This window comes from Mytilus californianus, unplaced genomic scaffold (genome assembly GCF_021869535.1).
Source record: "Mytilus californianus isolate M0D057914Y unplaced genomic scaffold, xbMytCali1.0.p SCAF_8, whole genome shotgun sequence".
Lineage (NCBI taxonomy): Eukaryota > Metazoa > Mollusca > Bivalvia > Mytilida > Mytilidae > Mytilus > Mytilus californianus.
The window spans coordinates 4,301,190-4,445,368 of NW_026262734.1; the positions used below are offsets into that span (position 1 = coordinate 4,301,190).

The following is a 144,179-nucleotide window of genomic DNA, read 5'->3' on the forward strand; positions in this document are numbered from 1 at the left end:
AGGAATATCGCGACCTATAATGTGACCAGCATACAAATGTAAACAAACCTAGGACTTAATTAGCATACTTTGAAAATTTGTAAAGGATGATAAAGAAAGAATGTGTTATTTACTATGTGCATAATTTCAGGCGCAATACTTATTTAATAGGTACGGGAAATGACACTTGAACTCTTGGTACAATAAGGAACAAAATGAAACTATTTTATACTATGCTGTTCTTTTGCTTTAACTTTTGTACAAGAAATCTTTAATAAAACACCATAAATCGGAAACATATGGTCTAAAATTTCTAAAATTTCAAAGGGAGCTCATGCCGATAGAAATAAACAATTCACCAAAGTTTCTTGCAAATTGGTGAAATTTTTTTTGAGTTATTGTCCACAAACTGGAAAATCCCCCCATTTTTAATGAATAAAACCCCAAAACTCAGAAACAGTAAATCCAAAATTAATAAAAAACGAAAGGGAACTCACGTCAATAGATATAAACAGTTCACCAAAGTTTCATGCATATTGGTTAAAGCATTTTTGAGTTAATGTCCGACATGTTGACGATGGACAGACGGACGGACAGACGGTCAAAAGTATACCATAATACGTCCCGTAAACGGTCGTATAAAAACTAATGACTGCCTGAAACAGGCGTTTGTGTTATTTCAGTAAACATTTTTTTTATCATTATTTGGAGGGAGCTTTTTGTTTTCCTCCTGTGTTGTTTATTATGTCTTAATTGAATTAGATAATAAAAATTCTATTAGTTATAACAGGCTATTATTTCAACTTGGAATTATTTTTAATTATGGAAATGCATAATTTCTTGTGCTTGAAATTTTTAATAAATTCCATGGTTATTCTGTATTATATTTTTTTGAGCAGTGCATAACACTTTCTATACAATGTATTTTGTATAGATAGTGTTGTGCGCCGCACAGTACATTCTATTGAAAATGTACTATCTTCTTTGTAATAGAAAGTGTTGTGCGCAGAACAGAACATTAAAATACAGAATAAACATGGAGTTTATTAAAAATTGCGGCCCCCCTTTTGTGGGAAAAATTTAAATTTGCTTGATTATATAGGGAATCACTGAAGCATGACTGGAGCGGGCCCCTCTCTTAGGGCAGTCAGTGGGCCCCCCTCATGAGAATTTCTGGATCCGCCACTTTTCACTGCTAAAATTGACCAATCATAATGCACTTCATATAAAAATAAGAAGATGTGGTATTATATATTGCCAATGAGACATCTTTCCACTAGAGTCCTTTGCTCTGGTCTAAAACATATTAGCTCTGGCTCAGCATGATTTCTGAAGATTGATCCTCATATGCTATGTGGGAGTGTGTAAATTATTCCTCAGAAGTTGGGGTAGTTTAAGAGGTAGCCCACTTAAATGCCCTATAAAACTGATCAATGTGGCCATACAGTTGTACAAATATGGCATAAGACTTGATTGAACAAACAAAAGTTATGTGTTTAAAAGTCTAACAACTTATTTGTTTTACTGTTGTTCAGCTTAGTATCATGCTGTTCATGATGCATTAAACATTCTAGATCATGTCTTCTCAAATACATGTGTAAACTAAACATCATTGATTGAAAAAAATATCTTTATATTCTCCCTGGAATTTAAACATATTTTTTCTTTGTTTAAAAGAAGCCAAGAGTTTTCAGTATTTTGTCAACATAAATCCTTTATGCTTTCTTAACAAATAATAGCACTTAAATATTCATCTAAATGTCAAATTCCACAACTATTTACTGCCACTATCAAATTATTTCTTTCCCAATTTCAGACCATTAAAAGTATACAAGTAGTCATAATCCTTTGTATATGAACATGTATAAAGGTGAAAGTTCTCTGTGTTGTGATGAATGTTAAACAAGCTATCTACTACAGGGCAAATAAATCCAAGTTTGAACATAAAAATTTATGAATTAAGAAAACATAAAAACATTCCAAAACTTCTAATGTCAACAAGAAGGTCAACGAATGTAATGATTTATGTTGTAGTTTGAAACAAATTTTATTAATGAAAGAAAGTTGGTCATGTTAAAGTCTGGCATTGAAATTAGAGAAAATGTCAGCACTCAGACTCAAATCAAACTTTTAAATTAAACCAAACACAAAAATAACCAAATATCTTAAATTGTAGAACCTCATCGAAAACCAAACCCAAAATAACCAAATGTATAAGTACAGGGGCTTTGAATAAGGTGCCTATCGTTATCAACAAAAACAAATATTTTCCAAAACAATTAATTTTGTATCTATATCTGATAACCAATTTATATTGAGGAAACCTAAACATGAAAAATGTTCACATTCATTATATTTGAAGAAAGTAATTTAAAAGTTTTTACCAATTATATCTACAATTCATTTTCATTATTCAATCATATTTCCTATTAAAAAGGAGATGAGATCAATGAGACAGTAACCCAGCATATTAGCTACTCCATCATACTATTAATTTTAACCATTTGTATTTAATACAGTATAAATACATTCCTGAAATGTACTCTACTTTTTATTTAAGGGCTCATATTTGCCTTAAATGAAACTTGACATTATTAAAGGTATTTAGGGGTGGGGATGTTTTTTTGTTGTTTTTTTTTTATTGGGGGGGGGGGGGTTAAAATACACTCAGACATCAATCTAACAGTATACATCAACAACACAATGAGTTAAAACCTTAAGGGATTTCTCACAACTTATAATTAATACCTCTGATAATGCATGCCTTTATCCAGTTTATTTTTTATCAACAAAAATGGGAATATTATTCTAATTATTGTAATACTGCAAATTTGCAAATTAAAAAACTATAAAAAATTTCTGAATTTTTGGATTTTCTTTTACAATATGAAATAACTTAGCTTCGATATCAACAAAAATGGTAAATCAATGTATTAATACATATTATTTGGAATAAATAGTCAGATTTTATATGTCTTTTTAAAAAGTTTTCCACATACAACACTCAAACATGACCCCTTTCAAGACTTATGTCAGAGCAAAGCTCAAATTACAATTTTGTAACAGTCTAGGAGTCTATTGTGTGTATTCTTGGTGGCTTGTAATGAAATTTGAACTTTAGATTTTTTACATAAAATGATATAAAATGATATAAAAAATGAGTTCAAACAAATTCTTATAGAAAAGAAAGTGCATTTATCAATTACAGAAATTCCTCAATTAATATTAAATGACCTGTGAAAATTGGCTTCCCTACATGATTAAGTTATTATTTCATTTGTTTTGTGAATAGATAACTTCAAAATGGAAAAGTCTTGCATCAGTTCATTTGATTTTTAAATATGGAATTCTTCTTTTATGTACAAAAAACACACCACAAAACGGGTGAATGATGACAAATATCCTATTCATATTTCTTAAGGAGGTTATCACTACATCTCCATTGATGGAATCACTCCATTCAAATCTGTTCAATATCAAAGTTTTCACACAATGAATAAGGTTACATTTAATTTCCCTTTTTTGCCTATAGACACGATCTATCTGATACTGCTGGGGATATATAACCCCGATAGTAAACACCGATCATAGTAAACACCGATCAATTCATAATTCTGGTGTGTTAATAACATTCAGTTTCGGTTGGCGGAGCAAACAGTATAGCCGAGTCTTAATCAGTTGATAGAACCACGTAGTAATGGAGCCGTCTTGCTTAATTCAAATTCCTTATCACAATTCCATCCATACAAACATCAGTTTACACTAGGTTTTATATCATAGATAAATGAATTCGTAGGTGTATACACCTTCTAGAAAGTTCAAAGAAAGATATTTATGAATGAATCTTATCTTTAATTCTCCTATTCTATAAGAAACTTAAATTAAAATTAATAATTGTGTGTATAATTCAGTTTGTTTTTATATCATTTGATATATATAAAAACAAGGAGATGTGATATGATTGCCAATGCGACAACTATCTACCAAAGTTCAAATGAAGTGGATGAAAGCAATTATAAGCAACCGTACGGCCTTAAACAATGAGAAAAATCCATACCATATAGTCGGCTATAAAAGGCCCCGACATGAAAAATATGAAACATTATAATTCAATTGAGAAAATATAGTTCATTTCATTAGACACTTGTCTACTGTTGAAGGCTGTACATTGCCCTCTTAAGATGTCCCTTTGTCTTTTTGTGTCATTGGGTTGCTGTTTTATTGACATATACCTCCACATCTCCCTTTATTGACATATACCCCCACATCTCCCTTTATTGACATATACCCCCACATCTCCCTTATTGACATATACCCCACATCTCCCTTATTGACATATACCCCCACATCTCCCTTATTGACATATACCCCCATATCTCCCTTTATTGATATATACCCCCACATCTCCCTTTATTGACATATACCCCCGCATCTCACTTTATTGACATATAACCCCACATCTCCCTTTATTGACATATACCCCCACATCTCCCTTACTGACATATACCCCACATCTCCCTTATTGACATATACCCCCACATCTCCCTTATTGACATATACCCCCATATCTCCCTTTATTGATATATACCCCCACATCTCCCTTTATTGACATATACCCCCGCATCTCACTTATTGACATATACCCCCACATCTCCCTTTATTGACATATACCCCCATATCTCCCTTACTGACATATACCCCCACATCTCCCTTATTGTCAAAAACTCCAACATCTCCCTTATTGACATATACCCCCACATCTCCCTTATTGACATATACCCCCACATCTCCCTTTATTGACATATACCCCCACATCTCCCTTATTGACATATACCCCCACATCTCCCTTATTGACATATACCCCCACATCTCCCTTTATTGACATATACCCCCACATCTCCCTTATTGACATATACCCCCCACATCTCCCTTTATTCACATATACCCCCACATCTCCCTTTATTCACATATACCCCCACATCTCCCTTTATTGACATATGCCTCCACATCTCCCTTATTGACATATACCCCCACATCTCCCTTTATTGACATATACCCCCACATCTCCCTTATTGACATATACCCCCACATCTCCCTTATTGACATATACCCCCACATCTCCCTTATTGACATATACCCCCACATCTCCCTTTATTCACATATACCACCACATCTCCCTTATTGACATATACCCCCACATCTCCCTTTATTCACATATACCCCCACATCTCCCTTATTGACATATACCCCCACATCTCCCTTATTGACATATGCCTCCACATCTCCCTTATTGACATATACCCCCACATCTCCCTTTATTAACATAAACCCCCACATCTCCCTTATTGACATATATCCCCACATCTCCCTTTATTGACATATACCCCCACATCTCCCTTATTGACATATACCTCCACATCTCCCTTTATTGACATATACCCCCATATCTCCCTTTATTGACATATACCCCCATATCTCCCTGTATTGACATATGCCTCCACATCTCCCTTTATTGACATATACCCCACATCTCCCTTATTGATGACATATACCCCCACATCTCCCTTTATTGACATATACCCCCACATCTCCTTTTATTCACATAAAAAACAATTTTAGTAACATTATCAAAAGATGAATGATGAATGAACATTTTTTTTTATTAGCATGATTAGTTTAATTAAAATTGACAAAGCTGTTTCAGAGAAGAAGTTGAAATGTGAAACTTAAAGGACAACAACATAAGTGAAATCATGTGTTGGCAAGCTTATATAGTTTTAAAAGCTGGTTGTGAAATGACTATTTGTTAAATTCCTGCAAGTGGAATCATATTTAAACAATAAATCTTTATAATTGTGATAAAATTAAGTAATATTGGACCAATTTCTAATGCAATTTATATAAATTGCAAAGTTTTTCTAACTAGTATTTTTTTTAATATATTTAAAGAACCTACTGGGCTTCGGCTGATATATATGTCTAAACACAAATACCTTTTTGCCACTTTATCATATTTGGCCATTAGAGTCAATTCAATATAAATAAGGTTTGTCACTACCCTAATAACTGTCAATCAAACAGTGTTGGGTATGACCTTAAATAACCTACTCAAATTCTCAAACATCCTTTAACAAACACAGTTCTTTTCTATGTAAATAAACATTTATGTGATAGGGTTATCACTTAAGTTTAGATACAAGTTACCTATCATGTACAAAGTTACATGGCATTCTATTGGTTGTATGGAGTTTCTCAGCAACAAAAACATCCAATCAAATAAGCTATCTATGAATTCTATGGCTGTAGTACTATTCCTACTATTCCGGGTGGTAGCTGTATCAATGAAATATAAAAATGTTGGTTCATTCATGACTTAATATTAAAAGTTTATTCAACCTACATGACCTATATTCTGAACTTTTGAGAAAGTGACACATGTATGTTCTTGTTAAATTTATGCAAATTTCAACATTTCATTTCTTTCACAATGCTACAAAGTGTTCTCTTAAATGGTTTAAAAAAGACTTGTACTCTATCTATTGAAAGTCGATGCACTTAGGGCATTCTCTTACAGTAAAAAAGTCAAACAAATTGTAGAGGCTAAAATTTTTGAAAAAAAAATGACAAAATACATATCAATATTTTGGAAATGAAAAATATTGACAAAAACAAGATCATCTGTTAGAATGCTCAGATGTCTTGCTTGCAAATTCTTAGATATACAGGAAGTCTTGATTAGCAAAAATGCTCAGATACTAAAGAAAGTCTTGATGGTAAATGTTCAGATATAAAGGAAGTCTTGATGGCAAATGTTCTGATATACAGGAAGTCTTGATGGCAAATGTTCTGATATAAAGGAAGTCTTGATGGGAAATGCTCAGATATAAAGGAAGTCTTGATGGCAAATGCTCAGATATACAGGAAGTCTTGATGGCAAATGTTCAGATATACAGGAAGTCTTGATGGCAAATGCTCAGATATACAGGAAGCCTTGATGGCAAATGATCAGATATAAAGGAAGTCTTGACGGCAAATGCTCAATAATACAGGAAGTCTTGATGGCAAATGCTCAGATATACAGGAAGTCTTGATGGCAAATGCTCAGATATACAGGAAGTCTTGATGGCAAATGCTCAGATTAACAGGAAGTCTTGATGGCAAATGATCAGATATACAGGGAGTCTTGATGGCAAATGCTCAGATATTCAGGAAGTCCTGATGACAAATGCTCAGATATACAGGAAGTCTTGATGGCAAATGCTCAAATATACAGGAAGTCTTGATGGCAAATGATCAGATATAAAGGAAGTCTTGATGGCAAATGATCAGATATAAAGGAAGTCTTGATGGCAAATGCTCAGATATACAGGAAGTCTTGATGGCAAATGCTCAATAATACAGGAAGTCTTGATGGCAAATGCTCAGATATACAGAAAGTCTACAATGGCAAATGATCATATATAAAGGAAGTCCTGATGGCAAATGCTCAGATACACAGGGAGTCTTGATGACAAATGCTCAGATATACAGGGAGTCTTGATGGCAAATGCTCAGATATACAGGAAGCCTTGATGGCAAATGCTCAGATATACAGGAAGTCCTGATGACAAATGCTCAGATATACAGGAAGTCTTGATGGCAAATGCTCAGATATACAGGAAGTCTTGATAGCAAATGCTCAGATATACAGGAAGTCTTGATGGCAAATGCTCAGATATACAGGAAGTATACAATGGCAAATGCTCAGATATACAGGAAGTCCTGACGACAAATGCTCAGATATTCAGGAAGTCTTGATGACAAATGATCAGATATACAAGAAGTCTTGATGGCAAATGCTCAATAATACAGGAAGTCCTGATGGCAAATGCTCAGATATACAGAAGTCTTGATGGCAAATGATCAGATTAACAGGAAGTCATGATGGCAAATTTTCAAATTTTAAGGAAGTGACTAATTTTGGAAGTAATAAATGGCAAAAAATAAAATCTCTAAAAATCTGAAGTACTGATTATTGCATAATTTCAAAAAACCTATAAACAAGTGAGTTGAAAAAATTATTTTGCACTTTTGTTTATAAGTTTTCCTTATTTTTTATAGCAATATAATTTCACTTAAACAGCTGTCAACTGTCCAAAAAATCTTTGTTAGTTACCTCCCATTATTAACACAAAAATCTACAGTAATTAGTGTTTCACAGGTGGCCATAAAAGGCAACAATGGAAGATTATTTTAATGAGTGACATTTCTTACATTCCACGACACTAATTTGAAGATTTCAACACATTTTTACAAATATGAACAAATAATATTCAATCTTCCTTCTCAGTGTTGTTCACCAATTAAATAAATTAGGTTTGTGGAGCCTTGATCTTTACCATTGTAATGTAGGATACAGTAAACACTTAAAAAAGAAATCGTTCCTGATAACAGATAGTCTACTTAAAGTCGCAGTTATCATAATCAAACAAGGCTGAAACAGATAGGTTAAACCGCAGAAAGTCACACGTACCACATTTAGAACAACTTCGTAAAGAAAGAAATTATTAAAGAATTATAGAATTTCAAAAGAGATGAATTTATACGAAAATAATAAAAGAAAGAGAAATTTTGGTGGTACTCTATATATGACATTATAAACATGAATGATAAAAGAAGAAAGAGGGTTACTCAGAAAACAAGTTTAACCCAATTAAAAATCCACACTTTATTTTTGAAAGTCTGGGTAACTGTTGGAATATCAAATGACAGAAGGACAGAAAGACAGACAAAACTGTCACACTTTCTGCCTACAGGGCATTGAGTGAGTGGCATGGCATAAACAATATAAATTGTTGACACAGCGAAATGTCTTGCCTGTATTCAATTTCAATTGTACATGTATAAGCAAATGTTGAAACTGTTATATATAATTTAATCTATGCAAAAGTTCCAAAGTCAGGTTGTAATAAGAATTAACTGAAAGACGTAAGGGCCAAATAATCTTCATAAAAATGAGTTGTGTAAATGTTAATACATTACTGTCTACCAAACATCATTGATTGATTGATTGATTGATGTGTAACACCACTGTTAGCACTATTGTGCTATTTCGTGGTGGTCAGTTTATTTTGTTGGAGGATGCCCTAAGAGAACTACTGACCTTCGCTAGAAAAACTGACAATCCTAGTCAATAAAGATTGGAGTCAAACGCACCTACCACATGAAGGATTTGAACTCACAACCTTAGTGTTGACAGGCTGGTGATACAGTAGTTCCACTACTTAGACCAATCAACCACAGAGGCCCCTCATACATCATTGACCTATCCCTCATTGACCCATCCCTTTTAATTGACCATAATCATAAACTTAAAACAAATGTTGAGGCCACCATTGCTGCCAAATTTAGCCGCTGACACCAGATTCAACACGCCTGAGTCTCATCTGGGAGACTTCATTGAAGTGAGACAAAAAATGTTATAATACTGCAGTGGTATAACAACTGAACCCAGACTGTACATTTATAGAATGCAGTGGTATAGCAACTGAACCCAAACTATACATTTATAGACTACAGTGGTATAACAATTTCACCAAGACTATACATTTATAGACTACAGTGGTATAACAATTTCACCCAGACTATACATTTATAAACTACAGTTTTTAATCAGTGTGATCTATTTTCACAAATAAATGTAAATTATACAGAAATATTACAGACAACCTTCATAATAATATTGCATACAAAATAATATGTATGATTAACATTTTAAAAGTTATTGCAGCTCAGTTGTTCAAAAGTTAATAAATGGTAACTTACAAAAAAAGTATATATCACAAAACCCTTTAAAGAAATCACCAATTATCAGATGTGAAAATAAATTCACATTATCTTGTAGAAAAAATCGTTAAGTTTCAACAAATATCAAAGGTATGTATACGTGCAAGATCTCATCAATAATTGAGGGTTTGAAACATTTTCTCTTTGCAGACTATTACTTAACATCCATTCATCAAAATAGGTTCATTCATTTGTAATAGTCAACATTTCAAATAATGTTTTATATGGGTCCAGTTACCTCCCCTGTCTGAACTATTTATTTTATGTTAATCAAAAGATTCAACATTCAAGTTTAAATATTATTAACATCTTGTTTAAATAAAGTCAAGGGCAAGTAAACAACGTAGTTTATAATAATGCAACTGTTTCACACACTTCAATATCCAAATATGTACTTTATAATAATTCTCTTCACATCATCAAAAGCCGTAGTTAAAAAAAAAAAAAACAGGAGCTGCAAGATTTTCAAGAATAGGACCATCTACCCTTAAGAAGTTTAACTTATTGTGAATTGAACATGATAAGCAAAGTTTTTTTCTTGTCTTACCATGTGGACTGGGGAAGGCTGTGTGATCTTACTGACCTTACCCCTGTACAGACAGCCACTGAAAGATAGTTTGAAGACTAAATTTCTTTGACTGTAAAACTAATACATTAATACTAAAGGAAATCCTTTTAAACTTTAAACATGCTAACACATGGAACATATTCTATATTTATAATATATATATCATGGTAAGATTATATTAAATGCATTTTATTTAAAACCATATTCTATATTTTCCAATCGTTTGTCCAGACTTTTGAAAATGTCATTCAAACAGACATTATTATATTTTCTTAAAACAAATTAGGATAAATTCTAAAGAAAAATAATCAAATTATTGATCACCCGATAGTTTGGAAAAACAATTAAAAATTCCTCAGGATTTAAATGCTCCAAAATTAAAAAAAAAACTTAAATGCACAGCTAGACATGAACATTTCCGACTTCAATTATTGCCCTTGGTGTATTTCGTTCTCTATAATAACATATTTGAACTATTAAGGTCTGGACATAAGCCAAAAACTAAAACCCTTACAACAAAGTACCAGACAATACAGACAACATTGGAAACAGTGCACATAAACTGTGTTGGGTACAGTCCAATAAATTTTATTTTTTTCTATTAAAATTAACAAATTTTCAAACAGGTTTAATTCCATAAAGCACGGAAGTCATGTAAGATACTATGGTCTGGTTTTTTTTTAATGGATGTATTTAAATTGTGTTAAAGGGACACAAGTATCACTTCTGTGAAATCACAGTTTATCAACAGTCAAATACTTTAATTGTCGTTCTTCATCAAAGAGTTTACTTTAGAGCTAGAAAATAACTCCAACAATTAACATGACTCATGACATTCATAACCAGCTGACTGTAACATGATAGTAAAAGGGAGTTCTGAAATGATGAACAAGAGAAGAGTCATGATGAAAAGTCCAATAAAAACATTATAAGATTGAAAAATAATGGACTGTTTATTGGTTCCCATTTTTTGCAGTCCTTTAGAATTCATATTACATTATATATGTATATGTTTGCATGTATTTTTTTTAACAACAATCATTAAACTTTATATTATTTAATATTTCTTTGTTTTCTATAATTTATGTATTCCACAGCTGATTATTCATAATAAACAGCTGTTCAGAAAAGAATATAACAGCTTAAACTTTTAAGTTGGTATATAATAAAACATCTATTTATAAATTAAAAAAATGTGATTTTGTACTAAAAATCCTTCAATGACAAAATAAAATAATGTATCCTTTAATAGTACATAATTAAGTGGCAATATCTGAGTTAAAATTAGCAAAATTGTTGACAACTATGTACTTATGTTTGTCAGATTAATTCAGATTGAAATATGTTATTCCATGATACTGATTTTTGTAGATTATAGATTTCAATCGTCCAATATAGCAATCTGATTTACTGACATGCAGAAACAACAATTTTCAATTCATTTTGTCAAATCTTTTTCTTTTATTACTGAATGTATTCTGGTACCCTCCTAGAACACCCAATATACATGCCAGGAATAAGAATTTGTTGCACATCAAACTTAACCTTAGTATCATACCATAGCAATATTTTATTTGTAATGTTGTTTTTTTAATAGAAATATTTTCTCCAATATGAAACACATAATTATTGCCTGAATGTCCTGGGGAGGGATTTTGTTAAAATCACTATTCATTTTAAAAGGGCTTAAGACTGGAATATTTATTCCTTTTCACAAGGTATATGACAAGAACCTGAGTCCCTACCCATCCAAACCCTCTAAATTCCATTAAAATTCTGCTGGAAGGTTTTTTTTAACCATCAAAAGTTCAATAACAATATACTGAATACACTCCTATTAAACACTTGGACAATTCTATCAGATCAAAAGCAGACATGTACTTGTATAAAACCTATAGCCTTCTCAACACAAAAAGAAATTGGATTTCTAACTCTTTGATCTTATTACTATTTGTTAAGTATTATTTAATCTTTGTGTACAAAAACATACCAGTTTCTCTTAATACAAATCTACAAATCAATGGCAGACAAGCTGCCATCTTAACATTCAATCAGCTGTCAGAGATCAAACAGTTACAGGGAAATGAGGAGGTGTATTTATTACCTTATTAAAGTAAATGAGGTGAAAGTAAAATCTTAACAAATAGCTTAGGTCCGTTCTATATAGTTAAAGACCGAGGGTCGTATGTACTGGGGCACAGCTAAAGTAAAATCTTAATAAATAGCTTAGGTCTGTTCTATATAGTTATAGACTAAATGGTCGTATGTACTGGGGCACAGCTAAAGTAAAATCTTAACAAATAGCTGAGGTCCGTTCTATATAGTTATAGACCGAGGGAGGGTCGTATGTACTGGGGCACAGCTAAAGCAAAATCTTAACAAATAGCTTAGGTCCGTTCTATATAGTTATAGACCGAGGGTCGTATATACTGGGGCACAGCTAAAGTAAAATCTTAACAAATAGCTTAGGTCTGTTCTATATAGTTATAGACTAAATGGTCGTATGTACTGGTGCACAGCTAAAGTAAAATCTTAACAAATAGCTTACGTCCGTTCTATATAGTTATAAGACTAAATGGTCGTATGTACTGGGGCACAGCTAAAGTAAAATCTTAACGTATAGCTTACGTCCAATCTATATAGTTATAGACCAAGGGTCGTATGTACTGGGGCACAGCTAAAGTAAAATCTTAACAAATAGCTTAGGTCCTTCTATATAGTTATAGACCGGGGGTCTTATGTACTGGGGCACAGCTAACGTAAAATCTTAACAAATAGCTTACGTCCAATCAATATAGTTATAAGACTAAATGGTCATATGTACTTCCAGGGGCACAGCTAAAGTAAAATCTAAACAAATAGCTTACGTCCGTTCTATATAGTTATAAGACTAAATGGTCGTATGTACTTCCAGGGGCACAGCTAAAGCAAAATCTTAACAAATAGCTTAGGTCCCTTCTATATAGTTATAAGACTGTATGTACTGGGGTACAGCTAAAGCAAAATCTTAACAAATAGCTTACGTCCGTTCTATATAGTTATAGACCGAGGGTCGTATGTACTGGGGCACAGCTAAAGTAAAATCTTAACAAATAGCTTAGGTCCGTTCTATATAGTTATAAGACTAAATGGTCGTATGTACTGGGGCACAGCTAAAGTAAAATTTTAACAAATAGCTTACATCCAATCTTTATAGTTATAGACTAAATGGTGGTATGTACTGGGGCACAGCTAAAGTAAAATCTTAACAAATAGCTTACGTCCAATCTATATAGTTATAAGACTAAATGGTCGTATGTACTGGGGCACAGCTAAAGTAAAATCTTAACATTAGCTTACGTCCGTTCTATATAGTTATAAGACTAAATGGTCGTATGTACTGGGGCACAGCTAAAGTAAAATCTTAACAAATAGCTTAGGTCCTTTCTAAATAGTTATAAGACTAAATGGTCGTATGTACTGGGGCACAGCTAAAGTAAAATCTTAACAAATAGCTTACGTCCAATCTATATAGTTATAAGACTAAATGGTCGTATGTCCTGGGGGACAGCTAAAGTAAAACAGTAACAAATAGCTTAGGTTCGTTTTATATAGTTATAGACAGAAGGTCGATTGTACTGGGGCACAGCTAAAGTAAAATCTTAACAAATAGCTTACGTCCCTTCTATATAGTTATAAGACTAAATGGTCGTATGTACTGGGGCACAGCTAAAGTAAAATCTTAACAAATAGCTTACGTCCGTTCTATATAGTTATAAGACTAAATGGTGGTATGCACTGGGGCACAGCTAAAGTAAAATCTTAACAAATAGCTAACGTCCAATCTATATAGTTATAAGACTAAATGGTCGTATGTACTGGGGCACAGCTAAAGTAAAATCTTAACAAATAGCTTACGTCCGTTCTATATAGTTATAAGACTAAATGGTCGTATGTACTGGGGCACAGCTAAAGTAAAATCTTAACAAATAGCTTACGTCCGTTCTATATAGTTATAAGACTAAATGGTCGTATGTACTGGGGCACAGCTAAAGTAAAATCTTATATATAGCTATATATATAGAACGGACGTAAGCTATTTGTTAAGATTTTACTTTAGCTGTGCCCCAGTGTTACGATCTTCGGTCTATAACTATATAGAACAGACGTAAGCTATTTGTTAAGATTTTACTTTAGCTGTGCCCCAGTACATAAGACCTTCGGTCTTTAACTATATAGAACGGACCTAAGCTATTTGTTAAGATTTTACTTTAGCTGTGCCCCAGTACATACGACCATTATTAGTTATAGACGGAAAGTCGTATGTACTGGGGCACAGCTAAAGTAAAATCTTAACAAATCGCTTACGTCCATTCTATATAGTTATAAGACTAAATGGTCGTATGTACTGGGGCACAGCTAAAGTAAAATCTTAACAAATAGCTAGTACGTCCGTTCTATATAGTTATAGACCGAATGTTGTATGTACTGGGGCACAGCTAAAGTAAAATCTTAACAAATAGCTTATGTTCATTCTATATAGTTTTAAGACTAAATGGTCGTATGTACTGGGGCACAGCTAAAGTAAAATCTTAACAAATAGCTTACGTCCGTTCTATATAGTTATAGACCGAAGGTTGTATGTACTGGGGCACAGCTAAAGTAAAATCTTAACAAATAGCTTACGTCCAAAGTATATAGTTATAGAATAAATGGTTGTATGAACTGGCACAGCTTAAGTAAAATCTTAACAAATAGCTTACGTCCAAACTATATAGTTATAGACTAAATGGTGTATGTACTAGGGTACAGCTAAAGTAAAATAATAACAAATAGCTTACTATATGTCCGATCTATATAGTTATAAAATAAAAAGTCCAATGTATTGGACTGACACTGAGCTAAAGTAAAATCTTAACAAATAGCTACATACACAAATATGTCCAATCGAAAAAGTTATTAACTCAATAAAACTAAACAGTTCCATGTATTAGACATTTGTTAGACTGGCTGACAGCTTAAGTAAAATCTCAAAAAATTAGATAGTTACATAAATATATACAAATGTTTCCAATCTATTAGTTAAAGACTAAAAAGTCTGATGTATTGGACTGCTTATCTTTAGTGCACAGAAGTGAACAGAATGTAAACAACTGTAGTGGACAGCCGCATGTAAATCACTTTTTATTATACATATACCTACGAATTTTGATTTCCTACCGAAGGTCGGTGGTTCCCTCCGGGCACTCCCGCTTCTTCAACCAATAAAAACTGACCGACACGAAATAGCACAATAGTGTTGAAACTGGCATTGAACACCAATCAATCAATCAATCAAATTTTGAAAATGGTGAGAAACCTATCCCCATACAATAATTGTTTCCAGTGTTTACAGGTCTTGATGTCACATTCCTGGATAACTGTAGAACTTCATTTTAGGACAAAAATCTGAGCAATTTAGGATTAAAAATATGATAAGATCAGTCAATAATATTTGGTCTTTTTACTAGATCATAACGGAAAGTAAAAGTACATTTGATTTTAATACTTCTCACAATATCAATGACTCAATATATTTTTGGTTCATTTCGACATTTGATAAAAAAATTGTTTAGAAGAATAAACTTTTTGTAAAAAAAGACTCACCATTGAAGATAACCTGTATATATATGAAAAAGGTCTAATAATTTTAATCAATTTTAGCTACATTAGTTGTCGCCCATGGACAGGTTGTAAAATCAGTGACCTAGCTTATATCTGAGACGGGATCAACTCTATGGACAGGTTGTCAAACCATGGTGACCTTTTATACAAGACTGGACCAACTCTATGGAAAAGTTGTAAAATCAGTGACCTCTTATCCAAGACTGGACCAACTCTATGGACAAGTTTTAAAACCATGGTGACCTTTTATCCAAGACTGGACCAACATTATCATTTGAATGCTACTTGTTATTCATAAATACAGTGTATTACACATCAATAATTCAAATCTGAACCAGAACATTTATCTATCTTAAACTGAACTTCTTTTAATGGCAGAGAATTTTCAATTTCTGACTTTCACACACTCCGTCCAAGAATACAGTATTACTCCCAATTCTTTCACCCACGATATAATGTTATTCTGATTTCTATAAGTCTCTTTGTAGCTCAAATCAACATTAAAATGATTTATGTCACCAAATGAAACGAAAATGAAGGATTTGAATAAAATTATCATTTGTGGAAGCCACACAGAAGAATGATATTTGATTCATATTTATATTATATACGATTACAATACAAATCCTTTTCATTCATCAGTTAAGCAGAACTGTGATCACATCAAGCATGTATACAAAGTTCCCTTGTTGTTAAGCACAACTCAAACACGCTTACGAACCTCATTCTTATAAAATCATATTCATATAAATTTTTATTTTTATACTATGTATCAATCCAACTAAAATATCCAATTGATATATACAAGCAAGGTAACGTATTAGAAGGCCAACGAGAAAATTGTCCATCAAACATTATGAAAATAAGACTGATAATGACTGTTGGCATTTTAACACCACTTTAGCACTATTGCCTATATACATTTTGGCAGTAAATTTTTATTGTTGGAGGAAGCTGGAGTACCTGGAGAGAACCATCTATATTGTGGCAGTCAATTTTTATTGTTGGAGGAAGGTGGAGTGCCAGGAGGGAACCATCTATATTGTGGCAGTCAATTTTTATTGTTGGAGGAAGATGGAGTGCCAGGAGGGAACCATCTATATTGTGGCAGTCAATGTTTATTGTTGGAGGAAGCTGGAGTACCTGGAGAGAACCATCTATATTGTGGCAGTCAATTTTTATTGTTGGAGGAAGGTGGAGTGCCAGGAGGGAACCATCTATATTGTGGCAGTCAATTCTTATTGTTGGAGGAAGGTGGAGTACCTGGAGGGAACCATCTATATTGTGGCAGTCAATTCTTATTGTTGGAGGAAGGTGGAGTGCCAGGAGTGCCTGGAGAGTCAACCATCTATATTGTGGCAGTCAATTTTTATTGTTGGAGGAAGGTGGAGTGCTTGGAGGGAACCATCTATATTGTGGCAGTCAATTTTTATTGTTGGAGGAAGCTGGAGTACCTGGAGGGAACCATCTATATTGTGGCAGTCAATTCTTATTGTTGGAGGAAGGTGGAGTGCCAGGAGTGCCTGGAGAGTCAACCATCTATATTGTGGCAGTCAATTCTTATTGTTGGAGGAAGGTGGAGTGCCAGGAGTGCCTGGAGAGTCAACCACCTAGCTTTGGCAGGAAAACTGACAAAACCAGTTAATTAAGATAGGAGTCAAATAAACCTGCCACGTGCGAGGTTTAAACTCACAACCTCAGTGTTGATTGATAGGCTAGTGATACAGTAGATGAACTACTTAGTCCATTCAGCCACCCAGCCTGTAGATATATAGGATGGTTCCCTGGTAGCCTTTTCAAAATTTTCAAAAATGAAAATATCCATTATTTCAGTTTTATTTATCATGTTTACAATGGGTTTTTTTATGATATGAGAGGTGTCTGATAGAAATCGACCTTATGCAAATGAATATCCTATTTCGGGTGAAAAAATCTCTTTGAAAAGTCTGTAACTGTTTGAAAATTGAGTTGTTATAAAATGTATACGAACCCTATAAAACAAACCAAAATTCATCTCTTATTTTGTATTTGAATGTTTCAAAATCAAGCAAAGTCTTACATATGTACATGTAAACGTGCACTTGCATAAAGTCGATTTTTATCCGATGCAGCTCATATGATATTGGACAATTGGGTTTCTGCTTGTTAAGTCATGACATTTTAAAATTTTCATGCAAGGACCAAATGGGGCCAATAATTTAAAAGTGGTAATTAAAAGTGCCTTAATTGATGTTTTTTACAATGATTAAAGAAATAATTGTTACCATTAAATGAGGTCCTAGCTCTAAATTGATGTTTATATAGCCCATTAGTAGGAAAGTAAAGCTATTTATCTATTAATAATTACATAAGGTGTTAATCTATGTCTGGCATTTTCTATGGATTTTTCAACAGATAAGTTATTTCAAGAAAACATTATTCTGCATGTATTGTGTTGTTTGGTTGATGTCCACCTGACACACCCTACATATATTTCCTTGGTAACACTGTCAACCTTGCCATCCCACATATTTTTTTCCAGAATATTGTCAAAAATTATTACAAAGTTTTTTTTTTCAATGATCCATTAAGACCCCGTTCACACTTGGACATTTAGATCGATTTAAACTAGATCGGTTCACTTTAGATCGATTTAAGCCCAATGTGAACGCTTTGAATTAATCTTGAATCGGTCTAAACTAAAACACTAAAGAAGTAGTTTAATTTGAATGGATCTAAAGTGAAATGATCTAACTTTAAATGTGAATGCAGAGATCGATCTAAACTAGTACGATTGAATCGAAAATAATTTGTGTGCATGTACATGATGTATGAGGGCTGAAAATTAACGAAAACTATACGTACAGCAGTATCAATATTTGAACTTGTGATTGAAGTGAAGCAATTATATCCATTATTTTTTTCAAGCGTGTATCAACATTAATTTGATTAAATTTCTATTTATACACAGTGTTTACGATTTCAAAGGTAATTAGGTCAGACAAATTGCATTTTTACTTGTAGTGTGAACGCAGTGGTTCAGATTAGACCATTAGAGATCGTTAGGATTAAAGATAATGTGAACTCTAACTGGTTTTATTTAGATTGATTCAAATTTAGATCATTTCAAAATATGCTAGTGTGAACATGGTCTAAGTTAAACTATTATATACTTTAATTGGTTAACATTTTTGTAAATCCCTATCAGACAATTTTAATGCTTTACTTTCTCAATATTATCATGGATTTTAGTAATATGAGGAGAATTTGCACTTTTACATTTTTGACAATTGCCTCAAAACATAATGTTTATTCTATATGAAATGTTTGTATATTTTTATACCTAAAGACATTTTAAAGTTTTATACGAATTATAAATAAAAGAAGGGACTATATGTCAAAAGAGACAGCAACCCAATGATATAAGTTTCCATTCTTTTAAATTCCTGTATACACTGTGTGCATATTAAGTTGACATTTGAGTAAAGACCTCAAGATTTTTATTCTTGTAAATTATGGTATACAACTGAAAACAGAGTGATTTAATACTTACATATAAAGGCAGAAATTACCGTCTTATAATACATCATAGTAATTTGTAACGCAATTGGGAATATCGTCTTTACATTTATGTTCATGATGTTTGTAATTGTCATTATCTCTATAAATGGGTCTTTACATGCCTGTCCAAAGTCAGGGAGCCTGTAATTCAGTGGTAAAATTTTAATTGTTTCACATTTTGTCATGTCATAGTTATAGCTGACTATAGGGTATTATGGGTTTTGCTCATTGTTGAAGGCCATTTCTATGGTGACATAATAGTTTCTTATATCCACATGTCATTTGAACTCTAATAGATCATGTAGATAGTTGTAGACTCTTTGGAAATCATATCACATCTCCTTATTTTATACTGACTGCACATTTTTGACAGATTTTTTGTTCAAATATAAAAATAAGGTGATGTGTTATGATTGCTCTTGAGAAATTATCTATATAGAACGAAGGACAAATAAAATTCTGAGCAATTACTGCTTTCAACAATGTGAAAATCCCATACCACATACATGTAGTAATTTATAAAATATCCATAAGAATTCACTCACGGTAGAAAATCATCCACAAATTCAATGAAAAACTAAAATTTCAATCTGCCAAAATCATAAAACTTAGAATTTATGACTTAAAGATGAGGTACCATTACCATAATAACTGACCATGTGATCACAAAAAGACCAGGATGATGATCAATGGATTGATGTATAATGTACAGTGGCAACTATTACATGCATAAACTTGCAGTGAGGTAGGAGTTTTTTTGCTCTGTGTTGAAGGCCTCACTGTGACTTTGAGATGTAGAACAGCAATAAAAGCACTGTTCCTTTGCTTTTTCAGTTTTTTACTTTGCATATACAGATTTTGTCTGATGGATGGATACCCCATATCCTTTCTTTTCTATTATAAGGACAAAGACATGATAATGCAATACATGTATGAATAAGAACCTGGCTTTGAGCTAGCCCACATAGGGACATGCTAATTCGTATCATTCTGACTACCAAGCCGACCAGTCTTTGTTCTGACTCCTAAATGTATATTAGTGTTGAAGCAGAAAATACAATTTGTCATCCTTTGGTTTGATCTGGATCAACCTCCCACATTTGAGGCACCCACGACACCCTGGGCAGTTAAAAATTACCAAGATGTACTAGGTTTATACAAAATATACAGTCAACTTTTAAAAACAAAACATTTTCTCTGGTAACCTAGTAAACAACATATATATTTTTATATTTTGATAAAATTTTCTTTTTCATTTTTTATAAACTCATGTGCCGTTTGAAACCTTCTATTGGGTTTTAACATTACCATAATTTTCAATATGTTCAGAAAGTATCTATACATACGAAAAATAATTACCAACAAATTGAAACAGCAAAAATGTAACAAGTAGTTCAATCTGTACAAAGTAGGGTAGGTATGTAAAAAACATCATGTATTAAAGTTAACTTTCAAAATAATACAAATATGACATATTATGATACATATTACAAATAACATAGTAAAAGTTTACAACCTGGTCAGTTAACAACTAAATATTTCAATATCTACGTTGTACTTCATGTTTACAATGATGAAGCAGTATTTGTACAAGATTGGTGTAAAGTCTATTTGACGAACAAAATATTAGGCCTAGTATTTCTGAAGTAGTCACTCTAGCGCTGTTTATAAGATGCTCGTCTAGTGTTGGGAAATTAACGAACAAAGAAGTTTATCTTTAGAATGCTATCCTGTTTACATAGGAAATCAGAGTAAGATAACCTGGGATGCTATATCTCTATTAAATATGATATTTAAAGATATGATATAGACATAATAGATATAAAATCTATTTCAAGTAGAGTCATTATATTTTAATACAATCCTCCTTGAATTGATCAAAGTAATACAGCGGGACACCTGTAGTATAGCCATTAGAAAGCTTGTTCGGTGCTGTGTGGCACACTACGTGGTATAGCGGTTAGCTTGTTCGGTGCTGTGTGGCACACTACGTGGTATAGCGGTTAGCTTGTTCGGTGCTGACTGTGGTACACTACGTAGTAAACTGTACATCCTATACACACAGGTTTAATTGTATGGGGGTTCACTGACTTTTGTTTACCAGATATCAAAAAAGACAAATTTGGTCAAAATCTTAGTCAGCATTGATACTGATAAGAAAATTATTTCAACATACTACATCAAAAAGAAAACTTTTGATTTTTCATTCTCTCTTCTTCTCTTTTGTTGAAGTAAATCTTAACCTCATTAATGACCATTACTTTACAAGAGTGTACTTCAACATTTTATGAAGTAAATGTTGTAAGACATCTGGACATATTCTAACTAGTTTTACTGGTATTTCAAATTATTTAAAAGCTAGAGAGAAATATCCTGTATGCTGTCAATATCTCCAGATTGTATCATGTGTATTGTAACATGTGTATTGTATCATGTGTATTGTATCATGTGTATTGTAACATGTGTATTGTAACATGTGTATTGTATCATGTGTATTGTATCATGTGTATTGTAACATGTGTATTGTATCATGTGTATTGTAACATGTGTATTGTATCATGTGTATTGTATCATGTGTATTGTAACACTTATTTCAAATACTGTGGATTCATTTATTTTCTAGGATTTCGTAGGACTAGAGCAAAACCGTAAATTAGTACTGTAAATTCAGAAATTATTGCGAGGTTTTCATTAATGCGAATAATGCAACTGGGTGAGTATGGAAATAATAAGAACTCGCAATCTCACATTTGATACATATATCTGTTTGCAGGTTTTCCTAAAATCGCAATAATTTATCTCACATTTTTGTTCAATTCTTCAAAAATCGCAATAATAAATGCACGCAATAATTTCTGAATTTACAGTACTCAATAAAATACATATTGCAAATTAATATACAGATAGGAGCAAATAAGGAAACCACAAAATAGTATTTTTTTCTCCAACCAGGAAAAAGAAATAAATTCACAAAAGACAATATGATAGGACATAAATTTGAGTGTATACAATGTATATAAGATATTTGCACTTGAATTGCATTTTGTAAGTTCGTACATTTGCCAATACTTCTACTGGTAGTAAAACAATAATTCTTATAATAAATCTTGCCATTGTACTTGGAAACATATTACAAGGGAATCTATTAAATTAGATTGAGAACAACATACAATATAATTCTCAATAGGAGCAGGATACATAGGTAATAAAAAAGAGGAATCGTACTGGGTTATAATAATTAAATACAAGAAGGTTTATCTTTTATTACCACTTCCACTTGTAAAATTGATAACAGAGAAGAAAAAAAAAATAAAAAGCAAATAGACTAATTATATTACCTTTAGTTTACAAATGATTAAGACTTACTTTTAGACTAACATGACTAAATTATAAGCAACCAAAAAAAAATATCAACTAAACAAGGGAGATAACTCATGAAAATAACCTGTATTTGCAGTTCTGGAAATGAGATATACATCTCGTGCATATCCTAAGACTGGCAACGAAAAACATTCAGATCATCAGTAATTTTAAACAATTGACTAAAACTAATTTCAAATCAAGTGATGATTACTAAATTTCAAGTCTGTTTAAGCTAGTCTGTTTGTTTCTTTTTATTTGCTCCTTTAAAAGTAGCAATTAACAAGCAAGGAAGGTTACCTACAGGTGCTAACATCTACCTCATGTGAATTCTGATGGATAGTTGTGACAGTTGTCTCATTGGCATTCATACCATATCTTTTTATTTTGATGATAGTAATTCCTTGTCTTATTAAAAGTCGCAACTGTCAGAGTGTACAATAAAATCTTGAAATCTTGAAACTAGGCATCAGCCAGTTTTTCCTTGCCACTTTTGAAAATCTCCTTTTTGCTCCCTATCTGAAAGCTTGTCTAAGTTTTTATTATTTAAATACAATTTTCTGTAATAAACTTTTTGTTTATTTCAAATCCTTTCAAATACATACATAGATGATATATAAAAACACAACTGCACATCAGTACATACGATAAATGCAGGTGTTAAGAGTTACAATTAATTTGGCAAGCGATTTAACATCATATCTATCTCGTTGCTTTATCATTTTCTTTGATAATCTTTTTTGAAAGATCTTTAGAAAGACATATCAAAGAATCTCTACTTTCAAATCCATAAATATTCTTTTTAGCTTGTAAATCATTATAACATTATACTATCATTAATTTCATAACCAACTTATCATTCAAATTAGAATTTTAAAACTTAGTAATTTCAATTCAGACTATCGACAAAAAGACAAAAACGTGTATTGGTATTTTCCCCTATTATAAAAAGGTCAAGTAATCTGATCCTCAAAGCTTTTCACTACTGGTATGATAGCTTTAAAAAAAGACTTAAATTAAACTTTTACGACAGGACTTTTACATTTACAGAGGTAAAGAATTTAATATGTATAAAAGTTGACTAGTAAGACATCTGATTCATTAAAAGATTTTGTACAAGCCTGTGGAGATAGTATCTTAACTTCAAAGGTTTTAATATCTAACACAAGGTGTACAGCATAGATATGATAAACTACTAAATCTCCTCTAAGGTCATGAACTTTGTATCATAAAACCGTTTATATGTCTCTGATTATGGCCCAGTTAAATATTTGGTCACATTTTCAATGTTTTAAATATTTACAATTAGACTGAAAAATTCCATAACACTGATAAACTTATTAAAAAAAACTGCAATATAAATGTGCATCAATACTGCGTAAAAGATTGGGGACACCTTTTTATTTTCTCAAGACTGAAGTTTACTTTATAGTTAAAGCTACGTATATATAATATAATAATTTATATCCAAAATATAAATGAAATGCTGTGAAGCAACTCTAATTTTTTTTGTTAAAAAGCAAAGAATAAAGGACATTTCTCGATATTTTCCATACAGTAGAAATTTTGTAAAAACTAGTTTTTTTAGAGTGAAAAAAATAATCACTTCTTATTTCTTAGTCCACAGTCTAATATACACAACACAGCCTTCAGCATTTGGTGGTCTTCTGGCAGTCACCAGTTTAAACCAAAGATATGAGTATTGCATAATTAATACATGCTTCTCTACACAGCCATGACAGCATAAGACTAAAAATTAATGTAGTCTAATACAGAAGTTTAAGAGTGGGGCTATATTTTTCATTGAACAATTGGGACATGAAAAATCTGTCAATCTTACCATGGAAGTATAATACATGTATATATATACTGATTATGTTATCTCCAATTTTTTTTTTTCTATTTTTAAAACAACAAACAGTAAATTGAATTGTGGAAAGCTCGGAAATTTTTACTTAGAAACAATTATTTTAAACTAATACATCTTTCATTTTTTTTTACAAATAACAGCTTTTATTTGTATATCATTGTCTTATGGACAGGAGAATCAAACAATTAACTGTTTATTTAGAGATCATTAATATTAATTAAGACATGGATTATTTAATTGACAAGGTAATTAAATTATTACCTTAGGGCATAATAAACATTCACGTGTTTTGTTGTAAACAATAGCACCTGGAATGGATTAATTTCATTCCCAATTCATAAATTCTTTCTTTCGTAATACATCTGTTTCTTTAATTGTTAATCTGCAATTAACAGAGGCGACTTGTATATAATTAATCGTTGATAAACAACGCCACCCGCATAGCAAAATATAATACTACACACGAAATCAACACACTTGACAGAAATATACACCAGGTGATTGGGGTACACAGGTAAACCTACCTGTAAAATGTTGCCCTCTGCGCTGACCGTCGATCCTGCTGCACTAAAATGCCCTACAATCTTTTCTATTTCAGTTTTATACTCTCCGTTCTTTGTAATTTTGTGCATTACTATTTCTAATACGGCCTTTTCTTTGCAATGAACCAAAGACCACAGAGCATTCAATAACAATAAACTTCCAAATATCATCGTGAAATCCTTTCCTTCTTTCGCCGAGACATATTTCTGGTGTTAAATCCCAAACACTAAAAAAATAAAACGTAAAATGTTGGAAATGAAAACTTTTACAACTATCCCACTCCACAACTAAAGGTTATGGCGGCATGCATCAAAGAGTTTCAGTATATACCACGTGACTGACAGTTTTCCCCGCCCACAAAGTTATTTTTATCACATAGTTTTCCTGGACGTCCGCTTTGGTAAAAATGCTTTCTTTGACGTCCGCAATAACATTATCATAAGTAAGTGAGTATTCTATACAATTGAAAAGTTATTTTAATCGACTCATTTAATTTATGACTGATTGCAGTTTTAAACTGATAACAATGTTTGAAAAGTATTACCAGAGACATGACATTTTACTATATGTTTCTTGTATTACAATTAAAATCCTCAGTGGAATTACATTTTTAATAGATAAGAATATCAGAACAATTTACACCACCGCGTATAAACAAGAGTCTTATATCTATTTATCAACAATCCCGTAATATGGAAAGTTTTCAATGAATATTTTCCCATTCGGAATTTCAGATGAACACCCTTTTATAAATTACATTTTTTTGGTAATTATTGAATGAGTTTTAGGTACTATTCTGTAATACTATGTTGTGTGTGTGTGTGTGTGTCTAACCATGCTGATTGATTAGGTTAAATATTTCAGAATGATTAATTCACGGATATATTGTTTGCTTAACGTCCAGCGGCAAATATTTCATATATATTCGAACTAAATAAAATTAACAATTTATGCAATAGGTATGTTCTGTTAAAGTTATTGCAAAGGCATATGTCATCAAAAAATGTTATACATTTATAAGTGTGTTGTAAAAACGGTCTATTAGTTATCAGATAAAATAGAGTAAAAGAGAAGCGGAAGATACCACAGGGATATTCCAACTCACAAGTCGAGGACTGACAAATCCATGGCAAATAACGAATGGACGAACAGGCCATCAACGGTCAATAAAACATAGAAAACTAAAGTTAAAGCAACACGAACCCAATCAAAACTCTGGGATGATATCAGGTGTAACCCCGACAACAAGTGTTTCTGCGTCTTACAACACATACACTAATAAACTGATATACAGAAATTTTAGGGAATTTTGAAGCGAAGGAATAATGAATCAATCTGGTATCAGCAGATTTTAATTACTTTAAAAGTTGTTTCATACCACACAAATAGCTGGAAATCCATGAAAATTTGTCATTTGGTTGTTTGTGTCGTTGGTTTGCTGTCACATAACGTATGATCCACACCTCCATTTATTCATATTGTGATATCATATATCAACATTAACACAAAATTAAGTGAAGATATTTAGATAAGTATATTATAATCAGGCATAAATAACAAAAATAGAAATGTTTAGGGTTTCCTAACCTACCCTATCTTTGTTACTCAAAATGCCTACCAATAAGTTTTAATAAACACGTTTGGTAGTGCATGGATCGTGACAAAATTACAAGTGGTCCACATATTCTGAAAATGAAAAAAAAAATTAGCAAAACAACTCAAAACTATCTATACCTACCCTCTTTGTTTACAAGAGAAAACACTGAATACACATGTTTTGTTGTATTTTTTACTTATGTACTCTGTAATCGTATTTTGATATTTTAATAGATTTTTCTATTTCAGGAACATTGACTGCATGCTCTGATTAAACTTATATAATAGGTATTATCTTACCTTAACAGATCTCTGATCACACATTTGAATTCATTAAAAGTGCATTAAGTGTTTTTCAAAAAGGGATATATAACACATAAACGCGTAAATAGGAGATAAAATTTTCAAATTATCCTGTTCAGAAAAAAATATATATTTAAGTTTAAGACATAGGATGGTTTGATTATTTAAATATGCATATGTATTAAAACGCATTTATTAAAATTATATATTAGGTCCATTAAAACATACAGTTTTCAATGGAAGGACCTGTTAATATACCAATAACTTTATTTCTTCAGACTTGAAGGATGCAAAAAGATACCAAAAACATAAAAGAGGAAAAGAGGAAAAGCAGACAACTTCAAGGCCAAGAAAGACAATATCATGGTCAAAAGCAAACAGCACCACACCATGACAAAAAAACAGACAATACCATGACCAAAAACAGACAACAAGTATGACTAAATGCAGACAACACCATGACCAAATGCAGACACCATGACCAAAAACAGACAACACCATGACCAAAAGCAGACAACACCATGACCAAAAAGTAGACAACACCATGGTCAAAAACAGACAACACCATGATCAAAAACCGACAACACCATGGCTAAAAACCGACAATATCATGGCTAAAAACCGACAATACCATGGCTAAAAACCGACAACACCATGGCTAAAAACCAACAATACCATGACCAAAAAAGAACCAGAAACAGTCTACAAAACATTACAAATTAGATTACTAATTGAGAAACACAGACGCCACCAAAACCTGTTAAGTGATATCAGGTGCCTCGGAAGGGTATGTAGTTCCTGCTCTGCTGATGGCATTCGTTGTCTTTTTCATTTAAAACCAAAATTCAATGACAAGTCGCATTCGGAGATGTCATAAGTGAGGAACACAAAACTGGACTGTGGCCCTGAAAAAGTCATGCATGGTCATCTGTGAAATAGATATCCCATAACGTTCAGCCGAATCATGATAATGTCCGTAAAACGCCTAATAAGATGACTCTACCATTAAGAACCCATGGGTCAATAGCTTCTTTGTAAGCAGCTATCCAGGGCATTCATGAAATATATGCCACTGGACGTTTATTAACCGACAATCAATCAATCAATCAATTAGCTATCCAGGAAATAATAAAATGCAAGGCAAGAAACGTATAAAGTTCCACCATTTGGGTTATATATACTCAATATGCAAGTGGATATGTGGAACTTGAAGTTTACAATGTGAACATTGAAATCATCTCTTTTTACATAAATGAGGAGATTTTGTATGATTGCCAATAAGACAACTATTAACCAGAGTCTTATCAACTATACTGCAACGCCGTTGTTCGATTCCTAAATTTAACTCGAGATATTGGATGTGACTGGATATTTCAGTTTTACATGGGAAGTTCTATACAAAATTTTACGACAAAAGAGACGATTTTCCGTGACGAATAAAGAATAGGTCATGCCAAAACATATATTTAACTTCGACTGGTGTCAGTTTTCTCACTTTTTGTTTTCTGATCGTTTCCATTGGATTACGTCACGCATTTTATCTCTCAGTTAATTATCTTTTCCTATTGTTTATTTTCCGTGTTTTACGGTGATTTCCCTTTTGCCCCTACAGTACTTATATTTCCCAACTCGTTGTTAGATTTTAATGGACGTAATCTTTGTGTAACAGTGGTACAGTATAAACTCAGGGATTTCGTTACCTCATATCAAGTTACCTTTTCTTAATTCTTCATCGGTACTTACACACTGAATTTGTTTTTATAAATGAAAAAAAATGTTTCTAGTATAAACTAAATGTTTGGCTAATGGTTTACTTTTACAAATTGTGACTTGGATGGAGAGTTGTCTCATTGGCACTCATACCACATCTTCTTATATCTATTTACAATTGTGAACACTGATGGTCATTAATCCTGTTGATGACTATACTTTGGCGCTGCACAAATCCATGCCGTTTATAACGTGTCTACACTAGATCCATAGGATGTAGACTGATTGAAATTTTTGTCTGGGAAAACATGTTTTTTATGAATTGGAATTGGCTTTGAAGAGCCTTCAGTTACTGCGAGTACTCTTACAGGTACCTTGTGTTTTTTCTCTTTATGTTAGGACTTTTTGTGTATTTTGTGCCGATCTTACGAGTCGAGCCTTTTTGAACTGATTTAAAGGTCTGCATGCGTGATATGCTCACTAATTCGGTAAAAACGGTTACTTCTTCCGATTATCTGACGATTTTAGATATTTACTGACCTCTCCCATTACTGTAGATTACAATTACATTTTATTATGAAACTACATGAAACCAGTACGGAGTGTTTTTTTTAAACCGGTTTAACTCCAACACAAGTTGTGCTTTTAACAAATCAGTCTATCTGGATCATTTACTCCGGTTTAACTCCACAACATGTTGTGCTTGTACCAAATCAGTCTATCCGGATCATTTACTCCGGTTTAGCTCCACCACATGTTGTGCTTGTACCAAACCAGTCTATGCGGATCATTTTTTCCGGTTTTAACTCCATCACATGTTGTGCTTGTACCAAATCAGTCTATCCGGATCATTTTCCGGTTTAACTCCACCACATGTTGTGCTTGTACCAAACCAGTCTATCCGGATCATTTACTCCGGTTTAGCTCCACCACATGTTGTGCTTGTACCAAACCAGTCTATCCGGATCATTTTTTCCGGTTTAACTCCACCACATGTTGTGCTTGTACCAAATCAGTCTATCCGGATAATTTTCCGGTTTAACTCCACCACATGTTGTGCTTGTACCAAACCAGTCTATCCGGATCATTTACTCCGGTTTAGCTCCACCACATGTTGTGCTTGTACAAAACCAGTCTATCCGGATCATTTTTTCCGGTTTAACTCCACCACATGTTGTGCTTGTACCAAATCAGTCTATCCGGATCATTTTTTCCGGTTTAACTCCACCACATGTTGTGCTTGTACCACACCAGTCTATCTGGATCATTTATTCTGGTTTAACTCCACCACATGTTGTGCTTGTACCAAACCAGTCTATCTGGATCATTTACTCCGGTTTAACTCCACCACATGTTGTGCTTGTACCAAACCAGTCTATCCGGATCATTTACTCCGGTTTAGCTTCACCACATGTTGTGCTTGTACCAAACCAGTCTATCCGGATCATTTACTCCGGTTTAGCTTCACCACATGTTGTGCTTGTACCAAACCAGTCTATCCGGATCATTTACTCCGGTTTAGCTTCACCACATGTTGTGCTTGTACTTAATCAGTAAATCTGGATCATTTATTTCCAACAGTACAACAGAGGCGGATTTAGAGGGGGCCCGGGCCCCCCGTTTCTGGGAAAAATTTGGTAGATTATAAAGGGAACCACTGAAGCATGACCGGAGCAGCCCCCCTCTTAGGCAGTCAGTGGGCCCCACTTATGAAAATTTCTGGATCCGCCACTGGTACAATAATGTAGATATTCCGTACCATATTCACTATCCTCTATCAAAAACAACCGTTTATAAAATATCGAGGATCTTTTCCCTACAGACTGTCTGAATAATAGATGTACTTTTTAAGCCCATGGACTTTACGTATAAAAGTAGAAAGATGTGTTAAAATTGCCAATGAAACAACTATCCACCAGAGACCAAATGAAGTGGATGTACACAGCTGTAGGGTACTACATGGCATTCAACAATTAGCTTTGCTGATATTTAATCCTTTTAATTGACAATCCAATCTAAAAGTCAGATTCCGCTTGTACTTCTCATCAGTCATAAAAAAATCGATACGACAATCGTTTCGGGCGCAGTACCAAAAATGTTTGAAATTGTGTTTCTATGTGCTCAACAGGAAAAAAGTAGAGGGTTCCAGCTTAATTGTTATCTATTTCAACCAAATTTTTAAAGAAAGAATGGATCCAACGCCCCATGATAGCCCCTCCCTTTTGGACCTGCAAGTGCATATTGCTTATGAATTGCAGAAAATCCAAAAACAAGACCGCCCTAGCCCCTCCCTTTTGGACCCGCCAGTGCATAGTGCTTATAACTTGCTACAAATCCAAGAACAAGACCGACCTTACGAATGTTTCATAAGTAAAACAATCGACTCGTGTGTCAGATTAGTAACAGCTTACCTATGAATAAGATCATGTTATACCAATGTGTTTTGCAAATAACTTGTGTTGTTTGACGCCTTCCAATTAATTGATTTGGTGAAATTAAAGGTTTAACATATTACAGATCAAAGACATGCAATTGAAATGAATTTGTATTCTCTTTGATCGTAGATTGACCGTAATCCGTTCTTGATTCATAAAATATGAATGACAACACTTAGGAGACCAGAATCAAACGATTGTAGGATCGATAGTAAGTTGTTGGTTACTACCCACTGCTGTGTTAAGTATGTTAGTACAAAAAATACATTCCTAAATCAATTCGAAAAATTGTATTCAAGACAAGATTTCCAATTAACACTACAGTTAGGAAGGTACATGGCAACTTAAAGTATATTTTATCAATGTATTTCTACAGGTTAGATAGATGTAGGATAAGTCCAGGCGAAAGTATAGAGCGCATGACATGACAAAAAAGACCTTTAAACATTTCGGTCAAGGAATAGTAAATGGGCTTTGTCACATATTTTGGTAAAATTTTGCATACAACTTTGGCTCGTTGATCTAAAAGTGAAAATCGAAAAAATTATGCGTTTATCTCTTTTGTTCTCTGTTATATTACTGTCAAGTTGAATTCTTTCAAAATTGGTACACATTTGTATAGAAAGCACATACAAGTTCTTAAATGTGTCTTACAATCCAATCCAATCGCCAACTTAAAATCCATAAATTTTTCTTAGAAATATATATATATATATATAGTTGATGCATCAATTTCTTATGAATAGTGTAAAATAAAACTAGTTACCACGTAGGGCTAAGTGTTGTTGTATATCTAATTTTAGATATACAATTCCTTTTTGCAATCCATAAGATTTGGCTTGCTGGATAAAAGCTGTTCTCTTTCGCTTCCACCCTCCCGCCTATTTATGAATCACTGATTAACTTTTGATTTCAAAATATTGGAACAAAATATATTAGGGCTCAAATAGGATCGTTACCCCACCTATTACCTTACACCAGTGGTCTTTTATCAAAGTGTCTTCTCAACATCTTTTATTGCAAAGAAAACGTTTATTCTCACAATGCTTTAATCGGATTGGTAGCAAAGAGAACAATGCATCTGTGACCCGGTAGCTTGAAAAACTTGTTAACATTGTTTGTGGAAGCTGAAAAGGCTTCCCGGTTACATTCCTATTAAAAATCAATACATTTCTTTTCGACTAACAATGCTCCCAATTGTGTAATATTATTATTCCAGTACTACAATGTCTTTTGTACAGCCTAACGGAGATTTGAAAGGTGACTTCGGTACAAGATGATAGATTACAATTCTGCTACATATTGATCTTTGTGTAGATTTATCACTGTTTCAATCATACAGCAGTGATCCTATATCGTAACTCGTAACACACCCGGGCTGATTTGATCATGTATTGTTATAACTCATATTATATACCTGCTCTGTAAAATAGACATGTAACTCGTAACACACTCGGTCTCATTTGATCATGTACTGTTATAACTCATATTATACCTGGTCTATTTTGTGGTATATGTAACTCATAACACACCCGGTCTCATTTGATCATGTATTGTTATAACTCATATTAAACCTGCCCTATTTTGTGGTACATGTAACTCGTAACACACTCGGTCTCATTTGATCATGTATTCTTATAACTCATATTATGCCTGGTCTATTTTGTGGTACATGTAACTCATAACACACCCGGTCTCATTTGATCATGTATTGTTTTAACTCATATTATACCCGGTCTATTTTGTGGTATACTAGTATGTTACTCATATCATACTCGGTTGATTTGAGCATGAAGTATTGTTGTAACTCAGATTATACCTGGTCTGATTTGAGCTTGTATTGTAACTCGGATTACACCCCGTCTGATTTGAACATGCATGTTTTGTTGTAACTCAGATTTAACCTGGTCTGATTTGAGCTTGTTTTGTAACTCGGATTATACCCTGTTTGATTTGAACATGCATGTATTGTTGTAACTCAGATTTAACCTGGTCTGATTTGAGCTTGTTTTGTAACTCGGATTATACTATGTCTGATTTGAGCATGCATGTATTGTTGCAACTAAGAGTATACATAGTCTGATTTGATCTTGTATTGAAACTCGGATTATACCCTGTCTGATTTGATCTTGTATTGTAACTCGGATTATACCCTGTCTGATTTGATCTTGTATTGTAACTCGGATTATACCCTGTCTGATTTGAGCTTGTATTGTAACTCGGATTATACCCTGTCTGATTTGATCTTGTATTGTAACTCGGATTATACCCTGTCTGATTTGATCTTGTATTGTAACTCGGATTATACCCTGTCTGATTTGATCTTGTATTGTAACTCGGATTATACCCTGTCTGATTTGATCTTGTATTGTAACTCGGATTATACCCTGTCTGATTTGATCTTGTATTGTAACTCGGATTATACTCTGTCTGATTTGAACATGCATGCATTGTTGTAACTGATATAATTAAAACTGGTCAGATTTGAGCATGTATAATTGTAACTCATATAATACCATGTCTGATTTGAGCATATATTTTGGTAACTCAGATTATAAAGTTCTGCTTTTAGCATGTATTAATGTTACTCATGTAGATTATACCATGCCTGCTTTGAGCATATATACTTGTAAATCAGATTATACCATGTCTGATTTGAGCATATATAATTGTAACTCAGATTAAATCTGGCCTGATTTGAGCATATATATATATAGTTGTAACTCAAATCATACCGGATCTGATTTGAGCAGTTCTACTAGTAACTCAAATTATACCGGGTTTGATTTAAGCACTTATACTTGTAACTCGGATTAACCTCTGTCTGATTTGAGCATGTTTTGTTGTAACTCTTATTGTACCTGGTCTGATTTGAGTATTTACCTCGTCTGATTTAAGCATGTATTTTGGTTACTCAGATTATAAAGTTCTGTTTTTAGAATGTATCAATGTTACTCATGCAGATTATACTATGTTTGATATGAGCATGTATTGTTGTAACTCATAGCATACTCTGTTTGATTTGAGCATGTATAGTTGTAAATTATATCATACTCTTTCTGATTTGAGAATACATTGTGGTTACTCGGATGAAACTCTGTCTGATTTGAGCATGTACTGTTGTAACTAAAACTATACCCGGTCTGTTTTGATCAATTATTTATGTTACTTAAACAGATTATACTTGGTTTGTTTTGAGCATGTATTGTAGTACCTCAGATTATACCCGGTCTGGTTTGAGCATGTATGGTTGTACCTCAGATTATACCCGGTCTGTTTTGAGCATGTATTATTTTATACATTGTACCATTGTTTGCTACATTTTAAGGTGCACAAAGATGGCTCTCAAATTATTTCTGTCAACGACTCAAAACATTGGAACTGCTATCTCCGAATAAATACAAAGAGGTAAACAATCAAGGTGATGACAGGATACTTTTCTAGAGGAATTCATACGGAAAAATTGCATACAACTCTAAACTTAAAACTTTTGCAGAACTCATTTTAAATCTACTAATATTTTTGTTTCTAAATTCTGCGAGTCCTGATACTTGTATGTGTATTTTTCATGAGCCTCAAATTTATTTTTATTGTATTATCAATCATTATTATAACACATGAAAGACATTTCTGCAGGTCCAGTCTTGTTTTGAGTGCGATATATCTTATCTTTATAATAGTTCTGATAATGCATCCTTTCCTCAAACCCTGGACTCACCCGGGTAACAACTTCTCATCCTTTCCTCAAACCCTGGACTCCACCGGGTAACAACTTCTCATCCTTTCCTCAAACCCTGGACTCCCCCGGGTAACAACTTCTCATCCTATATCATATTTTGCATGAGGGTATATTGGATAGGGACGGAATGTTTGCCTTGCAACAGGCGAACCTACTCCAAAGATACATCTTCTTTTCCTTAGTCTGGTAAAACAGCATTAATAATCAAAGAAAATTCTCAAAATTTTCAGATTTGTTTAGCTTTTCCATCTTCCAAATTTGACAAAAAAATAAATGGGAGTATTCTACATGTGAGACAATGTACTTCCAAGTTAAAGATCTCGTGCTTATAAAATACACAGAAAGGAAATGTTTATGCACAGACATATTGAAACCAAAATACATTCAGCTATACAATATGCCGTTTTATTTTAGAAGATAGAGAGTTCACCATCAAAATATTCCAGAACGAGTCGCACTCAATTAGAGGAATCGAAAAGTTTTTTTTTCATCAATAAACTGGCATATGAATCGTAATTAAAAAAATAATAAAATAAATTGGATGGATTTTAAGTCCATGTTATCTTGTAACAATTCCTGATTTATCTATTCCATTGAAAACAGGGAATTAATAATAGGGTTAGAGAGTGCACAAATTAAGTCAGATTATTCGATTTCTGTTGAAAGTTATCTGAAAATGATATTGTTAGTCATTCGCGCTTTCATTACAAAAATACCATGTAAAAGTCAATGGAGACCGGAGATAAGTCCTGCTGGTCTAAACAATCTGTATTGTATAGAAGTGAACTTAAATATTGATATTATCATCTACTGAAATACTTGACCTGAAACATGCAGAAAAAGAACACAAAACATGTTTGTAAATTGCACTTTTAGGACACTCGCGTAATATCAGATATTGCAAATAAATACATCGTATATTCTAATGTTATGCCCCGGGAAGATTGGGGTGGATAAGAAAGATCAACGATTTTAATACTTTTTAAAACTTACTATTTATGTCTTTGTAAAATACATATTCTGTAGACAATATGTTTTTCTATACAACGTTGATAAATTGATGATAGCAGCCTCTGTACCTCTAAGCAGATTTCATCAAGCAATGTCAGGAATAGGGCTTAGAAACATGATCTTTTTAATTACTACATAAATTTGAAGATAGAATTTTAATACAGCAAAGTAAACAAATGAATCATTTGTTAGTTCACTTGGCCCAAAAGGTCATGAGAGCTTTTCTTATCACTTGACGCCCCTCGTCGTCAGTTAACTTTTACAAAAATCTTCTCCTTTAGAACTACTGGACCTATTTGACCAAACTTGGCCACAATCATCATTTGGGTATCTAGATTAATATTGAATGTGTCCAATCAGCATGACCACAAGGCTACAAATGGTACATGGGGTAAAACACCAGTATTGTCCATTATCTTATAAACCGTCATAGATAAGAAAATCTTACAGCATTAGAAATGTTCAGAATGTGAAGATCTGCTCACTGTTCGTTTCGACTCAACTGTCAGCCAACTCATTGTACATGTAGGAGTTATTGTCCTTAAATGACAATATTTACCAATTTTTTTTCTCACGATTTTGGCTATCATCACTAAAACTATAATAGATATAGTGAAACTATACATGGCAAAAATGATCAGCAGGGCAAGATCAACAAATAAATTCCATGCTCGAGATTGAACGTCAACTCCTTATAAGAACTATGGTCAACTTGGTAGAAATTGGAACTCTTCTCCTTATAGGATTTATTCCCCTTGAAAGATGATTTTAAACCACATTGTGTTTTTTTTTTGCAGAACCTAGGATATAGAGAAAATGTAAACAGCAAAAATGATCAGTAGGACAAGATTTCAAATAAAACAACATGGCATAAATTGTCATTGGAATCCATATAAGATGTGTTGCACTTGAAAGACGATTTTAAACACTGGTTGTGTTTTTCTTGAAAATATAGTAATTAAAAAGAAAAACGTGAGCATCAGGAAAAGATCTACAAATAAGTCATCAAGGTGGAGATCGACAGTTTTCACCTTATATGAGTTATTACCCTTGAAAGATGATTTTTACACTATGTTAAAGAGGTTATTTTTGCGTGGAAACTGAAGTTGATATAAACTGTAAACCGTAATATGTTCAGCAGGACAAGATCTAATTAAAGGTCAGCATGGTCGTAATCTTCAGTAGACTCTATATCTGAGTAATTGCCCTTGAAAAGCAATTTTCACCATTTTTTGCCAAAACAGTAGACTCGTACCCTTCTTCAAGAGTCTAGTAAGTTAGAATCAAATATTTAAAGGATCATGCTTATGCTCTTAAAATTATGCAACCATATAAAATATCCAACTGATAAAATTCATTTTGTATTGCTGATCATACTTGCTGTTAAAAGTTTCTATCTTTTATGGACTAGTTTTCAAGGCAAAAATGGAAAATTAGTCAAAATCATTGTTTCAGTTTCAATGATTTGATTTTGATTTTTTTTTGTGGCTTTTATTTCCAATTGTTCATTACATCATTGTAATCATTGTATATTCATTTAATGTAATTATTCAGCTCAGCTTTGGGGTCTGTGATTAGCAATACAACACCAAGGATTTGTATAGAAATACAAATCCTTGACAACACTATTCTCTTTTATATTGTCATATTGGCCTTTTTGTATAACTTGTATTTCTGATCAGTTTTGATGTTTACAGTTTTTTTTAGATTTTACGTCTATGTGCAATATAGTAACAATGGACTCTCACTGACTCTCCACCATTGCTGGCAAGAATTCATAACAAAAATCTATGGCAAGCTGTTTTACTATTTATTCTAATTTCAAGATATCTCATTTAATATATAAGACATCTTATATAATCTAGTTTTTATAAGATATCTTATAAACTTTATAAGAAATCTTATTTACTTTTTAAGATATCTTAAATACCTTTTATTAGATATCTTCTACAGTATATATGATATCTTATAAAGTTTTGAACATATCTTATTAATATTTTTTATATAAGATATCTTTTATACTTTATAAGAATCTCTCATATAGTTTATAAGATATCTCATATAGTTTAAAAGATATCTTATATAATTTATAAGATATCTTATAAAGAAAATTTTTGAGATATCTTATTAACTATATAAGATATCTTATAAACTATATAAAATATCATATAAACTATATGAGATATCTTATAAAGTTTATTAGATATTTTGAAGATAGAATAAATATTAAAATGGCTTGCTATAAAAATCTTTTTGTTGATTCTGTATTGCTGATCAATTTTTGTTTACAGTTTTTCTTTCTCTTCCTTAGATTTTGCACACAATACAAAAAAGGGTAAACAAATCGTTATTTATAATTTTCAAGTCACCTTACCCGGACACATTACTGGTAATCTGAATCCGAGCTGACCAGTCTTTGCTCTTACTTCTTAATGCCACGTGCTTAATGGAGAAGCAGCAAATTCCAATTTTCGAACCCAGGACCTCCCACACTCAAGGCAAACACTCAACTACGAGACCACCGAGGCAGTTTTGATTGAAAACACAAACTTTGAGACCACCGAGGCAGTTTTGATTGAAAATACAAACTTTATACTAAACACCCCAATGATCACTCAGTTCATGTTTCGTTGATATTGGTTGAATTTGGTCAGATGGTGTCAGAGGACACAATTTTTTTAAAAGTTTACAACTACACACGACAAGTGTTGGCAGCAACATACATGACCCATAGGTGCAAGTTTAAATTAAAATTGTGATGAAAATATTTGTTGAACAGATCACAGACTGGCAAACAAACTGACAAGGTGATTGCAATACAGAACACTACTTATAGAGTGGGGTCCAATATGTAAAACTTGTAATAATGTAATAAAGTTATCTTCAGCAGCAATATGAAATATCATTTTGTTCATATGTAAAATCCGGTTTCCAGGTTTTTGGACCATGTGTTGTTCATTGTTTGTACCCATTTTATTTTTTAAGGGGAGTCATGGTTGGTGGGGTCTGTTGTTGTACTGTCAAATACTTACATGTAATTCCTGTTATCCTTTCTAAGCATTTCTGTAAATTCAGAAATTATTGCGAGGTTTTTATTAATGCGAATAATGCCACTGGGTGAGTATTGCAATAATAAGAACTTGCATTCAGGTAAATGATACAGATATCTGTATTCAAATTTTTCTGAAATCGCAATAATTTATCTCGTTTTTCTGTCTGTGCTTGAAAAACCCAATAATAAATGTATGCAATAATTTCTGAATTAACAGTATATAAATCTTTTCGAGGGGTAACAATCTGCTCTATCACCCTCTCAGATATGTGTTATTTAATTTATTATACTGAATGTTCTGTTATTACTGTCCATTAAATTTCAATTCAAAGTAATAAACTATGTCGTCTTGTACATAACAATCATCCGTATTTATTAAAGCGCACACTTGAGCAAGCGTCTCTGTGTAGGGTAATAGAGTATTTGCCATGGGATAGAGTAAATTGTCTGACTCATATTAACCAATCAAAATCTGGCATTTTGACATGAAGTATAATAATAAAGACTTGTCTAACAAGCAAAAGCATAAAACATTTGTGAGCCTAATAAATCTAACCAGAACAGCCAAATCATTCTCAGCTAAATTTTGTTTTGAGGGAGATGCAATTAATATAAAATAAAGTCCTTTAGGTGTAATACCACCATTGATTTTCCCCTATTAGTCTTTGTTAAATTTGCACTTTTCAAAAAATTGTGCAGAATTTATCTTTGTTTCAAATAAAGAAATACTTGGCATGAGTAAAGTTTGATCCTGTCCAGTACTATAGAAAAAATTTCACATAACATTTCATTGCATATAAGAAAATAACCATCACTGGAAGTTAACCAATCAAATTTTCCCCCTTTTTTAACCTGTATACAAGCTTTAGTAACCATGTAACCTCAAGTTTCCAAAATATTCTATAGAAACCCCAAATAAAAAAATAATGGTGCTTTGAAATACCCAAGATATATGTTTATGACCCAGAAATGTTTTACTGCAATGAAATGTAGGATCAATTACCTACAACTGTCAAATTCAAGGGAATATTTTTTTTCGACCTATTTTCGTATGCAACCGGATGTGACGTACTATGATTTGGTGGTATTACACCTAAAGAAGACTTTTTTGTTAAATAAACTGAATGTGACTTTTTTCCTTTGTTATACTGGTTATTTCAAGCATTCCTGTCAAGTTTTGTCATAATCAGTTCAATAGTTTGAGAAAAATCTAGTATAATGTAAGACGACATCTGCAGCGATTCGAGCTAAATTTCTTCGAAAAATCCAAACCAAGCCGCATCATGATAGAATATAGTGTGGACCAATAAATGATCAAATATTTATCTCATCTGCCTACAAACAGTTGAATATGATACAAAAGATGACTTTAGGATGATAAATACTACCAATGGACCTCTTTGTCTTCCTTATAAGGTCTCTTCTGGTCCATTTATACCTCTCATTTCCTCAAAATTTCTACTTTATAGGCCAATAAATAAAAATTTTGGGGTAACTTTCACTCATTTATGATAGAAATGTTATAATAAATGATTAATTGAAGTATTCAAGCTGAATGAACTATCCGTATAAAAGTTTACTGTCTCCAAGGAGGTTTCAATAAGTCCTTACGTAAAACTTAAATTTACGCCGCGTTCCAGAGAGGGACATAAAAAGCTTCTCTTTTGGTGAATAATTTGTTGTTACTGCTTTAAAAATAATTTCATTTACTTAAAACTATATATTTATTAAAGTATTTCTTAGGAAAATTTTTTCTAGTATAGCAGAATATAAGAAAAAAGGAGAAAAAGCTCCTCAAAACTCTAAGTATGGCTTATTCTGTCAACTAATATTCATGGTAAAGTCCTATTTCAAGGAAATTTTCTCATAAAATGTGTTTTGGAGACTCAATCCACTCAGAATATTTCATTATTAGTAAAATTTCACTTAAATAGCAAGAAATTTTAACACATGAGAGTACTCACAAGGTCAAAGGTGCATGTACAGCTTCCTATATTAGGTGTAATACCACCATTGATTTTCCCCTATTAGTCTTTGTTAAATTTGCACTTTTCAAAAAATTGTGCAGAATTTATCTTTGTTTCAAATAAAGAAATACTTGGCATGAGTAAAGTTTGATCCTGTCCAGTACTATAGAAAAAATTTCACATAACATTTCATTGCATATAAGAAAATAACCATCACTGGAAGTTAACCAATCAAATTTTCCCCCTTTTTTAACCTGTATACAAGCTTTAGTAACCATGTAACCTCAAGTTTCCAAAATATTCTATAGAAACCCCAAATAAAAAAATAATGGTGCTTTGAAATACCCAAGATATATGTTTATGACCCAGAAATGTTTTACTGCAATGAAATGTAGGATCAATTACCTACAACTGTCAAATTCAAGGGAATATTTTTTTTCGACCTATTTTCGTATGCAACCGGATGTGACGTACTATGATTTGGTGGTATTACACCTTTAAACTATTAAAATGTATAAATTTCCCTTACTGCCTGGATTCAGATTTTTTTTATTAATATAAATTTTTGTGGTTTAAAAAAAGATGATTTTTTGGGTACCTAATGCTGCAATCAAAGACAAAGTATTAACAAAATAAAAATAAAATTTAATAAATTGATTAAAATAAAATTTGTGGTTTCCAACAAATCCCTGTAAAATGAAAACTTACAAATATTTATAAACCCACAATATTCCCATTTAGAACATGTTATTACAGAAAATTACGGGGTCGATTCATTGTTTGAAGTATTATAAAACAAGAGGCTGAAAAGTCTGTACCTTTCTCTAATATACATATTCTTACTTATTTAAACGAGCAATTATAATAGGCACAAAACAAATTATAATAGGCACAAAACAAATTATATTTTCACTGGAAAGAATTTAGAAATCAGCCTGTTTATTGTACCAAGATCAACCCATACAAAATTTGATAATGAATGAAATCAACTTATGAAAGAGGCCACACCATCTCTTTCTAACTGTACCATTAGGCATATACTTTCATCAGGTTTATCCTCTGTCTACACAGGAGGCCATACAACAAATATGGAAGTTTTTAACGACCTTGACTGGCTATACAGCCCTTGCATGGTCGGCTATACAGGAGGCCATACAACAAATGCAGGAATATATAATAAAATATTTTATGTGTAAAGATTGCACTATAAGTCTCTGTTTGTCTTTGTCTCTATCTTCTCCATCTGGAAATAACAAAAAAACATTTAAACCAAAATAATTATTTATCAATGTGATTGTTTCTGTTCAAATGATGACATTATACTTCTATTATTTTATCAAACACTCCTGAAGATTTCCAAATACAGCCCTGGATTTTACTGTCATGACATTAATTCTAAATCCTACAGGTCAAATAATCTCTATGGAAATGAGATGGGCCATTAACACTAAAAAAACTGCATACCAAATATCATTTACGTACCATTAGAAGTTCTCCTGAAAATTTATCTAATCACAAATTTAAGAAATTGTTGACACAGCGCCCTGAAACAGTACACTTAAATCTGACTACTACAACTTGATTCAGCTAGGTGAGATTCAGACATTAAGCTATAGGATGATAATAAATGCTCAGATTCATAATTAAGCTACAATATTTCTGGACCTCTTTATCAAACTGATGATACCTCCAGACACTTAGCTAGATCAACATATGTTCAGCCTGATGTTTCTGTGCCTTATAAAAACTGACAACAAGATCAGTCTTTTATCAAAATTAAACTTTGGTCCATCTCTTAGCCAAATATTTCTGAACCTTATTCAAAAGCATAATTATACATGTTATATGCAAAGGAATCTTCACTAGAAATATTTACACCTTATCAAAACATAAGATGACAATATAAACATTACAGAAGACATCTGTATCCCTTATATATAATATAAACAAACCATTAGGAATGAATAATGACAAATTGTCAAAAACATCTTCCTCTTACCTCAGTTAATTATTCAGGACTTTATTACAAAGAGGTCTGATAAGGGGACACCAATTGTCATGGATTATAAGACTTTATTACAACATTTGTACAAAGAGGTCTAACACTGAGACACCAATTGTCATGGATTATAGCACTTCATTTCAAAGGACATCATCACAAAGAGGTCTAACATGGGGACACCAATGGTCATTATAGCACTTCTTTTCAAAGGACATAATCACAAAGGGTCTAAAAGAGAGGCGAAAGATACCAAAGGGACATTCAAACTCATAAGTCGAAAATAAACTGACAATGTCATGGCTAAAAACAAAAAAAGATCAGCAGACAAAAAACTTAAGACTGAGCAACATGAACCCCACCAAAAACTGGGGGTGATCTCAGGTGCTCCGGAAGGGTAAGCAGATCCTGCTCCAGTTGTGTTGCTCATGTTAGTACAAACCCAGTAATAAGTCTAAACCAGTAGGTCACATTCGGGGAAAAGGGGACAGGATTGTAGTTACGACCTTTGGAACATATCCGCTATCATCTGTGAAACATATATTCAATAACAGTCAACCAACTCGTGATGGCGTCCGTAAAATTTACAAAGGGATGATTTCAACTTCACCACTTGGAACTCTTGGTTTAATAGCTTCCTTGTGACCAGCAATCCTCTATAAAGGAAATCATGATAGGAAATACAAGCCCTGGAATATCGTATCAATCTGGGAGATATAAACTCTGTAAGCAGGCGCTGCTGGAATGATGCTACATAGTAATGGAAAGTTCACAATTGGGAAGCTGAAATTGGGTCACCAATTGTCATGGATTATAGCACTGCATTTCAAAGGACATCATCACAAAGAGGTCTAACATGGGGACACAAATTGTCATGGATTATAGGACTTTATTACAAAGAGGTCTAACATAGGGACACCAATGGTCATGGATTATAGGACTTTTATTACAAAGAGGTCTAACATAGGGACATCAATTGTCATGGATTATAGGACTTTATTACAAAGAGGTCTAACATAGGGACACCAATTGTCATGGATTATAGGACTTTATTACAAAGAGGTCTAACATAGGGACACCAATTGTAATGGATTATAGGACTTTTATTACTAAGAGGTCTAACATAGGGACACCAATTGTCATGGATTATAGGACTTTATTACAAAGAGGTCTAACATAGGGACACCAATTGTCATGGATTATAGGACTTTATTACAAAGAGGTCTAACATATAGACACCAAATGTCATGGATTATAGGACTTTATTATAAAGAGGTCTAACATAGGGACACTAATTGTCATGGATTATAGGACTTTATTACAAAGAGGTCTAACATATAGACACCAATTGTCATGGATTATAGGACTTCATTACAAAGAGGTCTAACATAGGGACACTAATTGTCATGGATTATAGGACTTTATTACAAAGAGGTTTAATACGGTGGCACCAATTGTCATGGATTATAGGATTTCATCACAAAGAGGTCTAACATTGGTACCGATTATTGGGGACACCAATTGTCATGGATTATAGGACTTCATCACAAAGAAGTCTAACATTGGGACACAAATTGTCATGGATTATAGGACTTTATTACAAACAGGTCTAACATGGGGGAACCAATTGTCATGGATTACAGGACTTCATCACAAAGAGGTCTAACATTGGGATACAAATTGTCATGGACTATAGGACTTTATTACAAATAGGTCTAACATGGGGACACCATTTGTCATGGATTACAGGACCTCATCACATAGAGGTCTAACATGGGAACACAAATTGTCATAGATTATTGTTTATTAAAGATTGGTCTAACATGGTGACACAAATTGTCATTGGTTATAGGACTTCATTACAAAGAGGTCTGACAAATTGTAATAGATTATATAAAATGCTCCGCTGGGGCGCAGCTTGATACGACCGCAGAGGTCGAACCCTGAACAGTTGGGGCAAGTATGGACACAACATTCAAGCTTGATACAGCACTGAATTTGGATTGTAATTAAATATTTGACACAGCATAGGTTTCTGACACAGAATGAAAGTGGTCTAAGAACTTAAAAATTTTCAATTTACCTATTCATACATGTGATGGACTTTGAAACTCAGATCAGGAGATTGGGAAATTTTGGTCAGGAGATTAGGACTCAGATCAGGAGGTTTTTAATCGACATTAATTTTGTTGTAAATGTAACCGTGTGCTGTAAAAATGGTCTTTTAAAGTGTGTTTTCTTCAACTTTCCATCCAATTTATTATGTTTATAGTACCCTTGTACTTATAAAGTTTCTCCATCTTTATATTCTACATGTTCAATCTAACATTGTTTTTTTCCAGTATGTTCTTTAAATTTTTTACTTCATATTCTATAAAACAATCATTGCAACCAGAACATTTGTTTAGCTATCTGCAAATATGTTTTTTTTTTTTTTTTTCTCTTGCAAATAGTTTTTATTTGCAAACTCAGAAAATCATTCTATCTGTAAATTTAGGGTCATAGTTATTATATAAATTTCAATTTAAGCCTTGAAAGGAAGTATAGAATCCTCAAATAATTTTCATATTATTATTTTTTTATTTGTCCTAAGACATTTAAAATCATTTAATAACCATCCTTTTATGATTATTTGTTCAATTTATTTTATTTATATTCTTTTAAAAATTTTCATTATTAAAAGGAAAGTAACTTAAAACAGGATAAATCAAGGGAAGTAACCCAATAAATACACAGTTTTTGTTACACAACGGCAGTTAGCCTGAGGTAAAAATCGTTGATTACCAGTATGTTTGACACCCAAGCTGACAAGTGAAGCCATATAATTATGCATGTTAATTGATTTACAGGTAAAATATAACTTCAGGTAATGTCAGTTACACCAGATGCCTGAGATGATATGTTGGGCAGAAATTTTTCATTCATGAAAAATTTCATACACGGGAATTTTTCCTCTTCAACGGGAGGTCGGGAGGAGACCCCTGAAAACGGGATTATTGTACTCCCGTCGGGAGGTTCACATGTATGCCTATTTAAACCATATCATTATTATTTGCTTTTATATATAAATCAGAAATAACCAATTTAAAATGGAAAATGTTAAAGAAAAAAAAGGAAAAAAAAAATCCCCCCCCCAATTTTTTGAACCCCCTTATGATTCATCACCCCCAAACTCAATCCCAGCTTTCCCTTTGTGGTATGGTACCTTGCAGTACAATTTCAGAGAGATTCATACACTTGAACACAAGTTATTGTCTGGAAACTAGAATAAAATGCTCCGCAGGGCGCAGCTTGATACGACCGCAGAGGTCGAACCCTGAACAGTTGGGGCAAGTATGGACACAACATTCAAGCTTGATACAGCTCTGAATTTGGATTGTGATTAAATATTTGACACAGCATAGGTTTCTGACACAGAATGAATGTGGTCTAAGAACTTAAAAATTTCAAATTGGACATTCACCTATTATGGTCCAATATCCAAAATCTAAATACATGGTTAGATTCAGCATATCAAAGAACCCCAAGAATTAAATTTTTGATGAAATCAAACAAAGTTTTTTTTTAGACCCTTTTGACCTCAATGTGGACAAAGTTGATAACGGGGCCCAAAAATCAAAAATCTAAATACAAGGTTAGATTCAGCATATCAAAGAACCCCATATATTCAATTTTTGTTGAAATCAAACAAAGTTTAATTTTGGACCCCGATTTGGACCAACTTGAAAACTGGGCCCATAATCAAAAATCTAAATACATGTTTAGATTCTGCATATCAAAGAACCCTAAAAATTCAATTTTTGTTAAAATCAAACTAATTTTAATTTTGGACCCTTTGGACCTTAATGTAGACCAATTTGAAAACGGAACCAAAAATTAAGAATCTAAATACACGGTTAGATTCGGCATATCAAAGAACCCCAATAATTCAATTTTTGATGAAATCAAACAAAGTTTTATTTTAGACCCTTTTGACCTCAATGTGGACAAAGTTGATAACGGGGCCCAAAAATCAAAAATCTAAATACATGGTTAGATTCAGCATATCAAAGAACCCCATATATTCAATTTTTGTTGAAATCAAACAAAGTTTAATTTGGACCCCGATTTGGACCAACGTGAAAACTGGGCCCATAATCAAAAATCTAAATACATGTTTAGATTCAGCATATCAAAGAACCCTAAAAATTCAATTTTTGTTAAAATCAAACTAAGTTTAATTTTGGACCCTTTGGACCTTAATGTAGACCAATTTGAAAACGGAACCAAAAATTAAGAATCTAAATACACGGTTAGATTCGGCATATCAAAGAACCCCAATAATTCAATTTTTGATGAAATCAAACAAAGTTAAATTTTGGACCCTTTGGACCTCAATGTGGACCAATTTAAAAACGGGGCCCAAAATCCAAAAACTTAATACACGGTTAGATTCAGCATATTAAAGAACCCCAAGAATTCAAGAATAAAACCCCATTGAAATTGATCAAGAAATAAGCAATTTATATGAAGTATCTTCTTTTGCACAATACTGTGCAATTGAATATTTCTTGCTATTGCGCAATACTGTACAATTGACAATTTCTTGCTATTGCGCAATATTGTGCTATTGGATATTTCTTGCTATTGCGCAATACTGTGCAATTGAAAATTTCTTGCTATTGCGCAATACTGTGCAATTGAAGATTTCTTGCTATTGTGCAATACTGTGGAATTGAAAATTTCTTGCTATTGCACAATACTTATTATATAATAATTTACACATCCTGTTTGGTGTGTATCTCCTACCATATCATTATTATTTGCTTTTAAATATAAATCAGAAATAACCAACTTAAAATGGAAAATTTTAAAAGAAAAAAAAAAAGGAAAAAAAGAAAAAAAAAGAAAAAAAAAAATCCCCCCCCCAAATTTTTTGAACCCCCTTATGATTCATCACCCCCAAACTCAATCCTAGCCTTCCCTTTGTGGTATGGTACCTTGCAGTACAATTTCAGAGAGATCCATACACTTGAACACAAGTTATTGTCTGGAAACTAGAAAAATGCTTATTTTTGGCCCCTTTTTGGCCCCCAATTCCTAAAAGTTTAGGGCAATTACCCCAAAACTCAATTCCAGCTTTCCCTTTGTGAGATGGAACCTTGTAGTACAATTTCAGAAATATCCAAACACTTACACACAAGTTATTGTCATGAAACTAGAAAAATGCTTGTTTTTTGCCCCTTTTTTGGCCCCTAATTCCTAAAATTTTGAGGCAATTACCCCCAAAATCAATTACAGCCTTCCCTTTGTGATATGGAACCTTGTGGTACAATGTCAGAGAGATCCATACACTTACACACAAGTTATGTCTGGAAGTTACAAAAATGCTTATGTTTGGCCCCTTTTTGGCCCCTAATTCCTTAACTGTTGGAACCATAACCCCCAAAATCAATCCCAACCTTCCTTTCGTGGTATTGAACCTTATGGTAAAATTTCATGGAGATCCATTCACTTAAACTAAAGTTAGAGTGCGAAAACCAATGTGTCTTCGGACGACGCCGGACGACGCCGACGACGACGCCAACGTCATACCAATATACGACCAAAAAATTTTCAATTTTTGCGGTCGTATAAAAATGCTTGTTTTTTGGCCCCTTTTTGGCCCCAAATTCCTTAACGTTTAGGGCAATTACCCCCAAACTCAATTCCAGCTTTCCCTTTGTGATATGGAACCTTGCAGTACAATTTCATAAAGATCCATACACTTGAACACAAGTTATTGTCATGAAACTAGAAAAATGCTTGTTTTTTGCCCCATTTTGGCCCCTAATTCCTAAAATTTGGAGGAAATTACCCCAAAAATCAATCCCAGTATTCCCTTTGTGATATGGAACCTTGTAGTACAATTTCATAAAGATCCATACAATTACAAACAAGTTATTGTCATGAAACTAGAAAAATGCTTGTTTTTTGCCCCTTTTTGGCCCCTAATTCCTAAAATTTGGAGGCAATTACCCCCAAAATCAATCCCAGCATTCCCTTTGTGATATGGAACCTTGTGGTACAATGTCAGAGAGATCCATACACTTACACACAAGTTATGTCTGGAAGTTACAAAAATGCTTATTTTTGGCCCCTTTTGGCCCCTTATTCCTTAACTGTTAGTACCATAACCCCCAAAATCAATCCCCACCTTCCTTTTGTGGTATTGAACCTTATGGTAAAATTTCATTGAGATCCATTCACTTAAACTAAAGTTAGAGTGCGAAAACTAATGTGTATTCGGACGACGACGCCGGAAGACGACGACGCCGGACGACGACGACGACGACGCCAACGTCATACCAATATACGACCACAAAAATTTTTTTGCGGTCGTATAAAAATTAGGGCACTTATTATCTAGGTCTATAATAAGGGACACAAATTGTCACTGATTATAAAATCAGGGCGCACATATAATCATGGTGTAACCTAGGGACACACATTGTCATGGATTATAAAATTAAGGCACACATATAATCATGGTCTCACCTAGGGACACACATTGTCATGGATTATACAAAGCTGGGACAATACTGTTGCAGAGTAGACAACTACACGACAAAATTTTTCAGGAAGTATAGAACAGATACACAAATTAATATGGATTATAACATAAAAAGCAATCACTGTCAAACTGCTGAACAAATATACAGCCATTCTGATCAATAGTTTCTGAAAATATTTTGGTTGCAGTTATTTTCTTCTGTCTGACATCCGACATTCATCACTCTTACAAATAAGCTTGATTTATTTGGAAATATTTAATTTTCCAACAATCTAGCAGACCTGACAGAGTCAAAAAAAGGAATACAAATTTTCAGATACATATCTCTCCCCCCCCCCCCCCCCCCACACACACCCTAATTTTCTATTGTTAAACCACAGACTTCCATCAAACAAGGACTAGTTGTTATCATAATGATTCAAATTTCTAACTTAATTTGTAATTCAACTGAACTGACGTAAACCAAATTAATATTGGGAAAATATTATCTTGTTCCCGAAAATTAGGCATTGAATATTTGATCATTGGGTCTTATCAATATAACTAGACATGCATGGGTAGATAGAAATGATATATATCTTATTCATCACAAGCCAGTACAGAGCCATCAAGAACTTTAATGGAACCTTTGTATTTATACATGAAACACTTGTTTATCTCAGATCAATGTAGCGTGCCTGGCCAATTATCGTCACATAAACATATTTGCGGAACAAAGTTGTCACTTTGTCTGATGACCAAAAGAGAAACTCTCCAATAAAAAGACCAAAAAGGCATAAAAATGATCAAAACAGTCATCATTTCTCATAATTATACATCAATTTACGTCTTAAGTATAAACATTTGTAAAGAAAATCGTAAAAGTCATATGTCATTATCAGCTTTCATCAACTAAATTTTTTTTTACAAAAAGTAAATATCCTGAAGATCAAAGTGATACACTACTACAAACAGAACTAGTCAAGACAACATTAAATACAGATCTTTATATTTAAGTGCTGTGATTAATTCTCCAGTCTTTCATCACTTACTCAAACTAAAGTCATAAAATTAATTTGAAATTAGCAAATAAAGGGAAATAATCCAAATTTACATATAAGAAATCTGATCCACAGGATTATTTTATTCACATACATCGCATACAAAAAAAAAAACATTAATCAAAGGGTTCTTTTTTTTCTGTAAATGTTTAGATGATTTTACTGTAAATGTTTAGATGATTTTACTGTAAATGTTTAGAACTTTTACCTCAATTTTTAGCAGGTTCAAAGTCTCTAAATAAAATTATTCAAATAAAAGTTCTGACCAAAATTACTGTATTTTATACATTATCACAAGCAACTGAATATTCAAATCACTTTTTAGTGATTGAAAAATATATTTACTTCATTTTTATTGTATTACTAATTAAATTGATATAAAAAATAATAATGTGATACAATGCTAAATAACATTATAATATAATTGTAGATGTAATGGATACCTCAATGAGACAGCAACCTAGTGACAGAAAATAACCAAAAGACTTCTAGAAGGCAAAATACAATCTTCAATTATAGACAAATACCAAGCTCTAAGGGAGCTACCATTTGATTTTATGGGGGGGGGGGGGGGGGGGGTGTAGGATGAAAACCTTTGTCCTGCATTTTTTTTAGTTGTAATCTGTGTCCTGCATTTTTATTTTCCACTCTATTTGTTCCTGCCTCTTTTTTTTATTAGTTTATCCTGACTTTTTTTACATAAATTGTCATCCTTAATTTTTTTTTTGCGAAGTTGCTCATCCTGCCTATTTTTTTTACTTAAAACTCCTGTCCTGCCTTTTTTTCAAATTTCATCCTAACCCCCCCATAAAAATCAAATGGTAGCTCCCTAAATCATCTAGCTTGACTCACAAAATCAGAGACAGGAGTGACCCTAATATTAGAGTAGTGTTTAAAAATACAAAGACCATTTTACAATTACTCAGCCTCTACATTACTCATGTTATTAGTCAAGAACTTTAATTGACAGTGACAACTCTTCAAGTACAATACCCTAACTCCTTAACTACAAGATACCCAAGTTTTTTTGTTTTACCAGATGTGCATTCAGAATATTTAATTTTTCTTAGGGCATAAAAACAATAAAAACAATACAAATAGACTTTAGATCTCAGCAATCAATATCAACCCAGTAAAAAGGCACTGCTACTGACCTTGACCTTTTAGGAACTTGTTAAACATAGTGGAAACAACTCAATAGTATAATACAAATTTACATCACTCTCGTGCCAATTTTTTTTATCATAAATAAATCAATTTCAAAATTTCCAGGAATTAAAAATTTGATATCATCAATAACATGCATGTTTGTGTATGTTTATTTAATTTATTAGGAAGTGTGAACATCTGCATCAAGTTCTATATTACAATTTAATGATGCTAATTTTAAGATACAACAAGGTTGTTTTTGGTACAGAACAATTGTTTATGTTTAAAGGCATAATAAGGTAAGATAATATAATAATAATAATAATAATAATAATAATAATAATAATAATAATTTTAATAATTATATTTATTTGCTTCAGTTAATTGAATAGATTACTTAAAGTAATAAGAAATTCTCAAAATAAGAGACCATTCTTTTGCATTTAGGTGTGAAAAACATTTGTTTTATTTTCGTTTTTGACAGAATAAAATGTAGAATCTATGTAGTACTACTTCAATATTTTCGAATATTTCCTGTAGATTCTTCTGCAATGAAAGACAGTATATTCCATAATACGGCAAAATCCACATTTGTCTCTTCCTATATAAAGGTATAAACAGAAGTACGGCTTGATTGGGTCCCGTTTTTAAATGTCAAATATATCAACGGGTTGAAAATTCCTCAAGGTCAAATGTCAATGAATCAGTAAATTTCATCTTTCTATTACATATCTGTATATATGATGTTTTATCATTCTAAATCAAATTAAGATGTCAAATATTAAATATGTGATAACCATGATAATTACATTAAACCAAAACAGACAAATAGACAGATGCACAGACCACAAAACATAAAGCCCAAATACTTGTGTAAACAGGGCATAACATCCCATTGACATTTTTGGCATCAATTTTTGAATTTATAGTTTAATTACTTTATTTATTATTTACTATTTTCCAGATTACTATGATGTCTGTTGTAAGAATCATGCTGATAGTTTCAGCAGTCTTTATCAATAGCGTCCTGGCCAAGAACACATTGAAACAGAAGCATTATATAAATGAAGAAGAGAAAGAAGAATCTGACATCCATGGCAAAGTATCAGATGCAAGTCGGGTTCGACGAAGTTACTATGGACACTGCCACAACACTGAAACATGGTTCACTTATGACGGAAAGGGTCATACTATTTATCTTGATCGTCAAAGTCCAAACTGTGGATTGTCTGCTATGAGATCATTTCAATTAGTTAGAAACAGTGGTCACAATCGTGTTTGATATAACCTGAACTGTTGCAATCTTCCAAAATTATACAGATGTCAAACTTCTACTTTTAATACACCATATAACAGTGATGGAAAAGGACTTAATATTTACTTAGATCGTCACCATGTGTCATGTCCATATAACGGATTTCTTAAACATTTCCATCTGAACAGGAATCACCATGGTGACCTCTACAGATATACGTTTTCTTGCTGTAGTCCTCATTACTACCAGACGAATGACATGCTATGAAACTACAACCCCTGCAAATGCTGATGGTAAAGGAAACATGGTATATCTGGATAGACACAGACCCAGCTGTCATATTGGATAATTCCTCAATGGCTTTCAACTTGTTCGACCAACAACAACAACCATACAGTATAAATATAGATGCTGTGCGTTCCGTCAGTAATTAAAAAGGACAAATATTGCTTTAAGCATATTTCAATAAACTGCTTCGCTGAGCGCAGCTAGATACGCCCGCAGAGGTCCAACCCTGAACAGTTGGGGCAAAAATGGACACAATATTCAAGCTTGATTCAGGTCTGAATTTGGATTGTAATTAAATATTTGACATATTATAGGTGTCTGAATAAATGTATTCAAAGAACTTGAAATTGGTTATATGAATTGAATTTATGTTCAATTAAAGATTTCTTGCTGTTGTGCAATACTTAGTAAATCTGTTGTCAGACTATAAACAAATAAAGTATAATTAATTCTCAATGTCATATTAGAAATTTATGAAAATAAAAAGGGAGCTTACATCAATAGATATAAACAATTCACCAAAGTTTCATGAGAATTGGTGACAGCATTTTTGAGTTATTGTCAGAAAACTGGAAAATCACCCCTTTTTAATGAATAAAACCCCATAACTCAGAAATGTAAAATGTAAAATTTATAAAATTCTAAAGGGAGCTTACATCAATACATACAAACAATTCACCAAAGTTTCATAAGAATTGCTGAAAGCATTTGTGAGTTTTTGTCTGATAACTGGAAAGTCCCCCCTTTTTTTATGAATAAAACCCCGTAACTGGGAAACGTAAAATCTAAAATTTATAAAAATCAAAAGGGAGCTCATGTCAATAGATATAAACAATTCACCACAACTTCTTGCAAGTTGGTGAAAGCATTCTTGACTTATTGTCCGAAAACTGGAAAATCCCCCTTTTTTTAATGAATAAAACCCCATAACTCGGAAACGTAAAATCTAAATTTTATAAAAAACGAAAGGGAGCTCACGTCAATAGATATAAACAATTCACCAAAGTTTTATGCAAATTGGTTTAAGCAATTTTGAGTTAATGTCCGACATGTTGACGACGGACAGACGGACGGACAGACGGACAGACGGACGGACGGACAGACGGACAACGGTATACCATAATACGTCCCGTAAACGGGCGTATAAAAATAAAAGAAAATATATAATTTCTATTGTTTTTGCATAAGGACTACGCCTATTTCACTTTTGAGCTTGTCTGATAGTCAAACTCTTTCATACAGACAAAAAAGAATCATTGTGGTACTTTCCATAAATGTTTGTTCGTCTGCCAAATCATTGGACATTGTTTCTTGTTATACTTATTGTGGACTTGAACAATAGACAAGTGGCAATACCGCAAATCAAAATTTAAATCACTCAGAATCAGGTGAATCTTGAAAAGAGTTGACTATGTTGGAAACCTTTATAAAAATAACACTTTCATCAACTTACATTTTAAGGACTTTATCTTTACCCCCACTTGCCACTCTTTGTCCATCCGGACTCCAGTCAACTGCATAGACCTTTAAAAATAGATAAATGTAATAGTAATGTCAAAACATTGATATGGCTTTAGTTCTTACTCTGGGGAGTACACATAGTTCTCTTTAAAATCAACATAGTTATCCAATGGTCCTGACATTTTTCTTGCTTTTTTGTAAATTTAGAAAAAAAATATTTTTTCTTTTTTTTTTATTTAAAAGATTGGTGTCATTTTTTCTCTCTGTCTAATTCAATTCAGAAGTAACAAGTATCACTTGATTGCAGCATGAACACAAGAAATTTAGTACTTGCTTTGGTAATAAACAGCTGCGCCATGAGTGCATGATACGCCCGTCGTCTTGTGTGTGAATTTTTATGCAATAAGCATAAATAGTTTCTGACATACAGCGTGACATGCGAAAACCCCCCTTTTTTTTTTACAAAAAACTCAATATCTCTAAAATAAAATTTTGAATCAAAACCAAAAAGAATACAGATCTTTAGATTAATATAACTAAGAAGTGTGTAAAATTTTAAGCAATAATCATAAATCGTTTTTGAGATACAGCGCGACATGTGAAAACCCCCCTTTTAAAAAAAAAAAATCAATATCTCAAAAATAAAATTTTAAATCAAAACCAAAAAGTATACAGATCTTAAGATTAATATAACTAAGAAGTGTGTAAAATTTTAAGCAATAATCATAAATCGTTTTTGAGATACGGCGCGACATGTGAAAAACCCATCCCCCTTTTTTTACAAAATACTCAATAACTCAAAAATAAAATTTTGAATCATCATCAAAAAGTATACAGATCTTAAGGTTAATATAGCTAAGAAGTGTGTAAAGTTTTAAGCAATAATCATAAACTGTTTTTGAGATATGGCGTGACATGTGAAAAACCCCTCCCCCTTTTTTAACAAAATACTCAATATCTCTAAAATAAAATTTTCAATCATCACCAAAAAGTATACAGATCTCAAGATTAATATAACTAAGAAGTGTGTTAAATTTTTTGGCAATAATCATAAATTATTTTTGAGATACGGCGTGACATGTGAAAAAAAACACACACTTGTTTTAGTTACTAAGTTCCGTAACTCAAAAAGTTTTAATCTTATTTTCACCAAAAAGTATACAGATCGTTTGACTATCATAAGAAACAACTATGTTAAGTTTCATGAAATTTGGATAAGTCATTCTCAAGTTACGGTGCGACATGTTTACGCCGGACAGACAGACGGACGGACGGACGGACGGACACCGGACATTTGTATACCATAATACGTCCCGTCAAAAATTGACAGGCGTATAAAAAGTTTACTTAAGTTTATAGTTTAAAATTAAAATGATTTAATTACTTAAAATTGCAAATTTCATACAAATAGGTTGCTGTCTATCATATCAGCTTTTGGTGTTAATCAGGCTGTTAGTTTTCTTGTTTGAATTAATGTTTCACATTTTGTCATTTGGGGTCTTTAATAGCTGACAATGGATTTTCTCATTGTTGAAGGTAGTCAAGTGACCTATATTTGATTACATCAACATCATTTGGACTCCAATTGATAGTTGTTTCATTGGAAACCCTTTAAAATCTCCTTTTCTTTATTCTGATTAATTAAACACATACCTCATCAGCATGTCCTGGTAAATCTAACAATATTTTCTTCTTTGTTACATCAAAAACTTTTAATGTTGAATCAGAACTACCGCTACAAATCAGTCTACTGTCAGCTGACCAAGCCACCTGGTAAACTCTATTCACATGACCTCTCAGTGTAGCTATAAACCTAAAATATAACATGTGTACAATGAACTACCACAACACAACAAGTTTCAGCTGACCAAGCAACCTGGTATACACTATAAAAACATTTTTGGATATGGGGTATCCATCCATGACACAAAATCAGTACATGAACAGCAAATAAATTGCTTCGCCGAGCGCAGCTGGATACGACAGCAGAGGTCCAACCCTGAACAGTTGGGGCAAAAATGGACGCAATATTCAAGCTTGATACAGGTCTGAATTTGGATTGTAATTAAATATTTGACACATAAAAGGTTTCTGACACAGAATAACTGTAGTCAAAGAACTTAGAATTGGTTATATGATTTGAATTTATATTCAATTATTTGCTTTTGTGCAATACACTTTGCTGCTGCGAATTGACCCCCCCCTCCCCCCACAAAAAAAAATAAAAAATTTACCCCCCCTTTTTTTTTGCTTTTGTGCAATACACTATGCTGTTGCCAATTAACCCCCTACCCACCCCACACACACACTTTTTTTTTTTGCAAAAAAAATAATATTTGAAGAATTTTTCTTTTTAATTTCTGAAATCTAAAATGAGAAAAAATTGACCCCCCCCCCCCACAATTTCTTTCCCCCCCCCTTTTTCCCCCAAAAAAATTCTTTCCTAATCTCAATTCAATTTTCCAATGGAGTTTGAAACCATAATTACCCATTTAAATTTACCATAGTGCTAACTTAATCTATTTTATAATAGAATTTAAAATATGGTGTCAAATCTTTCATATGGATTTATTTGTAAAAAAAAAAAGATGCAACATTTTACTGGTCTTCCTATTTATGCATTTTTTTTAAACATAATTTAAAAGCAGTGTAAGGAAGGTAATCAAAACGTTGTATTTGGATTACCTCCCTCACACTGCTTTTAAATTGTCTTAATTGTTCATTAACCATTACTTTATACATAATTTAAAAGCAGTGTAAGGGAGGTAATCCAAATACAACGTTTTGATTACCTTCCTTACACTGCTTTTAAATTATGTTTAAAAAAAATGCATAAATAGGAAGACCAGTAAAATGTTGCATCTTTTTTTTTTTACAAATAAATCCATATGAAAGATTTGACACCATATTTTAAATTCTATTATAAAATAGATTAAGTTAGCACTATGGTAAATTTAAATGGGTAATTATGGTTTCAAACTCCATTGGAAAATTGAATTGAGATTAGGAAAGAATTACCTCCCTTACACTGCTTTAAATTATGTTTTGTACTAAAGTATTTGTCCATTAACCAGGACACCCTTGTTTTTCCCCCTTTTTTGCCCCTTATTCCTAAACGGTTTGAGCCATAACCCCCCAAAGCAAATCCTAACCATCCCTTTGTGGTATGGAAACTTGTAGTATAATTTCAGAGAGATCCATACACCGTTCCACAGTTTTTGTCTGGAAACTAGAAAATGCTTATTTTTGGCCCCTTTTTGGCCCCTAATTCCTTAACTGTTGGTACCATAACCCCCAAAATCAATCCCAACATCTTTTTGTGGTATTGAACCTTATGGTAAAATTTCATAGAGATCCATTCACTTAAACTAAAGTTATTGTGCGAAAACCAATGTGTCTTCGGACGACGACGACGTCATACCAATATACGACCTCAAAATTTTTTTGCGGTCGTATAAAAACACACTAAAAGCAAAGGAACAGAGCTACAGCACTTTTATTGCTGTTATTCATCTCAAAGTCTCAGTGACCTCTCAGTGTAGCTATAATCTAAAATAAAACATGTGTACCAATGAATTACCACTACACAACAGTCTATTGTCAGCTGACCAAGCCACCTGGTAAACTTTAAAACCTAAAATATAAGATATGTGCAATGTATTAAGTGATCTACTACTACTACATAAAGGTCGACTGTCTACTACAATTTTGGACAATCTCATTTGAGATCTTAGGAAAATTGGCTGTTGATGGCATATCTTTATAAAATAAGGAGATTTGGTATGATTACCAATGAGACAACTATCAACCAGAGTTCAAATGATAAAGATAAAAGTAACAAGAAATGATTGTAACAGGATGCTGTTACGAAGTCTCCCAAACGAAGCTCCCATAATTCGTAATTCCCAGGGTCGCCTGACATTGGGCAACGTCCAGTGAAAATTGGTTTGGTCCAGTAAAGTTATATGCAGTAGTGATGCCTGGGGACTAACCTTGTATATCATTCAAATCATCTTGGCATGACAAACCAGAATATATATGGTTTAGGGGTGGGGATCTCGACCATTTACAAGATACTAGAACATTGGGGGTGGGGAGGAACCCCTGGGGACTGGCCCTATACGTCATTCATATGTTCGAGACATGACAAATAGGTATATATATGGTTTAGGGGTGGGGATCTCAACCATTTACAAGATATTAGAACTTTCTCAAATGGCAGGGGGTCGGGATGACCCCTGGGGACTAACCCTGTATAACATTCAAACCATCTTCGCATGACAAACCAGAATATATATGGTTTAGGGGTGAGGATCTTGACCACTTAGAAGATATTAGAACTTTCTTAAATGGCAGGGGGTGGGGGTGACCCCTGGGGACTAACCCTGTATTTCATTTGATGTGCTTTATCATGACAAACCAGAATATATATGGTTTAGGGGTGGGGATCTCGACCATTTACAAGATATTAGAACTTTCTCAAATGGCAGGGGGTCGGAATGACCCCTGGGGACTAACCCTGTATATCATTCAAACCATCTTAGCATGACAAACCAGAATATATATGGTTTAGGGGTGGGGATCTTGACCACTTACAAGATATTAGAACTTTCTTAAATGGCAGGGGGTGGGGGTGACCCCTGGGGACTAACCCTGTATTTCATTTGATGTGCTTTATCATGACAAACCAGAATATATATGGTTTAGGGGTGAAGATCTCGACCATTTACAAGATATTAGAACTTTCTCAAATGGCAGGGGTAGGGATGACCCCTGGGGACTAACCCTGTATATCATTCAAACCATCTTAGCATGACAAACCAGAATATATATGGTTTAGGGGTGGGGATCTTGACCACTTAGAAGATATTAGAACTTTCTTAAATGGCAGGGGGTGGGGGGTGACCCCTGGGGACTAACCCTGTATTACATTTGATGTGCTTTATCATGACAAACCAGAATATATATGGTTTAGGGGTGGGGATCTCGACCATTTACAAGATATTAGAACTTTCTCAAATGGCAGGGGGTCGGGATGACCCCTGGGGACTAACCCTGTATATCATTCAAACCATCTTTGCATGACAAACCAGAATATATATGGTTTAGGGGTGGGGATCTTGACCACTTACAAGATATTAGAACTTTCTTAAATGGCAGGGGGTGGGGGTGACCCCTGGGGACTAATCCTGTATTACATTTGATGTGCTTTATCATGACAAACCAGAATATATATGGTTAAGACTGGGGATCTCGACCATTTACAAGATATTAGAACTTTCTCAAATGGCAGGGGGTCGGGATGACCCCTGGGGACTAACCCTGTATATCATTCAAACCATCTTAGCATGACAAACCAGAATATATATGGTTTAGGGGTGGGGATCTTGACCACTTAGAAGATATTAGAACTTTCTTAAATGGCAGGGGGTGGGGGTGACCCCTGGGGACTAATCCTGTATTACATTTGATGTGCATTATCATGACAAACCAGAATATATATGGTTTAGGGGTGGGGATCTTGACCATTTACAAGATATTAGAACTTTTTCAAATGGCAGGGGGTCGGGATGACCCCTGGGGACTAACCCTATATATCATTCAAACCATCTTAGCATGACAAACCAGAATATATATGGTTTAGGGGTGGGGATCTTGACCACTTACAAGGTATTAGAACTTTCTTAAATGGCAGGGGGTGGGGGTGACCCCTAGGGACTAACCCTGTATTTCATTTAATGGGCTTTATCATTTTGAACATTTTCAATTAAAAAGATTGTGTCTATCACAAATGGTTTTCAATTTATAATCATTTGAAAATTTTAAAAAATAAAATCCCATAGGGTTCTATAGTAAAACCCTCTTTTCTTTTTGCCCCTCAAAGTACCCCTTTATAAACCCCATTGCACAAACAAAACCCTGATTGCACCACTAGACATGTTAGTCTAACATATTGTGAAACCCTAAGTTAATCTGACAAGCGGTTTTGGAGAACAGGTGCGGACAAGTTCAAATTTAAAAGCGGCGGAAGAAGAAGAAGAAGAAGAAGAAGAAGAAGAAGAATAATAATAATAATAAGAACTGAGCAAAAACAATAAGTCTTCCCAAACTTCGTTTGGGAGACTTAATTACAGGTCACTGTACTTTCTTTAACATCAGTAAAACCTATCAGATTTTAAGATATCAAGGAAACCTTTTAAAATACCAGCTCAAATGAAATGTTTACAAAGAACTTCAATTTACAAACATTAAATATTTGATAAATAATTTGAAATATCACCTTCAATATTGTAACTGAAATCTATTCAGTTCATTATCAACTTACTGTCCTGTTTTGCCATCCCATAATTTCACTGATTTGTCAAAGGAAGCACTAGCTATTAATCTGGTGTCTGGGGAAAACTTTACATCATTAATTAACTGCTGGTGTCCCGTCATACGACAAATTGGTTTCTTTTCTTCTTCTGGGTTCCATAAATACAAAGTAAAATCATCTGAACCTGAAACCAGTCTTTCTGGTTGTAATCCCTAAATAAAGAAATGAATTATTTGAATAAGAAGAAAGATAACCCAAAATCAACTAAGAGAGTTTTGTCTTATTTGAAAAACTATTTGTAATAATTAATAATATTTCTTTTACTGGGAGTTAGAACTTAGTCCTTATAAGCCTTGTTGCTCTCAGACACAAGATATATATAGACACATGAAAGTACAAATGATTTTATTATGCTGATAGTTTTAGGCCCTTATCTTCTTACACAGTATCCAGTCAAACATCAGGCTAAAGATGGAAAGAGACTAAAAAGCTTCAGATTTAATTATTTATTTGGGTTATCTCCCTTTGATGCATGTTTTTGAAGATTTTTTCCTCACATCATTACCTTCAGTTTATATAGCTGAAATTGTCTAAAAGCAAATGTACATGCTTGCTTGAACGTCTTGAGTTGCTCATTATCTGATCATACAAAGAATGAGGTACTGACAGACTTGTTAGTGTGCTGAGATATGAAGGACTTCTGATGAAGTAAACAGTCCTTGCATGCCTTGAAACATCATTCAGACCTCTGTGGTCAACCTTGCTGTCTCTATAATTTGAGAACTTTGCTAAAGGCATGTGATATCCCGATCATTGAATTTATCAAATCAAATCAAATATTTTATTGTCTTATAAACTTTACAGTTTGTGACCAACATGTATTAACACAATAAACATATATACATACATATCAAACAAACACAATAAAAACAGCATCAAAATTTATAAAAACAAACAAGTTGTTAAAGAGTCCCCTGCCCTCAGTTCTATCAATCAGCCACGCTTTTCTTCTTAGACTGTAAAACCTTTTTGCAAATGATTATGCACTACAACTATGATCACAATTTTTACAATTCTGACATATGGACAGACAGTGGAATACCATTTCAAAATTCCAAACAAGATCAAATCTTTGTTTGATAACAATGCTCTTGATCCAAGGATTTTGATTGGCTTATCTATATTGAGAAACTTTAGATTTTTAATTAACAATTTCATTTCTTATTTTTACATTAGTGTGACAGCAACTTTTCACTCTTTTGCTTCTCCTCATACAGAATTTTTTTGTTATAATTTTTATCATACTTTTGAATTTTAATTTACTTGAAATCTATTGATTAAACTTTTTATACCTTCAAAGGTGTACCTGTATTGAAAATGCCCTATTAAATATGTAATATCTTCAGTGTAATTTACCTCAATGGTATGTTCTCAGAGGAAATGACTAAACTGTGGTACAAATTTAGTATGAATTACCATGTGTGATATCTTTAGTGTGAATTAACCTGTTTGATATCATGAGTGTAAAATGCCATGTGTGATATCTTAAGTATGAATTATGCAGTAATATCTTTAGTGTGAATTAATCTGTGTGATATCTTGAGTATGAATTACCATGTATGATATCTTTAGTGTGAGCTACAATATGAATTAACTAACTTGTGATATATATTTGTTTTGTGAATTTCTTTTACTGTACTGTATCTTGAGTGTGACTTACCTTGTACTGTGTTTTATCTTGAGTGTGAATTATTACACTTTGTTTTATCTTTAGTGTGCATTACCTTAACTGTGTTGTATCTTTCCAGAGCTTTTTTCTGTAATTCTTCTCCTGAAATTATAAAAAAAACAAAGTTAAACTATTTTTTTTTATTAGATCATTGCATGTAATCACTGATCCATTAGATATACTGGTAATACAAAGGTCTGTAAAAGATTATTCTGTCCCTCTTGTCTATATAAGCACAACCAAATGTAAAATTTGACAATAATACCACGTTTACGTTATAAATAAGTGTTACAAATTTGCAATTAAATCAAATATTTTGTACTTCAGTAAGTTCACATAGAAAAAAAAAACTAGTATGTGAAGAAAACTTTAAAATTGAAATAAAATTGTACTCTAATGCACGAACGTAATAAACACCTACTTATATGATAACTGCTTGAATTGTTTATTTCCTGAACTCAGCTATTTCAGTCACGATGTCAGAAATTCATGTGATGGGATGCTGGAAGTAACCATTGAAAAAAATCCAGGTAAATATTATCTGTTGAATCCTTTTTTTCTTATATCACAATTAAATTAAATTTTTACAGTTTGATTTAAAAAATAATTGTTGTTGATATATAATTTTATTTCTTTATTTTACTTCAACAATAAGGAAGGATAAATTATGATTTCAATTTTAAATTGTAATTACTTATAAAAACTTATACAATAAAAAGGGGGAGGGTTATAAATTACAGGAAATTTGTCAGCATGATTTTATGACTACAAAAACTTGTAATGTACATCAGAAATGGACATGTCAATCATACATTATAAGAAATTTACCTGAGGCCCACAGCAGGGACTAGATATTACACTACGTCATCTTTACTGCCCAAAGATACAAGGTTTAACAATATCTTTGTAAAAATACATGTAATTAAAATGTTTTTCAAAGAAATCATTATAAAAATTCCTGCATGGCTGGGTTTGATGATGATTGACCTCTGAAGGGCCTCCTCTTACTAATTTGTCATCATTAGTCGTCATAAGAATGATTATCTAGATCATATATACACCTGATTATTTCTAATAATGGCTTCATCAAAATAAGGTAAGAAATATGGTAAAATAAGGTGATATATGAAAGTTTGAAAAAATACAGGCTTCAGACAACTTGTTCAATAAAGGTCATGAAGATTTCAAAAAGGTGTTCAATGAAAAAAAATAAAAATAAAAAAAACAAGGTACTTTTCAAGGTAATATTTTGTTAAAATTAGTCAGTTGAGTTTTTTGTTTTTTTAATCAAATATAAAGAAAAGTGCAGATATTGGTGAAGAATGCACTTCTCCATTCCTTACACAGTTAAATATACAATGTCATTTTTTATGCATAAAATTTCACCTGACTGGAATAATGAAATCTTATTACGAGATAATCTATTTATGTCCTATTGATTACTGGTATTGAGGTTTCTCACCTATTGCTGAAGCTATATATACAATTACCATTAGGGTGTGGTGGCACTATCAGCATGTAAGATTTTATACTGTTTTTTTAATAAAAGGTAGGACCAAGAAAATATATAAATATTTTGATTTCAAAAAGATTTTGTTAAATTTTACTTATACTTAGCTGATAGAAACAGTCACAGAGAACATCATCATCATCCTTTAATGAAAATCCTTCTTTTACTTAAATTTTCTGTCTTGAAGATATGTCATTTATTTTAGCCTTAATATGAAAATAAATTTGGGGCAAACTGTTTGTACAAAACCCTGATGCATTTGACCATTGTACTAAAGGGTCTTGCTCATTCCTAGAAAGCCGTACAATGACCTATAACTGCTTACATCATACACTTCATTTAGTTCCTGGTTGACAGTTGTCTCATTGGTCATCATACTACATCTCCTTATTTCTAAAGCATCCTAGACCATCATAGCAGTGACACAGTAACATCCTCATGTATATAATAAACTCAGTGTTCAAACAATACACAGAGAAATATAAGGAAGAAACATGAATGACCTTTTGTTTGAATCCTAACCATCACTTCCTAATTATCTCTCTATAACATTGGTATTGTTTTATTTGTTCACAGGAAGCAAGCCAGACAAGTACTAAAGGACAAAATCAACTGGTATGTATATATTTACAGTTTACAGTTGATATCATAAAATATATAATTTGTTGGTTTGTATTTACAATTTAATAATAACAACAAATTTCCATGAAGTTATATTTTAAGAACAGAAGAGATTGAGTGATACCATAGTACTACTTTTTTCACAAAGAATTTTAACATTAAGAAAAAGTTATTCAAATATGTCCCAACAGTTTATTTCATGTTCTATATTTAAATTGTTGTTTATTTTCCTCCTAAGTACATGGATATTAATACTACATGTCGGTACATTGTAGCTAGACAAGCAAAATCAACAGCTAATATAAAAATAGGAAGATGTGGTATAATTGCCAATGAGACAACTCTCCACCAGAGACCAAATGACATAGACGTTAACAACTATAGGTCTCTGTACGGCCTTCAACAATGAGCAAAACCTAAGCTAAGTTTATCTCAAGGCAATGCATGGAAACCTTAATATTAATTTTGTGTTGTCTTCATTGGTATATTTAATACTAATTTCACATATTTTTACATTTCAGATAACACAATGGGTTGTATGTACAATCTTAAAAGAAACTTGTGTTTTCAAGTCTTTATATTTCTAGTGATATTTGCAGTAGACCTTGCGGACCTTCTCAGTGACTGGTTATTCTTTAATGAATTGCGTCTACAAGAGAAAGGGTTGGTATTCGGACCAATCGATACAAAACTCCTTTATATTTTACTTGGATTCTCTTGTGCTGGAGTTTTGACATTTCTAGTGGAGATAGTTAATTTCGGAAGACATATATTTCGACCAGATGAAAAAGGTTGGCTGGATGTGGATTATCTATCCACCTTTGTTGTTTGGGTGGAGGAAATACCCCAAATATCAATCAGCGTCATTATAGCTGCTTGCCGAGAAGAAGGTGTTAGTATATATCAAATTTCGAAAGCATCGATTGTGATCATTGGGTGTTTTGCCAGGTTATTAATAGGTTTGATACGATACTGTCTACGTAGAAGAAGGGGAGAATATAGAAACAAAAGATCGTTTAAATGTTGTTCTGGATTACTGCTCTTTGGATTAGTTTTATCTGTGATAGGCTCTTCTCTAGTGTTTGTTTTCTCCCATATATTAAGGGATGGTGACAACATTACATTTCAAAAACCTAAAGAATTTATTTTAACGAAGCGTGATACAGCTAAGTATTTCCCACACGTTGGAATATTCCTAAACAGTAACGAGCTGAGAAACGGGATAGATCAAACATATACACAGGATGAATGGATAAAACTCATGGATCTTATCGACTTAGAAAAAAGTCCACATCCCGTGCAAAAAATAAAGTTCACAAAGAATGGAAACATGAAAATAAAAATTGTAACATCGTCAACACAAAATTTGGGAACACTCACATCACAGAAACTTCGAACGGAATGTTATAATGAAACAAATGGCTGGTTTGTATCAAACTCTACCGAGTGTTCTAAGTTATTCAGTGCCACTGATGTTACATCAGAATTTGTGATTTACTATAACTTTATACCACAGTCGTCACATCGTATGATGGGTGACGTCACTTACAATACCAGATACACATCCAGTGGAGAGTGCTACAACGAACCTAACATAAACAATACACAATTATATTTAGAATATTTCAAAGCCACGTCTCAAACTGAAGATCGATTTCACTTACTTTTGCCAAATGGAAATGTTTTCAAAACTTTATTCAAATTTTACACACCAGAAAACTTGATTCCAATAAAAAAAGCTTGGATGACTGGATTTCTGGGATGTGAGAGCTCAGGCAGTGAAGCTCCTCATTGGGACAAATCTATACAAATCAAATGTTTTAATATTTAATATTATATATAAAGCTGACTAAGTGAACTTTCTAAAAGAAATCCACAATATAAACAATAAGTACAGAGTTATCTCTCTTACAATGGACGAACCAGAGTTATCTCTCTTGCGATGAAATATAATATTTTTATGTGAGGCAGTTTTACAATTTTCATAATAAAGTGTGATTTAAAAATATTTTTTCTTCTTTGTATAAAATAAGATACTGTTGCACAGGATTTATAAAAGTTTTATTTTTGTATTGAAAAATGTTTCATGCATATCACATATATATTATGTTATAAGTTAACTATTTATCATTCCTGGATTTCTGTCTACATGTTTTATTGATTTAAATGTGTAGTTTACTGACCTGCTGAAGGTCAAACTTTACTTCGAAATATCTTTAGTTTGACATCAGGAAAACCCTTAGAAATAGGAAGTATACAGAGGTTCCCAAACATTGTAATAAAAAGTATATACATATTAAGGAACACATCTGTGTAATATTTTAAAATAAAAATATTACACAGATGTAATATTTAAAGAATATTAAGAAATCAACAGCAGTCTCTATTTGGCAATTCCTTTATTCACCCTGTAATTAGAGATCCATTAGATGTGCTTTGTCTATATGCCTTTTTGTTTGTCTTTGTTGACATATTTGTTTGTTTTTGTAGTGATTAAGATTATAACACAGTGTTGACTGCTGAACCCCTATTTTTGACATTTTTACCTATTGTGTCTGTTTGTTTTGTTCACACATCGTGGTCAATATTATGGAATTTTATGCGACTGTCATACAAGTGAGAGGTTTAGCTAGCTATAAAAGCAGGTTTACATAAGGAAATGCCTGTGCCTAGTCAGGAATATGACAGTTGTTTTCCATTCGTTTGATGTGTTTGAGCTTTTGAGTTTGCCATTTGCTTAGGGACTTTCCGTTTAGAATTTTCCTCTGAGTTCGGTATTTTTGTTATTTTACTTTTTAGTTGTTTCCCTCAGGAGGGACTTAAATGTTCAAAGTCATTGTAAAGCAAGTGGCAAGAGAAAATGTATGCATGTTCTTAAAATCTTTTACAGAGACTTAATTGTTAGTGTTTCAATCCAACTATTGTAGTTCATTCAACATTGCAATTCTTTTCATCAAATAAAACTGGTCAGAACTTTCAACCAACCGCTGTAGAAGAACAACTGTCAAGGTATATTGGTACGAAAACAAGCAATTATAATAAATAGTCAACCATTTTCTGAGTTATTGACAACAAAAGTTTTCAATAACTCTAAAATAACTAATAACACAAATTGTTAAAAAAATAACACCACATGAAAATTTAATTAACAACTGTGTAAAAGTTGCCCTATATTTTCATCTCATCAAGGGATCAGATTAAGTGTTTATAAGGATCAGGTGGAAAGACCTATTGACTTTGTACTGATTAGTATTTTTTTTTTCTTCTGCCACTTTTATTTCTTGTGAGAACATTTTGTTTCGCAAGATGTCGCTTAGATATTTGGTATATGATATCGAACAGTATATATGCTTTTAAACTGACACCTTTTAACCGAACACTTTTCCTTGTAAGAGTTATCTCCCCAAACACTGTTTTCCTTGTGATTGCTACTTCTTCGCAACCATAAAAGAAACCGACAAAATTATTTGACCAAATTGCTTGTTACATCCTCAGGATGGTTAAACATTTTTTGACCAAAACAATCGGGAGATTCCATATGAAGTTATTTTCCCTTCTGTATTTGATATAAGTGAAATGTCATAGTAACTCATATACCATAAGTGCTAGGGACCTAGGGTCTTTTGATTTGAGGTCCTTGGTCCACCATAATGAAAATGAGGTCAAGGTCATGTCCTTAATTTTGATTTTGGCTTATTTAACTTTTCCTCAGACACTGTATAAGATATCGACAAAACATTTTATAAAATTGGTAGTTGTGACATGTCGCAACACATAAATTTTGGTTGAAAGGGTACGTTGACATTTAATAGTTTTCTCACCTCTTATATTTAAAATTAGCTGTATGGTGATATAACTCATCAACCATAGAAGAGACCTAGGGTCTGTTGATTTCAGGTCCTTGCTTTATGACCTTGAATTTTAAGTCAAAGACAAAGGTAGATTTGACATCCTAGATTTTGACCTTTGCTATAAATTCATATTTATACATGATAAAGCTATGGCGTCTTGCATTATGTTGGTAGATATATGACCTTGAAAAGGTCAACCTGAAGTGACCTGTTGTAAAACGGAAGTAGCCATTTCCTGCACTGATTTCATTTAAAATCACCTAGAAACATATATTTCTTGGAATCAGTGTGAAGTAACCTATCAGATGGTACCAGACAGGATTTTTTTTTAACCAGGAGTTGCAATTTATCTCCCTTATTTCAAGCAAAAGTATATAGAAACCATATATTTTTGGAATCAGTGTGACTGAAACTATCATATGAGACCAGAAGTAACATTTTCTAGGCCGGAAGTATCAAATTATCTCCCTTATTTCAGATAAAAGTGTATAGAAACCATAAATATTTTTGAATCAGTCAGAAACCTATGATTGGACACCAATAGTAACTTTGAGTAGACCACAGGTAGCTTCTTATCAATTGTTTAGATATTTAATGTGGAAAGACCTTCAATTGTTCTCTTAAAAAATGAAAAATTGGTTTTTGATATATCATAATATTTGTCCGACATGTGTCATATGGCCTTGACATCATTTTAACACTTCATTATAAAGGACAACACAGAGGTTGTGAGTTAGAGTCCTGCATGTGGCAGATGGCTTCAACTCCAAACTAAATTGACAAGGATTGTCAGTTTTCCTACCAAAAGGTTGGTGGTTCTCTCCTGGGACTCCAGCTTCCTCCACCAAAAAACTGGTCACCACAAAATAACCAATAGTGCTGAATGTGATGTTAAACACCAATCAATCAATTGTTATATAGGACAAAGTTCTTAGCACAGTTATTTACTAGTAAATCTAAAATGTTTATATTCATTTGTTCTTTATTTCACTTGTACCTTTACCAACTTGTACCCAATTGTATTGCCTTCATCAATAAGCAAAACTTATGCCATATAGTACAGTGGCCTAAAATGTGAAACAATTCAAAGGAGAAAACGTTTCAAAACCAACAACCTGATTTATATTAAAATACAATGAATAAAAACAGTTATGGCAGACAGCAACCAACAAACACTTCCAGATTACAGTTCCTGCTTACAGACAAACAAATTAAGAATGTGGTAGGGTTGAACATTTTTGTGGGTGTTCAGCCATCCCATTACTTGGAAAGTGGTGTCATCTTTGTGGGTGTTCCGTCATCCCATTACTTGTAAAGTGGTGTCATCTTTGTGGGTGTTCAGCTATCCCATTACTTGAAAAGTGGTGTCATCTTTGTGGGTGTTCAGCCACACCATTACTTGGAAAGTGGTGTCATCTTTGTGGGTGTTCAGCCATCCCATTACTTGGAAAGTGGTGTCATCTTTGTGGGTGTTCAGCCATCCCATTACTTGGAAAGTGGTGTCATCTTTGTGGGTGTTCAGCCATCCCATTACTTGGAAAGTGGTATCATCTTTGTGGGTGTTCATCCATCCCATTACTTGGAAAGTGGTGTCATCTTTGTGGGTGTTCATCCATCCCATTACTTGGAAAGTGGTATCATCTTTGTGGGTGTTCATCCATCCCATTACTTGGAAAGTGGTGTCATCTTTGTGAGTGTTCAGCCATCCCATTAATTGGAAAGTGGTGTCATTTTTGTTGGTGTTCAGCCATCTCATTACTTGGAACGTGGCGTCATCTTTGTGAGTGTTCAGCCATCCCATTAATTGGAAAGTGGTGTCATTTTTGTGGGTGTTCAGCCATCTCATTACTTGGAAAGTGGTGTCATCTTTGTGGGTGTTAAGCCATCTCATTACTTGGAAAGTGGTGTCATTTTTGTGGGTGTTCAGCCATCCCATTACTTGGAAAGTGGTGTCATCTTTGTGGGTGCTCAGACATCCTATAACTTAGAAAGTGGTGTCGTCTTTGTGGGTGTTCAGACATCCTAAAACTTAGAAAGTGGTGTCGTCTTTGTGGGTGTTCAGACATCCTATAACTTTTAAAAGTGGTGTCATTTTTGTGTGCATTTATTGTTGTGATTGTTGAACATTGGGTAAAAATCTCAAATGGACAGGTTCCAATCTTTGTGACTAATCAATGTAGAATGTTTACAATGTAGTTACAATTACAACAAAGGGGAAGAAGAATTTTTCTTAAATATCTAACAAGATAAAGACAAATTCAATAATAGCATAATCTTCCTGTAAAGTTTCAGGGATATCGGTGGAAAACTGCAAAGGAGGAGTTGATTACACAAATTAGGTACCCACTTTTCCCTGCCCACCTGCCCATCTGCCAAACATCACCATACAATAACAGTGTATAAGCCGGCCAAAAATTTGAGATTAATTACTTTAACATTTCATGAAATGCTGCATACAAATAATAGTAATAATTATAAAAAAGAAGATGTGATATGATTGCCAATGAGACAACTCTCCACAAGAGACCAAATGACATAAAAATAAACAACTGTAGGTCACTGTACGGCCTTCAACAATGAGCAAAGCCCATACCGCACAGTCAGCTATAAAAGGCCCCAAAATAACAATGTAAAACAATTCAAACGAGAAAACTAACGGCCTAATTTATGTACAAAAAGTGAACGAAAAACAAACATGTAACACATAAACAAACGACAACCACTGAATTACAGGCTCCTGACTTGGGACAGGCACATACATACAGAATGTGGCGGGGTTAAGATGTTAGCGGGATCCCAACCCTCCCCCTAACCTGGGTCAGTGGTGTAACAGTACAACATAAGAACGAACTATAAAAATCAGTTGAAAGAGGCTTAACTCATCAGATGGATAAAAATACAAATACTACAAATACAAGTGGACGTGGCTGGGTACTTGTACATATATAAATTTAGATTACAGGCTTATATTTTTTGCTTAAAGTATCCTGTTTTAATTTTCATAATAATAAAGACATCGCAAACATTTCTGAATTACTGTACTTATAAACCAAAATGAATGCAGTATCCAATGGCAGAAAAAAAATTCAGAATTATGACTGATATGGGTATTACAACTTTAAATTCAGAAATTATTGCAAGGTTTTTATTATTGTGAATAATGTGACTGGGTGATGATCGCAATAATAATAACTTGCATTCTGATATATGATACATATAAGTGTATGCAGATTTCCTGAAATTGCAACAACAAATCTCACATGTTTCATGTGTTTGTCCTTTCTTGAAAAATCACAATAATATAATGCACACAATAGTTCTAAATTTACAGTTTATGATTGGTTCTTTCATCTGAAAAAATGAATGTCAGGCCTTTTGTCCATGAATATTGAGTGCAGAATATTCTGATCTATTAAATGTTTCAATCAAATAATTTATATCTAATAAAACGATTTATGCTCATTTTCTTTGTGTGCAGCATTCATGTGAAAATTGAAAATAAAAAAAATCAAGTGATCTGAAATTGCAGAAAAATTCTGTTTGAAATTCAATATTTAAGTTTCAAATTTAATTTTTGAAACATGTGGAACTTTTCCATCTCTTATTTTATAAACATGAGGAATGTTTTGTTCTTTCATTTTATAAACTGTTACATATATAAACAGATAATACCACTGCATTGTGTGAGGTATCAAGGTAAAATTGATATTTTCAATGTAAGAAGTGTAACATTTAACTATTTGGAGAAATGCCATAGCATTAAGATAAAAGAGGCAAGTTCTATGTATGGCTATTGCTGGATTATTAAAATTTTTGTTCTATAACAAGAATAAATGAAAAACACATTTGTTGACAAAGTATTGCACTTACATAACAATACAAAAGCCATACACCACAACCTTAATACAAATATCAACCTAAAAATATGTCAAATGTTTAACTACCAGTCTTAGTGACAGAAGAATCTAACGGAAATAAATCTATATCGGCTTTTATCAGTTCAATATTTTGATAATAACATTAGACATATCCACTGACAATATAAGATGACCCTTCTACCTGGAACTTACCTGAATATACAGCAAAAGTCAGGTAAGAAAATAATTTTGTATTTTTTACCCAATCTTATAAAAAAACCTATATAAGATGATAAAATAAATAGAAAAACAAATTCTCCACAAATCTATATTTAAACAAACAATCAAAAGTTCAAGACAGAGTTTCTTTGTTTTAAAAGGATAGATAGGTATTTGCAGAAACACTTACTGACAGAATTGTTTTTGTAATTGATTGCCTAGTGTCCAGTGTCAAATATTTCATGCACATTCAGGACAATTCTTGTTGTATATATATGCAACTTTTAAAATAAGTTAAATTCTAACATCAAATTATCATTATGAGGCATCATTCAAAAAGTAAATTGTGACTGCTCTACAACCTGTACTATATGATAGTCATCATATCACAGTGCTCAGAAAAATATCTATGCATCCTGCAGAACTTCTTAGTCACATGACCACATCAGAAATGATTTTACCTTGAACTGCTGTACAAGTACTAATTCAAACTAATCTTATACAATTCTAGTTTCAAATTAGTTTATAGGTGTATTGATTTATAAAAAATAATGATAACAACAAACAAAATTGTTTGATAAACAAATAAAGCTTATCATACAACATGTACAAGATAATATGACTGATAAAGTCCAAAAATAAATCATTGACCACTAGAAATCATGGAGCTTTATCCACGGTAAAACATTTTTCTCTTTATTATTATTATTTTTTGTTCTTTCAGGATTATTTTGTTAATAATACATACCAATATAGATATTTGACATTTAATCAAATTTGAAAAAAAGGGAACTATGACGGCTTTATATCAATGACATAATATTTATTTGATAAAAAGTATATTTTCATAGTTTCTGCAATGTTCAATTTTACATTCACTTTTTAATTCTAACAGGAAAATCTCAAATTATGCCTTATATTTTCTAAATATTTTCTACTCTTTTTCCATAGTAATGTTTTGTGGCTCCGTAATAATTATTGTTTTAATTCTATTCTTATTTTTTATCCTAAATTTAAATCACAACATTTTTTTTCTGCAAGAATAAACATTGAAAAGTTATTTGTTTTTTTTACTTTCCAGTCTACCGAATGACACAATGACTACAAAAGTAGGCATAGAAGAGGCTCCACAAGAGATGCAGGAACTAAAAAAGAAGTCATCTAATGGGAAACCTGAGAAGTTTGAACAGGCAAACCCAGAGGCAGAAGCAATAGAAAAATGTTGCCCATGTGTACATACAATCCGTCATAAAATGTGGTTTAAGTGTTTTGTTTTCATGATAGTTTTTGGACTAGATGCCACAGATTTAATCTGTGATTGGTTGTTATTTAAAGATGTCTTTCTAACAGAGGAGGGATTAGTTTATGGGCCTCCTGAACCAGCGATAACATGGTCCCTCCTCGCTTTTTCTATTCTTGGAACATTTACTTTCATTTTTGAAATTGCGAATTTGTGGTGGGAGGTTTTCCGTGAAAATCCTTGGATAGACTCCGACTTAGCATCTGCCATTACAATTTGGGTTGAAGATGTTCCCCAGATAGCTCTAAACGTTGCCATAGTCGTCTGCCGGGAAGAAGCCATTAGTTACCTACAGCTTGTCAAGGCAAGCGTTATGATTTTTGGAATATGTATCCGTATAATTGTATCGTTAATTCGATACTGCAGTAAGAGTAACTTAGCTAAAACCAGTGAAAAAACAAAATGGGCCCGAAAACATGTTGCATACAGAGTCTTCATAATGTTTGGACTTATTCTAATTTTTGCTGGATCTGTGACTGTTTTCTTTTGTACTCAGTTTGAAAGAAGTTTGGATGGTGAAATAAAATTCAACATCCCTCGTACACTTTTCGAGGGAAAGTATGATGATGAAAGATACTTTGATAATGTAAGCATGTATTTCAATCATCCAATTATTGATTTTGATAGCAGCATTGAAAAAGCAAACTGGGTCCGTCTAATTACTTTATATGATGTGCGGGAAAAAGAATCAGAAATTTTTAAAATTGAATATGATGAAAATTCAAAAACAAAGTTCATAATCTGGCAGACAGGAAGTTCTCAAACCTTAGATCCAAAAGAATGCTTCACGATTGACAGAACAGCTAAAACTCTTACACATGTCTCTGGGACATGTAATTCAAATTTTATCACTGGAAACAGAATGAAATTCATCTTCAAATTCACTTTCATCAAACCAAATATTCCAAATCTAATTTTTGGTGACATTGAATTCAATTCCAAGGTCAAAGAGACAAACAAAGCTTGCCTTGACCCTGATACCCGTATCTTTGATGATATAAGGAACCGTAAAGTTGGTACCGTGACCCATCCAGTAATTCATTATTATAGAACACAGTTAACTGTTTCACAAGACCATCATACAATTTGGTCTACTGGTCAATCAGCACGATTCTTCAGAGTAAACACAGATTTAATAGATATAACCACAGTCTGGAAGACAGGTTTTGGATATTGTGAAAGTTCTGGTAGTTTAGCACCCCATCACAAGACAGAAATAGGAGTAGACTGTAATTCATAATCATACTGTATATTATCAACACAGGGTTAAAATGAATCAACTTTCATTTAGAACAATTTCATGTGAATAAAAGGAAATAAATGTAGGGTAAGGGTCAATGCACAGCAAACCAACAACATCTAAATCACTGGATAACTTAAGGTAAACAAACAAGAAGTGAAATATCAAAAGAAGTGAAATATTAAGGTAAATACACGGTACCATAAAAGATATCTAAAAGTCAACATATTAGATGTCTAGATATCTATATGTAATTTGTGTTGTTTTTCTGCTGTCTCATAGACTGGCACCCCACATCTCCTTTTATTCATACATGATGGAAAAGTGTTTGTACAATATATCAACCTCTAAACCACAACAATTCTTGTGGTGTATAAAATTCAGTAGTGCATACCTGCCAACTTTCAAGATTTAGAAGTGAACTACATGATTTTGACCCTTTGTCACGATTGCATGATCGTGATTTTGAAAAAAGCTCTGAAACAAGATTTTGTGCAATTCTACACGAAAAAAATAATTGTTCCCGATTTTGAACTTTTCCCAAGGGAAGACAATCATGATCAGCCAATCAAAATCGTTGTTTTTCATGATTATTTGGCATTGTAAACATGCTAAATTTTGAACTTGTTTGGAATATTTGAGTTGTATTACTCTGTATGTATGTCAGAATTGTATAAATCATAATCATGGCAGATGAATTTTCATCTGCAGGAAGGTTCCTACACAGGTTAAGAAGAAAAGCGTGACTGATTAACAAAATTCAAAGATGCAGTATTACCATAAACATAATAAATAGTAGCTTATGGACATTACACTTATTGTAACAGATTATACAGAGTTGTCATTCTTGTAATTAAATTACAAAATCATTTAAAGTACAATGTACTATCTTTTATTTTTCACAAGGAATCCGATAAATGTCCTTCTTTGTGCATATTTCTAAATCGGAAAAGTCATCAATCACTTTAATATTCCTACACAAGAACATATATCCTAGAATTCTAGCTATACATGTTCATCTTTTCTACACAATAATGTAAGTACTAGAATCATGCAAATAAAAAGAAGAAAAGGGCTTATAAGCTCATCATCAGTATACCAAATAAAAAAAGATATGAGCACAAAACAGTGTGCACAAAAAACGCCGCAAAAAATTGTAATCTTTGAAATTGTTGTCACGCACTAAATCCCCCATGGGGATTTTCAAAAGTTGGCAGGTATGGTAGTGAGAACATTGATAAATTTGATTATGGTTTGTTAGGAATGTGAAAGCATGGTATCTGGATGATTTGTTCCAACTCCGATTCGTACCAACTAATTCGTCCTAAGTTGCTTGATCCATTAGTTCCAAATTTTAATAGAACAGTGTTTAACCATATAAACTATTAAAATAACCTAATGATGTTAATTTTTAATGCTGTTCCTATATAATTTATATATAATGTATACAAATTTTTATTTAGAATTTATTTCTATGGTTTATTCTGGAAATGACATATTGACATTATACATTTTATTCAAGTAAATAGTTCATGACAATTTAATATAAAAAAAAACTACTAACTAATTAAAATTTTACTTTAAAAAAAAACATTATTTCATTATAAGTGCTTATTGTATTCTAATACTATGCACATAAAAAGTCTTTTAAGCATTCATCAAAAGAATAAACCCAGTCTCAGCTTGGGTCACAAATGTTTGTAAATAATAATTGAAACCATACCAAGTGTACTATGTTTTTCTTAAGTGCATCATAACTAATTCATTAGCATGCGTTGTTTGTGTTTCAAAATATAAAATTTTACTCAGTTTCCTTGTACAAAACCCCAAAAAGTTACTTCAAAGGAAGATGAATATCAAAAGAATTAAAAGCTTAGGCTTGGAGGTCTTCCTGTGTTGTTTGCACAATAAATGATCAAAATTTTGTTATAAGTGAAATGTATAAATAATTGTAATCACTAAAGTAAGTTTTTTTTGCATGAGACAGGTTATCTCATATTACCATACAGGTTCACATCAGGAAAAAACAAAGACAACCTAAGAAAAATGACAGAAAATAAACAATTGACTTCACACGTTTCAACACATTGTATGTTAAAATCCAACCATAAATGCCATCAAAATAATTTATTGAAAAACTTAGATTTATATGAAATATATGGCAAATAGCAAAAATTTTTAAGTGAAAATTACTTTTGCCATGCACCATACACTGATCTGTACAAAAATTATAATGTACGGAGTCATATACATTAAAAATGTAGGAACTAATTATTTAGTCCCAGTAATAATGATCAAAATCAGTTGGAACTAATTGACCATTGACTTGGGAAGAATTGAGCAAATCTGGGACGAATAGGCTTGGAACGAATCGAACTTGAAATGAATTGACTAGCATTCGAAAGCATAGATAGAACCAAATCATTCCACAGTTTATTATCTTCTTTTATTTCATGTATTTGTCCTTACTCTGTGTGCTGGAGTCCTTTTGTCTATGCCAAGAAAAGTCCCTCATTTAAATAATAAGCATCATCAGCTTGTTAATTAATGAATAATTAATTTGTAATCTAGATCTCAGCCAATCAATTAGTAGCAGGATTAAATTCCAGCCTAAGTATATTAAGCGTGTGCACATGATGTGTTTTGGTGTGTACAGAGTTAACATGTATTTTTACATTTTAAACACATATTTCAATTCATTTCTGTTTTTGTTAATATTGTGTAAAATGTGTGGAAAATAAATATATTGAAGAAGTACATTTTTGTTCATGAATAATGTGTGTGGATGATAATTCACTATTTTTATTCTGACCTAATAAAAACATTGTTGCAGATATCTTTCATACATATATTTTAAGTATATACATGTATTTACAGAATTTTAAAATATCTGATAAAAAGATAACACACATTCAAATTAAACATCAGAACATTAAATCAAACCTTGAAAAGAAATCTGTCAATATCTTTGGTTTTCAAATATTAGACCATAAATTTATTGACATGTAACATGCATATATGGGGTCTTATCAGTAAATAATATTTCTACAATATTTTAATCACAAAAATTATGGCTGTTTTTATTTATGATATTGAAATTCTACAAAACTTCAAAGAAGTAGATTTAACCATGTTATATAAAATCCAACATTATCCAAGCCTAATTTATTATTGGAGACAATGAAGAAAAACTTATCACAGACAAAGTGTAACCCATTTAAACCAAAATAATTTTACTTGTATAGAAATTCTGAAAGGGAACATACTTATAATAAACTGTTTATAAGACATTTCAACCACTGGCCTTCTTCAGTTTCTCTGTCTATACTAAATATATATAGCAAGCTTTTAATCGTATCTAGTATCTACAAGTTGTGAATAAATTTAACAGAAAAATCAAAGATCTACGGATATGACTAACAAGCGATGTATGGTATACACCAATTAGACAGCAACCAAACAAAACAAATAATGAAACGACATCAGATGGCAACAAATAGTCTTCCGTACTTTGACCTATAATGGTTTACTTTTATAAATTTTGACTTGGATGGAGAGTTGTCTCATTGGCACTCATACCACATCTTCTTATATCTATTCAACAATAGACATGAGGAATCACCAAGAGCTTATTATCAATGTACAAAATGCAATAAGAGAAATGGAAGAATTTGTGTTGTTTGTGAACAAATACAATGAATGATTAGTGTGGCATGTGTGGATTGATAACAAATATAAAATGTTGACACAGAGATACTTCCCGCTTTTTGTAATTTTGATAGTAAAATGTGAATGGCCAAACAAATAATGAAATTAAAATGGCGATATTTAAACAAGTAAAACCTGCAAAACATTCAAAGTCATTGAACCATGACTGACGATGTAGGGCCAAAGAACCTCTATGGAAATGAGAAATGCCAAAGCTTATAAAACTGCATACCAGATATCATTGACTTATCATAAGTGGTTCCCTTTAAACAAACCTCAATACAAATATACTTAAACTTGTAAACTATGCAAAAGTTTTACCGTCAATGAACCATGATGATAGATCGTGGACATATAATCTTCATGGAAATGAGACTTACAAATGCTTATACAACTGCATACTAAATATCGTTGACTTAACATTAGTGGCTTATTTCAATAATGATGGATGGTTATTTTCTATTCTTGTTACTAAATAACTTATAATTTCATGACAGTTGGATCTAATTTTTCAAATATTAAGACATTAAGACATGGAATTAAAAGGAAACAAGAAATTCAATATGTGTCCATAGGAACCATGCGCAACTTAACCAATTATGTGTCTGCGTTCGTTGGACAAAATGAAATCAGGGCTATTCCATTAAAATGTATGTGGAAGGGTAGGAAGGGACTTTCAAAACATCTCTACAACCAAGAACCATTTTTTAGATAATTTCGCATAATGGTAATAGACGCATACTGAAAAAAGACCCATAACCCACAATCAATAATTAAACTTCCCTTCCTACCCTCCCACATACATTTAAATGGAATAGCCCTCAAGGTTTACATCGTAATTTGGCATAAAATTTCAAAAGTTTGCATCACAATCATCATGTGTACTTAAGCTGATGTGACGTGCATTTCATGGAAAACTTCTTTAACCAAAATATTTAACCTGAGAATGTACTATAACTTCACACTATCACATTTCTATGTTCAGTGAACTATAAAATCAAGGTCAGAACAATTACTTGGTATAATATTTATAAAGTTCACATCAAGTAGATATATATGATTACAACCTCAGAGTAACCTACCTTAATGCAAAACTTTAACCTGATATAGGACAGACAGACTGTCTAAGTGGCAGACAGACAGAGAGATGTACAGACCAGAAAACATAACACCTTCCTACTACCATAAGTAGGGCATAAAAAACCTCTTTAGTAAATAATAAACATCAAGCAAATATGAATAAAAGAAAAGCATGTAAATTAAAATTACAGAATATGAGTTATCTATGGTCTGTGTCAAGGGCTCTTAACTTCACATTTAAGATATAAACTACACAGACGGTACATTATGTCACCCCAATCATTACAAAATACCAAAATATTTTCTCTGTGTAACAATTACATGATTTGGTCAGTCATATGTCAGTACAATATAATGAGGTATGTAGGTATTAATTGATCTTGCAAGATATTTCAATGACCTTGACAGCTACCTTTTATACATGTACTGCACTTGTGACTGGGTTAAATACCAAGAGCTGTTTTCCTATGGATGTGGCCTTTTATCTATTTCTAACATGAAGAGATTTTTCTCATATCACACTACATGGAGTGTCATACAAAAACAGTTTTAATTTTATTGGCTTATCAAGCACCATGGAAGGATATTGCCACATTTCCATTGGCTATTTGTTAGGTCATTGATGACCTTTAAAAGTCAAAACAATGTATATTTCCTCCCCTCCATGGCAAAGGTAATATTTGATTTCTACATAAAGGAACAAAATTTTTACATAAAAATGTTCTTAAATTACATTCTGAAGCATATAAAAAGTTTTAAAATGTCTGATATTAAAAGTTTGACACCAAAAAAGGACATATGACATCGTACTGGTATGTGCAAAATACTAGATCATTGAGTCGCGTAATTATTTATTTTGCACAATGAGTATTTTTACCATAAGAGAAATAAGTAAAACAACTAGTGGATAATTGGATATGACTTAATATCAACTTCTATTATCTAATTTAAATAGTAAAAGATTCTCACTCATTATAAAACCTATAATTATCTGTACTTCAGGATATCTTTTTCACTGATGGTCTATGCACTTTGTGCTCAAACATTTACTAGTGTTCTAGCTAGACAAAATAGAGGGATACAGCTCCCCTCTGGCCTTATAGTCCAGAAAGTTTGTGCTCTTAACCTCTTTAATTTTATCTGTAAATATGATATGTTATGTCCCTTTTCAGACTAGATACTGTGCCCCTCTACCCTTGAATCCCCAGCAAGAGCACTGTTTACTTGTCCATGACCTTTAACCTTAACACTAACCTGTATATGTGACCTCTTTATGTACAACTGTAGCTGTGGCCGAATGAAATGCTCCTGTTCTCATAACTTATTCTGTACTTAGTGCTAAAATATTCACCCAGTGGCTATGACCTTTAACCTTTACACTAACCTGTATCTGTGACCTCTTGATGTACAACTGTAGCTTTGGCTGGGTCAAATGCTCCTGTTCTCATTGCATAGTCTGCGCTAAGTGCGAAAATATTCACCCAGTGGCCATAACCTTTAACCTTGACACTAACCTGTATCTGTGACCTCTTGATGTACAACTGTAGCTTTGGCTGGATCAAATGCTCCTGTTCTCATAACATAGTCTGTACTTAGTGCTAAAATATTCACCCAGTGGCCATGACCTTGTAAAGTCCGACAAAGTACACCCTGTAAAGATATTCAACTTTCAGTTCTGTTGTTCTAAGAAATGAAGTTTTGAAAGTTAAATTCTATTATTAAATTTAACTTTAACTTTCTTTCACATTGATTATGTATTTTCACACCTTAATATTTGTAATATAATCGAAGCTATCTTGTCACTGAATTTTTTCAAGGTTAAAGTAAATGGTCAAATACATCATGCAATATGAATCTCACTTTAACTTGAAGGTCAACACCAACACATATCCACTGTGATACACAACTCAATATACTACATATTTTCTCGCTGTGTTGAAGACCCATTGGTGGCCTACGGCTGTTTTTTTACTCTTGGGTCGGATTGTTGTCTCTTTGACACATTCCCCATTTCCATTCTCTATTTTACAATATAAAATAACAGTTACTGAGGAACAGGTATATTATTGTGGAAAGCCAACTGGGTCAAAATTCTAAATTCATAAATTGTCAACTTGTCACTTTTAACTGTATAATTTCAAACTGCTTAATTCGTAAATTGTCACTGATTTGTAACTTGTATAACTGTGCAATTTGTACATTTGAGATATGTATATTTGTAATTCTTGAATTTGTAATTTGTCAATTCAACATTTGTATATTGATCATTAGGTGCTACATTTGTGATATGTTTATTTGTAATTTGTAAATTTGTAGATGTCAATTAGCATCTTTACTTTTATGTTATTTGTAAAAGTGTATTATACTTGTAAATCGACACTTTTCTAACACAATGATTGCAAAGTGGGTGATTTGTTCATTCGACATTTGTACATTCATTTTATGCCACATTTCGTATTATGATAACAGATGGCGCCACTGTCTGACTTTCGGTATCTTTCGGGAGGTTACCAGTTTCAAAGTAAAGATAACGTGGATAAAGAAAGGTCAATTATTTTACAAGTGTACCCAATAATATTAAAGTATACAAACCGTTTAAGCTCTGTGTAAGGGTTATTATTGATATGTCTGACCAAAACGAAGAAGAATCCTAACACTGTTCTTTATTAGTGGAAATAGTGACCAGATAGGAAAAAGGGGGACATCTCAATTTGGGGAGTAGGGGATGGGGGTGGGGTTACTTGCCATTCTTTTGGTCATAATTGTGTCGAATGCAATTGTCAAATCATACCCTGTTCTTTACAGAAAATATTGGAAAAACACACCCTGTTCTAGACACGCTCAGAAAAATGTAAACCCTGTTCTAGACAAGCTCAGAAAATGTAAAGAGGGGCAATAGGACCTTTTTTATTTTATATATACTAAATAAAACTAATGGGATGAATGGATGGACGGAAGTTTAAGGTCCAGTGGAATATTAAATGCATATTCAGGTTGAGAGAGTATGATAATATGATTAGAATACAAACCCTGCTTTGTCATGTTTGTACTATACTGACACCTTGAGCTCTATTTTCAACATGCTAGTGTTCACAAGGTAACAAATCCCAGAAAGACATGACTCTAAGCTGACCAGTCTCCACTGTTACTCCTTAATGCTGAGTGCTTAGCGAAAAAACAGCTAATACCAATTTCAATTCTGGTTTGACCTGGCTAGGGTTTCAACCCAAGACCTCCCACACTGGAGGCGATCATGCTAACAAACAACCACAGAGGCCGTTATAACAGAGGAGGTTACTATTATTTTACACACATTTATTGTTTAAATTTATATTTACTCACATCCTCAGCTCTGCAGACCTTTACAGTTCTGTCTTGAGATGCTGTATATAACAGATTAGTCCCTCCCCATTCCCCCTCCCCCTATTGTTGTATATATTTACTCACATCCTCAGCTCTCCCGACGTTAACTGTTCTGTCTTGTGATGCTGTATATAACACATTAGTCCCTCCCCATTCCCCCTCCCCCCATTGGTGTATATATTTACTCACGTCCTCAGCTCTCCAGACTTTAACTGTTCTGTCTTGTGATGCTGTATACAATAAATTAGTCCCTCCCCATTCCCCCTCCCCCATTGTTGTATATATTTACTTACATCCTCAGCTCTCCAGACTTTAACTGTTCTGTCTTGTGATGCTGTATACAATAGATTAGTCCCTCCCCATTCCCCCTCCCCCCATTGTTGTATATATTTACTCACGTCCTCAGCTCTCAAGACTTTAACTGTTCTGTCTTGTGATGCTGTATACAGTAGATTAGTCCCTCCCCATTCCCCTTCCCCCCATTGTTGTATATATTTACTCACGTCCTCAGCTCTCCAGACTTTAACTGTTCTGTCTTGTGATGCTGTATACAGTAGATTAGTCCCTCCCCATTTCACACATGTCACAGACTGTAAATGGCTAGATAAGATAAGAGTACATGTACTCAGTAATGTATCCCATAGTCTTACTGTTCCATCCTGAAATCATATACAATGAATCTACATTTCAGTAATATCTCCCATACCCTAACTTTTAGACCAAATATCTACAACAAATCAGTAATGTCTCAGATACCCTAATTTTTAGACCAAATATGTACAACAAATCAGTAATTTCTCCCATACCCTAACTTTTAGACCAAATATCTACAACAAATCAGTAATGTCTCCCATACCCTAACTTTTAGACCAAATATCTACAACAAATCAGTAATGTCTCTCTTACCCTAATTTTTAGACCAAATATCTACAACAAATCAGTAATGTCTCCCATACCCTAATTTTTAGACCAAATATTTACAACAAATCAGTAATGTCTGCCATACCCTAATTATTAGACCAAATATCTATTACAAATCAGTAATGTCTCCCATACCCTAATTTTTAGACCAAATATCTACAGCAAATCAGTAATGTCTGCCATACCCTAATTTTTAGACCAAATATCTACAACAAATCAGTAATGTCTCCCATGCCCTAATTTGTAGACCTAATATCTACAACAAATCAGTAATGTCTCCCATACCCTAACTTTTAGACCAAATATCTACAACAAATCAGTAATGTCTCCCATACCCTAACTTTTAGACCAAATATCTACAACAAATCAGTAATGTCTGCCATACCCTAACTTTTAGACCAAATATCTACAACAAATCAGTAATGTCTCTCTTACCCTAATTTTTAGACCAAATATCTACAACAAATCAGTAATGTCTCCCATACCCTAATTTGTAGACCTAATATCTACAACAAATCAGTAATGTCTGCCATACCCTACCAGTAATTTGTAGACCTAATATCTACAACAAATCAGTAATGTCTGCCATACCCTAATTTGTAGACCAAATATCTACAACAAATCAGTAATGTCTCCCATACCCTAATTTTTAGACCAAATATCTTCAACAAATCAGTAATGTCTGCCATACCCTAATTTGTAGACCAAATATCTACAACAAATCAGTAATGTCTCCCATACCCTAATTTTTAGACCAAATATCTACAATTCAGTAATGTGTCCCATATATACCCTAATTATTTTATTTTTAAAGTTTGTATTTGTCATTATGAGGACTTTTATAGTTTACAATGTGGTATGGGTTTTGGTATTTGTTAAGGTATAATTGAGAATGGAAATGGGGAATATGTCAAAGAGACAACAACCCGACCATAGAACAGACAACAGCAGAAGGTCACCAACAGGTCTTCAATGCAGCGAGAAATTCCCCCACCTGGAGGCGTCCTTCAGCTGGCCCCTAAACAAATATATATACTAGTTCAGTGATAATGAACGCCATACTAAACTCCAAATTGTACACAAGAAACTAAAATTAAAAATAATACAAGACTAACAAAGGCTAGAGGCTCCTGACTGTGTATACTTGTTCACTTATACATCATTTGGTCTGTCTGGGAGAGTTGTCTCATTGGCAATCATACCACATCGTACCACATCTTCTTATCTTTATAGTCATGAGTTTTGTTGGACAATTGCATACAACTAGATAGCGCAATAAATAATTTGTTATTGTTAAAAAAAAAAAAGAATTTTATTTTTTGCTTGTGAATGAGTCAGTTAGTCAATCTTACTCATCATATGATTTCTGTACTTTCTAACTTTAATCGTAATTAAGGATTCTATAATTTTTTTTTAAGTATTGAAGGAGTAACATTTGAAAGGCTTTCAAATGGACTAAAAATTTGGCAATCCTTGAGATGATAGTGTATGATGTAATCAGCCTGAGATCTTATGAGCTTCACCATTGAATTCTTAAACCATAACATATGTTACTTAAATCATTTAAAACAACAGATTTGATAAATGAAATAAAACAAAACATACTTTTGAGGAACTTGCTAGGAATCTACATTCTGGGTCTCTGAAATAAAATAAAAATAGGCACAAATAAATTGCCAAAAAATTTTAAGAATAAACATCAAAATAGTATTAAGTTGACAAATTAAACAAATCTTCCAAATACCATGAATACAGATAGTTAACCAAACCATACAGCATTGTCTCCAGTAATTTCATGTTATATTCCCTGACCCTATCCCAAACTGGATAAAATCATAGACAAACCATACAGCATTGTCTCCAGTAATTTCATGTTATATTCCCTGACCCTATCCCAAGCTGGATAAAATCATAGACAAACTGGTACTTGCTGCATCTTTGTCAAGCATGCAGCATTTAGAAGTAAGAGCAGACTGGTTGGCTTAGAGTCATAAATGTGTCACATTAGGGTGATTTGTCTTCCTGTGGTCTGTTACCTTTTGAGCCTGCACATTAAGAACCTGGCTCAGTGTGTTGGTACAGGAAAAAGCAGGGTATGTTTATATCTCATTAACGACTAATTCGTTAACTGTTTTAATATGCATGATATATTTACCACTGTTAAACATCAAATCATTTTTTAATCATGTTAATGTGTATTTGACTTAATAATACATAAAAAGGAAATAACGTTCAAATGTAGTATTGTGTTTTTTTACACAAGGAATAGAGGTGAAAAGGGTAGGTAATTGCAGGAAAAAGGCAAGGATGGTGAAGATTTAAAATCAAGTTGCAACAATACATTGTACATTTATATGTACATCAAAATGAACTTACAAATGTAATGGTTTCCATGCCAACCATGTAATCCACTGTCTGTGTCCCGTTAAGGTTTTTCCTGTCTGTAACCCTGTGGAGGGGTCCCATATACATATCTGGAAAATGTTTATAGTAAAGAATATGGAAAACTTTTGTATGGTACTTGAATGGAACTTCTTTTTCAATGTTGATTATTTGTATTATTAATTTTAAAATGTTTCACGTTTGTGGCAGCCATATATTGCATAGATGTTAATTCAAAAGAAGGTCAATCCAGAAAAGTCCTTCAATTGGACCAAATTAATAAAGTAGTAGTTTCATTTTAAATTTCTTTTTACTTAAAGAGATTAAATCTATGGATTGGTTCACAAACTTTGATCCCTTTATAAGTATTCTTACTGCTTATTTTCATATGTTATATGAAACAATTTCTGGTTTCTTATAAATTAATTAGTTTTGATAATCTTAATGAATCGAATGAAGGTAGATATAATAAATAGATGTAAATTTACGGATAGAAATCGACCTTATGCAAATGAATATCAATACATCTGTTAACCTATTTCGGGTTGAAAAAATTTCTATGGAAAGTCTGTAACTGTTCGAAAATTGAGTTGCATTAAGAACCCTACAAAACAGACCAAAATTCATCTTTTATTTCGTATTTGAATGTTCCAAAACTAATAAAAGTCTTATACATATACATGTATACATGCACTTGCATAAGGTCGATTTCTATACGACGTAGCTCATATGTAGTATTAACATTATAAATCAAGAGTCAATTGACAGAAATATGGGTATGTTTTAAAAAATTTACCAATTTAACAGTACCTGGCTAAAATACTGAGGACCAACTTACCTGACTATTTTTACAGCCTGACGCTAACTTTTTACCATCAGGTGACCAGGTTATACACAATACCCAATGTTTATGTGCTGAAAATAATTAAAACAAGATTTAATACCGATAAATAAATCAGATCTGACATTAACTTTCAACCAGTTAACAACCAGGCTACATGTATACAGTCTTCGAATTCAGCCACAAGACTTGGACATGGACTTGTCAAATTTTGTTCTTCAGAAGTCCGTAGATTTTTTGGTAGTTGGTAGTATGACAGACAAAAATGTTTCTAGCACAGTATGTCAAAGGCAACCTTTCAGACGAAGATGACTATTCAGATGATGATGATGATGATGATTTAGACTATCCAGAAATGACAGAAAAAGATATAGACACCTTCTTTCTAAATCTTTTTAGAGAATAAAATTCTTATAACAGCTACTTTTAACTTTTTTCTCCAATGGTCAATGTTATTCCTATTAAATTTATTAATTAGGTATCTTCAAAACATGACACTCAAAGCTCTCAGAATGCAGGATTTTGCATCTAATTGTTCAAAATTTTTCTGGATGGGGAATGCCCCCCAGACCCCCTACCAAGTTCGCAGCACCATGCGCTGCTCATCGGTGATAGTAATTTGTGTGGACTTGTAGAATTTTCTACGGACTTGTAAAATCTTATGAACCACAAGTCCTATTGACTTGTAGGTTTAGATATAAAGTGTGAAGACTGTGTGTATACACAGTATAAAAATTCTGTAAGCTAAAAATAAAATTAAACAAGATAATTTTCACTTTCATTAAACCTTACGACCCAAAATAACCTTTGTAAAAAAATTAGCTATTGTGTGACATTGACAAAGTCCTTATTTATTTTAATAAGAAAACGTTCCTGAATATAATTGTACAATGAACAGAAATAATCAAATTCTAATAACATCATCCTCTTTAACATGTTTAAAATGATGATTAATCTTTCAAGAATCGGAAAAATATTGGTCATTTAAACATTCATCATGAAGAAAATAGAATTAAATGAATGGTTGAATACATACTGGTGTTGTGTTTCTTCCCTATCTGATCAGTCAAGCCTTCCCAACTGATTTTTTAGGGTTTATTCTCATGTTCTGTTGTTTCACAACAGCCTCATATTAGTGGAAGGCTTCAGCACTCACAAGCATGTTAACTCTCTCCCATTCTTTTTATTGCACCAAGCAACCTGGTTTGGTTGCTGTGTGAGCCTTTTTGTTTATAAATCAGGCTGTTGGTTTTTTCTTTTTAGCTATTGCATATTAAGAACCACTGGGGTCTTCTATAGTTTACTATACAGAAATATTACCCCTACAAGAACTGTTTCAGTTACCATCACCCATGAAATAAATGGTACCCTTAGATCAATGGCATGCTTACTCTGCACTTATTCCAGGGGAGATAACATCTGGACAATAACAAACGTGCAAAATAATATGTCCTTGAACTTCCAGCTATTGAAAGAAAGAGCATTGCACTAGTAAAAAATGTTTTCCAAATTTGTGTTGTTCCACTAATTAACACAGATACAAACCTAAAACATGCAAGCTATGGTGTTTTTTTTGTAGTTTTTTTTTTCAAATATTTTAAAGTCATCCTCTCCACAAACCAAAGTTACCACTAGGCTTGACCTTACCTTTACAAGTAAACTGTGGTGTTTCTGTATAAATATCCCAAAACCTGACAGTTGTATCACCTGACCCACTAGCCAGGTATCTCCCATCAGGACTGAACCCTACAGAAATAACAGCCTCAGCGTGTCCCTCTATAGAACTAGTACATCTAGTGACTGGTCTGACACGGAATATAGCCTGTGGTTGATATATAATGTCCAATACCTCCTCTGATTGTTCTAATGTGTCTTTATCTAAAGCCTTAGATAATGTATCTGTGATCTCTGTTTCTTTCACAAAAAATGTGTAGGGAACTTTTTCTTCCTGTAAATAAAAAATAATGAAAAAATTGAAATTTAGCGTTTGCTTGGTTGATATTTATAACCAAAGAGCTAATAGCTCTGAGGTGCAAGAAGATGCATAAAAGGAAACTTGAATTACCATGAAAGCAGCCCAAACCAACCCAGCCTGCTCTGTCCCATTATTGCTTTCTATGTATTTTTGTCTTCCAAAAATAATATTCTTTAATAATACTCATGTCTCAAACAAAACTGACTATACATTTGTACTACCAAATCTACTTTCAAAATATCCGATTACAAGTAAATAAATAACATACATGTAAGATGAGATGAAATCTAATAATTAACATAAATAAAAAGGTAGATATTATAACATGAGAATTTATAACACTAACGATAGTCAAAAGTGATTGTTTTTTCAAGCCTAGCTGTACATTTGTTTTATAAAGTTATGCAGATGCTATTTTACAAACTTGAAACCAATCATGTGTAAACATCAATACAATACAATACAATATTTTTATTGTCAATCAAGGACGCCCTAAGAGAGCAGTATAATTACAAATAATTTATTACAATGATTATTATTAATTCTTAATGATATATAATGACAAAATATAGAATAGAGAAAAAATAAACACAAAAGAAAAAGCAAAACCCCAGATATGTATATATATTTAACATACAGAAATGTTGAGGCATATATTCAACTGTTTATGGATATCATTAGTGCCATAAATTCAAATTTGGCCTATGAATTATTCACTGGGTCAGTTAACCGGCATCATTAACTTTTTTTAACATAATATTATCCCTCTCAGTCCAGAGACTGATTTTTAAATTACATAGGCGTTTTAGAACTTCTAGATTCTCACAACCCATTAGCCATGTAAACATATTTTCGGTGCTACATTTCTTTAGATTAGGATAAGAAATACAAAGTTCTTTTATAAATGTTTTTCTATAAGTTTCTTATTTTTTGCATTGAAGGAGAAAGTGGATCTCATCTTCCACCTCCTCCTCACAAAGTTTACAAATACGCTCAGGAGCTGGGATGTTTTTGTGTCTCCCTGTTTCAATTTTAAGCTGATGGTCCCCAATTCTGAGTTTTGTTAATGCCTGCCTTTGTTTAAAGTTTAGCAGGTTTAAATAGGGTTCAAGATATGGTTTAAATAGGGTTCAAGATATGTGTCAAGATATGGCACGGAAGTTATGAAATTGTAAAGCACAGAAAAGGATACGGCAACACTCCTGGTGACGGTCCAATGATTTTACAGCCGGTAGTATAGGATTTCAGAAGACTTCAAAGTGTTCTTCCACCAAAAACTTTTTAACATGCAAATGTCATTTATATCTATTATGTTTTGTCTTGACTTGACAGTTGAGTATGAGTTTTAGCTCAAACCATAATATAAATGTATTTTCAGAATGCCCCACTATCTTGACTTGACACTTGCGTGTTGATTTATACTCAAACCAAAATATAAATGTATTTAACTCAAACCAAGATATAAATGAATTTTCAGAATACCCAGCTAACATAACTTGACATTTGTGTGTGGATTTATACTCATGACATACTTACATTTGTTAACAGTGCATTACATACAAGTTGTAGTTTCTCTGAATTTATATCTATAGGTATATCAAACGGACTTCCTTTAACTTCTCCTGTCTCACTTTTAAACTGAACCAGAATTCTCCTATCACTAGGTTCCAGATTATTGTCAGTTGTCATTCCTGAAGCAAATAACAAACTGTATTTAAAGCCATAAGCTTGTCATAATTAAACATTTGAATTATTACAAATGTATGTGTGATTTTTCATTGACAAAATGATTTTTTTTTTATAAAATACACAACATGTAACTTTAACCTTAACACTGTGTATACAAATGCCAGGTTGAGTGTCTAGCTAGTCTATTAAGACCTATTGACAACAAAAATTAAATGGAGACTGCTGAATCTAGAACTGCCATTTTGGATCCTTGACTTGGTAATGTTGATTATGTTATCACAATAAATTAATATATTCATCCCTGATAAAAACTGGTGATTAAAAGGTTATCTAACTGGTTGACTTAGCGAAAATATTCTTTTGCTCAGTCGGTTTAGAGTATCAGCTGCCTTTAAATCCAGAGATTGAGGGTTTGTAGTCCAAATAATTATGGTAACAAGACATTTCGGCACCTAGGTCTGAAGACATTTCGGCATCCGTTTTGGACATTTCGGGACCAAGACAATTCGGCACCTCATTTTTCTCTCTATATATATATATAAAGAAAGTAAAAGAGTTGTTACAGTAATAGTATAATCCTAGATCAGACTGCTATGCTAAAGGAATGTTCCAGTGTGTACGGACCACCACCAAAGTGACTTTGTTAGAACTTATAGTGCTGCCTGTATATATGCTATATGTTATATTTACAGTATTTTAAATATTTCATTACTATCATATGTTCACCTTTTATGCAAATCTAGTGCTGTTAATGCATCTATAAACTGATGAATATAATTATAATAAATATTAATAAAATAAATATTATAAGTATGCTAAATGTGTTTTATTGATTTAGAATACTATCAGAATAGAACTATGCATAAATTAAAACTAGTACATGCATGGTGAAATCTATAAAATCAATTTTCATGCATCAGGAAAAAGAATACACACAAACCACTTCATAAGATACTTCTTCGAAGATACCATATACAATAATGTCATAAATAGTGCAGGAATCAAATTGGTAATTTGTAAAAACAGTCGAAAATAATTGCTATAATAACACTAAAGTTGCAAATTGAGTTCATGCCCACATACCTATATCAGTGCCAGGTAACTTTAATTTTTGGTTCATATATTTTGATCAAGAATTTAATAATTGATTTTATCTTTATGAGGTGCCGATTTGTCTAGGTGCCGATTTGTCTGGAGGCCGAAGTGTCTTTCTCGGTGCCGGGTGCCGAACTGTCTTAGGAATTCAATAATTATGACCTCTTGAAAGACTGTTTATTTTTTTTGCTGTGACACATGTACAGTTTTAGCATTAGTAATGCTAGCTGCGAAACCGTAGCTCTTAGGTCCTTATGATATTTTTTACTATTTGTGAGGGGCCTGATGGGGGGGTCTCATCACGATTCACGAGTTGATTTTTTTGTCAATCACGATTCACAGAAAATAAATTTCCATGATCACGGATCACGAAAATATAAAAAAAAAAAAATCTGTAGAAAAACGGATCACGATAGCGAAAATACGCCAATCACGAAGAACGAAAATAACCCATCAGGCCCCTCATTTGTGGTCCGCAAATTTATAGTAAAAATAAATTATCATAAGGACCTAAGAGCTACGGTTCCACAGCTATAATAATGCTACCCCTCATAAGCAATGGATGTAAATATGCACAGTATATAAGCATACACATGAAGTTTACTGTTTAGTACTTTAAAGAGTCTGACAGCTGTCTGATTCTAGATCTGTGTTTTTATCAATTCTGCCAAATGTGAACCTCAACAATATGAGAGAAACGAAGTTCCCAATCCTCCACCCTTAAAACAAATTATTTTACACAACTAAAACATCCACAACTGTCCAAAAAGTTAAGCTGTTTAGTGCGTAGCCAAATCAGAAAAATACTTCCAAACTCTGATTTCTAACAGGGAATTTCACACAGAAATCAAAATATTAGGAATTGAGCTATTGTTAAAATATTCAAAGTGTTCTTTCTGAGTTGTTGTTTACCTGTGACTGTTTATTAAACTTGTACACTAATAAATGGATAAATGTGTTGATTTGTTTTGACGCAACACGTGCTTCCGGTTCACAGCATTCTAAATACAAAACCATATCAATGGATTTCCGGAATCATTTTTTTTATTTATTTTATTAATTAGCAATATTTATTTTCTATTTCTAATGGCGATAAATCATATTGTATTGATATTCATGCTGTAAGTTCCCACTAAGATAATCATGCAAAAGGTGTATCAGACATGTATTCTTTCAGACACATATCCGGAATAAACCATGCACAACCGGTCTTGTTTTGCAATTTTACACCTCTGAAGAAAAATGAATTTTTTGACTTTGAGAATTCGTTTGCCACTGTTCTCAGAGGCATTAACATGTAAATGTATAGGTGAGGAACTACGTTTAATTTAAGCACCATGCACATACTTTGTTATCTTAATTGCAGATACGTCCAAGTGTGCACTCATTCATGAAGTTACCAACCATGGCCCATGCCAACTGACCTGTATGACATAAATTTTATGTCATCCTACAATTGGCATGGTTGGTAACTTCATGATGTGGAATCCGGATCCGTTCACCCAAAATCACGTTCGCTCCCATTCATGTTCACCCCTTTCAATTTATCACCCTACAGTTCACAGCCTTTTTAACATGTTTAAAGTGTAGCAGGAACAATATTCTGCTGGAGATTCGGGGATGCAGACCACAGCTTGTTCTAGTTTGTGAACTGATTTAAACGGAGACGATGGATGCCAAATGTAAAAGCGCTATCTAAATATCTAAGTAAATGAAAACCAATAACAGTGAAAACAATGTAAAATTGAGAATGGAAATGGGGAATGTGTCAAAGAGACAACAACCCGACCAAAGAGCAGAAAACAATGTAAAATTGAGAATGGAAATGGGGAATGTATCAAAGAGACACCAACCCGACCAAAGAGCAGAAAACAGCCGAAGGCCACCAATGGGTATAATTTATTCAATAACTTGAAATCCAAAAGTTAAGAAATGGAGCATTCAATGACTTCAATAATTACCCGTATTAAGAATGCACATGGCAGATGCACTAACCTTAAAGGGAGGTTTGGAAAAGCACAGCTTTCCTAGGTTGGACTGAACTTCAGTCCTCAGATGATGATTAGAGTTTTTAACAACCTTGACTGGCTATACAGCCCTCGCACAGTCGGTACTGTCCTCAGACAATTCAATATAATAATTCCATATGAAATGTATAAGTTTTTCAAAGATGGTTATAAATGATTTGCAACCATGCAAATACTAAACTTTAGAATGTAAATAAATATCTTTACCAAATGAATTCAAAATACCAATATCTATTCAATTTAACAAATATGTACTGAATAAGCATCATGAATGTAAATTATTAAATGGAGATATATGAAATTTATAGTTATAAACAAGGGAAATAACAATTACCATTCAGGGGTACTACTTATGCAAGTGATTTCAGAATCACATCTTTAAGTGATTTTGGATTTGAAAAATTGAAAATTTTCATAAAAATAGACATAGACTTTTTAAAATCACTGAAACAAGTACATTGAAGTAATTTGAGAAGTAAAAATGTAATCACTTCAATAAGTGTTTATAACATTTTCTTGATATTTTTCCCACAAGCTTGATTTTTTTATTGGTAAAAAGTCAAGGATTCCATTTAAAAAACAACTATATACATGCAGAAATTATCTTTTGCATGATGAGCCTGTCAGTTTTTACAGTTTATTTAAAATATGCATAAACTGGAATAATTTGTAGATCAGGACATAACCTTGAAGTAGATCATTCGAACTCTAAAGAAGACCAATCTGATAGGTTACTTAAAATTGTTGACCTTTGTCTGATTGTAAGAGTAGTTAATGAATATTTGATTACAGAAACATTCCCAAGGATACTTTTAAAAAACTTTAGCACACTAACTTACTGCCCAAGCCCACTGGTGAAATTAATATAAAAGAGAAAAGAATAATTGATCTATGTCGGAAAATTACAGAAAATTTGTCAAAATATGGAAAAATAATGAAATTAGCATTTGAAGATCAAAGGAAACATCAAAATCACTTAAATAATAATAATAATAATAATAATAAATTCTTTATTTAAAGAGGGTAAACTCAGTTAGTTACAATAAACTAATCTTCCCTGAGGCCCTCACATACAAATTACAATACAATCAAAAACAGATATTTACACATAGTTAATTTACAGTCAATTAGTTCAATGTAATATTACTAACATGATAAGATATAAGTCTGTTCAAGATGTACATGTAGTCAAAAAATCAAATACAAATATAAATAAAAGAATATACAAATACATTGCAGAAAACATAATCTTATCAGGACTGTGTTAAGTACTTCTTGATACTTTGTTTAAAAGTATAAGTGTTTTGAGCTTTACGCATTTTGTTTGGTAGTCCATTCCATAACACTGATCCAGAATAAACAAAAGATTTCTTAAATAGCTCAGCTTTTGGCTTAGGAACTATCAGATTACCTTGAGTGACGCCTCTCAGGGAGTAAGGATTATTATCTGATTTCAGTTTAAACTTTTGAACTAGGTACATTGGTGCTTCCATACGCATACATTTATATAGAAGTAAATATTTGTGGTATTTTATTCTATTGTCAACTGTCATCCACCCAAGTTCTTTAAATAAGGGGGCTGAGGGGGATAAAGGAACTGCATCTAGAATTAACCTTGCTGCCCTTTTTTGGAGTTTTAAAATTCTTGCTATCCCTTCATTTTTACATTCACCCCAAATAATACAGCAGTAGTCAATCAGGGGCAGAATATACCCATTGTAATATGTTTTCCTTGCATTTATATCTAAAAATTTCTTTATTTTAGAAAGGAGGTATATTCTGGATGATATAAATAGGTGATAACTGAATTTATCAAATCACTGAACAGGGTTCTCACTAAGGATTTTTGAAGGGGAGTCCAGGGACTCGTCATTTTTGGCCATGGTGAGTCCAATAGTAAGAAGAAGATATTTTATTGCAATATAATTTATTATTTTAGTCTCCATGACCTAATAGAGCAATGAAATGACATTAAATTCAGATTTCTTTTAAATTTTTGCTATGAAATGATGATATGTGTGTTCAGTTTATACAAAATATTACAATCTTGATGCATCTTTGGACTCACCAGTTTTGAAAATGGTGAGTCCAGACAGATTTTCATGAGTCTAGGACTCATGGACTCGCCTTAGTGAGAACCCTGACTGAAATAGGTGATAATGAAATCACTTGTATAAGTAGTACCCCTGACTGATTACATAATAATCCTGTCTGCCACAAAAGGTTTTGTTTTGAACAATATTTTAATCATGTTTTACTTTTAGTTAGTGTATCTTACATACTTTTGCTAGTATTATAGAAAGGAGTATGCCAAATGTAAATATAACTGACAAAAAATTAAGGAAAGAGACACCAATTAAAAGATATGTTACCAGTATATAAACATGATAAACATGAGAAATGAGAAATGGTGTTTTTCATCATGTTCGTCACTGAGACAAAAACCAAAAGAGGATTTCAAAGGTTTTTTCCTAACATCAAATTTCAAATGAATTGTATTTCCCCCTAAAACAGAAATAGCTCTGGGGCTCTTTTCACACAAAAAAAATTACGACTAAAATTGATTGTAAGTTATACAGAACTGTTCTTGACTTATGAAATTTTTTCTCGTAAGTTTTTTTGTAAAATGAGTCTTGGCTATTGCTATAAAAAACAAAGATAATAAATTTTGTTTTCTGTTGTGGTAAAATAAAGTGACATTCTTAAAACGTAAACAGGTTTCCTTAAGTGTTTTGTAAATTATTTTGACGAAATGAATAATAGATATTGTCATGATGATCAAATGTAACATAAAATATTGTACCCCATGAAATATTGTCCGTTATTATTGTCCGTTGGACAAAATTTCATATAAAATATTGTCCGTGGACACTATTTCATAATTAAATACTGTCCAGGACAATAATTCATTATGAAATAGTGTCCTTGTCCATGAAATTTTGTCACCTCCTTCTGGACAATATTTCACTATGAAATTCTGTACATGACAATATTTCACTATGAAATAATGTCTATTATGATATTTAATTATTTAGCTGTGAAATTCTGTCTTAACTTGATCAAATTATTACAAAATTAGAAATAGCACACTAGCATGCAGCATGCACAATTTTAGATTTATAACTGAAATTGTTTTGTAAAGTATTAAGTATTTTATATTTCAAACTAATATTTATTTTAACATTAGCTAGTGTCAAAATTGCGTTTTGGTCTATAATACAAAAGTACAATGTAACTGGAATATTAATTTGTGTTTATCTGTTATTATCAGTCAATTAAAATATCAATATCTAACATGAATATATGTTGATAATCTCCCCTTCATGAGACAAAATTTCATGCCAATCTGTCTACGAAATATTCATGATATTGTCTCAATACACACAAAATATAACCTCCCTTTAACAGGACAAAATTTCATAGTATTCATCTGTGAAATATTGCCTGTAAACAGACAAAATTTCACAATGGAAATTTGTCCTTCTCTGGACTTTTTTCCATAGATGAGGACAATATTTCATGATGCATAGTCATGAAATATTGTCTTGGGGGACAATATTTCATAGGACAATATTTTGCTTTACACAAAGGCCAAGGTCACTCATCTAAGATTTGTTAAAGAAAGGCGGAAGATATTAACAGGCTTTCAAACTTAGCACAATGACATTGCCACAACAGCAACTTTTAAAGAGCAGTAAAATATTTAGGGTAACTACACCAAAGCCAGAATAATGATACCAAATTAGCTTTGTAAATACCAATGAACACTCAACAGTAATCATAAATAATTAACATTTAAGAATTAATCATCTTATCACAAAAAAACAATATTTCATTTAGAAAATTCACAAATTTTTATTCATGAAAATATAAATATTTGGATCTATATCTATACTCCTAAAATAACGAGGTCCAATTTGTTAGCCGGTATGACGTTAAAACGACGAATCAAAGAATTCAACTTAAGATATAACTAAAAATATATAGAACAATGGTGTTGATTGAAAGTGACAATATGAATACTAAAAATAAGTCGTAGGTACTTTAATTCAGTCACGGACCAGCAGTTGTGTTCTAGTACATCTTAAAAACATCAAATAATTCAGCCTGTACTGTGGATTCATTTATTTTCGTGGGTACCAATTTCCGTGGATTGAGACAAACTTGCATTTTCTTGGATATTTGATTTCGTGGTTTTGCCAATGTCTGCATACAACCTTATAGAAAACTTGTAATTCGTTGGACATCGTAATTCGTGGTTTGTCTGTACCCACGAAAACTGGTACCCCACGAATAATAATGAATCCACAGTATTTGAATAAAAATAGGGTGCGAACATGTAGGGTGTGTGAAAGAACCCAGGGTGAACATGTGGATTGCGAACTTGTAGGGTGCGAACGTGTTCAGGGAGCGAACGGACCCGATACCCATAAATAGGGATAGTCATCATTATGAGAATCTTCCCCAACCTTCTACCCACACCTGCACATCTGAATTTCTAGCAATGAATTTATATTGGAATAGAGAAAGACGAAGGCATACAGTTAAGTATACGTGAAGTTATGAAATTGTAAACAAAGGGAAAGGAAGGGACTACCATAGACATCAAGGGATGTACTTTAAATCTAATATAACTTTTCTCTCAACCAATGGACAAACCACAAGGGTCGACTGGGGTGAAAAAATGTGATCACCTTGACTTTACATTTTTATCAGTAAAACTAGTCCAAATAGTTATGACGTCTTGAAAGCAAAAAATTAAAATAGCCATTCAAGACGTCATATTTATTTGGACTACAGTAAAACCCTTGCTAAAGTTGGTTGTTTAATTGGCTGTATGGTATGTATGAATTTACGACAAGGTCTGGTTGGAATACAGTCTGTTTGCCAATAACCTAGTCAAATAGTAACAATGTCTTGAAGGTAGCTAATAAATGTGCTTCTAAATGTAAAATTTACATTTGAAAAGTATGAAATATGCTTTAATGTTGTTTCTTGCTATTTTTATTTTTTGTTGTGACGCCTTACTACGATAGTCTTTCAAGATGTCATAATTATATTGTCTATCAATATCCTGTAATATTACACACTTTTTACACAGGTTGTTTCCCTTTTAGTCAATTGTGGAATGGTTATTGCAAGACCAGACAAAATTGACTGCTGCCCATGCATAAAGATAATTAATAAATATGTGTATAGTTCAATCTGTACTATCTTTCTAATATGATGAATATTCATATAAATTTTACATTCTATTTTGTGTTTTTTCCAGGGAAGCAGTTTTCAACATGTGGTGTTCTTGGTTCTGGTGAAAATAAAGACTATGTAATAAACCCAGACTTTGTTAATAGAAACCCAAGGTATGTACACAGTCTTGTAATCAGATGGGTAAAGATGACACAGGAACCATTTATATACCACATTAGCTTGTTGTCAGAAATCAGACTGGTAAAATGGGTAAAAATAAATATAAATTATAATTTTGATATCTCTTTTTTTCATGCATGTCTAATTTATTTTTTTAGGAACCTTGAGCAGATGGCATTAGCAAGGAAAAGACAGGGCTGGAAATTCCAAAGTCCAACAAGAGAATATTACAACAAGTATAGACATAAATTAATTCCTCTTGTGGAAATCTTGATAATTACTTTGTGTCATTCTCTGATTTTTGCAAATATTATAGAAAAAGGGCCTGATGGATTCACTTGAATTAAACAAACATTTTTAAACCACCACGGAAGAAAGTATAAGTTTGACTGCATATTGTCATTTAAAAATCTGTGGAAAAAATATTTTATATTGCTACCTGTATATCCCAATTGGATCATTTTTTCTCCCAGATTACTAGAAAATTTTCCAATGTACTAATTTCTGCTTTTTATGCGAATTAGATAGAATTGTGATTTCTAAGGAAGATTAAAGTTAGAAACAAAAAAAGAGAAAATAGTATTAGAACCCCAAGTAAAGGTTTGGACTTTAAAATCACTGAACATTTTACAGTAGTAGAAGGGCTTTACATTTCCAGTCCTTGTGTCCCATTGTTTGTCCCTCCCTCCAGCATTGTCCAGTATCAGTTTTAAGTTTTGGTTGAAGGTTGAAAAAAGTGTTGGCTTAGGTAGGTTGTATTCACATCAACTCTTGACGTAGTACACATGTGTTCATTATGGAGTGAACCATTAATGTATAAAGTAATTCAGGGTTATGACCCAAATTTTATGGTTCACTGAACAAAAAAATGTGATAATGTAAGTGTGGCATGGTGTCCTATAGCTATAATTACATATTCTTGTTAATGGTATGTTACTCACATCTATAGAAATAACTCCTTAAAGAAAAAAAGTATGAAAAGGACTTTTTTAAGCCTATTGAGCATGTATTTAAATATTTGAACGTTTTCATATTTTCTATCTCAGATAAAATATTCCATGAATGAAGTTTATTTTTACAGATAAAATGATCTCTATATCTTAATCCTCATTGCTTGTAGGTTAGTGTTTGATAAAACTTCTAAACATACCTCAGGAAAAGTGGTCCATTGGACTGGTGACACAGTTGTTTCAGCTTCAACTAAAGAATGGGCCATCAGGAGACATTTGTATAGGTTTGTTATTCTCTGTTTTTATATAATGATAAACTTGTAAGCATACCTCAGGAAGAGTGGTCCACTTAGTTGTAGGACTCCAATTTATATTAGATCAACCAATAAAATAAAACACAAAGATTGACTTTTAAACTTTTGCTTAGTTTACATATATCATTGTATATGTTTTAGTTTGTGATGAGGTCAGTTTAAGTGAAACCATTAGTCATGTTAGTGGTAGGTCAATGATATTTGGTATGTAGAAGTATAAGCATTGGCACATCTCATTTCCATGGAGATTATTTTGCCATGCCCCTCAGTCATGGTCTATTGACTTTGAAACCTCTGCATAGTTTACATGTTTTGATTTGTGATTAGGTCAGTTTAAGGAGAACTATTAGTGGTAGGTCAATGATATTTGGTATGCAGATTTATTAGCATTGGCACATCTCATTTTCACGAATATTGTTTGGCTCTAGTTTAAAGGGAATCACATATGATAAGTCAATGGTATTTGATATGCAGTTTTATAAGCATTGGCATTTCACATTTCCATGGAGGATATTTGGCCCTGCACCTTCAGTCATGGTTCATTGACTTTGAATTATTTGCATAGTTTACATGTTAAAATCTTGTCGTTTTAATTTCAACATTTGCATTGTGCCATCAAAATTACAAAAAAATAGACATATAATCTCTGTGTCAACAGTTTATTGTTTATTAGATTCTAAATTTCTGGAGAAAAAAAAATGATAAAAGTTGAAAAGATGAAAAAAATTGTTTTTCCAGATAGAAGCTCACCCCCTACCCCTAAAGATCAATGGTCAGTTCAGTGTTCTCCCCAGGGCCTTTTAGCATCATGCTATTTGAAGTGGTTTTCTTATAGATTATGTTATGGATGTGATGCTATAATTTTTTGAAACAAGATGGTATTTCAAATTTCCCTGTTTACCAGGATGCTATATGAAATATCTTGGGAGAACACTGCAGTTCCTTTTATTATACGAAAAGTTCAGTCTCAAATAAATGTGAAAATCTGACAGTAGGACAGATGTATAGATTATCAGTCTCTCCTCTGTCTGTATCACTCTGTTCAGCTCTTTGTATAATTGCTCAAACAGCTTGGTGATGTCAATTACATTCACCCTGTCTTTATTATTTTGATAATTGACATATCACCAACATCATAATGTTAGAACTGAAGTTAATAAGTTTGACCTGAACATGTCAAGTCCTCATTAGGCTTGCTGGTGAAATAAAGGAAAACTATTGTTTCCATCATAAAAAAATACCACTACAATCCAGTAATCGAATATCATCATAGGGTTATTGTTAAAATATGAGCTGCTCGACAAAATATGAAGCTTTTTTTAGCTCTCTTGTTATGCTCACTCGACGAAAGCCTCATATTATTATGGCTGTCAGCTGATATTTTATATTGTCGATGAAAACCTGGTAATCTATACTTACTAGAACCAGTTATATGTATAGGTCTTTAATTTTTTATTTTCAGTGTAAAAGATGTATCTGCAGCACAGAATATTGGTTCTATTTTAGCACAGAGATGTTTAGAAGCTGGGGTCTCCTGTGTTTTCTTGGGTGAAAAAGAAAATTTTACATCGGAAGCAGTAAGTGCTCATCTTTTTGTCGAGCCTGCGACTTTTGTCGCAAAATGAGACATAGCGATCCTACATTCTATCGGCGTCTATATATTACATTTTGTTTGCGGTATACCATCTTTTCCGCAAGTTTATTGTTTTCTGATTTGTACTAAATTTATAATTAAGATCCATTTATTAAATCGGTGATCCGTTTATTTGGCAATCGCTAATGGCAGTCAGCAGGGATTAGGAACATCCGTTGTTCGACCTGCTAATCAAATGCGTTTTGTTAAGATATACTTTTTCACTTTTTTGGTCTTTTGGAAAATGTTGTTTGTGCTGAATTTAGACCCCTCTACCAAGAAATTTTTTTTTGCATGCACACGTATAAAAATTGCGGTTTTTATCCAACGCAATCATAGGTTTGAACGTTGTTTTCAATTTAGACTTGTATATATTACATTATACATATTTATTAACAGGTTAACTCCTAACTATCCTACTGCCTGTCAATACTTTTATTTTGGCATTGCACAAGTCATGTCTTCTTTGACTGTCCATGACATTAAAACACTAAATCCCTGGGATGTGTATTAGTTGATTTTAGTCTCTGATGCATGATTTTTTATTATTAATTGTTTTTGGCTTTTAACTAGCTTTCAGTAATTGCAAGTACTCTCAAATCGTACTTTTGTGTTAATTTGACTTGTTGATACAATTTGTAATGTATTTTTGTTATTTAATGTTTACTTATTCAGTGTAAAATTATATCTAGTCTCACTATTTTTGATATATTCCACCTTTGATAAGTGTTTAGTATGACGTTAAATTTTCACTTTTTTTCTCATACTAGGAACAACAAAATTATTTATTTTGTAAAAATTATTTCCGTATTCCATGTATACCTTACAACAAAATTATTTTTATTTACCTGTGTACGTTATTTTATTTGGCCGCATTTTGTCCAAGGTTATGGTTGTCTTTCTGATATTGTTTTACATCTAACCCCCTTGTTTTATTAATTTTGTATTTACATTGTGTCATAGATCAAATTTATTCGTTCAGTGCATGTTCACTTGTTTTTGTTAATATGTCTTTTGATTGAGTTAAGCCATTTCAATTGATATTTTATAGTGTGTATTTCTATGTTGTGATGTTACACTATTGTTTCAGGTAGGGTGAAGGTTGACGCCTATTAAAACGTTTAAATCCGCTGCATTTGTTTGCACCTGTCCTAAGTCAGGAACCTGATGTTCTGTGGTTGTCGTTAGTAGATGTGGTTCATAAGTGTTTCTCGTTCTCATTTTTTATATAGATTAGACCGTTGGTTTTCCTGTTTGAATGGTTTTACACTTATCATTTTTGGGGCCCTTTAAAGCTTGCTATTCGGTGTGAGCAAGGCTCCATGTTGAAGGCTGTACTTTGACCTATAATGGTTTACTTTTACAAATTGTGACTTGGATGGATAGTTGTCTCATTGGCACTCATACCACATCTTCTTATATCTATATATCATTTTCAGGTTGTAACTATATCTGCCATGTTATATATGTAACATTGTTTTTTATTTCAGGGCATGTCCTTTCTGAAGGCAGTAGAATTAATATTGTTTTTATTTCAGGGCATGTCCTTTCTGAAGGCTGTAGAAGTAACATTGTTTTTATTTCAGGGCATGTCCTTTCTGAAGGCAGTAGAAGAAGGGTGTATTAGTCTTCAGGAACCAGAAGTCATAGAAGCAGAGTATAAGCCTGGAATTGATTATGATGGACCAAAGAGACTTGGAGGAGAAGACAAAGATACACCAATGAAAGATGACTATCAGTTCTGAAATAACCAATGAATTAGGAGAAATGTTTTTAATTAACTAATGAAAGAGGTGGATTTTTTCATTAACCAATGAAAGCACGCTAGCTATGAGTTTGAATTAACCAATGACTGAGGGCTATCAGTTATCTTGTTTTTGTCTGAACAAGCAGTTATAATTATTTTTTCAAAAGTATTAGTTATAATTCTTTACTAAGAACAATCATTATAATGAAAATAAAAATAAAAAACATCATGTATTTTATATTGCTTTAATAACAATAGCGGAACCCAAAGTCTTCAGTGATCCTTGAGGCCAAAATACTTGAAAATCCAAAACCTAATACAATGATTTAGGAATGTATAAAACTAAAAAGGACTAAATATTTAGCTAACCAGGACCAGGTATCAGAGTTATTTGTGAGGGAGATACATTCCTTAATTTAAAATTACCTCCAAATTGTATATAAACAGCAAATTCCATGAAAAAACAATTTCCATATTATCATGTCATGACAGACGTACTGGCCACTGTGATGGTGATACCATTAGGGACTAACAATACGCCAGCAGAGGTATCAACCCAGTGGTAATAATGAATATAACGATACCAGTTTTACTGCACCCGATACACATTTGTACAGTTAATTTCTCTTCAGTGATGCATGAGGACAAAATATTTGAAAATCCCAAAACTTAATACAAATGAGAAAAAATTGAGAAAACAAAAAAGGAACAAATGTAAAACGTAACCCATACAAGGAATCAGAACTATGAGATATTGTAATTTAGTTAACATTTGTCAATTATATCTCCCTAGAACACATACATAAACTACAAGGATCAGAGCTTTGTATAAGGGAGATATTGTAATGAAGTTGACATTTGTCAATTATATCTCCCTAGAACACATACATAAACTACAAGGATCAGAGCTTTGTATAAGGGAGATATTGTAATGTAGTTGACATTTGTCAATTATATCTCCCTAGAACACATACATAAACTACAAGGATCAGAGCTTTGTATAAGGGAGATATTGTAATCTAGTTGACATTTGTCAATTATATCTCCCTAGAACACATACATAAACTACAAGGATCAGAGCTTTGTATAAGGGAGATATTGTAATCTAGTTGACATTTGTCAATTATATCTCCCTAGAACACATACATAAACTACAAGGATCAGAGCTTTGTATAAGGGAGATATTGTAATCTAGTTGACATTTGTCAATTATATCTCCCTAGAACACATACTGTAAATTCAGAAATTATTGCGAGGTTTTTATTATTGCGACAAATGCGACAGAGTTGTAAACGCAATAATTTAAACTCGCATTTTGAAATATTTTGTATGAACTAAACAGGATTTTTCTCATAATCGTAAAAATTAAAATCGCATTTAAGTCTAAAATGACAAAATCGCAAAAATAAATGCACGCAATAATTTCTGAATTTACAGTACATAAACTACAAGGATCAGAGCTTTGTATAAGGGAGATATTGTAATCTAGTTGACATTTGTCAATTATATCTCCCTAGAACACATACATAAACTACAAGGATCAGAGCTTTGTATAAGGAAGATATTGTAATGTAGTTGACATTTGTCAATTATATCTGCCCAAAACATTTACACAATTTTAATATGACGAATATGAGATGCATGATATGTGTCAATGATCCAGACAGCACTCCAACAATACAAAAATATTAACTACAAATATCTAAAGGATGCCATATATGCAAGGGTGGACAAGAGCCCACACTTCGACAAACTCTAGGTCTAGACTTAAGTTCTGAAGGAATTTAATGTAGTATTATGTTACTTACCAATTCAGAAACTTATCTTTAGGTTCCCTCTCAATGAGACCTTACTTGCAATATACAATGGAATGATGCATTCAATATTGGAATTGCTTTGTTTTTCTTTATTCTGAAAAATATTGAAGCAATCTTTTCAAAATAAGACAAACGCAGAAATGTATTGCTTCTATACTTATCATGATTGAATTTCATACCATACACTGAACGTTGCATAGTTAGAGTATTGCTTATAGTATCTAAGAAACAGACCTAATTACAAAAATTGAACATTGACCAATGAACCATAAAAATGAGGTCATGGTCAGATGAACCCTGCCAAACAACACGAACACCATGCAATCATTACATACACGGAAAATAGTTGACATTTTGCTTTTAGTATCTGAGAAACGGATATAATCATGAAAACTTAAGATGTCAGATGAACCCTGCCCGACACACATGTTCATCTAATTATCATTCCATAAAATAATTCAAGTTGACCTTTTTCTTATAGTTTCTGATTAACATTAACCATGAAAACTTAACTTTAACCAATGATACATGAAAATGAGGTCAATGTCAGATGAAATGTACACCATACAATCATTCCAGTCACCAAATACAGTTGTCCTATAACTGATAGTATCTGATAAAAAGACCAAACTGGAAAAACTTAACATTGGCCAATGAACCATTAAAAAAAGGTCAAGATCAGATGAACCTGCCAGACAGACATGTACACCTTACTATCATTCCTTACACCACATACAGCTGATCTATTGCTTACAGTATCTAAGAAACAGAACAAACAACAAAAAACCTAATATTGACCAATGAACCCTAAAAATGAGGAAAAGGTCAGATGAAACTTGCCAGTCTGACATGTACACCTTACAATCATTCCACACACCAAATATAGTTGACGTATTGCTTATAGTATCTGAGATACGGACTTGACAAGATACTTGGTATGAATTAGAAACCTGGCACATCCATGTTAATATTATTGAATAGAATTTGTTGATGAAGGAATATTTTGTCAGTCTTCCTCTGTGATATTATCTAATGATCCCATATTCAAGACTAAGAGCACTGGAAAGAAACAGTTAAAAGATAATTACATGTGTATATCAATGCAGACAATAATTAGTGACAATTCAAATGGAATTGTCAGCAAAAAAGTTATTCAGTGGTTAGTGTATGTTTCACGTGTATGGTCTGATATCTTTGGTGAATATATTCTATTTTTAGCATAAAAAAACCCAGATTAACCAACTTTTAAAGGTGGAATGGTGCATACATGATCATTACATGTCCACTCTATTAAAAAAAATGTACATTTTTCAAGTTTGTGGAAACATAATATGGGTCGTTCTTACAAAACTAGTCGTATAAAAATAAAAAGATGTTTTATGATTGCCAATGAGACAACTCTCCACAAGAGACCAAATGACACAGAAATTGTCTTCATTATAACAACCCACAAAGAAATAAAACCAAACAGATAACATCATGACCAAGAGTAAGAAGATTTACATACACATAGCATAACAATGACTTCATCTGGTAGATACAAATTGTTTATTTTCTAAAAAGTGGGCCCAGCTATGGGATAAAGTGTTTAAAATAATAACACAAGCTACATTCATAATGAAATAGCTTTTAAATAACAAGTTAACATTGTGACCGCAAACAGTATCCTAGAATCTAAAATACGCTTATGAAGAAAAATCACGAAACATGCAAAACATTTCCTCGCTAAATAGGAAAATTCTTCAATTAATCCAAACCTTGAAAAAAGTATATTTTGCTTGAAATGAAAACTCGTCCTCTTAAGTTTGGGTTTAAAGTTTTCATAAAACCAACGGTTCTGAGCTTGATTGATTGATTGTTGTTTGCTTAACGTCAAGTGTTCTGAGTATGATGCATGCATATAAAATAATGATGATTGGGGATTTAGCCAAGGACTTGTATATTTTACTTATTGAATTAGACTAGCGATATTCAGAGAGTATGTCACAGTTTCCAAGTGGGTACAAAGTATCATCTAAAGTCAAATTGTTAGTCACTTTCTGGTAAGAACATACATTATAGTAAACAATTCTGATAGGTCAATTGTCGTGATTTACAAACAATTACACTCCAAGGTATGAGAATAATGAATTTCAAATTACCTCCACTTTAATGCCAATCTCAAGTGACCACAGTTAATATCTCTTGTATAACATAACTGAATAGACACTTTATTACCCAGTTCAATACACAAATTAATAAATCAACTATTGACATCAGTATAAAAATAAGAAGATGTGGTATGATTGCCGATGAGACAACTCTCCACAAGAGACCAAAATGACACAGAAATTAACAACTATTGGTTACCGTACGGCCTTCAACAATGAGCAAAGCCCATACCGCATAGTCCGATATAAAAGGACACAAAATGACAAATGTAAAGCAATTCAAACGAGAAAACTAATGGACTATTTTATGTACAAAACAATGAACGAAAAACAAATATGTTACATGTACACAGCAACAAACGACAACTACTGAATTACAGGTTCGATCCTCAATAGTATACTTATATAACTTTTGCTACATACAATTATTCTGAAAATTACTAGTTGAAGATAAATAGTTTAAAGTATTAATAAAATGTATTTTTGTGCTAACCATTCTGGATCTATGTTATCACTCCGTATTTTAAAATCTTGCGTAATTCTTAATTGAAGTCATGAAACAAATGATGTGTTTTATTACTTGCAGAAAGTTCAAACAACATTTTAATCATCTACCACCAACTTTTAACATGCAGTTTGCCTTTCAACGAAGAAAAGAGAGATTGATCAGCTACTCAATTTTTAATACACACTTTAATACATGCAGCTTCCTCCATTAATAACGGTATAACTCAAACATAGGAAGAAATATAAAAAAAAATTGTGTGGCGCTAATACGCTTCCGTAGAAATGAAAAGAACACTATAAACCATTTATCTTCAATGGTACATAATTTTTATCAAAAATTAATAAATGATTGTAAGATGGGTTAGCAAATAGTATACTTAATAGATATAGGAAGATGTGGTATGAGTGCCAATGAGACAACTCTCCATCCAAGTTACAATTTATAAAAGTAAACCATTATAGGTCACGGTACGGCCTTCAACACGGAGCATTGGCTCACACCGTTATACTGTTATACATGTAAAATAAATTCCAGTTGTTCTTAAAAAAATGAAATAATACATAATAAGTTTTTTTTATATTTAATTAACATTTCAAATGTGCTCGACTTCAACACACTGTATGAGGGTCATGATGGATGGTACATTCATGCCTGACAAATAAAAGTAAAAATTCATGTCAAACGATGTTAATGGTAATTTTTGGTGCATGACAATAAAATGTACACTTTCTTTTAGACGATAAAAAAAACGGCTAATCAGTTTACATTAAAAAAAAAAGTCAGGGACACAAATATGTTATTTTTACTTAATGGTGCAATACAAAACACATGTAAGTTGACTCTCGGTCATTTTAGAAATACACTGTTTGAAATGTTCTTGTGTGAAAAAATGTAACGCTTACAACACATTGAATGTTGGTTTCTGTTATAATGATGAATGTGTTGTCATTGTAAATGAATATTAAAAAGCTGATTGCTGAAGACCTGGTGACAAGTTTTAATCTTATGCACAGCAAAAGAGGCCCTTCTTCGTTGATATGTTGTTTTTTTTTATATTTCAAAACACCTTTTGTCTGGTGCATATGCCACGACTCATAAAATCTAACTTATATTTATTAATTTATTTTGTCCGACGAATTTGTGTCCCTGACTTTTTTTTTTAATGTAAACTGATTAGCCGTTTTTTTTATCGTCTAAAAGAAAGTGTACATTTTATTGTCATGCACCAAAAATTACCGTTAACATCGTTTGACATGAATTTTTACTTTTATTTGTCAGGCATGAATGTACCATCCATCATGACCCTCATACAGTGTGTTGAAGTCGAGCACATTTGAAATGTTAATTAAATATAAAAAAAATCACAGATAAGAATCGTGTTAACTATTCAACTTAAGTTCTTTATTTTGATTAATTTTTAAATTCATGACTAATGATGCTTGATTTAAAAAAAAATACAGATATATAACAAATGAATTAGTATTTTATCATTTTATATATGTTGTAGCAGGGATGGATCCAGCCATTGTTAAAAGGGGGTTCCAACCCAGGATAAAAGGGGGTGGGGTCCAACCATATGTCCCCATTCCAAAGCATTGATTGTTAAAAAAAAGGGAGGGTCCAACCCTTGGATCCCCCCTCTGGATCCACAAATTTGTACACAAAGGTCTAATGAATAAATACAAACAAACAGGTTATTCATGGGACCCTTTTCATGGAAGAAAATACTGTTTTTAATTTGGGTGGTTATTCTTTTAAAAGAATTTAGTATTGCTGGACAAAAGACTGGCATCTCATGCGAAATTGGCAAGAGTTGGCAGTATTGATAATGGACAATTAACATGGTAAAATGAAGACCGTACTTTGACCTATAATGGTTTACTTTTACAAATTGTGACTTGGATGGAGAGTTGTATCATTGCCATTGGCACTCATACCACATCTCCATATATCTATTAACTATAATTGCAAAGATATAGATTTTTAATAAAGATTTTTTTTATATATTTACCTATATAATATGTTAAGTAAAATTTTAAATAGGTGAAAAGTCTGCAGAAAAAAATAAAGATGATGAAGAAAATGATGAAGAAGATGATGATGATGATGAAGAAGAGAATGGATTATCTCCTCCTGATCAAAAGAGACAAAAAACTTGACATGGCATAAATGAATTTTAAATGTACACTGAAGAAGAAACTTAAGACTGTACTGTACTACAATTAAATGTGATGGACAAATTATATAATTTTTTCATTGTTGTATCTTTCATTTTAGCTAGTAAAATTTACTTTCATATTCTGTTTTAGAATTTTCATTTTTGACATATATTGCCTCAAACACAGACTGTATCTTATTTTCGTTACATTGACAACAGTCAGTTTTTACTAATCCATTTTGTTATAACCGCTATAGGGTATAAGATGAATATACTTAAGACAAAAATTTCATGAAATATTTAGAATTACATATAATACAATGAATAAAAAACACATAGGCACAAGTGATGCTGAGGTGAAAGTGTAAAGAAAATAATAATATTGAAAGTAGATCGGTCTGTCAGTCTGTCTGTCTATTCATCAGTCCTGTTCTTGCCATCCCACCCCTCTGAAACCATATCAAAATCAAACTGTGTAGGTTACTGTTAAGGACATAGTAAATAGATGTGCAAAATGACAGGAAATTATGATTCAATTTTTATTCTTCTTAGAGTTATGGCCCTTTGAACTTAGAATTTTGGTCTAAATATACTACTTCAACAGTTCGTTGTAGCAACTCATCTGAATCCACATAACAGAATTTCTTGAAACTTTGTAGTTAAATAGGACATAATATGTAGATGTGTATATCTACAAGACCTTATCTTTTGTAAGAGTTATGAGTCTTTGAACTTAGGATTCTGGTGAGATTGTGTTTGTTCGGTGACAATGTGGGGGCATGGGGTACATGAGCATGCTTGCTACGATTCTTTAAGTTTCAAAATTGAAATAACAGCTTGAATGAATATGTTTAAAAAGAGATGTGGAGTATATGCCAATGAGACACATCATAACAAAACAAAAACAATAGGAAGAGATCTTGATATAATCTTCAACAGATGCCTATATAATGTCAAAATCATTAATGTGACTATAAGAGCAAAAAAATCTTCAAATTGATTTCAACTGTGTCTATTACTCAAATATTAGAAATAAAATCGGTGACATTCCAAGATTATTACAAAAAACCTGTATCCAAGACTGCAATGGAAATGACTGTAACAGAGATCTGCATTCAAGAGCCTTACTCTTTTAATCTTTAACTTTACACCATTTATGGATGAAAATAAGAATTTTGTTTAAAAGAAGAAACCATAGGTTTTAAAAATACACGATCTTTCTCTATAACACATCCCAAACATCTGCTTTTATTCTAAACTGTGGGATGAATTAGAAATTGACCAACACTATCATGAGGTGCATCAAGTTTATATAAGATTTTTTTCTGCAAGCAACCAATAACAACTTTGTTTCTATATTGGAAATAACTATTCAAACAACTGATTATGGTCCCACACAACAGTCACTGATTTGGTGGATATTATAATGGATCATAATGTCTCTACTGTAGATGAACAGCTTACACGTATCTAATATAGTAATATGTGTCTGTCCATCTGTGTCAGGTTACTTTTATACTATTCAACTTACGTTAACCAAACTTGGTATGCAGTTGCATCATGGGCTTCAAGGATGTGTCATATCCAAAAATCAGGTCACTCATAATTTTTGTACCATAGAACTTAGGCAGACCAATTTTGTTATGCTGATACAACATGGAGATTGGTGTGTATCATTTACCAAAGTAAGGTCACTCTGATTTTGAAATTGTCCAATGACCCCCGTGATAGTAAAACGTTTTCTGATTTTTGTTTGGTGTATAACTATTCTTCTTTATCACATTATTCTGATCTTGATATTAATACCAAAACACCAAAAATCAATCAATCAAACTTTTTAAAATATGCTGAATCTACTCTTGTATTCAGATTTTGGGCCCCGTTTTAAATTGGTCCACATTGGGGTCTAAAGTGTCATCAAAAATTGCATTGTTGAGGTTCTTTGCTGAATTTAACTGAGTATTTGGATTTTTTTTTATTTTAGCCACATTTTACTATGGGTCAACATAAGGGCCCAAAGGGTCCAAAATTAACTTTGTTCATATTGTAAAAACGTTTTTTTTTAACTGAGTTAACCCAAATATCAGTGTTTAGATATGTACTCATTTAAATGCTTTAGAAAGTATCATGCAAAATTTTCAAAAATTATGCAGGATATTGGAGCCTCATGTTTTTATGTTTTACTGTTCATTTTCCCTTTAGGGGAATGCTTTATTATCTGAACAAAATTCTGTTACATATTTTGTGAAACACCTTGTGTCAGGTTTCATTTATTATATTTTCTACCCAGCCAGTTACTCAAGTATGAAGTGAGTAGATTTCAAGTGAAAAGATTTTTACCTGTACGTATGATCATGTGACTTACAGGTTAGGATTTGAATTCAAATTAGTTTGATCTTTACTTGGACAAAGACTTGCATTATTTCCTGAAAATTTTTGAAGACATGAAAAGGTTTAAAGTTTCATGACGAGTTTAAGGTATTTAATGTAGTAATAATTATTTACTTTAAGGATTATGTACCCTTCTGTTGATTCAACATGTTCAATGCTAAACATATGGAAATTTTATAGAAAATCCACAGCCTTTCCCCTTGTAATCTAATATTTGACAATTCGGTGCTTGATTGATAGACGATAATTGCATGCAGTGCTAGCAATGATTTCCTTAAAACAAAATTATAAATTAAGATATTGGTTAAAACAAATGTAAATACGGACCTATTCAAGTACACCTTCTAGGGTGCGCTAGACTTTAATGACTCACCACGCGTTTTTTTTTTAATTAAAAGGTTATTTAGGACTTTTTGTAAACAATAAACGCTAGCACACCATGGACAAACAAGTAAGTAATCTATGTTTAGAATTTTATAACGAAAATCTCAGTATTAAAGTCTGTGGATTTTCTACAAAAATCTGGTTTTATTTGTCTCAAAATTCCCATTTTCTATCGAATGCAATGAAACTATAAATAATAATGCTTTGTTCGAAGTTTCCCCTTGGTATATGTACAAAATGGCCAATCTCTACTGTACATTATCTTTGCTGTTTTGATATTATTGCAGTTTGAAAATTTCGAATTCAGATGGCTACAGAAGGGGTCATAAACCTTAATGTATTCTGTTCTGGATTTCAAACTTTTAGTTCCCTAAAATTACTTTTAAAGAATTAAAGATTTCACAAATTTTTCATACATAATAAGGTTGGATGGGAAACACAATGATGACTCTTAACCATTTCTTCATGTTGGTTTATCTATTTGAGAAGTATAACATTTTTTCATTGACTTAATATTAAATGTTTCTTATTAGTTCTTGGATTCTAGGAACTTATAGTCATCTAAATTGGTATTAGATAGGAAAACCAGACACTATACACCATTATATAGATTTTCAAAAATGCTAGACTCAGTATATATAGTCAGGACAAAAGTGAGTTCCCACTGAAAAAACGTCCTATCATTTCAACTAAAATCAATATTTTTCAAAGAAATTGTACTTTCAGTAGCTATTTAAAATGCCACAAAGGTCAGTAAAAGACATTTAATTAAACAAGGAGGTTATAAATACCCATCTCCTTGAGTTTACTAATATAATCAGATAATGAATTGGGACCATGGTATCTATTTGGAAAGCTTATTATATGTAATTTCCTTTGGCTTTAGTTCATCATAATCATTTGGCAAAGTTGGCTGTGTTTACGCAACAAATGTAATTTTCCTTTTCAAAATCTAAGGACTATGGGTAATCTCATTGGTTGTACACCAAAAAAAACCAACTTTATATCATTGATTAATTTCCATTTTTAAGATTTTTTTTAAACCAATCATAATGTTTTTGTGTATGCTTTTGAAAATATTACAGCAAATTGATCACAGAAAAACCAGTGCAGCTGAAAAAGGCATATATATGTGGAAAAGTAAATTGAATTTTGTATTTCAGAGAATTTAAAAGACTATCCACAACATTCTCATTTTGATGAATTGTTAAACCACAGAAACTTAAAGAAGACCTACAGAAAACCTAGGCTGTATAGTATATACAACAATATAAAAGAATCGGCCAGTTGCGTTCATCTATAAGGTTTGTATTGGTTGAATATTACATTTCCCTTCATCAATTTTCAACATTAAAATGATTTTTTTTTTTAAGTACAATATTAATTACCTTGCTTATTAAAAAGGCTTTGTAAGGCATAAACATGTTGAAAATATACTGCAGAGCCCTGTGCTTTGAACTTTGTAAAGAATAATGGTGCATATGAACTTAAGATTCCAGGATATGAGTTTTGTCTCGCTTGACAGAGTAAAAAAGCGAGACATAGGTATGCTGTTTTCGGCGGCGGTGACAACAACAATGTATTAGTTTATGATAAGGTCTTATAGTTTATGGGGAACCACTAGTGGTAGGTTAATGATAATAGGTCTGCAGTTGTATAAGCATTGGCATATCTCATTTCCATGGAGACTATTTGGCCCTGCCCCCTTAGTTATGGTCTATTGACTTTGTAATTTTTGCTTAGTTTTCATGTATTAGTTTGTGATTAGGTTAGTTTATGGGGAACCACTAGTGGTAGGTTAATGATAATAGGTCTGCAGTTGTATAAGCAATGGCATATCTCATTTCCATGGAGATTATTTGGCCTTGCCCCCTCAGTCATGGTCTATTGACTTTGAAACTTTTGCTTAGTTTTCATGTATTAGTTTGTGATTAGGTCTGTTTATGGGGAACCACTAGTGGTAGGTCAATGATATTTGGTATGCAGTTGTATTAGCATTGGCACATCTCATTACCATGGAGATTATTTGACCCCACCCCCTCAGTTATGGTTTATTGACTTTGAAATTTTGCTTAGTTTACATGTATTAGTTTTTGTTAAGTTTGTTTAAAGGAAACTACTTATGATAAGTCAATGGTATTTGGTATATGCAGTTGTATTAGCTTTGGTACATCTCATTTCCATGGAAATTGCTTTGCCATGTACCTTCAGTCAGGGTTCATTTACTTTGAATAATTGCAAAACTTACATGTTAAAGTGTTGCTATTTTAATTTCAACATTTGCATTATTGAAATTACAAAAAAGCGAGACATTTCTCTGTGATTAAACAGTTTATTTACGAAACTTTATAGTAATTTTTTTTTTTTATCCTTAAAAGGAGTTCCTTTTGGAAATTGCATTGTCTATATTTACAGAGGTTCAACCTATATAAGCTAACAAATCTGAACAGAAAGAAAAAAACAAATGACTGGGTTTGACAGTATAAATAATACTGGTATTAATAAGATGATGTGGTATGATTGCTATTGAGACAATTTCTGTTTATAAACAGCCATAGGTCATGGAACAATAACCATAATCAAAGTTAATTTTGATCGGTTATTTTTACAGGACAATATTAATATCTTTTTGAGATAAATATACATGTACTGTAAATTCAGAAATTGTTGCGTGCATTTATTATTGGGAATTTGTCATTTTAGACTAAAATGCAATTTTATTTTTTGTGATATTGAGAAAATCCTGTATAATTAAGAAATAATTCATGGGGGCTTGAATATATCGTGATTTTACCACGGGTTGGCCCTTTATGACAAATATTTTACCCTGAGCGATAGCGAGGGGTAAAATATCGGCATAAAGGGACAACCCGTGGTAAAATCACGATATATTCAAGCCCTCATGAATTATTTCGATTCTAATAGGACAAATACGGCAATTGTTTTGGATCGAAGCGCTCTAGATGAAGGCATTATTTGCCGTTCCCATAAATAAACGCACTATTAAATTGACGTAAAAGAACGTAGCAAACTGAATAAATGACATGCTTAAACTATTTACAATGACATGTTTAGATAGGTTTGGATGAATCTAAATGATAATTGTACTTATATGCCTTATATGTATACAAAAAATGGCTTATATAACACATTTAAGCATCGTTTGTTTACGTTTCCTTCTTGTGATGATTTTCGGTTTCACAAGCGTGTATTTTCCCGTAAAATGCTTATATTCTTACGTCATCGTTCTATGACGTCGGGTAGCTCATTCTTAAAAAAGCATATGACGCAGGAGTACGATAGGAACAGCCCAAACAATATATTTATATTTTACCACGGGTGTGTACTCAAAGCGTTTGAAGAACATCATGTTAGAATAAAAACATTGCAATAATTTCTAAATTTACAGTATTAGAATTTAAGTGAAGGATAGCAATGATTAAAGGAGATGCATCAAATTTTTAAAGAAAACATATGACCATGATGACTGCCTAGCTTAGATTGAAATTTTTTAAGAACCAGAAATAATAAATTTCCATCCTTTCAAATATTATATACAAAACCAATATTTTTCAGGAACCCAAAAATTGAGCAATGACCTTGAAGAGTAAGCAATGTGTACAGTAAGATATCCATCTTTGTAGTTACCAAAGAGTGTGGTAAGAACCTCGTCTATAATTATACATGGTAAGTATTTTTTTGTTGGTTAAAAATTATGCATCAGGACACTATTATTTTTTCTTAGATCCTCATTAGGAAAAAAAGGGATGCAGGTATACATCAATGAAGCAGCAACCCAACGAAAGTATTTTTTTCATATCTCAAAGCCCACCCTTAGAAATGAATTGAAGAATGCTCAAATTTTTAGACCTGTTGATATGAAAACTTGTGCAATGCCTAAATCAAACTACATAATTTCAAGCAGAATTATTTTTTTGAACGGCTTCAAAGTTTAGATTTGCTAATTTATGTTCTTTTAAACAAAACTACCAGATGCAACTAAACATTTTTGAAAATCTATGATATGACACCAAGAGAAAAAATTCAATCCTGTTATTTTTTTTAAATACTTTATCATTGGCCTTTAACATTGTTAATTTATCAATTGCGCTGGTACTTTAATTTATTCAAATTTTTACAAATGAATGGAAGTTGTTTTGATGAAAATCACCTTTTATCAATGGGAGGTAACTTTGATAGTTTTTTCTTATGTGTTTTTAAATGAAGCAAAATTTCATTTTTAAAAGAAACTGAATTTCTTCTCTCAATTGTTCCTATTTGTAATGTCTTTTATATTCATAATTGATAACTGAAGATAAAGAATTACAGAAATTGGTTATATAACATAACCCTTTGCCATGCTTACATCAACACATTTTTTTTTTCATTTTCCACAAAAATAAGGCAGTGATGTAGGATGTCATTCTAACAAAACATCACAGCATGGAGACCCACATCATCACACTAACATGTCAAAAGTGTATCCTACTTCATAATGCAAATATTATTTAATAATGTTAATATACAAGTTTGTGAAAAAGAATTTTTATTTAAAAGATTTTACTCATTTCTACTCTGTAGAGACTATTTCACCAGCACTTTGACTGATGCACAGAGACTTCTGACAAATAAGTACCGGTACTCAATAGAGTTGAATGCACTATTGGCGACCGGGTTTGAGGACGTGGAAAGCACTCTATCATTGTTGGTAGTTTTAAGTGCTTTGATCTCTTAGATGATGTCTCACATAGAAACATATGTTCCTTAGTTTCATATAAATGTTCAGTGCATTATAACTGCCAGACATCTGATTGACTTTGACTGTAGACTTATAATTATTTTTAGTGTCTGCAGAGTTTAAATGAGTTTGATTAAAACCCAGCTTATCTATTCCAAGTGTTGAGAAGATTTGATTTCAATATTCCATTAATTTATATTTTTTACTTTTGATAGCAAGGCTGAGGGTTTATGCACTAGAGTAAACTTTTTTGGACAAAGAGGTTGTCACTGTTCCTCAACAAAAAAATAACGAACAAATTTGTAAAGCTAAGCTAGAGACACGCTTAGGAAAGACTATCTTTTTCTTTGAGGTTGAAATGGTTATAAAAAACGTTTAATTATATTGTGTATTTTTAAAGTTTGGAAAAAAAAAACATTTAAAATATTTATCCCTTAAAGGGTAACAGGATTTTTTTTAAACATTAATTAAAATGAAATAATGAAGTAATAATTTGATTTAAGCAGCCACTTGGGTAAATTTTGTAAAATTGAGCTTAAAAACATAGCTGATATATTATTGTTTTCCAAGACGAAAATTGAACCTCATTTTGGTCTGTATTGCATGCAACATTTAATTTGACCAATAGTAGTGGATGATTACACATATGTACAGCATGGTCAGATCTTTAAAGTAAAGAAATGTCAAAATTTAATAAAAAGGAAGCAACCACAAAAAACAGCATCCCTGCAGACTAATTTGGTCCCCATAAAATATTCTCTCACAGGTAAAATTTTTATGCTTCCATTTTTGACTAGCTTGAGAGAAATTTTCTTCGAAAGTAAAAATCTTATATTATTTTTTGAAAGCAGTCTTATTCCCTGCAAATTTTATGGTAAAGTGAGGTAAAAAAAACTTTGAAAAAAAATAATTCAAGTTTCTATAAAGGTTAAAAGTTACTTAAAAGAACTAAAAAAAAGGTTGGTTTATATATAATAATCTTTTTTTTTTATAAAATTGAGTATGTTTATGTGTAATGCATATTGTATACTTATTGACTGTGTATGAATGTAGTAGTAAGTTTATTGTCCCTCATGGTGCAACTATTGTCCTGAGGCGTAGCTGAGGGCAATAGTTGTATCCGAGGGGACAATAAACTTACTTTTCCACAAATATCCAGTCCGTAAGTGTTTTATTATATCAAAAAAAGACAACAGACAATAAATGGCTGTGATAAATCAACTATCGTAATATATAAAGCAGAAACCCAACCATAACGTTTACTTCATAAATATTCTGAAATGCTAAGGCTACATCTTGCACTGACGTCAACCCTAGATACAATAGGTAAAAAATACTCTCCCAGGTATTTTCAAAATCCTCCATTATAGCTGCATTGGAAATCTCGCGAAATATAATGAAGCTTGCAGTCAAATAGTTTCAACAAGGTCCAATAGTTGGAAACTATTGACCGGTCCAATAGTTCAAAGCTTGTAAGTCAAAATATTGTGTACTTATTTTATATAGAAAATGATAATTGAGGTATGATAAATATTTATATTTCATTTCAGGGGGCAAAGTTACTTCAAAGAATTGAAATAAGGTTGGTTGATCCATTTTATTTTATGTTTTTATGTGTAATGTTTTATATGTATTTCTATTTCATTTTTAAGGTTTACCACAGACATTTAATTTATGAATTTTATTTTTGTTACAGATGCAGCTGGGAGGATGTTTCAGTCATAGACCTTGGATAGACTCCGTTGTAGCAGACTAGGGAGAGTAGCATATAGTTCTCGTAACGCTATACAATAGTAACAAGATCATTCTACTCTGAGATTGTTAAAGGGCCTGTTTGATAGAAGTGACGCCAACGTTCTCCAACACTACTAATTTATGAATTTTATTTTTGTTACAGATGCAGCTGGGAGGATGTTTCAGTCATAAACCTTGGATAGACTCCGTTGTAGCAGACTAGGGAGAGTAGCATATAGTTCTCGTAACGCTATACAATAGTAACAAGATCATTCTACTCTGAGATTGTTAAAGGGCCTGTTTGATAGAAGTGACGCCAACATTCCCCAACACTACTAATTTGTAAATTTAATGTTTGTTACAGATGGGGACCAGAGGCAGATTCAGTCATAAACCTTGAATATGGCTTATTAGAGATCTGCTTGGATGGAATTTACAACAATTTTCTCAAACACATCACTAATCTTTATTATCTGTTTCCATTACAGAGTTTATACAGAGAATATAGGTATACCGTATTTTTAATTTTTTTTTGGTCCTATGTTTGTAAGTTTGTCATAAAGAAATAGTATGTGGTATTAATGTCAATGGGATAAAACACACAGAAGAAATCAACTTAAATAACTTTATAAGTATGGAAGAAGAAAGACAGACTACCCCATAACCAAAAGAAAGGACAGACAAAAAAATACAAAACAATACACAAACTAAAAAATGTACAACACCAACCCAATCAAAGACCAAGGATGAACTCAAGGTGATCCAGGAAGTTGGAACCAAAAGAAATGACAGACAAAAGTCTACAAAACACTAAACTGAAAACTAAAAATGTACAACATCAAGCCAACCAGAGACCAGGGGATGAACTCAGGTGACCCAGGACAGAAGTACTACTAGGATGGGTTTTTTTACTACCAGGACAGGACTGAAGTGGGTAAGTAATTGATATGTTAACAAATTTACAAATTGACAAAGTCAAGGGTGTTTTTTTCATTCATTCTGTCTTCAATTCTAAATTTTAAATGTGACAAGATAAAGATGGCACATAATTTTCAAATATAGTTTTTTAGAATTATTATTCTCTGTTATTTTGAAGTATCTTCATGTTTGACAAAATTTTAACTTCAATTTAACTTAAAAAAAATATGCTCCAAAATTTATTAAATTGATACACCTTTTTTTCACAGAAATAGTGGTTATCTATTTTAACATTCATGTGAGTCAAGTTAAGATAATGATGACTCAGTCTTACTCCATGAAAACACTGGTATCTTGCATTATGAGGGGCTTTAGCAAGGGGTGCTACCAAAATTTGTGTAAAAGAATAAAGCTTTTACTCACTGAGTCAGAAAGATTACTCATTAATTCCAGAGTTCTGATAAGGGTGAATCAAATTCCCACGAAAAATAAAGTCCTTATACTGAATTCCCTTTGGCTTCAAAAATAAATAACCTTGAAGTCTGTAAAAAATCCTTATGCCCCTCCATGATGATAGAAAATTAAAAAATTTCACTGAGTGAAGGGGAGGTAACTCATATAAAATGAATTTACAAATTTGAAAGAATTTAAACTACATGATCCAATTGAGCTATACATTTGTAAAGTAAGACCCAGGGACCATGCTCAGAGAAGTCATTTGTGTATATTATTTTATAATAGGGAAGTTGAGTCAGTACAATGTGTGGATACAGCCATTTTGAAAAGGGGGGTTCCAAACCTAGGAACACCATGAAACGTTCACATATTAAAAAAAAAGAGGAATCAGAATAAAAGGTTTATCAATTGAAAAAATATGACTGGGTTCAGATTATTTAAATTTCATATTTTTACTCTTAATATGTACCGGTATTTAGAACAAAATTTGAATGCAGTAATTTTTTAAATATCTCAACTTTTGATAATTTGAAAATGCACACATTTACTTCTACTACTACTCCTATGTGGTTAATCTGCAGGCGAAATTTCTATAACACAGATGTACTGTGTGTGTCATCCAGTACACCCCAAGTTAAAAATACTTTAATTCTGAATTAGTTATTTTTATATGAAAAAGTCTTCTTTTATATTTGTTATAAATATTCAACTTAAAATTTCTAATATTTCTGAAGGATTATGATGAGCAATTTTCAATTGTGAAAGTTTTCATGTTATTTATTACAACAGTAGCCAAATGATCATTTGATCCATGATAGCCAAGTACCTGTACTCAAAACATGTCTATCTTTTCTTCTTGAATGCAGTAAAAGATTTGTCCATAATTTTCAATAGTTAAATTATGCATCTATTAATGTGCAACAACATAAGAAGCAAAATATAGAAGTTGGAGATTAACCCAGGGTATAACGCCTTCTTTATATTTGGGGTGTTAATTTAATATTAAAAGTATCAATACAGAGATGATGATAGTTGCAATAACTTCAGATGAGGTTTATCCTGGTTATGATTAATTTCTCTGTATTTTCACCATTACAGACTGTCATTTGATCCAACGATTGAAAGTTTTTTTTAACATTGTCTTAAAGGTCTATCAGTGCTTATTTTGTGGTGAAAAAAAAAGTAAAATCACAAAAATACTGAACGCTGAGGAAAAGTCAAAAAGGAAAGTCCCTAATCAAATGGCAAAATCAAAAGATAATGAGTAAATGCATTTTTTTTGGTTCTTCATTAAAAAAAAAAGATGTCATTTAAATTAAAATTTCAGATTTATAATGAAAGTTTTCCTAAGACATTTAAATTAAAATTTAAGATTTATAGTGAAATAATAATTTTCCTAAAATTTTTACATTTTCAAAGCATTGTAGTTGACAGATTATAGAATAACATAGTACTTGAAATTGATTTAAACTCGTAGTCTAGTGCATGCAAAGTTCCGTAGCAAAACATTCTTTATCTTCAGAGTTTTGGTGTAGACTTAACAAATATCAAATGATCATTTCAGAAATACATTATGCTTGGAGCGCTGCGTGTCTTTACTAACATATAACAAAGTTGCTTATTGGTGTTTAAGTAGTAGGGTTGGTTATATCTTCTGTTTGTTTCAGTTGTTCTTTGGATGGTTCTTTGGTTTTGAGGTATTTAGGGTGTGGTGTTTACCATTCAAAGGAATCTATATATGTAATTCTGAAATGAAAAATATTTGATATTTCTAGTCATAAAAAAAATAATCAAATGTTTGAGCATAAAGCTGCTTTGAACTTTGAATCTGTACGATTTTCATACTTTCTTTAATTTCTTATTTTCAAAATTGAAAATAAATATCTTCAATCAAAATCAAATCTAAATTGTATTTGACATATTATGATGAAATGGAAAACTAGATAACATATTCTCGTAAATTAAGTTGAATTCAGGGGAAGTGGAAAATGATCCCAAAAGTTTTTTTAGATATACTTTATCTTCTTCAAAATTGTTTATGGGTATCTACATCTTTAAAGCACTGATCGCTATTAAGATAATAAAGAAGTAAAAATACATTTTTATAACAATCAAGCCATAACGAAAATTCTGCCATACAAAAAAGAATTTGGATGTTTAATCTACATTTATTATAGAGTTATAAACATAATCGCAAAGGTTATTAATTTTTACATGACTGAAAGCTTGTTCAAGTCTTAATATTTGGTGAACAATAATAAATTTCTATGATATATATATTATTATCACTATTTTACTGAATTTTCCTTTGATCTTACTGATAATTTCCTTTCTCAGCATAGTAGAAAGATATGGAAAGTATCTCTAGAAACTAAGGCTGCACACGTCATTGTCAATGTAAATTTCAACGTCGTCATAAGCAAAATAGCGATAAACAGATTATCATTGGTCATCTCAACTTGATTACCGGCTCAAGGGAGAAAATCAATCTCGTTGAGATGACCAACGAAATTTATAATGATTTCCAATACCCTAAAAACTTCATTTTGAGTTATCTGAAACTATCATCATCTCCAAGTGAAGAGTTATCTAACTTATCAATCCCGATATCTTACAGTAGTTATCTCCCTTTGCTTCAAGCTTCTGAACCTTGGGTTAATTATCAACTCTCACCTTCAACACTAGGTTTCCATCCACAGATTCCAGACATTTAATGATAACTTCATTATTATTATGAGACCATAATTGACAACTGGTATTAATGTTTTAATTTTACTTGCTAGTCCCATTTAACAATTGCTCATCGTAATTTGTAAAATTAAATTGTCTTGAGTTTAAGCATTTCTTAAAAAAAATTTCCTGTTTAATAGAAAATTAATCTTTTTAACTTCCCAAGCCATTCTGTGATCAATATATTGAAGGATAATTTTTCTTTTTTGCAATCAAAAGTATTGACAGTGAGCAGGATCATTTCAAGATCACAAAAAAGGAGCTGAAAACTGGTCTATTTTATTCTATTTATCATGTGTACATGAAAAGGAGTAGATTGTACAACACAAAAATTTCAAATTTTAAATCATAAGTTTGTTGAAATATAGCTCATTTTATACAATTTAGATCTTTTATTGAAAAAGGTATTAGACTGATCTTGACCCTATCATACCGTTTGAATTACAACATAAATTAATTTACTCCTTGGTATCAAACCATTCTATCTTTTTAAAATTTGGTAATTACAATATAGGTAAAGCACAATTGCCATCATAAAATACTTTAAAAAAATAAAATAAGTAAAACCCAATTATCAATAACTGACTGCAGCTATTCTTCATTGGATCCTTTTTGAAACTCATGGCCAGACCAAGAGTAATCTAAGAGCTTGACTCTTTAACAGGGATCCAACTTTAGCCTCATTAGTTCAAAGGAGTTTTCCATTAGTCCATAATAATTAAGAAATAATTGTTGCAAGCTATACTTTATTGTAGTTTTAAGATTGGTAGGCATTATATAAGTGATTATTTTTACCTGAGCGATAGCATACAATCAGTTCTGTTAACCAAGCAGTTTTAGATTTATATTAGACCCTGTTTCAGACTTTGGGGATTTAATCACTAAAAAAGTTAAAGATAACCAGACTATTTTAGATTTTACTGGTAATCTGTTTTCTTTTCCCCGGTAGCAAAAAAGAGCTGATTCCTTTAAGTCTGTATATTGGCTGCTTCTGGTTCTTATCCATTTAAGGAACCAATGATTCTGGAGAGTGCAGTAACCTTGCCTCAGTCCATTATTGTCAAGATATCAGTGATTTTCCTTTTTTCTGACAAAAGTCATTGGAAGTAATCTTACATAAAACAAATTTTGATAAAACCAATCAAAAATGCTATCATAAATAATCTGGGAACAAAAAATTTTACTTTTTCAATTGTAAATTTTGCTACTATTTTTCTTTCAAGTATAAAACTTAAGTAAAAAGTAAAAATCTATTTTATTGAAGAATTACGTGCTATTTGAGTTTTGAAATTAATTTAAATTATAAAGTATTGAAATTAATTTTTATTATAAAAAATCAGTATTTATATCATTTCTTTGAGTTCTTAATTTTTTCTTTCTAAATTTTTTTATTAAATCTAAAGATTTCATACTTGATACATGTAATATCATTTTGCATCATATTTGTATTTTTTCATTTCAGCTTCTTTTTCTTGTACCACTGAAACTTCACAGAATAATTGCGTACATTTTGAAGTTGTGTACCTGCTTATATGAAATTGTTTGAGGAATTTCCCCCCATTTTTCCCTTAATTCTGATCTTGATGATTGTTTTCCAAAATTTTCAAAGATGGTACTGATTTTGTGTAATCAACTCCTGCAGTTTTCAATCTCAATCTTTTAACTTCACACAATGATTGTACAAATATTTAAGTCGTCCACTTGGTACTATGGAATTGTTTGATAATTTTTTTCCTGACTTGGGAACTAAGTAATTTTTCATCAAAGGTAAAATAAATAGTATTTAACCCATATCTTTTGGAATTCACAGAGAGTTTGCAAATCTATAGATGCTTTTACAAATTTTGGGACTATACATGACTACTATGTACATGAGTAGTAAACCTTGAAAATGAGATATTTTTTATTAAACTATGCTTCAAAATATTTAAAAAATGTTGATTTATATGTGTTTATTATACTATTACTACACTGTACTTTTTTTCTTACATTTGTATAAGTATTTTCATATCAGATGTCTGGTAACTTATATAAAAGCTATTATCTAGAGCTCTGTAAATAAAAAAAAATGTAAACATAGTTCTAAAATATACTTTTAATGAGTGGAAGAAATTGTGGGGTACAGAATACATTTCGTAAATTATCAAAATACAAGTTACCTGTTTAAAAGCATGTCTGGTATTTTTACAGTACTTTTTAAATTAATTTAATAAATTATTTGTATTTTAAATTGAGAATTTCTTCAGTTTCCATGATTAGAAAAATAATGTGAGATGACTTGGAACATTCTGGTGACTATTGTACATTTTATAATGTACAATGGAAAGGACATTTCATTACTTAGATAAAATGGATTCAGTGGACTGATTAGCATAAAAAACTATGATGGAAAACCTTTGAAAGCAGCCAGGATAGCAGCTCCAAGGAAGATGGTCAAATAAATCTTCAACCAAGTCTGAGGCTTTACCAAGAAATTAAGAAGGCAAGTTTAATTAAGCCAAATATTTGTATACTTTTTCTAGAAATATTCGACAAGAAGTGCATATTAAGACAACACGCCAGCACCCTTCTGATCTTCTGCATGCAAAACACCATTGATGTATTAATTTTAATAAGTTTTATAATTTAAGTTACCATTTTCTTGAACAAGATTTTGGATCAAAATATTTAAAACTTCAAGGGGAGACAAGTACAATTAACAGCAAGATTTGTTCTTTCAATGGGATATAACTGATAAATTTGCACATCACTTTTGTGCAGTTAAATTCCAAACAAAAACCTTTGACTTGTTTTATTTTTATTATGTCAAGTTTTCTGTTTAGTCAGGTTAATAGTTACTCCTTGCTATGGATCAATGACATTTTGTATTTATTTGCATTACTAACAAATTATCGAATTAATTAGCAATGTTGCTAATCATCAGATGTTTTTCATTTTCCGCTGCTAGTCGAGACATCTCTGTCAACAGTTTATCTTACAAACTTGTGTTGATACTATTGTGTACATTTTGTAAGAAATCAGAACATTATATAGTGACTTTATATTTATAGAGAAATGGATTTGTAAAATATATAATGTGTCTTTTTTAATTCTTTTTAGGTTCTTCTGTGGTATGTTTTCATGGTGTGGGAATAAGACTTGGTGGTCTAATACAGCTAATACGAAGGTATGTACCAGTAGGTTAGTCCTGTTTTGAAAAAAGAAAAAGTATTATAAAATGTATTTGGAAATAGCATGTGCTCTAAGCATGAAGGTTTGTAGGAGTTTGGTAAGAAGTCTTTGCTTTCTTTAATTGCCTTTAAAGGAGTAAATTTAATTATCTGATTTGATTATGTAAAAGTTTGTTGGGATGCTGGTTTGCTGTTCTCAACTTCTATTACATATTTATAGACTTTTATTTAATTTGCCACTGGACATTTAGCAACCAACAGTCAAATGAATCAATCATTCAAAATATGGAATATACATACAGTATATCAAAAATGATCCTTTTAAACAATCTTGAATGACTAATCATTTTATTTTTCAGGTTAGCATCACAGCTTGTCTGTAAAGATTGAAGCTGGGAGTGGGCATTGGAGCTGACTTTTATGGTAAGAACCAATACAAAAAAAAACAATATGTAAAAAAAGAAATATGTTAAGACATCTACCATTGACTTGTTTTTCATCCTTTTCTGCTAATAAAGACTGGTAGTTCAAAAAATATATCAGCAAATCACTTTTAAACAAAGTAAGAGAAAGGTTTTATGAATCATGATTATAATGACCAGTTATTATTTTGCATTTGATATTGTTTCAATTTTCAGATTTTGACAATTACGTTTAATTCTGTATATTTCTTTTTCAGGTAACTGTGGCTGCATAAAAGGGCTATGTGATTTTACTGTAACAGTAAAGAATGTAATTCAGACTATTTTTGTGTATGTTTGAGAAAATGTTTATAATTTTTACAAAAAGAAAAAAAAAATGTACAGGTTCTCCATTTTCAACAAGATTGGAAGTTGTAGGTTAATAGGTCTTTGAAATTTCAAAAATTACTTTCTATTTTCTGTTCATACTCATGTCTAGGCAAAACACTTCCAGTAGTTTAAGAATGGAGAATCTAAAAAAAAAGAAAAAGAAAAAGAAAAAAATGTTCAATTATTGAAATGTTTTTTATTTTTGCAAATTGTAATATATTTTTTCACCTTTGTGTCATTTTTAGCTGAGTTTATAACAAAAGGTATACTATTTTAAGAATATTTTACAAGAAGCATAGTTGAATATCTTGATGAAAGTAGATTGATTGATTTTTGGTATTTAACACCACTTTCAGCATGATTTGCTATATCTTGGCTGCCAGTTTTTATTTGTGGAGACAGCCTGGTGAAAACATCCCCTTAAACAGAGAAACTGGCAACTCTAGTCAATTAAGATTGATGTTAAACACACCTACAATGTGAGGGTTCAGAGTGTTGACAGGCTAGTCATGATACAGTAGTTGAACTACTTTGACCATTCAGTCACCATTACTCCATCTGCACTAAATATGTTACTGAAATGTGTTGTATTTTTTATTTTGATTACCGGTATACTATTTATGTTTTTTTGTTATATATAACAAAGATGTGGAGTTCTAACAGGGTGAAATTTAGGTCAAAGGGAGGTAATTTATTATATTGTGTTTAACTTTAAATACTTGAAATTCCCTCAATGTTAGATTTTTATTTACTTGGATACTCACATTTATGCACTTTTTTACATATCAGATGTTTTCTAGATAATAGAAATTTAGGGTGGGAAAAATTATGTGTCACTTAAAATAATTACGTGAAATTTTTCAAAAAGTTTATTAATTGAAAGTGCATCTGATATTTTTTATGTATGTTACTTTATTTTCTAAAAACAAATGGACACAACATAGATTGACAATAAGATATTGAGAAGAACCACCTTGTCAGCCAGGATAGCAGCTCTTAGGAAGATGGTCAATTAAATCTTCAACCAAGTCTGACTCTTTACAACGAAAATAGAAAAGGCAAGTTTATTTTAGCCAGATCTTTTAAGATAACAGACCCTTCTGAAATATTGCATTTAAAACACCATTGATGAATTAATTTACCAGTTTAGTATTTAAAGATACAAGATACATGAACAAGATTTTCTATTAAAATATCAATAGTAAATCCTAAAAATAGTCATTTAACTTAAAGAAAAGACCAGTACAATTTAAGACACGATTTTGCATTCAATGGGAGATAACTTTGTAAAATATTCAGATATTTTTTGTGCAGTTAAATTTAAATCTGACGTTTTTTTACTTTTCTATCTTTTATATTGATTTAAAAAAAAAATGATTTTATACAATTGTCTACCTGCAATAAGAAATCAGAACAATATTTAGTAAATATTAGGTTATCGGTAACACATAAATTGATTTACAAAATGTATAATGTGTTGATTATAATTTCATTTCAGGTTCTTTCTGAGACATGTTTTCATGGTGTGGGAATAAGACTTGGTGGTCTAATACAGCTAATACAAAGGTATGTACCAGTATGTTAGTCCTGTTTTGGAAAACTCAAATGTATTATAAATATTTTATGGAAAAACAAGATTTGAACGCTTAAAAGATTTTTTACAGGAATCTACTCTTATTATTATATCAGTAACCAAATAAGAGTAAAGTTTAGGATCTGAATTGTTTACATAAAAATGTGTTGGCTTGTTGGATTGCTGTCTCATCCATATGTTCTTGACACATATAACACATTTTAAGACTATTTCTATTTAATGATTTGCCACTGGACCTTAAGCAACCAACAACCAATCATTCAATCTATTCAATATACATACATAATACCAACAAAGAACCTTTTAAACAGTTTTTATACGCCCGATTACGGAACGTATTATGGTATACTGTTGTCCGTCCGTCTGTCGTCAACATGTCTGACATTAACTCAAAAACTCTTTAACCAATTTGCATAAAACTTTGGTGAATTGTTTATATCTATTGACGGGAGCTCCCTTTCGTTTTTTATAAATTTTAGATTTTACGTTTCCGAGTTATTGGGTTTTATTCATTAAAAAAGGGGGGTTTTCCAGTTTTTAGACAATAACACAAGAATGCTTTCACCAACTTGCAAGAAATTGTGGTGAATTGTTTATATCTATTGACATGAGCTCCCTTTCGATTTTTATAAATTTTAGATTTTACGTTTCCGAGTTACAGGGTTTTATTAATGAATTATTTTATATTTCAGGTTAGCATCACAGCTTGTCTGTAGTGATTGAAGCTGGGAGTGGGCATTGGAGCTGACTTTTATGGTAAGAATCAATACATAGATTTATGAACTTTTCATCCAAGAGCATTTTAAAGCCCAAGATTTTTGTTCGGCACAGATGTAAATCTTACATATTAATGTCTTCTTTACTTATAGTTGAATAAACAATTTAAAAGGAGATATAAAGATATATAAGGGAAGTCAAAAGGTATAATGTATAATGCGAAATCTTGGGATTTCAGTTTTTTAGCTCACCGGGGCCTGAAGGGCCCCATGTGAGCTTATGCCATCACTTGGCGTCCGTCGTCGTCCGTTGTCTGTCGTCGTAAACTATTTCAAAAATCTTCTCCTCTGAAACTACTGGGCCAAATACCTTCAAACTTTGACTAAATGTTCCTTAGGGTATCTAGTTTTTAAATTGTATCCGAAGTTTTGATCCATTGACAAACATGGCCGCCATGGCTAAAAATAGAACATAGGGGTCAAATGCAGTTTTTGGCTTATATCTCAAAAACTAAAGCTTTTAGAGCAAATCTGACATGGGGTAAAATTGGTCAATTGGTCACGATCTATCAGCTCTGAAATTTTCAGACGAATCAAACAACCCATTGTTGGGTTGCTGCCACCGAATTGGTAGTTTTAACAAAATTTTGCAGTTTTTTGTTATTTTGAATATTATTATAGATATATATAAACTGTAAGCAGCAATAATGTTCAGCAAATTAAGATCTACAAAAAAGTTAATATGACCAAAATTGTCAATTGACCCCTTAAGGAGTTAGTGCCCTTTAAAGACAATTTTACACAATTTGTTCATCAAGTTTGCTAACATTTTAAAATCTTCTCCTCTGAAATACAGGTGAGCGATTCAGGCTCTTGAGAGCCTCTTGTTTGTTATCTATAGTTGTCCCCATATATGAAAATATGTAAGTGTGGTATGTATGCCAATGAGACAGCTATCAACCAGAGACCAAATGATGTGGATGCAACTAAATGTCACCCTATGCCTTCAACAATGAGCAAAACCTATATTGTATAGTTAGCTATAAAGGTTCAACATGACTAAATGTTAAAAAATTCAATCAAGTATGTTAATAGCCAGCTGATATACTATATATAGCTATAAAACAATGTTAAAAAGATATTTGTCAAGACATCAGCCAATGACTTGTTTTTCATCCTTTTATTGCTAAGAAATACTGGTACTTTAAAATTTGTGTCAACAAATCACTTTATAACAAAGAAAAAGAAATGTTCTATACATTATAATTGTAATGCTCAGTTAATTATAATTGTTTTGCATTAAATATTATTTCAATTTTCATGAGTAATGTATATTTCTTTTTCAGATAACTGTGGCTGCATAAAATGGTTGTGTGATATAACTGCAAAAGTAAAGAATGTAATTCAGACTATTTTTGTTTGTTGCTTGAGAAAATGTTTATAATTTTTTTACAAAAAAAAAAAAAAATATGTAAAAATTCTCCATTTTCAACAAGATTGGAAGTTGTAGGTTAACTTGTATTTGACATTACAAAAATTCTTTCTATTTTCCGTTTATACTCATGTCTAGTCAAAACACTTCCAGCAGTTTAAGAATGGAGAATCTAAAAGAAAAAAAAAGAAAAAAAAATGTTCAATTATTGAAATGTATTTTTTTTGGCAAATTGTAATGTATATATTTTTGCCATCTTTTTGTTATTTTAGGATTTGAAATACTTTCAAATTTTACAAGTTACTTTATACATTAATGCAATTAAATCTGCCGATGTGAATATTCCCACTAAATTTCTTAGCAAAAATTTTAATTATTTTTGTTTTTTTTAGCAACGTTTCAAAATACCTTACCATGGCAAATGCCTCTCTAGTGTAAACTAAAAAGATAAATAATGGTCTGCAGTAAATATATCCCCTTACAACCTTTTCTTTCATGTTAATTTTAATATCTTTAAGATATGTGACAAGGGTGCTCTAATGCAGAGGAATTTACGAAGTTAAGAAGTTAGAAATATATTTTTTGCACTTTTTTTGTCATTTTTAGCTGATTTTGGTTTGTAACCAAGGTGATATTTTTTAAAGAATAATTTTACAAAAGGCATAGTTGAAGAACATCTTGTTGAAATTGGATTGGTTGATTTTTAACATGATTTACTATAATTTTGGCTGTAAATTTTTATTTGTGGAGACAGCCAGAGTGCCTGGTTAAAACATCACCTTCATCAGGGAAACGGGCAAACCCTAGTCAAATTAAGAATGAAGTTACACATTTCATGTGAGGGTTCTCAGTGTTGACAGGCTAGTGATACAGTAGTTGAACTACTTATAGGACCACTCTGCCACCAAAAGTCGATCAGTACGAAATATTTTATTGAAATGTGTTAGATTTTTGTTATCAATCTATTTTTTAATTTTAATTGTACTATTTTATTTATTAAGTCTCCCAAACGAAGTTTGGGAAGACTTATTGTTTTTGCTCAGTTCTTATTATTATTATTATTATTCTTCTTCTTCCGCCGCTTTTAAATTTGAACTTGTCCGCACCCGTTCTCCAAAACCGCTTGTCAGATTAACTTAGGGTTTCACAATATGTTAGACTAACATGTCTAGTGGTGTAATCAGGGTTTTGTTTGTGCAATGGGGTTTATAAAGGGGTACTTTGAGGGGCAAAAAGAAAAGAGGGTTTTACTATAGAACCCTATGGGATTTTATTTTTTAAAATTTTCAAATGATTATAAATTGAAAACCGTTTGTGATAAACACAATCTTTTTAATTGAAAATGTTCTAAATGATAAAGCCCATTAAATGAAATACAGGGTTATATATATAGTTCTAATATCTTGTAAATGGTCGAGATCCCCACCCCTAAACCATATATATTCTGGTTTGTCATGATAAAGCACATCAAATGAAACACGGGGTAGTCCTTAGGGGTCACCCCCACCCCCTGCCATTTGAGAAAGTTCTAATATCTTGTAAGTGGTCGAGATCCCCACCCCTAAACCATATATATTCTGGTTTGTCATGCTAAGATGGTTTGAATGATATACAGGGTTAGTCCCCAGGGGTCATCCCAACCCCCTGCCATTTGAGAAAGTTCTAATATCTTGTAAATGGTCGAGATCCCCACCCCTAAACCATATATATTCTGGTTTGTCATGATAAAGCACATCAAATGAAATACAGGGTTAGTCCCCAGGGGTCACCCCCACCCCCTGCCATTTAAGAAAGTTCTAATATCTTGTAAGTGGTCAAGATCCCCACCCCTAAACCATATATATTCTGGTTTGTCATGCTAAGATGGTTTGAATGATATACAGGGTTAGTCCCTAGGGGTCATCCCGACCCCCTGCCATTTGAGAAAGTTCTAATATCTTGTAAGTGGTCAAGATCCCCACCCCTAAACCATATATATTCTGGTTTGTCATGCTAAGATGGTTTGAATGATATACAGGGTTAGTCCCTAGGGGTCATCCCGACCCCCTGCCATTTGAGAAAGTTCTAATATCTTGTAAATGGTTGAGATCCCCACCCCTAAACCATATATATTCCTATTTTTTATGTCTCGAACATTTGAATGATGTATACGGTCAGTCCCCAGGGGTTCCCCCCACCCCCAATGTTCTAATATCTTGTAAATGGTCGAGATCCCCACCCCTAAACCATATATATTCCTGTTCGTCATGTAACAAACATTTGAATGACGTATAGGGTCAGTCCCCAGGGGTTCCCCCCACCCCCGATGTTCTAGTATCTTGTAAATGGTCAAGATCCCCACCCCTAAACCATATATATTCCGGTTTGTCATGCTAAGATGGTTTGAATGATATACAGGGTTAGTCCCCAGGGGTCATCCCGACCCCCTGTCATTTGAGAAAGTTCTAATATCTTGTAAATGGTTGAGATCCCCACCCCTAAACCATATATATTCTGGTTTGTCATGATAATGCACATCAAATGAAATACAGTGTTAGTCCCCAGGGGTCACCCCCACCCCCTGCCATTTAAGAAAGTTCTAATATCTTGTAAATGGTTGAGATCCCCACCCCTAAACCATATATATTCCTGTTCGTCATGTAACGAACATTTGAATGACGTATAGGGTCAGTCCCCAGGGGTTCCCCCCACCCCCAATGTTCTAGTATCTTGTAAATGGTCAAGATCTCCACCCCTAAACCATATATATTCTGGTTTGTCATGCCAAGATGATTTGAATGATATACAGGGTTAGTCCGCAGGCATCACTAATGCATATAACTTTACTGGACCAAACCAATTTTCATTGGACGTTGCCCAATGTCAGGCGACCCTGGGAATTAAGAATTATGGGAGCTTCGTTTGGGAGACTTCGTAACAGCATCCTGTTACAATCATATCTTGTTTTTTTTAATATAACAAGGATGTGGAGTCAGAACAGGGTGAAATTTGGGTCAAAGGGAGGCAATTTATTATACCCCTGTTTAACTCCACATACTTGAAATTCCCTCAATGTTAGGATTTTCATCTACTTGGATATTCATGTTTGTACATTTTTTTTTAATATCAGATGTATACTAGCTAATATTGACTATTATTTAGAGCTCTGTAATAAAAAAAAATAAATGTAAGCAGAGCTCTAGATAATAAGTATGCAGGGTGGGAGAAATCTTGGGTCATTAACAATTGATTTGCTGAAATTTTCAAGAAAGGGGATTTATTGCAAATGCATCTGATATATTTAATGTATAAAACTATATTTAAAAAAAAAAAGATGTTAAGATGATGAGGAGAGCCACCTTGTCAGCCAGGAGAGCAGCTCTAAGGGAGATGGTCAATTTAATCTTCCCCAAGTCTGAGGCTTTACCATGAAAAATATGTGGTAAGTTTATATATTCCACAAATTTTATGGTAATAATATATATATAGGCATTTAACATTATTTTTTAAGGGTTCTTTTCTATCAGTGTTTGATTTTTAGAGTATCTAGTCTTTACATTTGTTTTCTGTCTGGTATCGAGTGAGCTGTGTTGGATAGAAACCAACTGTATGCAAGTTATTATACCCCAAGCAACGAGTTGCGGAGGGTATAATGTTTTTGACCCGCCCGTCTGTCCGTCCGTCAGTCCGTCAGTCCTGTTTCTTGTCATCGCAACTCCTCTCAAACCACACAATAGAATTTCATGAAACCTTTTCAGATAATAAGGACATACTACGTAGATGTGCATATCGACAGGAAATTACGATTCAATTTTTTTTCTAGGAGTTACGCCCCTTTGAACTTATTTGCTTCAATATACCTCTGCAAGTTTGTCATCGCAACTCCTCTGAAACCACACAACAGAATTTCATGAAACATTGTAGATAAGGACATACTAGGTAGATGTGCATATCGACATGAAATTATGATTCAATTTTTTTTCTAGGAGTTACGCCCCTTTGAACTTATTTACTTTAATGTACTACTGCAACAGTTTGTCATCTCAACTCCTCTGAAACCACACAACAAAATTTCATGAAACTTTGTAGATAATGACATACTACGTAGATGTGCATATCCACAGGAAATTACGATTCAATTTTTTTTCCAGGAGTTACGCTTTTTTGAACTTATTTGCCCAATATACTACTGCAACCTTTTGTCATCGCAACTCCTCTCAAACCACACAATAGAATTTCATGAAACCTTTTCAGATAATAAGGACATACTACGTAGATGTGCATATCGACAGGAAATTACGATTCAATTTTTTTTCTAGGAGTTACGCCCCTTTGAACTTATTTGCTTCAATATACCTCTGCAACAGTTTGTCATTGCAACTCCTCTGAACCCACACAACAGAATTCCATGAAACTTTGTAGATAATAAGGACATACTATGTAGATGTGCATATCGACAGGAAATTATGATTCAATTTTTTTTTCTTATACAATTTTTTTTTCTTACAGTTATTTTATTTCTCCAGTGACAATGTGGGGACGTGGGGTATGTGAGCGCGCTCACTAAGGTTCTTTAATTAAGTCTCCCAAACGAAGTTTGGGAAGACTTATTGTTTTTGCTCAGTTCTTATTATTATTATTCTTCTTCTTCTTCTTCTTCTTCCGCCGCTTTTAAATTTGAACTTGTCCGCACCCGTTCTCCAAAACCGCTTGTCAGATTAACTTAGGGTTTCACAATATGTTAGACTAACATGTCTAGTGGTGCAATCAGGGTTTTGTTTGTGCAGTGGGGTTTATAAAGGGGTACATTGAGGGGCAAAAACAAAAGAGGGTTTTACTATAGAACCCTATGGGATTTTATTTTTTTAAATTTTCAAATGATTATAAATTGAAAACCGTTTGTGATAGACACAATCTTTTTAATTGAAAATGTTCTAAATGATGAAGCCCATTAAATGAAATACAGGGTTAGTCCCCAGGGGTCACCCCCACCCCCTGCCATTTAAGAAAGTTCTAATACCTTGTAAGTGGTCAAGATCCCCACCCCTAAACCATATATATTTTGGTTTGTTATGCTAAGATGGTTTGAATGATATACAGGGTTAGTCCCCAGGGGTCACCCCGACCCCCTGCCATTTGAGAAAGTTCTAATAGCTTGTAAATGGTCGAGATCCCTACCCCTAAACCATATATATTCTGGTTTGTCATGATAAAGCACATCATATGAAATACAGGGTTAGTCCCCAGGGGTCACCCCCACCCCCTGCCATTAAGAAAGTTCTAATATCTTGTAAGTGGTCAAGATCCCCACCCCTAAACCATATATATTCTGGTTTGTCATGCTAAGATGGTTTGAATGATATACAGGGTTAGTCCCCAGGGGTCATCCCGACCCCCTGCCATTTGAGAAAGTTCTAATATCTTGTAAATGGTCGAGATCCCAACCCCTAAACCATATATATTCTGGTTTGTCATGATAAAGCACATCATATGAAATACAGGGTTAGTCCCCAGGGGTCACCCCCACCCCCTGCCATTTAAGAAAGTTCTAATATCTTGTAAATGGTCAAGATCCCCACCCCTAAACCATATATATTCTGGTTTGTCATGCTAAAATGGTTTGAATGATAAACAGGGTTAGTCCCCAGGGGTCATCCCAACCCCCTGCCATTTGAGAAAGTTCTAATATCTCGTAAATGGTCGAGATCCCCACCCCTAAACCATATATATTCTGGTTTGTCATGATAAAGCACTTCAAATGAAATACAGGGTTAGTCCCCAGTGTTCACCCCCACCCCCTGCCATTTAAGACAGTTCTAATATCTTCTGAGTGGTCAAGATCCCCACCCCTAAACCATATATATTCTAGTTTGTCATGCTAAGATGGTTTGAATGATATACAGGGTTAGTCCCCAGGGGTCATCCCGACCCCCTGCCATTTGAGAAAGTTCTAATATCTTGTAAATGGTCGAGATCCCCACCCCTAAACCATATATATTCTGGTTTGTCATGGTAAAGCACATCAAATGAAATACAGGGTTAGTCCCCAGGGGTCACCCCCACCCCCTGCCATTTGAGAAAGTTCTAATATCTTGTAAATGGTTGAGATCCCCACCCCTAAACCATATATATTCCTATTTGTCATGTCTCGAACATTTGAATGACATATACGGTCAGTCCCCAGGGGTCCCCCCCCCCCACCCCCAATGTTCTAATATCTTGTAAATGGTTGAGATCCCCACCCCTAAACCATATATATTCCTATTTGTCATGTCTCGAACATTTGAATGACATATACGGTCAGTCCCCAGGGGTCCCCCCCACCCCCAATGTTCTAATATCTTGTAAATGGTTGAGATCCCCACCCCTAAACCATATATATTCCTGTTCGTCATGTAATGAACATTTGAATGACGTATAGGGCCAGTCCCCAGGGGTTCCTCCCCACCCCCAATGTTCTAGTATCTTGTAAATGGTCGAGATCCCCACCCCTAAACCATATATATTCTGGTTTGTCATGCCAAGATGATTTGAATGATATACAAGATTAGTCCCCAGGCATCACTAATGCATATAACTTTACTGGACCAAACCAATTTTCACTGGAAGTTGCCCAATGTCAGGCGACCCTGGGAATTACGAATTATGGGAGCTTCGTTTGGGAGACTTCGTAACAGCATCCTGTTACATTCATTTCTTGTTATCAATGAATTTGTAAACTTATTTGGGTCGAACAAATTTCTATGGAAAGTCTGTAACTGTTTGAATATTGAATTGATATAGAATCATTTTCATAAAAGCGTGGACAAGACGATTTCTTGGCGCTCTTATGTTATCTATTGACTGGGTCAGATAAGGTGAAAGTTTGTAACACCCACTTGTCACATTGAATGTGTTATAGACATTTAAACTGGGGTCGCCAAAGGTTCTAAATGCCTACATCAAATAGTATGAATTACTAGCAAAGGACTAAACCTTGTGTGTTGATTTAAATGTTGAATAATTATTTTCTTTTTTTCTTCTCTTGTGCCTACATGTACTTTGCTCTTTTATTCTATTTAAATTCCTATTGGAAGGCCTCTGACAGACTGAGTGAGCGTAAAATCACTGTTATCGATAGCCAATGACAAACAAGTTAAAGGTACTGTAAATTCAGAAATTATTGCGTGCAATTATTAATAAATAAATTTGGTGTATCTACTGTCTTCTGATTGGTTAAAAGTATTACTTTTATTTTCAATGTTGTCAATTTTTATGGCGACACGCCCACTCTGACCTATATTCATACGCCAACATCCGTGTACATTGTTATGGTTAATATAAATAATATAAAAAGTTCTTTGAGCCTTATTTTTGATAGAAATTTATTTATAATGAATGGCTATAATTTATTTTGAATTTATTGAACCATAAAATTAATTTTTGACTCTTCACATTTTACATAATCCGCTTCGCGGATTATTCAATGTGAAGAGTCAAAAATTAATTTTATGGTTCAATAAATTCAAAATAAATAATAACCATTCATTAATTTCGATTTTGTAATTTTAGACTAAAATGTGATTTTAATTTTTGCGATATTGAGAAAAATCCTGTTTAATTCATATAAAAAATTTCAAAATGCTAAGTTTAAATTATTGCCAATACAACCATGTTGCATTTTTCGCAATAATAAAACTGCAATAGTTTCTGAATTTACAGTAATTGAGTTAGTATTATAACCAACATAAGTATTGGGGTTGTCTACACTGTTGTGAAAATGATTTTAAGAACCATCAAAAGAGAACAAAACCATCCGATTTTGTAATTGAATATTCCAAAATCATTGTCTTATACAATTTACGTGCACTTGCACAAGGTCAATTTCTATCTCTAGCAGCTTAAAGTTTATATAGTGAAGATGATAATGTATAACAGGTTTTAATAAATGAAACATAGCATTATTTTGTTAGTCTTCTTAATGACAGATTGATATGTAAAACAAGTAATTATTTTTTTATTTTTTTTATTTTTAGGTTGTTATAATGATGATGTTTTCATGGTGTTGAGGGTAAGACTTGGATGTCTGATATTGCTAACATGTTTGTAGGTAATCAAGCATCTTTTTAGTAATATTATATTTGAAATCAATTTCATAAGGTTCTTTAGTACCAAAAAAAAATTTTTACACTGGTGAGATACCGGTTGAATTTTTTTGGTAAATATAAAACACTGTATAATTCAGAATGCCAAACATTTTTTCCATGATTTTTGTCGAGCCTTCGACTTTTGTCGAAAAAGCGAGACATAGCGATCCTACATTCCGTCGGCGTCGGCGGCGTCCACAAATATTCACTCTGTGGTTAAAGTTTTTGAAATTTTAACTTTCTTAAACTATCCTGGATTTCTACCAAACTTGGACAGAAGCTTGTCTATGATCATAAGATAATATTCCAAAGTAAATTTTGTAAAAAAATAAATCCATTTTTTCCGTATTTTACTTATAAATGGACTTAGTTTTTCTGCCAAGAAACATTACAGTCACTCTGTGGTTAAAGTTTTTGAAATTTTAATAATTTTCTTAAACTATCCTGGATTTCTACCAAACTTGGAAAGAAGCTTGTTTATGATCATAAGATAGTATCCAGAAGTAAATTTTGTAAAAAAAAAATACCATTTTTTCCGTATTTTACTTATAAATGGACTTAGTTTTTCTGCCAGTTAACATTACATTCACTCTGTGGTTAAAGTTTTTAAAATTTTAACAACTTTCTTAAACTATCCTGGATTTGTACCAAACTTGGACAGAAGCTTGTTTATGATTAAAAGCTAGTATCTAGAAGGAAATTTTGTTAAAATTTTGTTCCATTTTTTCCGTATTTTACTTATAAATGGACTTAGTTTTTCTTCCAGTTAACATTACATACAGTCTGCAGTTTAAGTTTTTAAAACATTTATTAGATTCATAAACTATCCTGGATTTTTACAAAACTTGGACAGAAACTACTTACAATCAAAAGATAGTATAGAGAGGAATATTTTTATTAATTTTTTTCCTCATTTTTGTTGAGCCTGTGATTAACAGCAAAAGTAGGCGAGACACTGGGTTCCGCGGAACCCTTACGAATTTTTTGTTATCCTAGTGCAATTTTAAATTTAGTACATGTGTAATAATTTTTTTTTAGGAAAGTTTAGTATAACTGACTACTTTTATATTCCAGGTTAGCATCAGGTTTCCATTGGGTTACCTGCTGGGATAAAGCTGTTATAAGGTGAGAACTTATTCATCAACATACAACTTTAATGTGTTTATGTTATAGTGTGATGAATGTCACCAAATAGATTTCAATATATATATTTTTTTTTAATTTACAATTAAAAAAAATCAGTATTCAATCTTTTCATTTTAAAATAATGTACCCTTTAAAGCAGATACTAGATCTGAAGAAGATATATGAAGGGGAGATAACAATAAAAATCGGATATTTTTGATACTATATATTTTTGAGTAATCAATATAAGTAATAAACAAATTGTTTAACATACACTGATGTCTGTTTCTTTATTCCCGTTAGATTATTTTAAAATTAAGGATCAACAATTGAAATTTAACTTTGTTTCTTTTTCAGTCAAAAGAGTTGCTGTTGCTGCCTTCTTTGTATGGTAAAATCCTCAGACTACAATCCTGCAAACCATTGGATGAACTGTTGCTATCTTTTGTAAAAAAATCAGCAGATATTTGTCTTATAAGCAGAATGAATTATAAATGCAATTAATTTTTAATGCTTTATTATTCAAATTATATAAATATTTATTTCATTATTTTTTCTTGCATTCAATTATTGTTTTGTGATTGAAGAAATATAAAAAAAAACTGTGAAATTATTGTTAATTGAGAGGTCCCAAAGGTATGATGTATGGTTTCACAAGATACCCATAAGATTAAGTGCTTCAGTTTACATATATTTTTTAAGTTATGTACACTGGTTAAGAATTATAAGTCCTTTGTGAAAAGATTTTTTCTGGTTAGAAACCTATTAAGTAGGACTTTGATGGCCAAACACTAAAAGGGAATAAAACAAATCCCCTATTAAACAATTTAAGTACTGAGTTTTTGGTGCAATATGAACTAGAAATAAAAATGTTTAGTTAGATGGTTTGTTTTGACTCTCTATTCTTTACATTCATACAAATTAATGGCTGTCAGTTTTATTTATTGGTTTTGTTTATATATTATAAATGCATTATTCAGCATCTGAGACCACTCAAGTGAAAATAATTACATAGTTTTTGCAGTTTGTCATATTTTCTCATTTTTGTGTGATTGATTTCTATATTTTTTCTCATTTATGATTATTTATATTTTAATGTTTGATTTTTGAGGCTTGTACTCAGCTTTTAAACAATTACCTCCCCCCTCCACATGTATAACCAGGATCATGTAAAAGAAGTTTTGATTTTGAAGGATGGATGGATAATTAAAAATGCAAGATTTTTTTAATGTGCTAGTTCATAATGTAAAAGTCTGCACAAGACATCTAACCCTACCTGAATACATTATTCTGACTTCCAGCAGACCAGTCTTTGCTCCTACTCCTAATTGCTGAATGCTTAGCAGGGGAGCATCAAATACCAATTTTCAATTCTTTGATATGACCCAGGGCAGGACCAAATCCCATGCCCATCTGCACTCATGTTGAGCATAAAAAGGTTATTAAAGATTTGTCTGTCTGTTTGTCCATCATCATCTCTCATCCACAGCTTATAAACTATTGGAAGGTTTTCATTTAAACTTTCAGATTATCTTCTGTATCTAATGGCTGTGTTTATTTTATTTTATTATAATGAAATTTTGGGGTTCTCAATTGTAATGTATGGACTTCCTAAGTATTTGAAAAAAAAGGGAAAGAAGCTTCTCATACCACCATTTTATAATGTGAAGGATAGGTTGGTTCAAATATATTTGTTTTTAATCATGTTTTTAGTAGTTGGATCTCATTATGACAAAATTTTAATGACTTAAATTCAAAACAAATTTGGGGTTTACACTGATATATATTACCACTGTAGCTTAAATGTAAATTTTATAAGGCTTTGCTATAACAAGATTTGTGTTTTATCTTGTTTTATCTGATTTTAGTGGTTTTTATGTGATTTTATTTGTTTTTACTGTCAAATCTTGTTATACCAAGCCTTAGTATGATTGAGTTTATATATTTTGTTTATACATGCAATTCAAAATATAAATTTACATAATGAGATCAGACATTTATTATGCTTTTAACTCTTCTTAGTGGATAAAATAGAAAAATGAATGAACATAAATATTGAAGTGGTCGTTGGAAGATTGACCAAATTACAAGATTTATAAATGCAGAATCTTGCTCTAACTAAATCTATGTTCTTATCAGCTGAACCAACCTATCCTTCAATATGAGTAATAAAATTTTATAAATGGAAAAGTCCATTCTTCGATTGGGGAACCTTTGGATGTGAAAAAAATATACACAATGCCAACAGATACTGAAGATTATTTGAAAGTTTAGGCAAAAACAATTCAATCCTTTAATTGTGATTAGAAGTTGTAGATGGATGAGCAAACAGATGATATACTTGCTTACTATGGCACATTTCCTAAAGGATATGGACTATGAGTATAGGTTTTGCTCATGGTTGAAGGCTGTAGGTGACTGATAGTTGTTAAATTCTATGTCATTTGGTCTCTGGTGGAGAGTTGTCTCGTTGGCAATCATAATCTCCTCTTTTTATTTTATATGAAATAATTACTTATTACTTCCTGGGCAAAAAGTTCTGGTTCCAAGAAAATAATAAAAAAAAATACTTATATCATACATGTATTGTTAAATAACTATCCTACTTTGATATAAAGAATTGACTTTGGTTAGAAATTGGGAGGAATTATAAAGAAACTTT

At 32.3% G+C, this 144,179-nt stretch overlaps 3 protein-coding genes and 3 long non-coding RNA genes across 7 annotated transcripts; 4 read left to right on the forward strand and 2 right to left on the reverse strand.

Annotated features, from left to right (window-relative positions):
* Positions 1-42,313: 42,313 nt before the first annotated feature.
* On the reverse strand, positions 42,314-93,549 carry LOC127712994 (notchless protein homolog 1-like). The gene is made up of 13 exons (XM_052219575.1): positions 93,475-93,549; positions 91,315-91,469; positions 89,451-89,751; positions 87,801-87,877; positions 86,957-87,054; positions 86,186-86,222; positions 84,163-84,318; positions 81,811-81,946; positions 62,966-63,012; positions 61,191-61,393; positions 56,519-56,678; positions 54,858-54,928; positions 42,314-42,384 (listed from the first exon to the last, which is right to left on the reverse strand). Exons 2-13 carry the CDS (start codon positions 91,465-91,467, stop codon positions 42,372-42,374), a joined length of 1,452 nt encoding a protein of 483 aa, XP_052075535.1. The 5' UTR covers positions 91,468-91,469; positions 93,475-93,549; the 3' UTR covers positions 42,314-42,371.
* LOC127712996 (uncharacterized) lies at positions 45,597-49,508 on the reverse strand. The gene is made up of 2 exons (XR_007987358.1): positions 49,017-49,508; positions 45,597-48,855 (listed from the first exon to the last, which is right to left on the reverse strand). It is a non-coding gene; the product is annotated as an uncharacterized LOC127712996 (long non-coding RNA).
* On the forward strand, positions 52,092-53,585 carry LOC127712997 (uncharacterized). Its single transcript, XR_007987359.1, has 2 exons — positions 52,092-52,160; positions 52,826-53,585. It is a non-coding gene; the product is annotated as an uncharacterized LOC127712997 (long non-coding RNA).
* LOC127712995 (uncharacterized) lies at positions 65,568-67,049 on the forward strand. Its single transcript, XM_052219576.1, has one exon. It carries the CDS (start codon positions 65,571-65,573, stop codon positions 66,870-66,872), a length of 1,302 nt encoding a protein of 433 aa, XP_052075536.1. The 5' UTR covers positions 65,568-65,570; the 3' UTR covers positions 66,873-67,049.
* Positions 93,550-93,760: 211 nt separating the features above from the next.
* Positions 93,761-104,829, forward strand: LOC127711165 (39S ribosomal protein L18, mitochondrial-like). Of its 2 annotated transcripts, none has more exons than XM_052217115.1 (6): positions 93,761-93,871; positions 99,862-99,949; positions 100,115-100,192; positions 101,077-101,190; positions 102,683-102,797; positions 104,392-104,829. In XM_052217115.1, the coding sequence occupies exons 1-6, from the start codon at positions 93,805-93,807 to the stop codon at positions 104,596-104,598; spliced, it is 669 nt and encodes a 222-aa protein (XP_052073075.1). In that variant the 5' UTR covers positions 93,761-93,804; the 3' UTR covers positions 104,599-104,829. The 2 variants fall into 2 exon arrangements, with proteins under 2 accessions (XP_052073075.1, XP_052073076.1); XM_052217116.1 differs by having other exon boundaries at positions 104,440-104,829.
* Positions 104,830-127,681: 22,852 nt separating this feature from the next.
* LOC127710503 (uncharacterized) lies at positions 127,682-129,044 on the forward strand. Its single transcript, XR_007986211.1, has 3 exons — positions 127,682-127,750; positions 128,114-128,177; positions 128,434-129,044. It is a non-coding gene; the product is annotated as an uncharacterized LOC127710503 (long non-coding RNA).
* The last annotated feature ends 15,135 nt before the right edge of the window (positions 129,045-144,179 follow it).

Coding starts and splice junctions, on each gene's coding strand:
- LOC127712995 (XM_052219576.1), top strand. CDS start 65,571: ATGGGTTGTATGTACAATCTTAAAAGAAACTTGTGTTTTCAAGTCTTT.
- LOC127712994 (XM_052219575.1), bottom strand. CDS start 91,467: ATGACAACTGACAATAATCTGGAACCTAGTGATAGGAGAATTCTGGTT. Junction 89,752..91,314: donor GTAATGCACTGTTAACAAAT/GTAAGTATGTCA, acceptor TTTTATTTACAG/GAAGAAAAAGTTCCCTACAC. Junction 86,223..86,956: donor GCATGGAAACCATTACATTT/GTAAGTTCATTT, acceptor ATTTTATTTCAG/AGACCCAGAATGTAGATTCC.
- LOC127711165 (XM_052217115.1), top strand. CDS start 93,805: ATGAATTTTTTGACTTTGAGAATTCGTTTGCCACTGTTCTCAGAGGCA. Junction 93,872..99,861: donor ATTAACATGTAAATGTATAG/GTGAGGAACTAC, acceptor TGTTTTTTCCAG/GGAAGCAGTTTTCAACATGT. Junction 101,191..102,682: donor ATCAGGAGACATTTGTATAG/GTTTGTTATTCT, acceptor TTTTATTTTCAG/TGTAAAAGATGTATCTGCAG.